Source organism: Salvelinus fontinalis, chromosome 34, assembly GCF_029448725.1.
Source record: "Salvelinus fontinalis isolate EN_2023a chromosome 34, ASM2944872v1, whole genome shotgun sequence".
Classification (NCBI taxonomy): Eukaryota; Metazoa; Chordata; class Actinopteri; order Salmoniformes; family Salmonidae; genus Salvelinus; species Salvelinus fontinalis.
The window spans coordinates 16,678,322-16,818,751 of NC_074698.1; the positions used below are offsets into that span (position 1 = coordinate 16,678,322).

General features: G+C 42.6%; 13 protein-coding genes across 19 annotated transcripts; 11 read left to right on the plus strand and 2 right to left on the minus strand.

Annotated features, from left to right (window-relative positions):
• The first annotated feature begins 3,624 nt into the window (after positions 1-3,624).
• LOC129833303 (phosphoinositide 3-kinase regulatory subunit 6-like) lies at positions 3,625-20,533 on the plus strand. Of its 2 annotated transcripts, XM_055897804.1 has the most exons (20): positions 3,625-3,841; positions 5,414-5,496; positions 5,708-5,794; positions 5,952-6,043; positions 6,175-6,243; positions 6,524-6,659; positions 6,819-6,888; positions 7,168-7,345; positions 7,475-7,619; positions 13,855-13,941; positions 14,056-14,413; positions 14,691-14,781; positions 14,910-15,029; positions 15,210-15,320; positions 15,903-16,008; positions 16,121-16,194; positions 16,438-16,528; positions 16,626-16,678; positions 16,981-17,081; positions 17,223-20,533. In XM_055897804.1, the coding sequence occupies exons 2-20, from the start codon at positions 5,436-5,438 to the stop codon at positions 17,371-17,373; spliced, it is 2,181 nt and encodes a 726-aa protein (XP_055753779.1). In that variant the 5' UTR covers positions 3,625-3,841; positions 5,414-5,435; the 3' UTR covers positions 17,374-20,533. The 2 variants fall into 2 exon arrangements, 1 of the variants encoding a protein (XP_055753779.1); XR_008756059.1 differs by lacking the exon at positions 17,223-20,533 and having other exon boundaries at positions 16,121-16,189; positions 16,981-17,015.
• Positions 20,534-20,539: 6 nt separating this feature from the next.
• On the plus strand, positions 20,540-23,907 carry LOC129833304 (major facilitator superfamily domain-containing protein 6-like). The gene is given in 3 exon segments (XM_055897805.1): positions 20,540-20,844; positions 21,190-23,014; positions 23,016-23,907. Coding segments are annotated over 2 exon segments (1,803 nt in total). The 5' UTR covers positions 20,540-20,844; positions 21,190-21,245; the 3' UTR covers positions 23,050-23,907.
• A 960-nt stretch (positions 23,908-24,867) lies between these two features.
• On the plus strand, positions 24,868-36,177 carry LOC129833306 (bMERB domain-containing protein 1-like). 3 transcript variants are annotated; one of them, XM_055897808.1, is made up of 7 exons: positions 25,258-25,345; positions 26,214-26,303; positions 30,203-30,326; positions 32,766-32,839; positions 33,591-33,705; positions 34,673-34,743; positions 34,913-36,177. In XM_055897808.1, the coding sequence occupies exons 3-7, from the start codon at positions 30,223-30,225 to the stop codon at positions 35,032-35,034; spliced, it is 486 nt and encodes a 161-aa protein (XP_055753783.1). In that variant the 5' UTR covers positions 25,258-25,345; positions 26,214-26,303; positions 30,203-30,222; the 3' UTR covers positions 35,035-36,177. The 3 variants fall into 3 exon arrangements, with proteins under 3 accessions (XP_055753782.1, XP_055753781.1, XP_055753783.1); XM_055897807.1 differs by lacking the exon at positions 26,214-26,303 and having other exon boundaries at positions 24,868-25,345; positions 30,206-30,326; XM_055897806.1 differs by lacking the exon at positions 26,214-26,303 and having other exon boundaries at positions 24,874-25,345.
• A 6,068-nt stretch (positions 36,178-42,245) lies between these two features.
• LOC129833307 (target of Myb1 membrane trafficking protein-like) lies at positions 42,246-49,594 on the plus strand. 3 transcript variants are annotated; one of them, XM_055897809.1, is made up of 16 exons: positions 42,246-42,369; positions 43,802-43,886; positions 43,990-44,068; positions 44,180-44,329; positions 44,443-44,577; positions 44,737-44,868; positions 45,131-45,247; positions 45,392-45,525; positions 46,125-46,152; positions 46,262-46,385; positions 46,471-46,534; positions 46,952-47,021; positions 47,379-47,447; positions 48,118-48,177; positions 48,411-48,450; positions 48,626-49,594. In XM_055897809.1, the coding sequence occupies exons 1-16, from the start codon at positions 42,318-42,320 to the stop codon at positions 48,721-48,723; spliced, it is 1,437 nt and encodes a 478-aa protein (XP_055753784.1). In that variant the 5' UTR covers positions 42,246-42,317; the 3' UTR covers positions 48,724-49,594. The 3 variants fall into 3 exon arrangements, with proteins under 3 accessions (XP_055753784.1, XP_055753786.1, XP_055753787.1); XM_055897811.1 differs by lacking the exon at positions 47,379-47,447; XM_055897812.1 differs by lacking the exon at positions 44,737-44,868.
• Positions 49,595-51,516: 1,922 nt separating this feature from the next.
• On the plus strand, positions 51,517-58,597 carry gcat (glycine C-acetyltransferase). The gene is made up of 9 exons (XM_055897813.1): positions 51,517-51,817; positions 52,531-52,661; positions 52,768-52,869; positions 53,002-53,148; positions 53,523-53,677; positions 53,811-53,893; positions 55,357-55,528; positions 56,101-56,222; positions 58,213-58,597. Exons 1-9 carry the CDS (start codon positions 51,598-51,600, stop codon positions 58,362-58,364), a joined length of 1,284 nt encoding a protein of 427 aa, XP_055753788.1. The 5' UTR covers positions 51,517-51,597; the 3' UTR covers positions 58,365-58,597.
• Positions 58,598-58,939: 342 nt separating this feature from the next.
• LOC129833309 (DNA replication licensing factor mcm5-like) lies at positions 58,940-67,456 on the plus strand. Its single transcript, XM_055897814.1, has 14 exons — positions 58,940-59,256; positions 59,562-59,688; positions 59,893-60,021; positions 60,162-60,334; positions 60,467-60,622; positions 60,759-60,928; positions 61,026-61,197; positions 61,300-61,411; positions 65,377-65,520; positions 65,610-65,852; positions 65,972-66,084; positions 66,243-66,371; positions 66,468-66,738; positions 66,929-67,456. Exons 1-14 carry the CDS (start codon positions 59,087-59,089, stop codon positions 67,028-67,030), a joined length of 2,211 nt encoding a protein of 736 aa, XP_055753789.1. The 5' UTR covers positions 58,940-59,086; the 3' UTR covers positions 67,031-67,456.
• On the minus strand, positions 67,454-70,239 carry LOC129833310 (heme oxygenase-like). Its single transcript, XM_055897815.1, has 7 exons — positions 70,124-70,239; positions 69,966-70,017; positions 69,655-69,766; positions 69,265-69,480; positions 68,898-69,170; positions 67,870-67,918; positions 67,454-67,788 (listed from the first exon to the last, which is right to left on the minus strand). The coding sequence occupies exons 2-7, from the start codon at positions 70,013-70,015 to the stop codon at positions 67,673-67,675; spliced, it is 816 nt and encodes a 271-aa protein (XP_055753790.1). The 5' UTR covers positions 70,016-70,017; positions 70,124-70,239; the 3' UTR covers positions 67,454-67,672.
• Positions 70,240-71,669: 1,430 nt separating this feature from the next.
• On the plus strand, positions 71,670-77,364 carry LOC129833311 (FAD-dependent oxidoreductase domain-containing protein 2-like). Its single transcript, XM_055897816.1, has 10 exons — positions 71,670-71,835; positions 72,249-72,466; positions 72,668-72,979; positions 73,100-73,351; positions 73,526-73,861; positions 74,040-74,206; positions 74,399-74,564; positions 74,921-75,147; positions 75,362-75,532; positions 75,809-77,364. Exons 2-10 carry the CDS (start codon positions 72,252-72,254, stop codon positions 76,039-76,041), a joined length of 2,079 nt encoding a protein of 692 aa, XP_055753791.1. The 5' UTR covers positions 71,670-71,835; positions 72,249-72,251; the 3' UTR covers positions 76,042-77,364.
• Positions 77,365-77,694: 330 nt separating this feature from the next.
• On the plus strand, positions 77,695-80,329 carry LOC129833312 (ankyrin repeat domain-containing protein 54-like). The gene is made up of 8 exons (XM_055897817.1): positions 77,695-78,482; positions 78,744-78,791; positions 78,896-78,994; positions 79,123-79,194; positions 79,373-79,420; positions 79,503-79,627; positions 79,722-79,829; positions 79,983-80,329. Exons 1-8 carry the CDS (start codon positions 78,104-78,106, stop codon positions 80,055-80,057), a joined length of 954 nt encoding a protein of 317 aa, XP_055753792.1. The 5' UTR covers positions 77,695-78,103; the 3' UTR covers positions 80,058-80,329.
• A 228-nt stretch (positions 80,330-80,557) lies between these two features.
• On the plus strand, positions 80,558-86,660 carry LOC129833313 (HMG box-containing protein 4-like). Its single transcript, XM_055897818.1, has 13 exons — positions 80,558-80,641; positions 81,357-81,435; positions 81,585-81,721; positions 81,809-81,884; positions 82,000-82,593; positions 82,726-82,929; positions 83,062-83,258; positions 83,584-83,665; positions 83,767-83,831; positions 83,969-84,068; positions 85,255-85,430; positions 85,605-85,727; positions 85,900-86,660. Exons 2-13 carry the CDS (start codon positions 81,399-81,401, stop codon positions 85,942-85,944), a joined length of 1,836 nt encoding a protein of 611 aa, XP_055753793.1. The 5' UTR covers positions 80,558-80,641; positions 81,357-81,398; the 3' UTR covers positions 85,945-86,660.
• Positions 86,661-87,764: 1,104 nt separating this feature from the next.
• LOC129833315 (GTPase IMAP family member 7-like) lies at positions 87,765-91,136 on the plus strand. 2 transcript variants are annotated; one of them, XM_055897819.1, is made up of 3 exons: positions 87,765-88,709; positions 89,329-89,516; positions 89,623-91,136. In XM_055897819.1, the coding sequence occupies exons 1-3, from the start codon at positions 88,685-88,687 to the stop codon at positions 90,499-90,501; spliced, it is 1,092 nt and encodes a 363-aa protein (XP_055753794.1). In that variant the 5' UTR covers positions 87,765-88,684; the 3' UTR covers positions 90,502-91,136. The 2 variants fall into 2 exon arrangements, with proteins under 2 accessions (XP_055753794.1, XP_055753795.1); XM_055897820.1 differs by having other exon boundaries at positions 89,362-89,516.
• An 18,538-nt stretch (positions 91,137-109,674) lies between these two features.
• Positions 109,675-111,269, minus strand: LOC129832751 (forkhead box protein D2-like). Its single transcript, XM_055896750.1, has one exon. It carries the CDS (start codon positions 110,956-110,958, stop codon positions 109,984-109,986), a length of 975 nt encoding a protein of 324 aa, XP_055752725.1. The 5' UTR covers positions 110,959-111,269; the 3' UTR covers positions 109,675-109,983.
• Positions 111,270-118,157: 6,888 nt separating this feature from the next.
• On the plus strand, positions 118,158-125,540 carry LOC129833316 (permeability factor 2-like). Its single transcript, XM_055897821.1, has 4 exons — positions 118,158-124,003; positions 124,325-124,457; positions 124,705-124,791; positions 125,088-125,540. Exons 1-4 carry the CDS (start codon positions 123,940-123,942, stop codon positions 125,095-125,097), a joined length of 294 nt encoding a protein of 97 aa, XP_055753796.1. The 5' UTR covers positions 118,158-123,939; the 3' UTR covers positions 125,098-125,540.
• The last annotated feature ends 14,890 nt before the right edge of the window (positions 125,541-140,430 follow it).

A 140,430-nucleotide genomic window follows, 5' to 3' on the forward strand; every position in this document is an offset into this window, starting at 1 on the left:
ATTGAAATGCTACTAGCGCGTACCCGCTAACTAGCTAGCCATTTCACATCCGTTACATAGGCCTCCTTGCTCGCACATGCTTTTTCAGTTCTTCCCACATTTTCTATGGGATTGAGGTCAGGGCTTTGTGATGGCCACTCCAATACCTTGACATTTTTGTCCCTAAGCCATTTTGCCACAACTTTGGAAGTATGCTTAGTGGTCATTGTCCATTTGGAAGACCCATTTGCGACCAAGCTTTAACTTCCTGACTGATGTCTTGAGATGTTGCTTCAATATATCCACAATTTTCCTTCCTCATGATGCCATGTATTTTGTGAAGTGCACCAGTTCCTCCTGCAGAAAAGCACCCCCACAACATGATGCTGCCAACCCCCGTGCTTCACGGTTGGGATGCTGTTCTTTGGCTTGCAAGACTCCCCCTTTTTCCTCAACATAACGATGGTCATTAAGCCAAACAGTTCTATTTTTGTTTCATCAGACCAGAGGACATTTCTCCAAAAAGTATGATCTTTGACCCCATGTGCAGTTGCAAACCGTAGTCTGTTTTTTTAATGGTGGTTTTGGAACAGTGGCTTCTTCCTTGCTGAGCGGCCTTTCAGGTTATGTAAAATTAGGACTCGTTTTACTGTGGATATAGATACTTTTGTACCTGTTTCCTCCAGCCTCTTCACAAGGTCCTTTGCTGTTCTGGGATTGATTTACACTTTTCACACGTATGTTCATCTCTAGGAGACAGAACGCGTCTCCTTCCTGAGCAGTATAATGGCTGTGTGGTCCCATGGTGTTTATACACTGCTCAAAAAAATAAAGGGAACACTTAAACAACACAATGTAACTCCAAGTCAATCACACTTCTGTGAAATCAAACTGTCCACTTAGGAAGCAACACTGATTGACAATAAATTTCACATGCTGTTGTGCAAATGGAATAGACAAAAGGTGGAAATTATAGGCAATTAGCAAGACACCCCCCAAAACAGGAGTGATTCTGCAGGTGGTGACCACAGACCACTTCTCAGTTCCTATGCTTCCTGGCTGATGTTTTGGTCACTTTTGAGTGCTGGCGGTGCTCTCACTCTAGTGGTAGCATGAGACGGAGTCTACAACCCACACAAGTGGCTCAGGTAGTGCAGTTCATCCAGGATGGCACATCAATGCGAACTGTGGCAAAAAGGTTTGCTGTGTCTGTCAGCGTAGTGTCCAGAGCATGCAGGCGCTACCAGGAGACAGGCCAGTACATCAGGAGACGTGGAGGAGGCCGTAGGAGGGCAACAACCCAGCAGCAGGACCGCTACCTCCGCCTTAGTGCAAGGAGGTGCACTGCCAGAGCCCTGCAAAATGACCTCCAGCAGGCCACAAATGTGCATGTGTCTGCTCAAACGGTCAGAAACAGACTCCATGAGGGTGGTATGAGGGCCCGACGTCCATAGGTGGGGGTTGTGGTTACAGCCCAACACCGTGCAGGACGTTTGGCATTTGCCAGAGAACACCAAGATTGGCAAATTCGCCACTGGCGCCCTGTGCTCTTCACAGATGAAAGCAGGTTCACACTGAGCACATGAGCACATGTGACAGACGTGACAGAGTCTGGAGACGCCATGGAGAACGTTCTGCTGCCTGCAACATCCTCCAGCATGACCGGTTTGGCGATGGGTCAGTCATGGTGTGGGGTGGCATTTCTTTGTGGGGCCGCACAGCACTCCATGTGCTCGCTAGAGGTAGCCTGACTGCCATTAGGTACCGAGATGAGATCCTCAGACCCCTTGTGAGACCATATGCTGACACATGCACATTTGTGGCCTGCTGGAGGTCATTTTGCAGGGCTCTGGCAGTGCACCTCCTTGCACTAAGGCGGAGGTAGCGGTCCTGCTGCTGGGTTGTTGCCCTCCTACGGCCTCCTCCACGTCTCCTGATGTACTGGCCTGTCTCCTGGTAGCGCCTGCATGCTCTGGACACTACGCTGACAGACACAGCAAACCTTTTTGCCACAGTTCGCATTGATGTGCCATCCTGGATGAACTGCACTACCTGAGCCACTTGTGTGGGTTGTAGACTCCGTCTCATGCTACCACTAGAGTGAGAGCACCGCCAGCATTCAAAAGTGACCAAAACATCAGCCAGGAATTATAGGAACTGAGAAGTGGTCTGTGGTCACCACCTGCAGAATCACTCCTGTTTTGGGGGGTGTCTTACTAATTGCCTATAATTTCCACCTTTTGTCTATTCCATTTGCACAACAGCATGTGAAATTTATTGTCAATCAGTGTTGCTTCCTAAGTGGACAGTTTGATTTCACAGAAGTGTGATTGACTTGGAGTTACATTGTGTTATTTAAGTGTTCCCTTTATTTTTTTGAGCAGTGTACTTGCGTACTATTGTTTGTACAGTTGAACGTGGTACCTTCAGGCGTTTGGAAATTGCTCCCAAGGATGAACCAGACTTGTGGAGGGCTACAATTTTTAGGGGTCTTGGCTGATTTCGTTTGATTTTCACATGAAAGAGGCATTGAAATACATCCACAGGTACACTTCCAATTAACTCAAATGATGTCAATTAGACTCAGAAGCTTCTAAAGCCATGACGTAATTTTCCAAGCTGTTTAAAGGCACAGTCAACTTAGTGTATGTAAACTTCTGACCCACTGGACATTGTGACACAGTGAATTATAAGTGAAATAATCTGTAAACAATTGTTGGAAAATTACTTGTGTCGTGCACAAAGTAGATGTCCTAACCGACTTTCCAAAACTATGGTTTGTTAACAAGAAATTTGTTGAGTGTTTGGAAAACAAGTTTTAATGACTCCAACCTAAGTGTATGCAACTTCAACTGCACATTTTATGTATGGTCCCGGGAATAATCCACTACCCTGGCGTTACAAGTGCCATGCTCTACCAACTGAGCTACAGAGGAAGTTGTATTACTTTGCTCATCTGGTGTTCTGTGTACTGTAGTAGTCAACTCAGTCGTTTGGCGATCGACGTCACCGGCTTTCTAGCCATCGCCGCTCCATTTCTCATATCCATTTGTTTAGTCTTGTTCCATTACACACCTGGTTTTCATTCCATAATTACTGCATGTTTTTAGTCCTCTGTTCCCCACCATGTCTTTGTGTGTAATTGTTTATTGTTATGTGGATTTTGTCAGGCACTATACTTTTGCTATGTTCCGTGTTTTTGGCACGTTATTGTTCTTATGTGCTGTCATCTTTGGACCGGAATTAAAGTGAGCCTGTTTATTACTCTGCTCTCCTGCACCTGACTTCACCTCCCGTACACACCCCTGACACTCAGGATATTGTACAGTCACAATGGGCTTCCATGGGCATTGCACTGTCCATTTTTGTCATTCTTATCATGTCTGAAGATTCATTCATTGAAATGTTCTCTATGCTATAATGTCAACATTTAATTTTTCAACTGTGAATGGCCCTGTAGACTCCTCAGTCCTCATTGACAAGTGTATAACTTGAATAAATACACTTTTTTTTCTTCTTTTTTTTAAATAAATCTAACAGGATTCCATACTGTTGAATTTATTTCAGCTAAGCAATAACATAAAGGAAGTGAACATTGGGTCGCGCGTCAACCTGCCTACATATTACAAAGAAGGTGTGGCCGAATATACTGTTTAGTTTCTGTAGCCTACTCGATTAACCAGGAGGGCTGACGTGCGACCCACGTACCTAGAGAGGCTACTTGATAGAATGTGTTTAGTGAATTGTCTTTTTTTACCAAACGTCCATCTACGAAAACAACGGTGTACCATGTAGCTGCTGCTGTTCATCAGTCAATTCGTCCACATCCGGTGTCAGCGTACAGTGGCAAAATGCAAGGCAGGTGAATCTCTGTAGGATGACTACTGTATCATTATATTACAGGCTATACTGTAATAGTAAAGTGTATTTGCACCTGTAAAGCAGACTTTTGCGATCGTGTTGTAATAGTGATTGCTGCAATGTAGAGTTTGCTGTTTTTACATCTAGAACTCTAACACATGTTACTTTTAATAATCTCAGTCATAGATCCCTGCACATTGATATCAATGTCACTGTTGCTTATGACAAGTCTTTTGTAAATAGCCCAGGTCAGCAATAGTTTACATGTAGGCTTATGCTGAGCCTGTCAACTGGGCTCCCTAGGGAGTTTTTCACGCTAGGCTTGCAGTTTTGAAAGTTCACTTCAGTGACAAATTACTTAAGTTATATACAATTAGACTAGGATTGATTGAAACGAACTTGACGTCTACTTTGAAAGTAAGAAGCATTACCAGCGCAATGATAGTGAATGACACTAAACTTGTATCTGGAATTTGGTGGAAGGAGGACTGATTGATTGTAATTTCTCATGCGTTCAGTATTCACATGTGCATTGTGTCAATTGCATAGAGAACTCAATAGTTCTGAAAATATTTGTCATAGCAGAAGAGGAAGTGTCGCATTCATCCAGAAATCATTCTGACCTGTGTAGTTAATACATCTTTTCATTATTGGTCTTTCTGCCTTTCAGTTTGTCAGAGAGTACTTCTCAGTTTATAACTAGTCGTCATGCTCTCTACACCCGCACATTTCTGTGGACAGGAAACAGGTTAATTCTGGCCTCAGTGTGAGCTGGGGAGGCTTACTGTATGCTATGTGTTGATGCGGAACGGCAGCATTAGACCGTTTGTGTGAATGTAATAGGGTTTTCACGTACGAATTTGTTTATATAATTTCTCCCAAAGTTTCCCTGTATGTATCGACTTTGGTGTCTGATAGGTTAGGTGTCTCTTATCAAGTGAATTATCAGAAAGTCTTCATGTTTTTATGAGTTGAGAAGTCCCCCCACCTTCTGTACCTTGGTTGTCTTACAGTGCATTTGGAAAATATTCAGACCCCTTGACTTTTTCCACATTTTGTTACATTACAGCCTTATTCTAAAATGGATTAAATAGATGTTTCCCTCATCAATCTGCACACAATATCCCAGAATGACAAAGCAAAAATAGTTTTAAAAAAATGTTTGAAAATATATTGTAAATGTGAAATATATTTACATAAGACCCTTTACTCAGTCATTTGTTGAAGCACCTTTGGCAGCGATTACAGCATCATGTCTTCTTGGGTGTGACGCTACAAGCTTGGCACACCTGTATTTGGGATCCTCTCAAGCTCTGTCAGGTTGGATGGGGAGTGTCGCTGCACCGCTATTTTCAGGTCTTTCCAGAGATGTTCAATCGAGTTCAAGTCAGGGCTCTGGCTGGGCCACTCAAGGACATTTAGAGACTTGTCTTGGCTGTGTGCAATTTTAGAATAAAGCTGTAACATAACAAAATGTGGAAAAAGTCAAGGGGTCTGAATACTTTTCGAAAGCACTGTAAATCCACTGTATACAGCACATGTGGTGTCAAGCTCTGCTCCTTTATCTAGGCAGGAGCCCATGATGCTGAATTGTGATGTTTGACCTCAATTCTCTTGGGATGAATAAGGAAACAACCCCATGGAACCCTCCAGCAGGTAAACGTTCACTTACTCAGTCTTTGAACTCATACAGTATTTCAATGATTTATGTATACTTTGCTCTTTACTGTTGTTTGTCCCTTTTAATTACTTGGGTAGACTGACGTCTAGTAGTAAGAATCCCCACACATAGGACCACTGTGTTTTTAAACAGAGCTGCTATCTTGTCAAAATATGACATTTGATTTTTAGAACTCTATTATTGTAGCTGCCAGTATGTCGTCAGCAGTGGAGGCCAGTATGTACAACAGTATTCAGGCCATCCTCAGAGAGACTGCCTCCTCATGCAGCAAAGGTACATTATCATTGCATACACCAATAAAAAGTCAACGATTATCACATTCATCATTGTGGCATAATTATCTATTATAGAATATTAATAGTATTACACAATTTAATAGACTTGAGAACATTATGTGGTCAATTCAGCAGCCTTGTTTGACTTCCTGAAGGTATGCTGAGGTGGACTCTTCATAAGAAGGTGGAGACCCATCCATCTAACAGTGTCTCACTGGTCAATGTTCTGGTCAAAGAGCTAGAGAAGGTTGGTCTGACACTACTAGAGTATTCTGTTCTTGCAGAATGACACATGGCATGCCCTTTGTCTTCAGAAGTTTAATTGGCCATTTTAATTGTCAATTTGATGATGAAAGCTTCCTTCATTTGTTGATTCAGGTGGAGAGGCTTGACTATAAGATGCATGTTATTCCATTGCTTCACACTCTCAACTACGTTATTATTCAGGTCAGATTCATTTACCTTATTCATCTGAAATAACCTTGATCAGAGTGTAGCTGTCCTGTATTACTGACGTCTTGTTTACTGTGTTATTTCCATGTATCATATTTCTTGTGTTGATTTCCTGGTTATCTTTATCCTGCTTAGAATAATTATATTGTTCCTTGTTTGTTTTATTTTTGGATGCCCCATTCAAACTATGTGATGTTTGTTTTTACTTTCCAATCAGCTCTGATGTATGTGTCTGATTGTGATGGCTGCTCTTTTTATTCCGGTGTATCGGCAGCAGTCTAGCCACATTCCATGTAACCTGTTTCAGAGAGTGTATGAGTGCTTCAAAAGGCTCCTAACACTTCCAGAGCCCTACTGTACTATCGCACTGAGATACATGAGAAGCATAAAGATGGAGCAGATCACACCAGGTACTCATCACTAGCACTTTACACTTTACACAGTGGCATGTACTGTAGCACAAGCACATTTTAATCATACGAATACAGTATACAGTTCTCCAAACATTCATTTACCTTACTCCCTTTGTTCTGCTAAAGCTCCCTCTCCTACAATAACTTCCTCCACAGGAGCTTTGTATCAGAGAAGGGTAATTGCTGAGCAGAGCCTAAGGAACAAACATTTTCCCCATCAGGAAAAGTGAGTTTAAAACACCCACGAACACATCTGCCATCAGAAGATATTTTACACTTCCCACTGAAGTCAGTTTGTAGTCACTAGCAACAGCTGACTAATTTAGTCATGGTCATTTCTCATAAGGTGAGGGTGGGGGATTGTTTGCTCTGTGTGAGCTGTGGTGTCTCTTTCCCTTTCACAAACTGATGCTTGTAAATGAGGACTTTTCCGTCAGCTACTCTGAAGCTGTTCTGTATCCACAACTGTGCTGACTGGCTGCCCCTCTGACTGTGTCCCCTGTAGAGTATTTGTGTTTGCAGACCCGGCTGTGTTCTCAGGGCCCCTGTGGCAGGCGGTGAGGGCAGACCTGGTGCTGGCCAGCCCCCAAAGTGACACACTGGCAAGACGGGTGCTACTGCACACTCTGCAGGCTGGACTGGTGAAGGCCTGTCATGGTCCCATACTGACTCAAGCTCTGGAGGTGAGGGAGGTCAATGGGCTGTGATGATATGATACCTTTGGATTAATTGATTTCATATCTTGGTATTTGTGTGCATCAGATGGATAATGAAATCACGTGTGTGCGGGCGTGCATGTGTGTGTGCCGCAGGATCTAGGAGAAGATGTGGAGCAGTACTTCCAGGAGGTGGTTTTAGCTGTAGAACAGAGTATAGAGAACGGCGAGGCCGGCCGTGACCAGTACCAAACCAAGCTACAGCACATCTACAGTGACATCCTGACCTCTGCTAACCAAGGTGTGTGTAAAGGAGGATAGGGTTGGGCGGTATCCAGATTTTCCTATCGGCGTACTTTCTTACGGTATTACAGTTTTAGGACACAAGGGGGCACCAGAAAACCCATTGGGCGTCTATTACCATAATGCTAACTAAATTAGCACAAGTCATAGCGAATTTCTATGAAGGCTGCTAGCTAAATATGCTAACAAACACAAACGAAAATAAACGAATTGCAAAGACAGGCAATCCAGCTCATAAAGTTATACATACAGTACCAGTCTGTAAAAAGTTTGGACACCTACTTATTCCAGGGTTTTTCTTTATTTTTACTATTTTCTACATTGTAGAATAGTAGTGAAGACATCAGAACTATGAAATAACACATATGGAATCATGTAATAACCAAAAAAGTGTTAAACAAATCTAAATGTATTTTATATTTGAGATTCTTCAAAGTAGCAATCCTTTGCCTTGATGACAGCTTTGCACACTTTTGGCATTCTCTCAACCAGCTTCATGAGGTAGTCACCTGGAATGCATTTCAATTAACAGGTGTGCCATGTTAAAAGTTCATTTGTGGAATTTCTTTCTATCTTAATGCATTTGAGCCAATCAGTTGTGTTGTGACAAGGTAGGGTTGGTATCATAGGCGGAAGTCCCAGGGGGGACGGGGGGGACACGACCCCCCCCATCTTGGGAAAAATATGATTTGTCCCCCCCAATATATCACTGTAAACATAACTATGTAATTTCAATAATATTAATAATACGCAATGAAAGCACTTGTGCTGATTATAGACACTTAATAGCGCATTTAAATATCAAAAGATTGCGATCCCCCACCGCCCTTTGCCTCACAATGGTTTGATCCACTGCAAGTTCTTTAGCTGGCAAGGTAATAAAGGGTTCGTATCTACTATCCGAAAGGGACATGTACGTAACTGACGTGAGGTTAATCCAGTCAATCCATAGCAGGTCCATAGCAATGTTATTTATTTATTTTTATGTTGGCAGGGTTCACACACTAGTTGAATTTGCAGAGCTAGCGCGCAAACTAAAGCAAACATTAACTATCAAGCTAGCTAGTACCTATTCCATTTATGTGGCGTCGTCAAAGATGGAATCTTTGCTATCGTCAGTTTATTCCAAGATCAGCATGCAGCTGTAGTGCTTCGACGTCCCTGTGATAAGGTTAGCAATAAACTGAAGTCCAAACTGAACAGAACAGAACTACACTCTCTTCTACCATTGTCTTAAATATATATAATGGTCTCGTTGCAAAAGATAAATTGTCGCTAGTGAACTTTTTTTATTTTATTTTATTTCACCTTTATTTAACCAGGTAGCAAAGATTATAGCAAACACACAGAAACGGAATTGGTGCTCGCTAGCTTTACAAATTCAGCTATTGTTGGAAGCCAGCCAATATGAAACAAACTATTTAAATTACAAAAGGTTGCAGCATGTGTTGTGTAAATGTGTGTGTGTGCAGCTAGGCCAGCCAGCCAGCCAGGTAGAAAAATGGCAGAAAAAAGTAAGAAGACGGACATCAGAGTATTTGTCAGTACACCAAATCGCATAGTAAGAACTCTAGTATCCTAATATCTCAAAGACTAGTTGATAAAATGTTCATAAGAAAGAAGTGAAATGCTAATGGAAATGTTTCACAATGATGTCATTAGGCAGAGCAGGCAACAGATGGCACACAGACAGCAGAGCTGGGGACAGATATGCAGGGACAGATTGGCAGAGACAGGGAGTCTCAGGTAAGTTTGTTGAGTCTTTGTTTGGCAACATTATGAAAGGTTCTCAATTTTTTTGACTTGTAAAATAGGGACATAATTGGAAAATGCCATGGATACCCCCACTCTCAACTTAAACTGGTGACTAAACTAAGATTTGTTTACCGCAATGGTATTGCTGTTGTGATTAATTGTGTAGTTTTGGGTACCGGTAGTTAGGAGTACGGCAAACACCTTATTTATTTTCTAGGAGACAGACTGAGTCAGTTAGGGTGGTGAAAGGGAAAGAGCCAGGGATAGAGACTTCAGAGGACAGTGTCACAGCCACGGCAGGACCAAGTGTCACCCTTGTTGCCAGCAGCACCAGTATAGGGGACAGTGGCACAGCATTGTCCAGTTACCACAGTGATGGCACAAAACCATATCAGCCACACCCACAATTTATAGAACCGCAAACTCTTGCCAACAGAGTGTTGACGTTTCAAGAGAGATGGTTTCGCGATTTCCCCTGGCTACATTATAATCCATCAATAAAAGGAGTGTTGTGTTTTCACTGTAGCCAAGGGTTTTCAAGCCAGCCATCTTTTGGCCAAAGAGCTGATGCTGCCGTCATTAGTGCAGGATTTAGGAACTGGAGAAAAGGCATTGAAAAATTCACAGCACATCAAATTGCCAAACCCACCGCCACTTTGTAATTGTAACAGCACACCAGCTAAATCCAATCAGTGTCCAGTTATGTCCAGCGCGTGGGGTAAACAGCAGGATGACGCAAGGCATTGCTTGATGAAAATTGTTAGTTCGGTGCGGCATGTAGTAAGACAGGGACAAGCCTTTAGAGGCCACACGGATGACAGTGGGAATTTATACCAGATTTTGAAACTTAGGGCAGAAGAGGATGATCCCATTTTACTGAAGTGGTTAACAGAGCGTACCACAATGTACACAGGCCCAAAAGCACAGAATGAAATTCTGAACATCATGGCCAATAGTCATTCGAGGCATTGCAGCTGAGATTAGGTCTCTTCCGATTGTACAATTTTCATTAATTGTTGATGGTACTCAAGATGTTTCTGGTGCTGAACAGGAGAATGTCTGTCTGCGTTATGTTGACCATGACCATGTCCCTCACAAGGAGTTTATTGGGCTATACAGGGTGTCGGAGACAACAGGCGAGGGCATTGCGAAAGTGCCAACTGATGTGTTGTTGAGGAAACCCGCAAACATATTCTCGGTTCTTTTGTTCAGTAGTGTGTATAGCAGTGGTTCTCAACCTTTTTGGGGTACTGGAACCCCTGCATATTTTGAGGCAAGGCAGGCAAGGTTTTGAGCGGTCCTCAGGGACCTCCACCCCCTCTATATTATATGTAAACTTACTGGAAACCTTGTGGTACTGACTACATTCATTACACTTTTTTATTTCACGGACCCCTTGCAATTAGTCCATGGACCCCTGTTTGAGAACCCATGGTGTAATTGATAGTTGTTCTTTTGTTTAGTAGTTTTCAGTACACTTACAAATGATTTATTTCATGTTATTTTATTTAAAATGGCATACTTTGTGCGACATACTTGTCCATAGCTGCTGTTTGAAGAGTTGAGACACTGAAGGATATTTTGTTTGATTTATTTGGGTTTTTCATTGAAGTAGTTATTTTGCTTTTAGAACTGTACTTATTTTGAGCTTTTTGTTCTTGTAAAGATATTGTAGACTCAGGCCAGGTGCACATATTTAATGACTATATAAATGTATCAGAAAAAGTCAAATTAAAAGGTCAATTCAATACGGAGACCAACTTTGTGATGGTTCTCAATGGAGATTCTTTTAGATGTGATCACACCATGTTCATTGTATTTATGAAAACTACACCCATACAGTGTACAGTACCCTTGTCACCTACTGACCTTTCTTGATATTGCTGGTTGTAAGTACGAATACCTGCATACATACTGGACTGGTAAGGAGCACTGCTATAACTATTATTAGTAGTAGAATTATAATGATTTAAACATTTGAACAAGTTGGGAAAACCCTTCAGTTAACTACTGTACCTATCAATTATCCAGTTGTAGGAATTATGGTTCCTCAATATACATTTAACAACGTATGCTATGTGTTACAGCACTACTTTTGGTGTCCCCCTCAGGAATTGCTCTTGAGAAAATTTAATGTAATTGTCCCCTCCAAGGTTGATCTCAGATTTTCGCCCCTGGTTGGTATACAAAAGATAGCCCTATTTGTTAAAAGACCAAATAGGGCAAGAACAGCTCAAATAAGCAAAGAGAAAAGACAGTCCATAATTACTTTAAGACATGAAGGTCAGTCAATCAGGAAAATGTCAAGAACTTTGAAAGTTTCTTCAAGTGCAGTTGCAAAAACCATCAATCGCTATGATGAAACTGGCTCTCATGAGGACCGCCACAGGAAAGAAAGACCCAGAGTTACCTCTGTTTCGGAGGATAAGCCCAAATAAATGCTTCACAGAGTTCAAGTAACAGACACATCTCAACATCAACTGTTCAAAGGAGACTGCGTGAATCCGGCCTTCATGGTCAAATGCCTGCAAAGAAACCACTACTAAAGGACACCAATAAGAAGAAGAGACTTGCTTGGGCCAAGAAACCCGAGCATTGGACATTAGACCAGTGGAAATCTGTCCTTTGGTCTAATTAGTCCAAATTTGAGAGCTTTGTTTCCAACCGCCTTGTCTTTGTGAGACGCAGAGTAGGTGAACAGATGATCTCTGCATGTGTGGTTCACACCGTGAAGCATGGAGGAGGTGGTGTGGGTGTGCTTTGCTGGTGACACTGTCAATGATTAATTTACAATTCAAGGCACACTTAACCAGCATGGCTACCACAGCATTCTGCAGCAATACGCCATCCCATCTGGTTTTAACTTAGTGGGACTATCATTTGTTTTTCAACAGGACAATGACCAAACTCACCTCCAAGGCCTAAGGCCTATTTGACCAAGAAGGAGAGTGATGTAATGCTGCATCAGATGACATGGCTTCCACAATCACCCAACCTCAACCCAATTGAGATGGTTTGGGATGAGTTGGACCGCAGAGTGAAGGAAAAGCAGCCAACAAGTGCTTAGCATAGAGAATCTCAAATATAAAATATATATTGATTTGTTTAACACTTCTTTGGTTACTACATGATTCCATATGTGTTATTTCATAGTTTTGATGTCTTCACCTTTATTCTACAATGTAGAAAATAGTAAAAAATAAAGAAAAACCCTTGAATGAGTAGGTGTGTCCAAACTTTTGACTAGTACTGTATATAGGTAGGAGCTACCGAATGTCATTTTTCTTGAGTTTGGACATTTTATAAGTGAATGTGAATGAGAGACACTGTGCAAATGAACAAAGTTTTGATGCATGCTTGTTTGAAGGAAGAACAGTTCTGGCTCTGGAGCAGCATGTGTACACACTGTGTCTGTGTGGAGTCACGATAGCATAGGCAGCTGTACAGGTTTCTTAAACACGGCAGAAAGCTAACACCATATGATGCCCTGTCACCTTATTAATTCAGCCACTTACTTAGATAACGAGCAAGTTAAACTTAGGGGTCGGGTTAACGAAGAATTCTGCGTTTTTCACGAAGAAAACAAAAAACGCATAAGAAATACCTTGATGCGTTTTATAAACGCAGATATAAAATGCTTCTTAATGTCGATTCTGCTCGGCATCAGACTAATTTTATGCTTCAGTTGCACTTCTTTACTCGGATGAGAATTCACAAAAGGGCATTCTATCAGCAGACAACCTAGCCTACATTTCTCAGGTAAAATGCTAGATTAACTTCAAAGGAGTTTCCTAAAACATTAGGAAATGTAGCTGGCTACATTCTTTCTATGATAAACATTAGAAATATGTTTTAAAAGACCTTGATTTTTCATAGTTAGCTCATTTAGTTGTGTGGCTACCAGCCAAATAGTGTGCACTTACATTGTCATTTGATAAATAATTAACCTATTTTCTTACACTAATGTATTTTCTGTGAAGGAAAACTACAGTTGCACGCCCCTGATCACTCTTTTGAAGCAAAAACACTGTTGCCTTTCAAAGTGAAATATAATACCCCTGTCAATACACAGCTGGACTCACCTGCTCCCACTTTTACCCTTTGTGCTATTTACAAACAACCATGTGACTGGCTTAACTGTTCTGGGGAACTACGGTAAGCTTCATAATGTAAAATAGTGTGACAGGTGAAATGAAGAACGCGATCTGCTTTATCTCCTAAGGTATTGCATAAGTTTACTGCAGGTATTTACTTAAAGAGTAGCTACAAATATTAAAATGTATTGAAAACCTTCAAATAAATAGTTTAAACAGTATTGACGGTATTGCAAAACCATCCCGTGGCCATTTCTAAATACCCTGGCATACGGTGTAATGGTATACCACCAAAGGCTAAAGGAGAATAATGAAAGAGATTTGCTGACTGTGACAGATAGGATATTCACTGTTTATTGTGTTATGTTCACTCTCTCTGTTCAGACCCAAAGGCCCGTGGCTCTCTTTCTAACACTCCATTGCCCTCGCCAGAGATTCACTTCCACCTGTGGACAAACGAAGAGGAGCTGTGTGAGTCAACATTAGAGAACCTTAGTTTCTAGGGTATTATAAAGACTTAAAAATTCTGTCAAATCAGACTAATAGATAGTGTGGCAATCTTGAATCTTTCATATTTTTCTATAGGGAATGAGCTGGTGAAATTCACCATAAACGTTTCCACCTCTGAGCGGAACTCTGTGTACCAGGAGGAGGAAGAGGAGGATGTTTCTAAGAGGGTTTCCCTCCTGTCTGTTGATAGTGGAATAGAGAAGGACCTGTCTGACATGGAGGAGCGGGAACAGAGGAATCCATTCACCCGGTCATGGTCACCGTGTTTCAGAGGGAGAATGAAGCCAGAAGACAAAATGGCTCAGGAAAACATCAAGGGGCCCACCAGTAGCACCCCTCTCCCTAAAGAGGAGGGGAACCATACCGCACGCATTGTGATGATGGGAGACGACAGGGTGCTGGGGAGACTGGCCAAGGTGTATCACTCCATCCGGTAGGAAGTACTTCTACTGTCCCTTAATGTCCCTTAATACCTAGTTTCATCCTCATACATGTGAAATTCAGTTTTTATCCAAAGTGACTTACAGTCATGCGCGCATACATTTTTATGTATGGGTAGTGCTGGAAGTTGAGCCCACTATCCTGGCGTTGCAAACACTATGCTCTACCAACTGAGATACAGAGGACTACTGTACACTGTAATTACACTGTAATTCTGACATTTAGAAATGTGAGAACTGTTTTACAATGTGCATTGCTTTTGTGTGCAGAAAAAGGGAGGCAAAACATCTCATGACCAAGAGATTGAACCTACAGATATACTACATCCCTGTCAGTGATGAGCCTATCGTCAATTCACCTGTGAGCAATAATCCAGTCCAAAATCCAATAATACCAATAATGTAAAATAAACATCCATCTCATGCTGCACATGTACAGTAACCGGTATGATTTGCTAGGTTATGGAACCAGTCTTTTCTCTTTTTCAGGAAAGCACATCACAAGTTGGAGACAGGTTGTCTCTAGCCTCGTTCTTAGGAAGGGTCGATCCCTGGTACGAAAGCAACATCAACAGTTTGGGAGCCATGATTCCAAAGCTGGCAGGAACGGTAATGAGTACTAATACATGCATTGTTTTATAAAGTACTCTAATTCTGATCATGATTGTCCAGAAAGATCCATCAAATGGGTTCAAGGATACCTAAATGGAAAGGGGTTTTAAGAGAGAAATAGACATCCAGTCATGTCACAGTGAGACCTAATACTGTGTCTACTATGTGCCATTGCAGCAGTCCAGTCACAGCAGGTCATCAGAACCCAATCACTTCCTTGTGGACGTCCTCTCCTACTACCTTCGCTGTGGCCTACAGCCTGTCCACTTCACACTCTACTCTGTCAAGGTCAGCTCCCTGAGATACATCCACATGTCATAGTCACGTGTGTGCGTGTGTGTTAGCAGCAGGATGATACACAAACATATGGCAGCCCCTGAATAGTTTATACTGAAGAGTTCATAGCCCAGTATAACATAATTATTACGGTTATCATCAGGGGTTAAATTGGGAATTTGGAGGTTGGAAAGCCCTACTTGATGAATGGGGGGAGCATTATGGTTAGGGTTGAGGCTAGTTTTAGGGTTGAACTGGGATGTGGACATGGGGCTAGGATTAGGGTTGTGGTTGAGGCTAGGTTAAGGGTTGAACTGGGATGTGGACATGAAGCTAGGGTTAGGGTTGCTGTCATCCTAGGGTACCCAAGCCTTTATCCTAACCTTGGTTTATCATACTTTTATCATACGTTTTATCCTACTTTCTTCTTTGGACCTGTAAATTGCTGGAGCTTGGCTTTCCCTTTGACCCAAGATGCAAGAGCCCTGCTTCGAGTAGCTCCGGCTCAATTTAACCACTTGTTTTCATTAAGAAAAAAACAACACCATTTATCCCTAATTTGAGCTTGTTCTTGTTGCCCTGTTGTGTTTTTAGATCTCTGTCTCTGGCCAGACTGGCAGCCCTGTGGACGAGGTGTTTGTGTCCCACCTGGATGCTGAGTTCCCGGAGTTTAAAACACTCAGAGAAAATCTAAGACAAGGTACTGTTGTCACAACTGTGAATGCAGCATGAACCGTGTTGTCAGGACAGGGACAGAAACTAGATCGTCCTGTTACTGCTTCTGTTGGTGATTGCATAATGTCTCTCTGCAGAGAGATCTAGTAGGCGACGAACAAGGAAGACACATGGAACCTGTGGAGCGGTGGTTTCTATGAATTACAGTAAGGTACTTTCTGAAGGCTTTCTTCCCTATTTGTGTTATTTGTTATTGTTATTTGATTAGTGGTTAGTGAATGTGTTCATGCTTGGTTAGTGTAGTCACAGTATCATTGGAATAATTTAGGACAAGTAGTACACATTTAAATGAAAAGTAACAACTATGGAAATATCTAGATATCCTTTAAATCCATATGGTATAATGTCTTAACTACAGTACCAAATGTGTCTGTGTCTCAAATGCTTTCTGCAGGTCTCCTTGAGCAAACAAGAGGTTGTCCAGGGAAGGTCAGTCATGACATGTGGAGTGGTCATCAGTGCAATATCACCCAATGAAACAGAAGGTTTGCGTTAAAACATATAGTAACTACATAGCGGTTCTCAATGGCAACTTGGTTTCATTACCTCAAATCAACAATTTGTCATCCCTACTTTCCCTAGGTCTTGATTTCCTCACTGTCAATTTTGACAGTACAAATCCAAGATGCTGCACGGTAAGGATATTTCTGAATGTGTGATAATAAATCATTGAGTCCCCAGTAACACCATATGGAAAAGTACTTAAACTGTCAGTCAGGCAACACACTGCCAGATGTGGTTTCTTGATCTCATCCTCATGTCTCACCTTCAAAGTAGATTATTGATTAAGGCAATTATATATAATGGTAGAGGTTTGATTTGAGCCCATAAATGCAAAAAGGGTAGGCATACAGTACTGCAGTTTGGAGTAACATCCCACAATGATTTTTGCTCCTAACCTATCAGGATATTTAATTTGACCATGCTGTGTTGACAGGAGATCAGAACCCAAAACATTAAAATCAGAATCCTGGAGGATAAGACCTTCACAGTCTGTCTGGACAAAGACTGTCGCAGGAAATACACACATGTGCAAAGGTCAGAGATCATACTCATCAGCAATAGAATGCCATGATGCTCTACCATTGATGAATGCTATACAGTAGTTATTTAGTTGTCTTTTACAGAGAATTTCCCTGGGCTCAAACTAATAACTAAGTAACCAACACTCTTTTACAGCATTGAGATCTCTCCATGTTTGGATCCAGGGTATTGCCTCCAGACAAGTTCCAAGTTCAGTGTGGGAGAGGAGAGGGAGGCGGGGCTGAGCAAATACATGTGCAAGATCCTGCCTCTGCCAATCAACACCTTCACTGGCATCAACCACTGAGGGGATTTGATTATTTAGCTCGGGCTCTGTTCCGGGCGTGAGCCAGGTGCTCCGCTCTGGCCAATGGCGAAGTAAGCTAAAAACAACGTTGGTTATGCACGTGGAGTAATGAGTAGGATTCTGTGTTTTCACATGCGAAAGGGATTTATTTTGATTAAAAAAGTGTTTTATCTGCCTTCCCAATGAAATCTAGTTTGAAAATTCAAGCATATATTTTATGAAAAGAGATGTTGTATGTATTTTTTATTTTATTTTATTATGATCCCCATTAGCTGTTGCAAAAGCAGCAGCTACTTTTCCTGGGTTCCACACAAAACATGAAACATGACATAATACAGAACATTAATAGACAAGAACAGCTCAAGCACAGAAATACACAAAAAAAATCTTTTTGAATACACACGTAGCCTACATATCAGTACATACACGCAAACTATCTAGGTCAAATAGGGGAGAGGCGTTGTGCCGTGAGGGGTTGCTTCATCTGTTTTTTTAAAACCAGGTTTGATGTTTATTTGAGCAGTATAAGATAATGGATCGATATAATACTATACACTTGCTTAAATTTCTTCTGGATTTGGGGACTGTGAAAAGACCCCTGGTGGCATGTCTGGTGGGGTACGTGTGTGTGTCAGTTGTGTGTAAGTTGATGATGCAAACAATTTGGGATTCTCAACACAATGTTTTTTATAAAAATAAGTTATGCAGTCGGTCTCTCCTTTATATCAGCCCTCTGTGTCACGCCTGCTCCCGCTCTTCCCCCCTGGCACTCGAAGGTGCCAGGCTCCCCAGCATTGCGCACTCCTGCCATCATCATTACACACACCTGCCTTTCCCTCGTCACGTGGATCAGAAATTATTGGACTCACCTGGACTCAATCACCTCTGTCATTACCTTCCCTATATTTGTCTGGTTCCCCACTCTGTTCCCTGCTTCTGCATTAATTGTTGTTTGTCTTTGTTTACATGTTTGCTGACACTGTTCCTGATTAAATGTTTGACTCCCCGTACCTCCAGCGTTGGTCATTACACTCTGACTACAATGAAGAGCAAGATGTGCCGCTCTGTTCTGGGCCATATGTTTTGAACATGACAGTTTACAATCTAAGGTAACGCCAAGTAATTTAGTCTCCTCAACTTGTTCAAAAGCCACATCATTCATTACCAGGTTCAGCTGAGGTTTAGAACTTAGGGAATGATTTGTACCAAATACAATGCTCTTTGTTTTAAACATGTTCAGGACCAGTTTATTACTGACCACCCAACAGACTGCAACTTTTTGTTTAGGATTTCAGTGACTTCATTAGCTGTGGTTGCTGATGTGTATATGGTTGAATCATCAGCATGGAAACACATGCTTTGCTTAATGCCAGTGGCAGGTCATTGGTAAAAATAGAAAAGAGTGGAGGGCCTAGAGAGCTGCCCTGCGGTACAACACACTTTTACATATTTGACATTGGAGAAGTTTCCATTAAAGAAACCCCTTTGAGTTCTATTAGATAGATAGCTCTGAATCCACAATATGGCAGAGGCTGAAAAGCCATAACACATGTTTTTTCAACAACAGGTTATGGTCAATTATATCAAAGGCTGTACTGAAATCTAACGGTACAGCTCCCACAATCTTCTTATTCATTTATTTCAACCAATCATCTGTAATTTGTGTCAGTGCAGTACATGTTGAGTGCCCTTCTCTTTAAGCATGCTGCTTGTCTGTTGTTAATTTGTCTACAGAGAAATAGCATTGTATTTGGTCAAACACATTTTTTCCCCCAACAGTTTGCTAAGAGCTGGCAGCAAGTTTATAAGTCTGCTGTTAGAACCAGTAAAGGCCACTTTACCACTCTTGGGTATCTGAATTACCTTGGCTTCCCTCCAAGCCTGAGGACAAAGACTTTCCTCTAGGCTCAGAATAAAGAGATGAAAGTGGCTATAGAGTCAGCTACCATCCTCAGTAGCTTTCCATCTAAGTTGTCATTGCCAGGAGGTTTGTCATTATTGATCGCTAGAAATTATTTTCCCACCTCCCCCACACCAACTTTACAAAATTCAAACTTCCAATGCTTTTCTTTCATTATTTTTTATGCATGAATATGATGGCTCACTGTTCATTGTTGGCATTTCCTGCCTAAGTCTGCCCACTTTGCCAATGAGGTAATCATTCAAACAATTGCCAACATCGAATGGTTTTGTGCTGAATAAGCCATCTGATTCAATGAAAGATGGAGTTGAATTTGTCTTTCTGCCCATAATTTCAGTTAAAGTCCTCAAATGTTTCATATCATTGATCTTGGCTTCATAATACAGTTTCTTCTTCTTTTTGATGCGTTTAGTCACATAATTTCTCAGTTTGCAGTAAGTCAGATGTGCAGCCAGACTTATTAGCCACTCCTTTTTCCTCATCTCTTTCAACCATACAGTTTTTCAATTCTTCATCAATCCATGGATCAATCCATGGAGCCTGAACAGTTCTAACAGTCAGTTTCTTAATTAACAGGTACATGTTTATCAATAATTGGAAGAAGCAATTTCATAAATTCATCAAGTGCAGCATCATTAATCACATAAGACCAAAAACATTTTTTTTACATCATCCACATTTAAAGTCACAGCAAAATATTTTGTATGATCTCTTATATACTATTTTAGGCCCAGCTTTTGGAAATTTGGCTTTCCTGGATATAGCCACTATATTGTGATCACTCCATCCAATGGGTACGGATACAGCTTTAGAACAAAGTTGTACAGTATTAGTAAAAATGTGATCAATACATGTGGATGATCTTGTGTCTGTAAACACCCTGGTTATTTGTTTTTGAGTGATGCAACATGTGCCTAGTAGACAACATGACGGAGCAGATTACTGTTCAATTTGAGAATTGCACTCAGTCCCTCATCACTTTTGCCCATTCACTTCATGGGCCATAGACAGGTGCACTGTGGTTCAGCTTAATCGATGCCAATGCCTAGTAGTGTGGGTGGGGTTCAACAGGGACAGTACATTACTTCTTACATCTTACCCGATTTAAATGTTTAGAATAAATAACATAGTCAAAACTATGTGGGTTTTTTGTATTAATAAACTATGAGTTCATTTAATCATGTAGTTGTTTTTTTTCTTTTTCCTGTCTCGCGTAGTTGTCATCCTCACGCCCTGGTGGAGCTGCAGACAAACAGCTTAATGCGTGCAAGGTGTACGGCTGCTTTATCAACTACGAAGAGGTGATATCAGGTGGTATGCGCTCTTGAAAACTGTCAAGAACCATATAAGAGACGTAAAAAGTCAGAGACAAAATGACCGAGCACAAAGAATAACCATACGTTAAAGTACTTTCAAAAAGCATAAGATGTGTAAAACAGTTTACTGTAAAATATGACGTGGACGGAGTGGACGTGCTTCGGTTGAAACAGGTGCATTGACTAGCCTCTAACACATCAGCTGCGCTGAAAATGTGATTCATCGTTTTGACGGTAAACCATTGTAGCCTACTGATGTTAGTGGTTGTTTTTGGCTCTATTGAATTAGCTTACAGTTTTTTATTGAAGGTTTGATTAGGGGCATATGGCCCATTTATATCTTTATTTTCTGTGATTTCAGTAATTCTTCGAATATAGGCATTCGTTAGTTAAATAAAAACAAATATGATTACATCCTCAATGTTAAATATGATTGCTATGTACCTATTCTTGATTTTAAGCTATATTGCATTATTTACCAGGTATTCAAACATTAACCAAATAGTAAATGTACATGTTAGCTACTGTTTGGAATATGTTTATAGGATTTCTATACATATTATTTTTATTTATCCACAGTGCGTGCTCTGTATGAAGATAGTCTGTGAGACAGCGAGTTCACTTGGCTGGCAGCCATGAAGAGGAACAAGCAGATTGACATTAAGGGTGCTCTAGCCCTCGCCAGCACCTTCCACTTCCTGTATTCTTGTGCCAGAGCCTGCATCCTCCCCTTCCTCACCCTCTACCTCAGATACCTGGGCCTCACTCCCTCCATGACGGGCCTTCTCATGAGCACCAAACGTTTCATCTCCCTGGTCTGGAGCCCTCTGGCCAGCTTTCTGTCCAAACACTACAACAAGAGGAGGGCAGTGATTACAGGGTCTCTGGTCTGTTCAGCAGGGGCAGCCCTCGTCCTCCTGCTTATCCCATCCACAGGCGTCGAGACGCTGACCAGTCACTGCAACATCTCTCACCTCAGTGTGAGCACTGAAGAGCTGAGTGACTATGTGCGTGTTGTTGGCAGTGTAATGCCTACCACCCACACTACCATTTTGTCCCAGTCAGCAACACATGAATCTTCACCTACGGAGACAACCAGTTACACTATGTCTTCCGCTGTTTCAATGAGCAAAGCCACAACCTACACACTTCAGCTGCAACATTCCAACAATGTGACTTCTCAATGGTCACAAGTGAATGTATTTGTGGCCAACCACAGTATAGGAGGGGAGAGAAATGGCTTAGAGTCCCACCACGGTGCCTCCAACACTTCACCCACAGTGAGGAGGGTTAGCAGGTCAGCAGAAAAGGAGAAGCAGAGGGAGAAGGATGAGGCCCGCTTAGAGTTCCTGGGAAACCTCAAAGTTATGGACGTCCAGCACCAGCTCTTCTTCATGCTCTTCATCGTGGTGTCGATATGGGAGCTGATGGCCGCCCCTCTGGAATGGACCGTGGACGATGGGCTGTATGAGTATTTGGATTTTGTGGATGCCTCTGATCGTTATAGTAGCACAGGAGTGTGGGGGCTGCTTGGGGCAGTGTGTGGTGTGAGTGGTGCAGGACTGCTGGTAGGCCACCTGGACTGCCTCATTGGCTCACACACACCCAGGGGAGCTGTCCACTTCTACTCCTATGTATCTGTGACAACCCTGGCTGTGCCTGTGGTGGCCTTCCTGCCCCTCTACCTAAACAAGAAGCGTAGTCGCTCCACTGGGCTCTTCAAAGCTTTACAGCTGGTGCGAGGGGACCTCCGTGCCCTGCTGTGTGCTGCCACTACCTTCCTAATGGGGCTGGCGGGGTCTGCGGTGGATGATTTCCTGCTGTGGCAGATGCAGGACCATGGGAGCAGCGAGCTGCACATGGGCCTCTCTTTAGCCGTAGCGTTGCTCTCCCGGGCCGCCTTCCCTCTGCTGAGTGGCCGGGTGTCGAAGCTCCTGAGCCCAGGCAGGGTGCTGCTGGTGGGGACGGCCTGCTTGGCCCTGCAGTGCCTCTACTACTCCTTCCTGTGGTGCCCATGGGCTGCAATACCTGTCCAGGTGCTGAGCTGCTTCAGCAGTGGCGCCCTCTGGTGGGCAGTGCAGATGCAGTGCGGGGACGTGGCCACGCCGGGCACAGAGAGGAGCGTGAGGAGGGTCTACCAGGCCCTCTCTCTGAACCTGGGGGCAGGGCTGGGCAGCATGGCCGGGGGGTTTGCTGTCCACAGGTTTGGTGTATCTGTGCTATTCAGAGGGGTAGCGGTGATGCTGCTCCTGTGGTGCCTGTTTCTGCCCCTGCTCCAGTGGAAAGTCCCACACCAACGCAGGATCAACTACTCCCGCCTCCTCGCTGCTGACACCAGTGAAGTGAGCGAATCCAAGTCGGAGCAGGAGGCAGACTGGCTGGAGAAAGTCATGGAGGATGACGAGCAATAATAACATGAACAGGAGCATAAATCATTAGACCTAAGGAACAATATGCAACATAATGGAAGATTGACAGTATCAATTCTGCTCCTGGAGGATTCCACCACCACTTACGGACATGTCACTCTTCATTTAGTCTGCCTTCTTGCTGCTCCACAAACTGCTAAGTGAATCTGTCCCTGGCTGGTTTAATTGAAAACCCAGTATTGCTTTTTAATTCTCTTTACTGCAGTTTATTCATTTAGTGCTAATGCTCTAAGCATTCCCCACCTGCCCAGAAGGCGTTTAGCATTCTTCAGTTAAACTAAACACATGGACTGCAAGCCTCACTATTGCACTGGAGGTTGATCCACTGTGAATGCAGAGTGATGATAAACTGTCATTTGCATAAGCTATCAAGAAACTCGGGATAGCAAATAACGGAGAATAATTAGGTGTGGGCAGGTGACTGTGCGAGTCCGTATGAGTGTTACTACAGTCCACGTTAGGCAGCTTAACTGTTTGTAACATAAGGCCTCTTGAGTGCAGGTGTGGTCTTTGGGCGAGACAAATCCCTGGACTAACAGACTCATCCTGTATGTGTGGTTTAGCCTGCTCTCACATGACAAAGATACTTACTCTCTTGAGTCCACTGTGAAAATGTTATGTTTTGTTCAACTATAATAGAACTCACCCCTTGGGTCAGTTTCCTAACTAAACATAAAGTGCCTCTTGTGTGGGGGAAGTATTAGAAGCTATCTGTTGTTGGTTGCTGAACTTGTAGGTTAGATGGTGTTTGCTAAACCTGTATTTCAAAGGATGTTTGCCAAACTTGCCACAGGTGACATGGCCCATTTTGACCTGACTGTTGTTTCAGCATATCAGCCAGAGACACTAATATAGTTTAGCACCTCTCCCTGAAACCTCTGTCTAATTTACAATGCTTGGAGTGGATATAACAATACATTACATAGTGGTTGATATACATGTCCAATGACTAGTAGTATATCAATAAAAATATGAGTATTATTGTGCCTTGAAGACATTCTCAAATATTGATGACTGGCATTACAATACTTTTTGTTTATCTCATGTTTATAGTATGTTTATTGATACATTGTAAGTCAATGCAGTGGACAGTATATGTCAATACCTCACAACAGCATAGTGTCAAACATCAGAAAATGTCTTGTAGTGTTTTTAAAGAACACAAGCAGGAAACCCAATGTCTCTTGTGTCAATATCAATACGCCTCTTAATGTAACAAAGCAAAGGTCAGCAGTATGTGGAACTCCTCTTGAATCTTTGTATTTGGCCTTGTCTGTCATGACTCATGACTGGAGAACAGTCAGTTGAGTGATAAGGAGCTGTCAGCATGAGCAGGCGCCATAAGTATAATATTTGTTTTTCAACAGGACCAGTCGGTCCCAGACGGTGGTCCTTCTGTTCACGTCCACCTCATACTGTTGACTTACTCACGCACTATCCTGACCTTATCAGCCAGAGATAAAAAATAAAACAAATTTGGGGGGGGGGGGGGGGGGGTGAATTGTCACCTCATGAAATTGACTTAACTCTTTTATATTTGTATCTGTCTGTGGACTGTAGACCTATAGGATACTGCTCTCTATTGATGACTTTAGTCTGAAGTCCCTGTGTGTACACAGCTACTGGATCAGTTTATAGGGTAAGTGACGCTGCCCTGGGCTTGGGGTGCTTCCACCTACTGGCCAGAGGCAGCACTTACTGCCAGCCCAGTCTCGACAGACCAGACAGAGCTGGCTGACAGCCCCATTCAGTGAACACAGATGATGCTTCCTATACAGCAGCACCATCTGCTCCCTCCTCACCAGTCAGTCCTCAAGGGCCCTGCAGGATGAAATCATGTCAGCTCCAGCATAAACTCAATCAGGCATGGGAAATGAATGGTAGAAGCTGATATCACATGTGAATGTTATTCTTTCATTTTTTTGAGGTGGGGGGATATTGATCCCCTCCAAACCTTACCTTTGCAAGTCACAAGGTGGCGCTTCACGTTATACTTCAGTCATTTGACTCGAGCTGTGTCCGTGGTGCTGAAATCACACTGTATTCTGCAAATACACAGCCGACGTTCATCATGTATTCTCCACGTGGTGATGGTGTTTCGTTATGGCCACGTAAATAAATAGGCTGCGCCGTATAATTACATTTCCAAATAGGCTAAAGTAGGCTAAGGGTATTTATCTGCTACTGATTTATCATTATCAAGCCTGAAGTCGTTCAAACCGAAGAAATGGAAAAGGAGCGAAAATCCTCCAAACAATATGGGTCTTTGGAACGAAGCAAATTGGATGGAAAAGCCGATAAGAAGGGTGAGCCTTTGCAAAATACTTAATTATATACAGTACATAGCATAAGAAGTTGTATATATGCGGGCTGCCTTTATCTATTCTAGTGTGAGTTTGTTTTGCATGAGGAAAAATTGAGTTTGATAGAACGTGGTGCTGAAATCGTAACGTTTTAGTCTATTTTCTTTACAAATATCCAATATGTTTTGTGATTTGGAGACTTTATGAAGATTATATGATACTCAAACTGAGCTCCATCTATACATTGAATACTTGCAATAATTCAGATTAGATCAAAGTGTTGTCATATTCTTCATGGCAATAAGGCTTAATGTTATTACTCTGGTCCATGTGCTGATCATAAAATGAAACACTTGACTGGGTTAAGGACACTCATTGGTGAGTGGAACAGAGAAGTGATCTGATATTCTTGTGTAATGTCTGTTTTCTTCTTCTGTACTAGTAGAATCATTTCATGAACATAGACCATGGATAATGTTACTGCATTTAGGATTTAGTTACTGCATTTAGGAGTAAAAGTCATAACGGGAAGACTAGATAGATCGATTCGATCTGAGAGTGAGAATTATTTTCTGAAAAGAGAAGTTGGTGCAACAAGGCATAGAACAGAGCGTGCAGAAGGCAGGGGAGTAGACTTTAAAATGACATCTGAAGACTGGGGGCAGCAAGGCGACCTAAAGAGCGACTTTGCTTGGAATTAGTAGGCAAAATTATGGAAATCGAGGGTGTTTGAGCTGAGGTTGAAGAAGTATTTTTTTAAACTTCCTCTTAGTGTTTTTGGTATGCAGAGGGGCTCAGTAGAGTGGACTGGTATCCTAAAAGAAGACGTGAAACTGCTGTCCTTACTCATTGTGTTACTCTGTCTGTACAGGTTCCATTGTGAGGATATGACTCACCTTAGCCTCTAGCTGTGACTCTTCACAGGCGACACAGGGAGAGACAGTGATGAGTCTCTAAAAAGGTGAACAGGAACGGAGTACAGCCAGCCACACACACAGCCCTGGTAAAGCTCTGGTAATCCAAAATGACATTTTGAAATCCAATTGTGAGGAGCAATTTTCACAATAGGGGCAGAATATTGCCTCCGGGGAAAGGCACACACAGCAGGCAACCCACGATCAAAACACAGACGTCAAGCTTGAACTGAGGATTTCTTCAAAATGCGTAATTAGTGAAGATCCATTGATAAAAAACTATCAGGAGCTGCTAAAACGTAAATGATGATGTGTGTGTGTGTGTTTGATGGCATTAGCCATGTTATCCCTGGTGATTTGGCCTCTGTTTTCACCTAATGTTGTATTTTCTGACAAGGTGAAGTAATTAAGAGCCAATTGCAGCACTGTTGGAGGAGTCATAGCTGGTCTGTGAGGAGGCTGCAGGATGAACAGCAGTGATGCATTACTGGGCTTTCAGTGGGCTGCAGGATTACATAGTGGTGAGGAGTCTACCTGGGTGTCTGGAGGTCAGAGGGAGTTGTTGACTCTTCAGGGCAGTTCACTATGGGAGGTGTCTTGAGTTGTCTCATTAAACTAATGTTAACTAAGAACACAATAGCATTGGATCAGAATCAGAAAAACCCCTCTGTAACAATAGACTAAAGAAGAACATCTCAGCCTTTAATCCAAAACTGAGATCTGAGTCATTTGACATCATCAAGCTGCCTCAAATTCCCCTCACTGGTGCATTGAATGTATATTGGGCAACTACAACAATAAATCATTTGGAATTAGGACCAGTTTACAATAACTGATAATCATGTAGATTCCTGTTCATTTGGTCAAGAAATGCTCCATCCTACAGACGATGGGTTGGATAATTGGAATAAACTTGCATTACACTGGCTGGGGATGAGTGAAAGAACTGAGCATGCTCATCCCCAGCCAGTGTAACGCAAGTCTGTAGAGCGTTATACTGAGCAATGGATAGTTTATTCCAATTATCCAACCCATCGTCTGTTGTAAGATGGAGCATTTCTTGACCAAATGAAGAGGAATCTACATGATTATCAGTTATTGTAAACTGGTCCTAATTCCAAATGATTTATTGTTGTAGTTGCCCAATATATGTTCATGCGCCAGTTAGTTATGTGTTGTTTACGTATGTATAGTGTTTGACAGTTCTAAGCCATTGCAGGTTGAGATGACTATAATGGGGATGATTATATTCAGTGTGTCATATCATCTTGGGAAACTAAGATCTCCTCACGGATAGCAATCACAGCGCTTCACAGACTATGACCAATGAAACAGACCGGCCCCCTCCTGGCACCACTGCCAAATTAGGAAATGTTAATGAGACTACACGAGTCTACTCAACTGATGACCTTAACCAGTTCATTATAGATTCTAGAAATGTACTAGTCCATGGGTGCCCAGCATCTCTTTCCTACTTTAATTGTCACTGATTCTCAGTCTTCTTTCTCATTGTCTGAGATTATTTCTCATTGTTCATGAAACTCAGACATGAATCAATATCCTGAATTCAACTGTTTAGCGAGAGCTGCCGTCATGCCATCCCAATCTCAGCACCCCTGAGTCTCTGCCCAGCCTGGCAGTGTGCCACTCAGAAAGGCACGTTCCCTCCATGCTGTCCCGCTGGGGGAGGAAACCCAGGAAGCGTGCTGCACACATGCTGTAATTAAAGCAGGCTGAAGACACACCCACCACTTATGTTGCTGCCATACTTTTTACTATTGGTGTTGTTATTATTATTATTTATCCTGGTACCAGTCACTTTCTCATAATCTCTGCCTACATGTACATATCTACCTCAATACTCCAGTACCAGCCCTAAAAAAAAAAAAAAAAAAGAAAGAAAAATACTCCAGTATCCCTGTACATTGTACATTTGGTACTGGCACTGACCCTGTATATAGCTTATTTATTTTTTCTTATGTTTTGTTTGTTTTTTCTTAGTTATACTATTTTGATATGAATACTTCACTGTTGGGTAGGGCTTGCAAGTTAAGCATTTCACTGTACTTGTGCATGTGTCAAGTAAAACTTAACTTGAAAAGACAGGGCCTCCCGGGTGGCGCAGTGGTCTAGGGCACTGCATCGCAGTGCTAACTGCGCCACCAGAGTCTCTGGGTTCGCGCCCAGGCTCTGTCGCAGCCGGCCGCGACCGAGGGTTTGGCCGGTAGGGATATCCTTGTCTCATCGCGCTCCAGCGACTCCTGTGGCGGGCCGGGCGCAGTGCGCGCCAACCAAGGGGGCCGGGTACACGGTGTTTCCTCCGACACATTGGTGCGGCTGGCTTCCGGGTTGGGGGCGCGCTGTGTTAAGAAGCAGTACGGCTGGTTGGGTTGTGCTTCGGAGGACGCATGGCTTTCGACCTTCGTCTCTCCCGAGCCCGTACGGGAGTTGTAGCGATGAGACAAGGTAGTAATTACTAGCGATTGGATACCACGAAAATTGGGGAGAAAATGGGATAAAAATTTATTTAAAAAAAAAAAAAAAAAAAAAAAAAAGACAGGAGTTCTGTTCTGGCGAAAATTGGGGAGAAAATGGGATAAAAATTTAGTTAAAAAAAAATAAAACAATAAAAAAAAAGACAGGAGTTCTGTTCTGGCCTTCTATGACACAATCATGTTGTGCTGCGAACAGAATAAGCAGTCATTTGTTCCCATTTTCGTGCTGATGCACAGTACTATGTCATTGTAGCAGTAGAATAACTTGCTAATACATTAAATGACCAAAGTATGTGGACACCTGCTGGTCGAATATCTCATTCCATTCCATCTCATTAATATGGAGTTGGTCCCCACTGCTGCAATAACAGCCTCCACTCTTCTGGGAAGGCTTTCCACTAGATGTTGGAACACTGTTGCAGGGACTTGCTTCCATTCAGCCACAAGAGCATTAGTGAGGTCGGGCACTGATTTTTGGTGATTAGGCCTGTTTGATGGGGTTGAGGTCAGGGCTCTGTGTAGGCCAGTCAAGTTCTTCCACACCTCAACAAACCATTTCTGTATGGACATCGCTTTGTGCTGAAACAGGAAAGGGCCTTCCCAAAACTGTAGCCATAAAGTTGAAAGCCCATAATCATCTAGATGCTGTATAATTAAGATTTCCCTTCACTGGAACTAAGGGGCTTAGCCATGAAAAACTGCCACAGACAATTATTCCTCCACCAAACTTAACAGTTGGAACTATGCATTGGGGCAGGTAGCGTTCTCCTGGCATCCGCCAAACCCAGTTTTGTCTGTCTGACTGCCAGATGGTGAAGCGTGATTCATCACTTCAGAGAACTCGTTTCCACTGCTCCACAGTACAATGGCAGCGAGCTTTACACCACTCCAGCCGATGCTTGCCATTGCACATGGTGATCTTAGGCTTGTGTGCGGCTGCTCAGCCATGAAACCCCATATCATGAAGCTCCCAACGAACAGTTCTTGTGCTGACGTTGCTTCCAGAAGCAGTTTGGAACTCGGTAGTGAGTGTTGCAACCGAGGACAGACTATTTTTACGCGCTATGAGCTTCAGCACCTGGCGGTCCCGTTCTGTGAGCCTGTGTGGCCTACCACTTCGTGGCTGAGCAGTTGTTGCTCCTAGACGTTTCCACTTCACAATAACAGCACTTGCAGTTGACCGTAGCAGCTCTAGCAGGGCGGAAATTTGACGAACTGACTTGTTGGAAAAGTGGCATCCTATGACGGTGCTACGTTGTAAGTCACTGAGCTCTTCAGTATGGGCCATTCTACTGCCAATGTTTGTCTATGGAGATTGTATGGCTGTGTGCTCGATTTTATACACCTGTCAGCAGTGGGTGTGGCTGAAATATCCGAATCCACTAATTTGAAGGGGTGTCCACATAATTTTTTATATACAGTGTATCTTTGTTTTCTTGTATCCCTTCCAGCAGAGGAAGACATTGTCTCAATGGCGGACTCCACCATCACAATAGATCACATTGAAGGGGAGCTTTTCAGAATCGAGCGGATACGTGATGTTCTAGTACGGAGGGAATCAGAACTAAGATACATGTGAGCATTTTTTAAATAACTATCCAATCACACCAACACTCAGTTTCTGACATCTTTTGGTGATTTATCAAATCCCTCTAGTATGAGCTAGAAGAACAGGATACACATTTTGGGCCTTTTCAGTCTCACACATAACATTCATGCCCTGGCTCCTTGTGGAATTGGTTGTGGTTGAACTGTAGTAGGTTTTCACAGGGCTCCATAGAGTTCCACAGTGATACCCTCGGACTTGGTGACGCTCCACATATGACAGCATCTAGCGATTGTGCATGAAGGCGAATTCTGTGTAGAGGACAGCAGCGCTTTGCCTGCTGTCCTATTAGTCTACCAGCTCAGCTCGTACACTTGTCTCAACACTGCACATGGACTTTGTTCTAAGAACAAACGGTTTTATACTCTTCTCTGTCTGATCCCCTTGGCTGTAATGTTTCTTCTTCATTATTGTGACATGGGAAAAAGGGTGGAGAGACTAAGAGAAAAGATAATGATGCTGGGTATGGCGAGGTCCAGTTGCTGGGGAGATATGCATACAGTAGGCTACATTCTCACTGTTCCTCCTCAAGACCTTAACTTTCTGGGTTGGAGCTTACATATAAGAAACCCTTTAATCGAAGTAAAACATCTTATGGGATTTCTGTGAGAATCAGTATGATTACTGAACACTAACCCTGCTCTACACGAACAATAATCACTATTGGCCTGGTAAACAACCGCACTTCCGCTCACCATTAAGTAGATGAGCACAGCGGCACAGAGAGAGCTTTTCTCACTTCTTACTGTTTCTGTGATTCCTTGTCTTTCATCTCCAGGGACAGGAGCATATTGACGCCAGTCGCTGCAGAGCTCAAGGTCTTTTCAAGGCTGACCACAGCTCTAACAGAGAGAAACTGAACAGTGATGGCATAATACCTTTGTTCATGTGGAAAAGTAATTACTGTTAGGTTTCTGATGTGTCAAGTAGCTTGTTTCCTTATCTACTTAGGTGGAAGTAAAATTAAAAGCGAACAACATGACATGGTTTACTTATGGAATTAAATGAGAACTCTCATTTGCATGCAGTGCATTAGGTGTATGCAGTTCAGCATGTATTCTTTAATGCTGTAGGCACCACAAGGTGCTTTATTGTGAACGTGTAATGTCAGGATGCAGCTTCAGAACCAATGACAGGTCAATACAAAGTGAATCCATATGAAAGCACGTACACAGTTTCCATGCAAATAAGCTGTGATGCAGCTACTGTATTGGTCACTCCTATGAAGTGGCTTTAAAATAATAACACATTTCCTGTGCTTAAAGGGCTTGGGGAATGTTTATCTAGGAGTTAATTGTCCTCTTATTGTCCGACGGAAAAGCCCAGTTATCCAGAGCCTCAGTGTCTGACCAGTATTGTTTACTTAAACCTCCCTACCTGAGTCAATTAGTGAAATGAGATATGATGCAGCTGCAGCTCAGATAGATGGGGAGTGACTCATTCTCTGTGGCATCTGAGTTAATTCAGCTAATAAACCCTCAGCCAACAATCATTTCAGTCCACCTGAGAAGAGGAGAAAGCTCATTTAGTTCGCCATTTCCACTGAAGTGGTTTCTGTCTGTAGGATAGGCTAATATGGTTATTGCTATCATGACTATGTTTACCAAGCTGAAATGGGAAATCGCTTAAATTCTATAGCGTTACATTCTGCTATGTATTTGGCCATTTAAATGTACTGTGTTCGAATCGCTTGTGGAGTCACAAAATGCTATTTTTAAATAAAAGTAATTATCTCTACACTCATCTAGAGTATCTCTCCCAGTCTCCTAGCTCTGCCTGTCAGACAGTTCTTTCACTCGGCAGCAATTATTTTTTAATCGCTATAATTCGCTGTCGTTATATTGACCACGTTCTAATAGAGGAGTTATTGCAGAAGCTGAGAGCTTGAGGAAAGTTATGCCTCAGTAGACAGGACATCTCCAGGGTTGTCTGGCACATTGTGGTCCCAGGGAAAGGGTGATCACATCAGAAGGTCCTCTATGTCACAACCCTTATTACTGCCCAGCAGGATCTGTCTGTCTGTCCTTAAGTGTTAACCCTAGTGTGGGGTTATACATGCAAGCCACAGTGTCTTTAGCGAGACCACTCAACACTGGAGCCAGCATGATTGTATCTTTAAGACTACAATCTCTCCATCCTCTGTATTGAAGTATTCTGTATGGGTTTCAATTGTTCTGTCAATAAGAGCAATTAGGATTGATTCCTGAGTGTCAGACTAAGTGTGGTACAGGGAGAAGAACAGCCACTGTACTGACAGTCGATACGTGACAGGATCCGATTTTCACCTAGTCCTGGGTTCTCTTCCCCTGGGTCATACTAAACGGCTGTGAAGATAGATTGCCTTTGAAGTATATCAATGTGGTTTATGATTGAGAATTAAATAGATTCCTCCATTTTTTTTCCCTCAGGATGGACGACATTCAGCTTTGCAAGGAAATCACACGGCTGAAAAAAGAACTTCAGAAGCTGGTGTCTGTTTCAGGTAGGCTACCATACACTCTTAGAAAAAAGTGTTCCAAAAAGGTTATTCGGCTGTCCCCATAAGAGAACCCTTTTTGGTTCCAGGTATAACCGTTTTGATTTCCAAGTAGAACCCTCTGTGGAAAATGTTCTACATGGAACACAAAAGGGTTATACCTGTGACCAACAAGGTTCTATCTGGAACCAAAAAGGGTTCTTCAAAGGGTTCTGCTATGGGGACAGCCAAAGAACCCTTTTGGTTTCTAGATGGCATCTTTTTTGTGTGAGTTGACTCTCTCTGTGTGAGGTGAGGTGTTCAATTCACATTATAGAGAGCACACACACTCGCTGTGCCAGAAAATGAGGGAATATCTGCATCAAAAGGGCTTATGGTCCAGGTAGTGCTCTAGGAAAACCAATAATAAAAGATTTGCAGGACAAACAAGCAGAAGATTTGGAGCACAACATCCTCATTATCTCAGCTTATCATTTCAATGTTTCAGCCCCAGCCTCTCTCTGAATTATCTCACATTTGGTAGGTTAGATCCAGTGGTAATGCTATCCACGCCACTTTCTCAGTATTATAACAGGAACACCATGCACAGTCATCTGGTGGCTACAGATCCATCAGCCTAAACTTAATTTGCCAGGTGCTTAATCTTGAACTGGAGCTGTATGAATGCTTAATGATTCCTAACATCTATGATTGCTATATGAACTGTCTGTGACTGCTGTATGACCACTCCATGACTATACTGTCTGTATGACTCCAGACACAGACAAATCCAATGAGGACCGGCAGAGGGAGGAGGAACTGCTGCAGCAGATCCACAAGCTGGTGGAGACCAGGGACTTCCTGGTGGATGACGTGGAGTTTGAGAGGCTCAGGTGAGTGCTGCCATGATCTTAAAGGCAAGGAGGGTTAGGCCATGTTCTTAAAGGCAAGGAGGGTTGGGCCATCATGTTCTTAAAGGCAAGGAGGTTTGGGCCATGTTCTTAAAGGCAAGGAGGGTTGGGCCATTATGTTCTTAAAGGCAAGGAGGGTAGGGCCATCATGTTCTTAAAGGCAAGGTGGGTTGGGCCATCATGTTCTTAAAGGCAAGGAGGGTTGGGCCATCATGTTCTTAAAGGCAAGGGTTACCGTAACTATCCATGTTGCCGAAGTAGCATCTAGTGACTATTAATATTGGTGACTCAGTCATTGTCACCTCTGAGCCATACTGTATCTGAGCCAGTTGGGGAACATTCTTCCATGTCGCTGTCAATGTGAATTAAACCCACACGATCGATCTGTTGAGGTGGATTTAAAAGGGTATTTTTCACTTCTGTGGTTTATAGAGTATTGTATTCTCTCTAGAGGCTGGGCTGAGCGTTGTGTGTTGCTCAGTGTATATTTAGTGTAAATGACAGTGAGTCACACGGTGGAAGCAAGCCCCTTCCATATTGCATTTGTTTACAGCGCTAAATTAGCTGTCTTGCATGTCAGGCATCCCTGCTTCTCTGACTACAAGTCTGAGTGACACTTTTGACAGCTCTCAGAAAGGTGGGTTATACGTGGGGAGCAGATACTTAATAATTTACAGTAAAGTGATGTTGACAGTAGAAAATCATGAAGAGAAAATGATACATTGTTTAAGTGAATTCACACCATCCACACATATGAACAAATGACGGAGCTGTTCGTTTATGCCTCTTTGTCTCTATCCAGTTGTTTGGTTGGTTATTTGTTTATTTTGTGTGTGTGTGTGTGCATGCTTATGTATGACTGTGTTTTATGGCAACAGTGGCTGTGGAATATATAGGAAGATTTTACCCTTTGTTAACTGTACTCATACCACTAAATCTCCTTCAACAGGGAGAGAGAGGAGGACAAAGAAATGGCTGATTTCTTGCAGTCTAAATTCCCAAAGACCTCGAAGAAAAAAGGTATGTGCAAATGTGTTACCATAGTGCTGTGTAGTCAAGGTTCAAATATGAAGCTTCCTTTCGTGCAGTTAGTCCAAGACGCATCGAATGAACCGAGTTAAAATATGATAACATTAACAATGCTGATGGTGCTGATGAGGATGATAATGATGTCTCTTTTTTTCCCCAGACGTCACAGAGGACCGAAGGATGACCTCCAAAGCCCAGCAGACTTCGTCCACTCCCTTCGTCACCAAAACCGGTCTCACCCTTCTGAAGGAGTGCTGCGGCTTCACATGCTCTGTCATGTAGACTCCTGCCCTGTGGAGAGACGGAGACACTTTGTTGGTTTCTGGATGGGGTTATTTGTGTTTAGGGTGCACACAGAGCTCTCATACTTTGACTATAACCCTAAACATATGTACAGTGACGGTTGGGACTGTGTTTCCATCAATGAATCTATTGCTGGGTCATTGCACCAATTTAGTGCATTTTGAGAAGTGTAACTTGGTAAAAAAAATGTTTAGATTTAGCAAATTTTTACATTCTGTAATATATACATGACTGAGTCAAATAGGCTATATATATGTCATATATATGACATATGCCATATATATAGCCTACTTGGCTCAGCCAAGTCCATAAATCAACACATATGTTCTTCATCACCATGGTCAAAATAAGTCTTCTGGTCCGTGACCATGTTTCAATTAACAAACAGAGGTACTATCCTTTGGACAGAGTGAAAATGACAACGGAACGTTTCCATTCTGATATATTATTTTAATCTGTAGCAAATGTGGGTCAGCTCCTGGAAATGACTATCTGGCCACCCTTGGGGATGGTTGGTGTATATTTGTGGACGTACAAATAAGGAACGCTGTCTGTAAAACCTGTAGTGTGATTTGACACAGTGAGTGACTACGTTTAAAAGCTCTGCAGCAGGAGAGTCATTGAGCACCAGGTTAATGGCAATTATCTTATTCAAATAGACCCTGTCCAATTAAAGTAATTAGACAGTATTATGTGTTGTTATGACTGCAATTATCCCTCTTTAATGCATTAGAGCTTGACACTTCATTCCCATGGGCATTGTCTACACAGCTATGCCTAGCAAACCTCACTCTGTCTCTTGGTGACATTTTACATGGTCACGGCTAACTATGACACTGCTTAACCTTGCTAAAGGCCACTGCTTGCTTGGCTTCCATGCCTGGTGAAAAATGAGCTAAAATAGATCCTCCTCTCTGTCATTTGGCCCCTTGGTATCTCCCCTCTGGACTACTGCTTTACTGTGGTAGCTACCCTGTCATTAGCTGTGTCTGATTCCTGGAAAGTCACCAGAATTACATTCAGCTCTCTGCTTTTACAATTCTAATATTGTTTCAATTTCAGTTTCAAATGCCATGTTTTGCATTTTTTGTTCCCCATTAAATGAGATAATATGCCTTGAAATCAACCGTCTGCTGCTTATTCTATTACAAAACACTCTTTAACCTGGCGTCTATCAATAAACACAGTCTGCTCCATGTAACAGCTCATTCACAATGCTCTGTGTGTTTATGTTTCATTCTCTACAATGGTTTAATCCAAACTGACTGGTAGTAGCACATTATCTGGGTGCAAAACTGAGCATGTATTTTCACATTTATGATCCTGGGAGTTGATTGATCCTGGGAGTTGATTGTGATTAGGCTACTTGTTATTATGTTTTGTGGCTTAGAATGTCAGAACTTCTGGTTGTAAATATTGTATTGGTTTAGCGTGCTTGTCTAATTAAAGAGTTGTAATGTAGGTTTATTCTCCATTATTAAACCATTATTATTAAATAACTGTTTAAATCTGGACTGTATTACCACCAAGCCAGGTAAACGCTTGTGCAAGGATATTGTAAGCTGGTTATAAGGAGCTAAATTGATTTATTTCAAGATCATGTACATCGTTACCCTAATTGAATCTTGTGCTTTCTGTACTCTCATCTCTATGAATCACTACGCTAACAAATGCTTTGTGTTATCAAGTGAGTATGATAATTAGGCCGTTTTTTCCCCTTCTCTTCCCCGCTCACATCTCAGACACATCGGTGGGTGTCGAGCGCATGGGAAACAAAGACACAGGAGCCAGTGGAGGCTGCTGAAGGGAGAACAGCTCATAATAATGGCCGGAACGGAGCAAATGGAATGGCATCAAACCATGTATTTGATACCATTCCACTGATTGAGCTCCAGTTATTACCACGAGCCCGTTCTTCCCAGTTAAGGTGCCACCAACCTCCTGTGACAGGAGCGTTACTGAACTGTCACCACAAAGCAAATGTAATGCGTGGGGTTTGGGCTTTAACATCTAACATATTACTGTCATGACAACTGTCATGACAACGGCCCATGATGGGAGCGATGGTGTTGCTCTACACTAGTGAGAACCAACTGTTTGTATCTTCGCCCCAGAACACGTTCCTCCTCACCTCAGCCCCCCTGCACTGCGCACACAGATGACTCATCCAAGGGACTCAGGGGGAGATGGATTGTGATCCACCGGCTTTTTCTTTCTCTGAAATCCTTCACTCCATAGCAAGCCCATCACTGGGGGACCATCTGCAAAGGAAAGCTGATCCTAACAAATAATAATGCACATGGCTTCAGAATGGAAAACTGTCAATTGACAATACAGTAGCCTATACCCTGTTCAAGAGTTTGGTTTACTGGACCTAATGATATGGGTGTTTTAGATGTAATTATTGTTTTGCAAGATATTGTTGTGGATTGAAGATACTTGAAGACAAAATAATTTCTGTGGCATTTACCTGACAGCTGAGAGAAAGGCACAGCCGGTTGCAAATTACCAGACTCTGTGTCATTGAAGACACCTCACTGCATTTCATTTGCAGGCCAAAAAAGCATACAATCAAGCAGCTGCACAGAGAGAATTCAGACACATTACTTCCAACCCACCCTAATTGGAAGGTGCTGATTCTCAGCTAGCTCGTTCTCATATGCGGCGTGGGCCGAGACATTAAACAATCCCTGCACAGAAGATAACACGCCTCACCAATTAGAGACCATTTCTGGCAAACACATTTTTCTCTTTTTCTTTCTTCCTCCTGCCCTCCTCTCCCCACCTGGACTTCTCCTCTGGTTGTGAGTTGTTATGACCAAAAAGCTCAAAGCAGGTTCAGACAAATCAATTCCTTGTAAATACAACCCCATAGTCAGGGCTGTATGCTCCCCTGCTGTATGTATGTTGTTCCCTTGACAAATGATTTTGACATTTACACAAGTGAAACTAAATAAGAGATCTCAGTGTACATGTCAGATATGGAGAGAGGTGGCACATTGGGAGGGATCAGGAGGCTGCCCACTGGAAGCTGTTGGTGGAGTGGAGGAATATCTCAGGCCTCTCACAAAGGGCCAGAAGAATAACCCAGCATGCCTTAATAACATGCGTCCTGCTCCAACTGGATGCAGCCACTCTTCACAGTTTTGTTCCCTAGCAACATGTCACCTTGCCTTTCAATGTAATGTTGTTGTTAATGATGAATGTAGAAATGAAGGCTGTGAGATGATTCTTTTTATAATTGAAAGCATGGTGTTAGAGATAGCATGCTGAGGTGAGGGGGTTTAAGTTAACAATAATCTAAGTCAACATCATATAAAATTCATATGCTTTACAACATTAATCCAGTAATAACTTAAACACTGTGCGTTTAGTGACATTAAAGAAATTAAGTATAGGTTCATAATGGCATCTCAATTATATATAAAGGGCATTTGAATCATGTGGTTTCGCAAATTTGCCTTGGAAGCATAGGTGAACACAAGTTGCAAGAGATGGCCTTTCCAACCTTGCATGTTGCTGCCTGTCTTTCTACTGTATCTCCATTGACCTGTGCCCTGTGACTGTGACTGGTATAATTGAATTCATTAGTGGAGGATTAGAAAACTGTTGAAGTGTGACAATGAGAGATTGAATCAATACTGGTTGATAGAGCTGTAAAATAATACTTCTATGGAATTGTGTTATCTGACTCAGGGTTGAGGAAGAGTTGATGAGAGTTGAGACCCTTTTCTCCATCACATTCTATGCATTTCTGCAACCTTTCCTAGATCAACTTGAACAGTATTTGCATTTATAACAACATGTATTCTGAAAAGAATCTAACAATTGGATGATCTAGTATACAACAGCTAAATAATGATCTTCAATGTATCAAGTTACTGTCGATTATGTCTCAGTTCCCAGTTCAATATGTGATGTGCAAGATCTTTTAAACCATTGGCTCAATAACCGGAGATAGGAGAAATTACAATGGCCAGACATTGACTTGCTTCCAAATTGCATGGAATCTGTTTATATTTTCTATTCATCTTTATCACATTGACAGTGAGGATGTGACATAATTTTATGTGACATTTCTGTCTATTGGCTCAGAGCTGGACTCAGTATTGGTGACCACTCGCATTTTGCAGTCCCTGTATTGAACTCATGAGCTTCTTCTGAGAGAACAAATCACGCTGTGCCAGCGACTGTCTTTCAGCTGTGGATTGGACAGGTCCATGTAGGCTGGCTATTGGTTCACTCCAGTGGTCACCAAGACTTTGCATTGGAACACACTGGTACCCTTCCTTACAAGAAAGACCATTTCTCACACCCATTGTTCAACATAAAATAGCATGGGCCACCATGATTCAAGGGCTTATCACTCCCTAAACATTTTTATACCAACATGTCCTAATAAGAATTCCCCATTGCATTATGATTATGGTATACAAAGGCCATAATGGTTAATTCTCTCTGTAATCATCCAGATAGTTTTTGTTAGTGTTAATTTCATGGGTACAGTTCAGTTGAGGCTGCTGAGGGGAGGATTGCTCATAATAATGGCTGGACAGCAAATGGAATGGCATCAAACACATGGAAACCATGTATTTAATGTATTTGATACCATTCCACTCATTCTGCTCGAGTCCTTACCACGAGCATGTCCGCCCCAATTAAGGTGATACCAACCTCCTTTGGTACAGTTGAAAAACACTTGGAATCAGATGGACAATTGAATGCCATTGAAATACACATACTGTATGTGGAGCAAAATGTCACAGTAAATGGTCAGTGCCTTTTCAGTCTCTGTGCTGTCGAACCCAGTGATGTCAGAAAGCCAATAACGGTGTGACAGGCCAGCAGCAGAGAAGACCACAGGGATGGTTACCCTGATTCTCTCTTTACTCCCAGACTCATGAGACCATTAATGAACAAAACAACTATTCCAGGTGCAACACAGCAACTCACATCTGATGACCACAGACAGTGACCATCTCTCAAACACTATCTTCTGCATGTTCAATATTCACACTCACACATGCAGTGACCGGCTCTGAAACACTCTCGCAACCTCAAAGCACCTGCAACCAAATCAGTCACACACAGGAAGATATGACACTTTTATTAGTGATATTATGGCAGCATATCTGTGAGGTACAGAACAGTAAAGGCAGAGACGGTGAGAGTAACACCTCTAAAGTGTTTTCATTTTCATCTCACATGAGTCATTCTGAGTCACTCCTAGCAACTTTGCGGCATAACAAGTCAATTATTCGGCTTTTCTCCTGTATATCTCAGCCTCTTTGAGGAAGAAAACAACATTTAAGGAATGTAATTTGCAGGTTATTTAGTTTAAATGCACAAACTATTCAATATTTTAGCTATGCTATGACATTACAATGTCATAGCATCCACAGTACATATTATTTGTTCTTTTGTTGCACATATTACATTTTGTCATTACTATCTAAAAACACTGGAATAAAATAATATAGACATGTCTATAACTCCTTATAGTGCACAGTAAATGAAGTGAATTAGCCTATATGAAATAGAAACCATATCATAACATAACTAGCGACTGACTGACTGTAGTAAATCTAACATCACTGTCATTACCCTAACATGTCCTAACATGTACATGATCTATAATGAAACAGTGCGACCCAGTGGCAGAAAAATGAATAAGTTGAAATTGCTGTAAAGCGCAGAGCCGACAATATTGTTACTTTAAAATTTACTTGACTCAAGAAAACAATAACACAATTAGTGGATTCGGAAATTTCAGCCACAACCGTTGCTGACAGGTGTATAAAATTGAGCACACAGCCATGCATTCTCCATACACAAACATTGGCAGTAGAAAGGCCTTAAAGAAGAGCTCAGTGACTTTCAACATGGCACCGTCAAAGGATGCCACCTTTCCAACAAGTCAGTTTGTTAAATTTCTGCCCTGGTAGAGCTGCCCCAGTCAACTGTAAGTGCTGTTATTGTGAAGTGGAAATGTCTAGGAGCAACAGCGGCTCAGTCGCAAAGTGGTAGGCCACACAAGCTCACAGAACAGGACCGCAGAGTGTTGAAGCACGTAACGTGTAAAAATGGTCTGTTCTCGGTTGCAACACTCACTACATAGTTCCAAACTGCCTCTGGAAGCAATGTCAGCACAAGAACTGTTCGTCGGGAGCTTCGTGAAATAGGTTTACATGGCCGAGCAGCAGCACATAAGCCTAAGACCATTATGCGCAATGCCAAGTGTTGCCGCCAATGGACTCAGGAGAAGTCGAAACACGTTCTCTGGAGTGATGAATCACGTTTCACCATCTGGCAGTCCGACGGACGAATCTGGGTTTGGTGGGTGCCAGTAGAATGTAACCTGCCCCAATGCATACTGTCAATTGTAAAATTTGGTGGAGAAGGAATAATGGTCTGGGGCTGTTTTTCATGGTACGGGTTAGGCCCCTTAGTTCCAGTGAAGGGAAATCTTAACGCTACAGGATACAATGGCATCCTGGACAAATCTGTGCTTCCAACTTTGTGGCAACAATTTGAGGAAGGTTCTTTCCTGTTTCTGCATGACAATGCCCCCATGCACAAAGCGAGGTCCATACAGAAATGGTTTCTCAAGGTCGGTGTGGAAGAACTTGACTGGCCTGCACAGAGCCCTGACCTCAACTCATCGAACACATTTGGAATGAATTGGAACGCCGACTGTGAGCCAGGCCTAATTGCCCAACATCAGTGCCTGACCTCACTAATGCTCTTGTGCCAGCAAGTTCCAGCAGCAATGTTCCAACATCTAGTGGAAAGCCTTCCCAGAAGAGTGGAGGCTGTTATAGCAGCAAAGGGGGGACCAACTCCATATTAATGCCCATGATTTTGGAACGAGAGGTTTGACGAGCAGGTGTCCACATACTTTTTCTCGTGTAGTGTAGCTTCATAGTCCACGTATTTTGATGGCTGGGGTAGAATGTTTAGATGGTTTATAGTTTAGTCCATAGCTAAATAGTTGTTGTTTTTGTCCCTCTGTGCAAATGTTCTGGTGGCCCTATTGTAGGCTACCCTATCATTCTGAATGTATTAATATGGTCTCATTTTATGCAATGTATAAATTCCCAATTAGTAGACAATAATGTTCAGTGAATGTAACTTTCACTTTAACAGATGACGTAACCTAAATTAATTCAATTTGTGCTGCTTCAGTTTTTTGCGAGAACTCCTCTGCTGTGGAAACGAACGAAGCGCAGTTCTGGATTTTGGTTTGACTGGTAGAAAGAAGGATGGAGTTTCTGACAGGGAACCCGTTTACTACACCGGTGGGCCAGCGAATAGGTAATTGTTACATTTTAACTAATAAAGTAGGTTTATAGTGGTTTGGCAGGTGAGTTTGTAGATAGTTTACATTGTTGCATCGGACATGACTCGCTACAAGACATTGGTAGGCTACTGTTGGAAAACAGACGCTATCACTCCATAAAACACCACTAGATAATCCGTAGGCTATCGAAAGGGAAATTGGCGTTATTGGTTATGTATTTAATAAGAAACGAAACTGTGACAATTGCTTGTTTATAGTTAGTTAATTGATCAAGATTGACAGTACAAGAAGAGATTAGATTACGCTATTGACACTTGCACCGCACAATAATACCCTAGAGGCGGGTTTACAGTGTTTTAATCCTCAATTTAATTGGCCAGTTTGGGTATTGTTGGTGGTCTATAGACCAATCGTTTGGCAAGCTCTGGGTGGGGCGGTGAAAATTGTTCCCTTCCTTCGTGACCTAATTTTAATAAAGGGGCATTTATTAAAGGGCCAATGCAGCCATTTTTATCTCGATATCAAATCATTTCCGTGTAACCATGCAGTACCTTACTGTGAATGTTTTAAATTAAAATTGTCAAAAATAAACAATTTACTTCGTAGCAAAGAGCAATTTCTCAAGCAATAATTTTGCTAGGACTGGGAGAGGAAAACTAGCTGTTTTTTGCAGAGGTTTGGAACTCTTTCTTATTAATATATTAACTAATTTACCAGGTAGACCAAAACGCCATCCCACCAAAACAGGCAACAATTTCAGGTAGACTTTTCAAACATCTATTACACTAAAAGGTCATTATCATTTTCACAATAGTACACTGTATTATTTCCACCTAATAGTGTGAAAATATATATCAAACACAGGTAAATCACATTTTTGACTGCACTGGGCCTTTAAGAAATAATAGAATAACATGCATACTGTAGATGTTTCATAGTGAGTAACATTGCTGATTTAATCATTAATCTGCTTGCCAACTTGTTTTTATGTAGACTACAATGGCCTACTATTTTATCTTATAAGCTTGAAAATTCCCCCGTGATGTAATTATAGATGGAAAAACAATCTGCCTATTTTAATGTATATGACCACAATGAGACGGTACAAGTAGGAGAGGTTGTTCTACTTTCTCAACTGAGCTAAATCCTCTTTCTATCCCCTCCTATTCTGAGGAATGAAGACAGAACATTTTAAATTGTTTAATAAGCGTCTGCTAAGGAACCTAATGCTGGTCACATGAACCAGTCAGTTGAATGGAGAAAGAATGAGTTTGACAAACAAAAAGGGATTTAACTCGCATGGATGAGTAGAGGCATCAGCAAAGTAGGCTAATAAACAACTATTGAGAGTTGTGTTATGAGGCAGAGACCGTTTCACAGTGACTATGTCTTCCAGATAATTTTATGCAAAATGAAGTGCAATGTCTCAATTGTTTTTGTTCTCAGAATATGCAACCAGTTCCAGTCTCCAGTCGGAGGACTGGGCCCTCAACATGGACATCTGTGACATCATCAATGAGACAGAGGAGGGGTGTGTATCCTCTGTTGACATAATGGGCAGTTTTTTCCTTTGACAGCTTACTGTATTGTGCTCTTGTTGTTTGAAGTTGATTGTTTACCTACAATGATTACAGGCCTAGAGATGCATACAAAGCAATAAAGAAGAGGATTGTTGGAAACAAGAACTTCAGAGAGGTCATGCTGGCATTGACTGTGAGTGTCACATTTACCTCTCTCATTCACCATACTTTTTCCTTTTCTTCATGAACTTGTAACCTAACTTTCTTTCTCGCTCCATCTCTCTTATGTCATGTTGGTTCTCAGGTACTGGAAGCGTGTGTGAAGAACTGTGGCCACAGGTTCCATGTGCTAGTCTCAACCAGGGAGTTTGTTGAGGGGGTTCTGGTCAGGTCCATCTTACCCAAGAACAATCCCCCTCTGGTCCTGCATGACAGGGTGCTCAGCCTTATACAGGTGAGAGATGGCATTGGTACTCATACCTTCAGTAAGTCACAGAGCTGTGTTGGAATTGACTGCTAGCTATTGTCGGGTGTGTGCTGTTTATGATGTGTTTGTCTATTGTTCAGGCATGGGCAGACGCATTCCGCAGCTCGCCAGCTCTGACGGGCGTAGTCTCTGTATACGAGGACCTGAGACGGAAAGGACTGGAGTTCCCCATGACTGAACTAGACGGATACTCCCCCATTCACACTCCAAATAGGGTATGCCTTCAAACAATGACTGGTGAAAATGCATGCATGCATTTCCTCACTGACAAATACAGAGTACAACTTTCTGCTAAACCTCTCTAAAGCTGTTTTAACTCCCTACTCCCTAACACTAGTCTCTAACTCAATTGGTCCCTGTGCTCTGTCCACCAGACTGTGCCTGATAACGGGCCTACTGTCACTGTATCTGCTGCACCCTCATCCCCCAGGCCTGTCCCCATATCACCACAGCTTCCTGCATCCCAACAGAGTGGGCAGGGACCCCTCACCTTCACACCTTATCAGGTGATTGGAACGCTCCCGTCATACAGGGGCCTCTAAAATGGCATGGCTTTTATTTTAGTAACACAACAATCTTTTGCATGCAGGCTGAATTCACTCCAGGGCATTACTTTAAAATCCAATTACCTTGTGCACTGTGGATGTTTCACAGTTACTTGTTTCACATTCAGAATTTATAATAAAAGTTGATGCTTTACCGTATTATGCCAACCCCACCCCACACAATTTAGCATATGAGTGCTGATGCCATTGACTCCTATTCCAGGTTAAAAAGTTGAAGACCGACCTAGGAGTGGTTCGAGGTAACCTGACAGTGATGTCAGATATGATGTCTCAACTGGATCCAGCAACAGCCAAGAATTCAGACACAGAGCTGCTTCAGGTTAGTTGGTTCACTCGCTGGGCTCTCTCTATGGCTGTCCATCCGTGGCTGTGACACATGTCATCTGTTTGTATCCATCTCTCTTTTGTCCATTGCTGTCTTTTCACTGACTCTGTATATCCTGCTCTCTCTGTCTGTCAGTAGGAGTTGTATGCAGCATGTAAAGACATGCAGGATAAGATAATGGAGCTGGTCCCAAGACTCAGTGAGGAGAAACTGACCGAGGAGCTGCTGGTTGTCAATGATGAAATCAATGCCACATTCACTCGCTACCAGAGGTATTGTCCTAAATTATCAACATCAGATACAGTCAATAATTCTTGCTATGGGCCTCCCGGGTGGCGCAGTGGTCTAGGGCACTGCATTGCAGTGCTAACTGCGCCACCAGAGTCTCTGGGTTCGCGCCCAGGCTCTGTCGCAGCCGGCCGCGACCGGGAGGTCCGTGGGGCGACGCACAATTGGCATAGCGTCGTCCGGGTTAGGGAGGGTTTGGCCGGTAGGGATATCCTTGTCTCATCGCGCTCCAGCGACTCCTGTGGCGGGCCGGGCGCAGTGCGCGCCAACCAAGGGGGCCAGGTACACGGTGTTTCCTCCGACACATTGGTGCGGCTGGCTTCCGGGTTGGAGGCGCGCTGTGTTAAGAAGCAGTACGGCTGGTTGGGTTGTGCTTCGGAGGACGCATGGCTTTCGACCTTCGTCTCTCCCGAGCCCGTACGGGAGTTGTAGCGATGAGACAAGGTAGTAATTACTAGCGATTGGATACCACGAAAATTGGGGAGAAAATGGGATAAAATTTAAATAAAATTAAAAATTAAAAAAAATAATAATAATAATTCTTGCTATGATAGCAGTATGATTTTCATTATTTCCTTTCCAGGTTTCAGAGACAAAGAGCTACACAGCAGGTAAGTGCTTTTTCTTAAGGATCTGTGGTCCTTTACCCTCATCACAAATGCATGTTTGGAAGAGAAATATGTACTGTTCAAGTTCTTCACATTTTTCCCAATCGCCTAGAGCCCGACCTACGTCAACCTTATTGACCTCAGCGCAGCAATCAAGCCTGTTGTTACAGCTCCCACCCACAGCCATCTCAGCCGATCAACAGTGGACACAGTGTCTAGTCAGATGACAGGACTCAGTAAGTAACTACAGTGTTCCTCTGATAGAGGTTCTCAATGTGTCTCTATAGTACAATTCATTCTCTTACCCTGTTTTCCACATAGGTATGAGGGAATTCGATGACTTTGCACAGAACAGGAGCATCTCACAGACACAACTTAGACCGAGGTAATAGACAGCTCCCGAGGTATAACAAATGGACTAGTGCTGTTGTCTTGTCACTCCCTGGCCTGTTTAGGTAATAACAGTCCTGCTCCAGCTAAGCTGGTGCACTAGTCTAGACCGGAAGTGAACCTGACTGGCTCAGGATGGCTGCTTATCTCTCTCAAGATATTTGTGCCCTTCATTCGGTCAATAAGGATTATGAATGGAGTCTGACATGAACTGCAAGCTTACATAGCTAGTGAGAAAACTGCAAACATTTGCAATACAAATGTTGAAGGAATGTTCCTCCACTGTATTTGGTTTTCCAATAAAGTTGTTCATACTTTGGCCAATGGTTACTTGTGGAGATGGCTATTATTCTACTACTATATGTACACTGTAAACAGCATAATTTTCTAAGCAGTGAGATGTGTGTTTCAGTGAGCGAAATGAAGGTGTTGCCGACAGTCTGACTCAAGCACAGAACACCAGATTACACAACAATGAAACGGTCAGTAACCCCAGAATGATTTAACCCAGGACAGATTTGAAAAGATGTTTGTTTAGGAAGGGCATTGCTTGTGTCCATGGAGTCCTTATGCCCTGTGGAGTGTTACTAAGTGTCACTAATATGTACAATAACCCTGTGTCTTAGGTAATGTGTTGGTCTGCCCTGCCTCTATATGTGTAAACAATGTTCTGTGTCCTGCCACAATTTCACATGCAAAATTGGCAATTTTGTTAGTGCTATAAGATTGTCTGTCTCTGTTTTGTCTCCTTGTTCATACATAACCCAATGATTTTGTGTTATGGCATACATGTCTACCGGTATCTTTGTTCATAAATAAAAATGTCTATCTGTATAAAGGGTGACAGCCCAGACTCCACCACCCTCAGCTCCTCGACACAGTTTGATTGGATGATGGAAAAGGGAATGGTCGGTCTGATTGGCTGGCACAGTGCCAAATCATTTGCATTCTACCCCTGGGGCTTATGCTGGGATGTTTTGCATTCAAGCATGTTTAGTGTGTATTTAATGAATGATTGTTTCCTTTCCGTCTTTGTACTGAGATGGTTGTATGATCCTTTTTCCTGTGTGCCTGATCTGGTTATTTTTTAGCTTACTTTGATTTTTGCATTCATGTGTTGAGTGTTATAAGTGTTCATTTCTGAAACTGATAGATGGTGTGTATTGGCACATCTTAAAGGGATACTTCTGGATTTTGGCAATGAGGCCCTTTATCTACTTCCCCAGAGCCATATGAACTCGTGAATACCATTTTTGTCTGTGTCCAAAATGGCCTTATTGCCAAAATCTCCAAGTATCCCTTTTAAATCAAACTCTTCTGAATCATTACTATACTTGCTAATTTACTCCCGTTATGTTTTTCCTGCCGTACCTTTGGTGTGGTGGATGGATCCTTAGTTTCCCCTGTCTAAAATAAACTGGTTTCAATCAGAATACTAGGGGTCAGCATGTTTGAATGGTGGTTGTGTAGATTGCCCAAGAAAAATCTAATGGTAATGGTACTCCAGAGTCTGGTCATCACAAGAAAACAGTGGCTTACAGTAAATCCTGACAGTAACCTCTTGCCTAACTCCCCCAGATCCCTGTGAGTCAGACGTCTGTGATGGATGACATTGAGAAGTGGCTGGATGTGGACGAGGTGGGTCACTGTTAGCATTCACTCATTATCATGGTGTACAAGCAGAGTCCAACTTGGTTCCATGTTGTGCCAGTCCTTGCACCCCCTCTCTAATTTGGTTTTATGGACTTTATGCTTTACCCCAGCAAATGTAACATTCCTGAATTCTTGAAAATATTCAATTTTGTTTGGACATGTAACTTTTGGCGTGAACACAACAGTCATGGCTTTCATGTGTGTTATGTGTATCACAGGAGGACGACATGGCTGATTCAGAGGGTGTGACTAGTGAGGGTGAGCTTCTATTTCTTAGTTCCTCATCCAGCTCTCATCCACTCCCTGGGTATCGCTATGTAGATCCAACAACAGTTTAGTTTGCTTCCTTGTACTATTACAAAGTCCTGAGTAATCACTTTTTGAGACCAACAAAGCCCGCCTAAGGTAACTTCTCCTTCTCCCTCCTTTTTAGAGTTTGACAGGTTTCTGGCAGAAAGAGTGAGAGCAGCGGAGCGACTCCCGTCCCTGAAAGCTTCTTCTCGTGACGACAACAACCACTCAGAATCATAGGCCAAGCCACAACCTGTCACACAACCAATGCCATTTTCCCAAATAGTGTGAGAGGACTGAACTGTGTGAATGTATGATTAGCACATACAGTGAGCAAATGACTGGTGGGAACAACACCTCCTGACAATTGGGTTGTGCTACTGACACTCAGGTACATTACAGAACTACTTTATGTTCAACTCTCCTGGGTTAAGGTCTTCATCTAGTATGTTTAATGTATATTTTTATGTTAAGGCTAAGTGAACTTGGACCAAGTGTTTTTAACTTACACTAAAAGAGTGCTTTATGATAAGAACTTAAGTCATCCAGTGCCACTATGTATATGGATATCCAGTTGAGGAGGCTGGTGGGAGGAGCTATAGGAGGATCGGCTTATTATAATGGCTGGCATGGAGTCAAACGTGGTTTCCTTATGTTTGGTACTGTTCCATTTATTCCATTCTAGACATTATAATGAGCCTGTCCTCGTATAGCTCCTCCCACCAGCCTCTGGTATGGCTGCGGATACAAACATTTGCACAATGATTAAGTTTAATTCCTGTTATGTTTCTTAGAAGAGAATGGAATATGCCCAATATTTTCAGATGAACATTGAATGGTGTGCATTCCAGAAAATGCAGGCATGATAAACACAATGTTTGTAGATTGCAATAAGATATAATTAGGGGAAATGAATTATGTGATGCTCATGATGAATCCCATTTGTAATACAGAACACTTTTAGGAAGAGCAATACAAACCTAATTGTTTCTGGAGTACTTGAAGTTTATCAAATGTTACACAATGTCAATCAAGAACTTGTTCTCAACTGGCCTACAAGGTTAAATAAAAAATGAAATACGTTAATATTAAACACAGATGAAGTCTTAAAGATAGTTTGCTTTTATTCACTCTGGGAGATGAGGAGTTCAGCGTGTGGTCTGATTTCATGGTTCTGCAAATATGACTGATTTCTGTGTTTGTAAAATTGGTATACCATAATTCCACTAGTCTGTGAATAGCACAAAAGGTTTTGCAGTTTCCAATGTCATTTAAAAAAGCATGTTGAATCTGTCAAGTACTTACAGGAGTGATAATGCTTTTGTCATATCAACTTTAAAGGTGTCTGAAGAAACTGGGATGCCATAGCTTTTACATGGAACAGCAAAGGGCTGAGAGGAGCTCCAAACAGCTGGGGCAAGGGGAAGTTGAACTATGTCTTTTTTCCTGATATAAGGAATTGATATCCCAAGTTCAACGTTCTAAAAACGATCGTGCCTAAAACCAAGGTATGGAAGAGGCAATTTAGAAATGCGTTGTGAAGTACTGCATTTTGATCTGTAAATCTCTATTCTGCATGGTATCTAAACTATAATGAACTAAAATATAAATTATGATTTTACTGAGTTACAATTCATATGGAAATCAGTAAATGTAATTAGGCCCTAATCTATGGATATCACATGAATGGGCAAGGGTGCAACCATGGGAGGGCATAGGTCCACCCACTTGGGAGCCAGGCCCAGCCAATCCCACAGGTGAAGACACCGGTTGTTTCGGTCCTGGGCTGGCGCAGGTTACACGTTGTCTGCAGTTGTGAGGCCCGTTCGACGTACTGCCAAATTCTCTTCAATTATGTCGGAAGTGTCTTATGGTAGAGAAATTAACATTCAATTATCTGGCAACAGCTCTGGTGGACATTCCTGCAGTCAGCATGCTGATTGCATGTTCCCTTAACTGACCTCTGTGGCCTTGTGTTGTGACAAAACTGCACATTTTTGTGTCCTTTTGTCCCCAGCAAAGGAGAAATGCTCAATAATAGGGAGGTGAACCAATTTGTGCTCAAAATATGAGAGAATTTCTGGGATCTTTTATTTCAGTTCAACACGTTACGTGTTGTTTATATTTTTGTTCAGTATAAATCAAGATTGGTGTCTTGGCCTTTTTCAGAATAAGCTGTTTACCTCCATCTCTGTATCCTGTGTACAAGTAGAAGGACTTATATTTATTTAACCTTTATTTAACTAGGCAAGTCAGTTTAAGAACAAATTCTTATTTACAAAGACTGCCTACCCCGGCCAAACCTGGACGACACTGGGCCAATTGTGCGCTGCCCTATGGGACTCCCAATCACGGACTTAGAGACTGCTTTGTTTATTTGGTTGCTAATCTTTTTTATCAGTGGTTTGGTTTTCTATAGGTAATTGAAAATTAAAATGTTTTATTTGAAGTAGGCTACTTTCTGTTACTTGCAAATTAAATGTGCGAACCCCGCTTACCGGACAACTGGCCATATGAAACGAACTCGCCCAGAGTGTGGTTATACCACGGCGTTTCTAAACCCAGAAGTGCAACATCGCGAGACTTCCAGCCCGGGATTTGAGATGTAAAACATTATTCCTTAGTTGTACATTTTCTCGAAATCTAAAGGCACAACCTAGATTCGAGCCAATGTCTTAAGTAGTTTAACATGTTATTACTCCAACCTCGTGAAAGTGACAAACTGAAACGTTTTTATTTTCGTCAAAAACTATTTTACATCGAAGGAGTGCCTTTGAGTTGACTGCCTGCACATGCGTAGTTAGGCGCCAGACGACCACTAAGACCCGATGACGTGATTCTACGCATGAGTTTAGCCAGCCAACGTCACCTACAAGTGTGATCGGATAAACTGTCTTCATACTGTACTGTCTTTGGCTATATGTTTCGAGACTTGGTTAGATTCAGAAAGCACCTCTATACTCCCATCGCTTCTGATTGGTGCTCCATGATACGCCCACGTGCGTTACATATCACTCTGACGTCACTTACAGTATTTTTGGCCACGCCTTACGTTGTTATCCTGTCTAGTCACAACCTATTAACTGCTTGGAAAGATTTTGACAGAAATTCACCATGCCTCTTCGAACAGCTGTCCGTTATCTTAGTGCCCCAATAAGATATATTTTTAGACCCTCAACTACCACCTCAAACCGCTGCTATGCAGCTATCGCCGAGGCTAGATCGGTGCTGGAGCATGAACTTGAAACGATCCGAACTGGTGGAACGTGGAAAGGAGAAAGAATAATCACGTCCAAGCAGGGTCCTCATATCAACGTGGACGGCAGTCGTGGCGGTGAGTAGCCTGACGTTATAGTTAGGGGTCAGCTCACCAACTTTCAATTATATTGATTTGCCTACCTATGTATTGCTGTCCTCAAGTGACATGAAAAACATGGCAAAAGTTGGCACCGTGGAATTTAAGTCTATCCTACCCACGTTGTCTAACGAGGTCGAACTTGTTGCATACAGACAGCTAAGAGTTGTAGCAAGCTAAGTTCGCTAGCAAGTTTACCTACTAGTTTAGTCTTGTTCGCCCCATCCGAACTTCGCGGAAATTCATCTCAGCCTGGTGGTGTTGGGGTAGCTAGCTACATGACCGAGACTTGCCCTACTTGGCAACTGGAAGTTATACGTGTGCTTAGTGTTATCGTGATTTGTGGTGGCTGCTGGTGTTGTTAAACCCATATTTCTGCCACCAACGTAACTACTAAATTGTTACTGTTCACTTTTGTGTACCAGAGAAAGACTGACCCCTAGTGCTGATTTATGAATGGCTTATGTCCTCTCGTGTACAGCTGGCACTCTTCTGTATTTGCCAGTAAGTACACAATGGTAGAAATCCATCACTCATACTCCCTCCAGCAGTCATGCAAGGTCACTGTGGTAATTGTTACTGGTAAATCAAGATTTCTCTGGCGGTTGGGTCAGTATTGTTATGATGTGCATGTCCTCTGAAGAACCTGACTTATATATGCTTACCTATTGTTTCTCTCTCCCCCTATATAGACATATTGAATTTCTGCGCAAACAACTATCTGGGCCTCTCCAGCCATCCCCAGGTAGTGGAGGCAGGGATTGAGGCCTTGAAGAAGTATGGTGCTGGGCTGAGCTCAGTGAGATTCATCTGTGGCACACAGGTAACCTAAAGACTGCTTGCTCAAGTGTTTCTGGTGGTTCTGTGTGAGTTCACATTACTCTGTGATGGTGTCTCCTCTCATTCTCGTATTACCATATGATCGCCAGGACATTCACAAAGATCTGGAGCAGAAGCTGGCTCAGTTCCATGAGCGTGAGGACTGCATCCTATATGCCAGCTGTTTTGACGCCAACGCAGGGCTATTTGAGGTTTGTGATTCTTGAATACATTAACATGTGATTAACTGTTTAATACATTCTGTTGCATGGTCTGTCTTTACAGTTTCTGTGCCACTGTATTAAACAGTCCTAAAGTAGTAATGCACTCTTTTTCTACGTCAGGTTCTGTTGGGCCCTGACGATGCAGTTCTTTCTGATGAGCTGAATCATGCCTCTATTATTGATGGGATCAGATTGTGTCGGGCCAAGAGGTTCAGATACAAACACATGGACCTGAATGACTTGGAGACCCAGCTGAAAGAGTCCCAGGTAAAGAGGGTGCTATACACACATTGAAATAAGAATCTCCTTGAGGTGATTATGTGGGATAATGACAGCGGGGTAAGGAGTAAGACAGGCATCATCTGCTGTCCATCTTCCAGCTGGAGGATTTCTAAACCCTGTCTTCCCCATCCTAATACCTGCACTACTTTCAGCCATTACACATATTTCTTAGAATATGATTGCACAGTATATTTTTTTTTAATTAAGGGCTCCACCTTTCATGAAGCTTATTATGATGAATCCTCTTGAAATCCATGAAGCTTGAAACCATAGTGATGGGTAAATTAAGGTTGCTGAATTGATTTTAGTGTTAGTGGGCTGTGTTTGCTTCACTGGTCATCATGGCTCCCTGTCCTCAGTCATCTCGTCTACGCCTCGTTGTCACGGATGGTGTGTTCTCCATGGATGGTGACATGGCTCCATTGAAGGGGATCTGTGACCTGGCAGAGCAGTATGGAGCCATGGTCTTCATTGACGAATGCCATGCTACAGGCTTCATGGGCCCACGAGGCAGGTGAGTGACGGTACGGGTGGAGAGAAAAAAGGACAGATGGAGAAATTATGCTAGAACTTTAATGATGTAGTTATGCCTAGGAAAACTAAAAAGGATTATGCCGACCAATAGTGTTATTACATTTTGTTTGCAGAGGCACAGATGAGCTCCTGGGAGTGATGGACAGGGTTCACATTGTCAACTCTACTTTGGGAAAAGCACTGGGAGGTGCAGCTGGTAGGTTTCCCTCTGGTTTGACTCATATATGGAGTTGCATAACGGTACTGTATGTTCTCAATTGTTATGAAATGTCACTATTGACAATGTAGGCTGTGTAATTGAACTCCATAAATGGATGACAAAACTAACTTGAAAATGTACATTGATACAGGGCATTTGGAAAGTATTCAGACCCCTTGACCTTTTCCACATTTTGTTGTGTTACAGCCTTATTCTAAAATGTTTTTAAAAAAACTGTAGTAAATTAATTTGATTGGACATGATTTGGATTTTGGTCTATATAAGGTCCCACAGTTGACATTGAATGTCAGAGCAAAAACGAAGCCATGCGGTCGAAGGAATTGTCCGTAGAGCTCGAGACAGGATTGTGTCGAGGCACAGATCTGGGGAAGACTACCAAAAAAATGTCTGCAGCAATTAAGGTCACCATGGGCCCATGAGGCAGGTGGCCTCCTCAGTGGCCTCAATCATTCTTAAATAGAAAATGTTTAGAACCACCAAGACTCTTCCTAGAGCTGGTCTCCTGGCCAAACGGAACGATCAGGGGAGAAGAGCCTTGAGTCAGGGAGGTGACCAAGAACCTGATGGTCACTCTGACAGAGCTCCAGAGTTCCTTTCCTCTGTGGAGATGGGAAAACTTTCCAGAAGGACAACCATCTCTGCAGCACTCCACCAATCAGGTCTTTTCCAGACGGAAGCCACTCCTCAATAAAAGGGGCATGACAGCCCGCTTGGAGTTTGCCAAAAGGCACCTAAAGACTCTCAGACCATGAGAAACAAGATTCTCTGGTCTGATGACACCAAGATTGAACTCTTTGGCCTGAATGCCAAGTGTCACATCTGGAGGAAACCTGGCACCATCCCTACGGTGAAGCATGGTGGTGGCAGCATCATGCTGTGGGGATGTTTTTCAGCGGCAGAGACTTGTCAGGATTGAGGGAAAGGTGAACGGAGCAAAGTACCGTGAGATCCTTGATGAAAACCTGCTCCAGAGCGCTCAGGACCTCCGACTGGACAACGACCCTAAGCACACAGCCAAGACAACGCAAGAGTGGCTTTGGGACAAGTCTCTAAATGTCCTTGAGTGGCCCAGCCAGAGCCCGGACTTGAACCCGATCGAACATCTCGGGAGAGACCTGAAAATAGCTGTGCAGCGACCCTCCCCTTCCAACCTGACAGAGCTTGAGAGCATCTGTAGAGAAGAATGGGAGAAGCTCCCCAAATACAGGTGTGCCAAGCTTGTAGCGTCATACCCAAGAAGATTCAATGCTGTAATCACTGCCAAATATGCTTCAACATAGTACTGAGTGAAGGGTCTGAATACTTATGTAAATGTGATATTTCAGATTTTTTTGGGCGGGGCTGTAACATAACATAATGTGGAAAAAGTCAAGGGGTCTGAATACTTTCCAAATGCACTGTATAAGGTGGATATGGGTTTTCTATCTGTTTTCTCTCAGGTGGGTACACAGTGGGTCCTAAACCTCTGATTGACCTGCTGAGGCAGCGCTCTCGTCCGTACCTCTTCTCCAACTCCCTACCCCCTCCTGTCGTGGGCTGTGCTACCCGGGCTGTCGAGCTGCTCCTCGCTTCCAATGAGATTGCCCAGAGTGTCGGGGACAAAACCACGAGGTGGGAACCGGGGAAGGGACTGGGGCCTCTGTTTTGGTGAATGTGGTAGACACCATCTAAGCTTATGGAACGGTTAACATAGGAGCACGGACAAAAACAGATAAGCCTTTTTGTGTTGGCCTTTGTGAAAAATACGTATGAGCTAAATCATGAATGGGACATGTTTGAAAAGAGCAATTGAATGACCTTGAGATTGACTAGTCTCTTGTGCTGAAAAAGTCACAAGATCTGTATTTATTCTGCATTCAACACTTTTGCTTATTTCATCTCTTATCTGTACTGTGTCCTTCACAGGAGGTTGGTGGCACATTTTAATTGGGGAGGATGGGCTCGTGGTAATGGCTGGAGTGGAATAGTATCAACCATTCCATTTGCTCCGTTCCAGACATTATTATGAGCTGTCCTCTGCTCAGCAGCCTCCACTGGTGTCCTTCCACACATGTTTACAGTTTCAAGAGCACTACATGTTTCCCAGAGAACCCAGTTAGCAACAATGACAGTTGAAGGCATTGATACTGTATAAGGAACGAGTGCCATTTCTGTAATGTCATTATTCTCTCACTCTCTCGTAGGTTCAGAAACAAAATGACCGGTGCTGGGTTCACCATCTCAGGCTCTGACCACCCTATCTGTCCTGTGATGCTGGGAGATGCTAGACTAGCCTCTCTGATGGCTGATGACATGCTGAAACTAGGTGAGGCAACAGTTTAGGCTGAATATGAATTGAGCACAAGCACATTTCAAGCATTATCAAACATTACAACAGTCTGTATATTGGTTTGAAATACTCTATGGATTTTTTTTGTCCACTAATTTTATAGAACTGAACTACACTGCTCAAAAAAATAAAGGGAACACTTAAACAACACAATGTAACTCCAAGTCAATCACTAGTCTGTGAAATCAAACTGTCCACTTAGGAAGCAACACTGATTGACAATACATTTCACATGCTGTTGTGCAAATGGAATAGACAACAGGTGGAAATTATAGGCAATTAGCAAGACACCCCCAATAAAGGAGTGGTTCTGCAGGTGGTGACCACAGACCACTTCTCAGTTCCTATGCTTCCTGGCTGATGTTTTGGTCACTTTTGAATGCTGGCGGTGCTTTCACTCTAGTGGTAGCATGAGACGGAGTCTACAACCCACACAAGTGACTCAGGTAGTGCAGCTCATCCAGGATGGCACATCAATGCGAGCTGTGGCAAGAAGGTTTGCTGTGTCTGTCAGCGTAGTGTCCAGAGCATGGAGGCGCTACCAGGAGACAGGCCAGTACATCAGGAGACGTGGAGGAGGCCGTAGGAGGGCAACAACCCAGCAGCAGGACCGCTACCTCCGCCTTTGTGCAAGGAGGAGCAGGTGGAGCACTGCAAGAGCCTTGCAAAATGACATCCAGCAGGCCACAAATGTGCATGTGTCTGCTCAAACGGTGTGTCTGCTCCACAGGTGGGGGGTTGTGCTTACAGCCCAACACCGTGCAGGACGTTTGGTATTTGCCAGAGAACACCAAGATTGGCAAATTCGCCACTGGCGCCCTGTGCTCTTCACAGATGAAAGCAGGTTCACACTGAGCACATGTGACAGACGTGACAGAGTCTGGAGACGCCGTGGAGAACGTTCTGCTGCCTGCAACATCCTCCAGCATGACCGGTTTGGCGGTGGGTCAGTCATGGTGTGGGGTGGCATTTCTTTGGGGGGCCGCACAGCCCTCCATGTGCTCGCCAGAGGTAGCCTGACTGCCATTAGGTACCGAGATGAGATCCTCAGACCCCTTGTGAGACCATATGCTGGTGCGTTTGGCCCTGGGTTCCTCCTAATGCAAGACAATGCTAGACCTCATGTGGCTGGAGTGTGTCAGCAGTTCCTGCAAGAGGAAGGCATTGATGCTATGGACTGGCCCGCCCGTTCCCCAGACCTGAATCCAATTGAGCACATCTGGGACATCATGTCTCGCTCCATCCACCAACGCCACGTTGCACCACAGACTGTCCAGGAGTTGGCGGATGCTTTAGTCCAGGTCTGGGAGGAGATCCCTCAGGAGACCATCCGCCACCTCATCAGGAGCATGCCCAGGCGTTGTAGGGAGGTCATACAGGCACGTGGAGGCCACACACACTACTGAGCCTCATTTTGACTTGTTTTAAGGACATTACATCAAAGTTGGATCAGTCTGTAGTGTGGTTTTCCACTTTAATTTTGAGTGTGACTCCAAATCCAGACCTCCATGGGTTGATAAATTTGATTTACATTGATCATTTGTGTGTAATTTTGTTGTCAGCACATTCAACTATGTAAAGAAAAAAGTATTTAATAATAATATTTCATTCATTCAGATCTAGGATGTGTTATTTTAGTGTTCCCTTTATTTTTTTGAGCAGTGTATTTTTGAAAAGCTTGATCAAAAAGATTTCTGTGGAATTACAAATGAATGGACACACATCAACCTGTAGAGGGAGACAGAGATATACTCATTGATTTTTTTGTATTCAACAATTTTGTCTCACAAAATGGGAGCTGACAACAATCAATGACCTAATATTTTATTAGCTGCAAACTGCACTGCTTGAATACCCTGGGCTGGAAAAAAATATTCATTTGAATCAGTCTGGCCTTTCTTGAAGAACCGTAGTCTTCAGTGTTATGTCTATCTACTACAAGTACCCATTATTCTGTCTCCCACAGGAGTGTATGTGATTGGGTTCTCCTACCCAGTGGTACCAAAGGGCAAAGCCAGAATCCGGGTCCAGATCTCAGCGGCCCACACTGACCAGGACATTGACCGCGCTGTAGATGCTTTCATACAGACAGGCAGGAAGCATGGAGTTGTGTCTTAAATAGAAGGACTTGTGGATCATTTTGCTGCCAATAAGCAAGTTAAAAAGACAAGCAGCTTGCAGAGTTTGGACTGTGGTTACAGGTTACACAGGAGGCCTATGAATGACAGTGTGACAAAGATAATTTATTACATACAGGGTCATGTATTACAGATGAAGCTCAATTGTGGTCAATGCTATTTGTGTTGCTTTTGTGTTGCAGTTGAATTAATAAAATACTTTTGTTAACAAAACGTTGGTATTTTCCTATGGAGCTAGCTAGATATGGTTGTAATACTGGGTAAGCTAGAAGATATATTAAAGTTTTTATTTAGAGCAATAGACGTGTGCTTGCATCAACAGTAACTTTGTAAACACAACGAACAGGGTTGTTGTTCCAGTTTGTTGTAACGCCACCACAATGTAATGTACCTGGCTTAGTCATATTTCTTTTTGATATTTAAAAAGAAATCCTTGTTCTTTTCCCGCCACAAACTCTTGCAAGTCCCACCTTTCTACAATCAGGACACGCCTCCTGCAATGTATTCAGCCAATCATTATCACTCGTCGATCATATCTACCAATGGCAAAGCGTCACTGTTCGACTTCGCGGGAAAGTGACGATATTTATTTGCCGCGAAAGAGTCAGCGTGGAATTCATTGTCCACAGAAGATCACCAAAACTGTTGCTTTTAGGATAATAAATATAGTTTTCAGCCCTTTGTAGATATAATCGGTGAATTATGTCTGGTTTCGACGACCCTGGAGTTTATTACAGTGACAGCTTCGGCGGTGGAGAGGGACCCGGGGATGAAGGTGGAGTGAAACGGAGCCAGATCAAGAAACGATTCCGTGAATTTCTTCGGCAGTTCAGAGTTGGCACCGATCGCACCGGTTTCACCTATAAATACAGGTAAGATCGAGATCGTATTAAGTGCCACGAAGTCATTGTCGATGGCCACCGCCTGTTGGTGTGATGTTCCACAGATGCCCAACGTTAAGTTAGCTAGCCAGTTAGCCAGTTACTGTAACGTTAGCTAACTAACTAACACTGATCACCACAATGGTCTTGAAGGAATAAAGTTTGACTCTTCAACGTCCTGTGATTGAGTTTGTATTTCGTTTTTGTTTGCCCTATGATTATATTCGCATTCTGTTTTATTAAGCTATTTATATCTTATTGTTCATGTTGTATTGTTGACATTTTCTGCTGTGTAGAGATGCCCTTAAGAGACACTACACCCTGGGGGAGTACTGGGTGGAGGTGGAGATGGAAGACCTGGCCAGCTTTGACGAGGACCTGTCAGACTGCCTGTACAAGGTGCCCTCTGAGAATCTGCCGCTGGTGAGACGATTGAATAGACTAATAACAGACAAATAATTTGAGGAGTTTTAATTGGAGTAATTGCAGGCTGAATAATTAATGTATTTGATGGATTCCTATATTTTCTGTTGCTGATCTTATCATGCTGATCTTATATTCTATTTGGCAAATAATTATATCTGAACATTATCCCTTTAAACTGAGCCCTGGCATTATGATTGACAGCTGGAGGAGGCTGCCCAGGAGGTGGCTGACGAGGTGACCCGCCCCAGGCCCCTGGGAGAGGAGACAGTGCAGGAAATCCAGGTCATGCTGAAGAGTGATGCCCATCCTGCCTCCATTCGCAACCTCAAGGTAAGAGACTCTGAGGATGCAATGCTGGGCCTTTCACCTTTCAGTTGGTTCATGTAGAAGGTGGCATGAAAGATTCCCTCAATTTTCCATCCATGTAAAATGCCATGACTCTGAACTCTCCATCTCTTTCTCTCTGGTAGTCGGAGCAGGTGTCCAGGCTGGTGAAGATCCCTGGGATCGTCATCTCTGCCACGGCTGTGAGGGCCAAGGCCACCAGGGTGTGTTTGCAGTGTCGTGGCTGTCGTTCCGTCATCAGTAACATCTCAATGCCCCCAGGCCTGCAGGGCTACGCTCTTCCCCGGAAGTGCAACACGTGAGTGCAACCCTCCGAGTTGAGTGTTTGTGTACACTCCAGTGCATGAAAAAATGCAATAAGTCATTGTGTGTGTGAAATCATCTGCTTTATCATTGTGTGTGATTTCATTCTTAAACATATCTCTCTCAGTGAGCAGGCAGGCAGGGTGAGGTGTCCTATAGATCCCTACTTCATCATTCCAGACCGCTGTGTCTGTGTGGACTTCCAGACCCTCCGTCTGCAGGAGTCTCCAGATGCTGTGCCACACGGAGAGATGCCCCGCCACCTGCAGCTCTACTGTGACAGGTAACACACACAGCATCGTCTGTGTGCCTCAATATTCTCAATTAAATACAATTAACACATGCCCGATATACACAGAGTGCAAAGTGAGACCGACAAGTACATACCACATTACAGCTCATGTTCTGCCTCCCGTCAGGTACCTGTGTGACCGTGTGGTCCCTGGGAACAGAGTGACCATCATGGGGATCTACTCCATCAAGAAGGTGGCCCAAGCTAAGGGCAAGGGCAGAGATAAAAGTGCAGGTGTGGGCATCCGCTCCTCCTACCTTCGTGTGGTGGGCATTCAGCAGGACACAGAGGGAGCAGGTAGGCACGATAAGGCTACTAGAGGTTAGATTACTTATCCAACATTATGTCCTATGTGGGATAGTACTATAGATATAATGCTATCTTTGTCTCTCAGGTCGTGGTGCCACAGGGTCAGTCTCCCCTCAGGAAGAGGAGGAGCTGAGAGCGTTGGCCTCCTCCCCCGACGTCTACGGCTCCCTCGCCCGTTCCCTCGCTCCTTCCATCTACGGCAGTGATGACCTGAAAAAGGCCATTGCCTGCCTGCTGTTCGGCGGCTCCAGGAAGAGGTGAGTCATAACCATTGGAAATGGCATGTAGAATTCGACTAGATTTTTGATGTGTGTACATTTCTCTCCAGTGTGTATGTATAATGACATTTCCTGTCTCAGGCTGCCTGACGGGCTGACCCGTAGAGGAGACATCAACTTGCTAATGCTGGGAGACCCCGGTACTGCTAAGTCCCAGCTGCTCAAGTTTGTGGAGAGGTGCTCTCCCATTGGGGTAAGGATGGGCTAGATGAATGAATATAGGTATTTGTGTGTGTATATTCCAAGATTAATTGGAGAGAGAAAAAAAAAATATATATATATATATACACACACACACACACACACACACACACACACACACACAGTGGGGCAAAAAAGTATTTAGTCAGCCACCAATTGTGCAAGTTCTCCCACTTAAAAAGATGAGAGAGGCCTGTAATTTTCACTTCAACTATGACAGACAAAATGAGAAGAAAAAAAATCCAGAAAATCACATTGTAGGATTTTTAATGAATTTATTTGCAAATTATGGTGGAAAATAAGTATTTGGTCACCTACAAACAAGCAAGATTTCTGGCTCTCACAGACCTGTAACTTCTTCTTTAAGAGTCTCCTTTGTCCTCCACTCGTTACCTGTATTAATGGCACCTGTTTGAACTTGTTATCAGTATAAAAGACACCTGTCCACAACCTCAAACAGTCACACTCCAAACTCCACTATGGCCAAGACCAAAGAGCTGTCAAAGGACACCAGAAACAAAATTGTAGACCTGCACCAGGCTGGGAAGACTGAATCTGCAATAGGTAAGCAGCTTGGTTTGAAGAAATCAACTGTGGGAGCAATTATTAGGAAATGGAAGACATACAAGACCACTGATAATCTCCCTTGATCTGGGGCTCCACGCAAGATCTCACCCCGTGGGGTCAAAATGATCACAAGAACGGTGAGCAAAAATCCCAGAACCACACGGGGGGACCTAGTGAATGACCTGCAGAGAGCTGGGACCAAAGTAACAAAGCCTACCATCAGTAACACACTACGCCGCCAGGGACTCAAATGCTGCAGTGCCAGACGTGTCCCCCTGCTTAAGCCAGTACATGTGCAGGCCCATCTGAAGTTTGCTGGAGAGCATTTGGATGATCCAGAAGAAGATTGGGAGAATGTCAGATGAAACCAAAATATAACTTTTTGGTAAAAACTCAACTCGTCGTGTTTGGAGGACAAAGAATGCTGAGTTGCATCCAAAGAACACCATACCTACTGTGAAGCATGGGGTGGAAACATCATGCTTTGGGGCCCGTTTTTATGCAAAGGGACCAGGACGACTGATCCGTGTAAACCACAGGTGTCAAACTCATTCCACGGGGGGCCGAGTGTCTGCGGGTTTTCGCTCCTCCCTTGTACTTGATTGATGAATTAACATCACTAATTAGTTAGGAACTCCCCACACCTGGTTGTCTAGGGCTTTATTGAAAGGAAAAACCAAAAACCTGCAGACACTGGGCCCTCCGTGGAATGAGTTTGACACCCCTGGTGTAAAGGAAAGAATGAATGGGGCCATATATCGTAAGATTTTGAGTGAAAACCTCCTTCCATCAGCAAGGGCATTTTTTATTTATTTATTTATTTAACCTTTATTTAACCAGGTAGGCAAATTGAGAACACGTTCTCATTTAAAATTGCGACCTGGCCAAGATAAAGCAAAGCAGTTCGACACATACAACAACACATAGTTACACATGGAGTAGAACAAACATACAGTCAATAATACAGTGAAAAATAAGTCTATATACAATGTGAGCAAGTGAGGTGAGAAGGGAGGTGAAGGCAAATAAAATATATTATCCATGGTGGCGAAGTAAATACAATATAGCAAGTAAAAAAAACACTGGAATGGTTGGTTTGCAGTGGAAGAAGGTGCAAAGTAGAGATAGAAATAATGGGGTGCAAAGGAGCAAAATAAATGAATACAGTAGGTAAAGAGGTAGTTGTTTGGGCTAAATTATAGATGGGCTATGTACAGGTGCAGTAATCTATGAGCTGCTCTGACAGCTGGTGCTTAAAGCTAGTGAGGGAGATAAGTGTTTCCAGTTTCAGAGATTTTTGTAGTTCGTTCCAGTCATTGGCAGCAGAGAACTGGAAGGAGAGGCGGCCAAAGGAAGAATTGGTTTTGGGGGTGACCAGTGAGATATACCTGCTGGAGCGCGTGCTACGGTGGGCGTTGCTATGGTGACCAGCGAGCTGAGATAAGGGGGGACTTTACCTAGCAGGGTCTTGTAGATGACCTGGAGCCAGTGGGTTTGGCGACGAGTGTGAAGCGAGGGCCAGCCAACGAGAGCGTACAGGTCGCAGTGGTGGGTAGTATATGGGGCTTTGGTGACAAAACGGATGGCACTGTGATAGACTGCATCCAATTTATTGAGTAGGGTTTTGGAGGCTATTTTGTAAATGACATCACCGAAGTCGAGGATTGGTAGGATGGTCAGTTTTACAAGGGTATGTTTGGCAGCATGTGTGAAGGATGCTTTGTTGCGGAATAGGAAGCCGATTCTAGATTTAACTTTGGATTGGAGATGCTTGATGTGAGTCTGGAAGGAGAGTTTACAGTCTAACCAGACACCTAGGTATTTGTAGTTGTCCACATATTCTAAGTCAGAGCCGTCCAGAGTAGTGATGTTGGACAGGCGGGCAGGTGCAGGCAGCAATCGGTTGAAGAGCATGCATTTAGTTTTACTTGTATTTAAGAGCAATTGGAGGCCACGGAAGGAGAGTTGTATGGCATTGAAGCTCGCCTGGAGGGTTGTTAACAGTGTCAAAAGAAGGGCCAGAAGTATACAGAATAGTGTCGTCTGCGTAGAGGTGGATCAGAGACTCACCAGCAGCAAGAGCGACATCATTGATGTATACAGAGAAGAGAGTCGGTCCAAGAATTGAACCCTGTGGCACCCCCATAGAGACTGCCAGAGGTCCGGACAACAGACCCTCCGATTTGACACACTGAACTCGATCAGAGAAGTAGTTGGTGAACCAGGCGAGGCAATCATTAGAGAAACCAAGGCTATCGAGTCTGCCCGATGAGGATGTGGTGATTGACAGAGTCAAAAGCCTTGGCCAGGTCAATGAATATGGCTGCACAGTACTGTTTCCTATCGATAGCGGTTAAGATATCGTTTATGACCTTGAGCGTGGCTGAGGTGCACCCATGACCAGCTCTGAAACCAGATTGCATAGCGGAGAAGGTATGGTGGGATTCGAGATGGTCGGTAATCTGTTTGTTGACTTGGCTTTCGAAGACCTTAGAAAGGCAGGGTAGGATAGATATAGGTCTGTAGCTGTTTGGGTCAAGAGTGTCCCCCCCTTTGAAGAGGGGGATAACCGCAGCTGCTTTCCAATCTTTGGGAATCTCAGACGACACGAAAGAGAGGTTGAAAAGGCTGGTAATAGGGGTGGCAACAATTTCAGCAGATAGTTTTAGAAAGAAAGGGTCCTTGAAGATGAAACGTGGCTGGGTCTTTCAGCATGACAATGATCCCAAACACACCGCCCGGGCAACGAAGGAGTGGCTTCGTAAGAAGCATTTCAAGGTCCTGGAGTGGCCTAGCCAGTCTGCAGATCTCAACCCCATAGAAAATCTTTGGAGGGAGTTGAAAGTCCGTGTTTCCCAGCAACAGCCCCAAAACATCACTGCTCTAGAGGAGATCTGCATGGAGGAATGGGCCAAAATACCAGCAACAGTGTGTGTGAACCTTGTGAAGACTTACAGAAAACGTTTGACCTCTGTCATTGCCAACAAAGGGTATATAACAAAGTATTGAGAAACTTTTGTTATTGACCAAATACTTATTTTCCACCATAATTTGCAAATAAATTCATTAAATCCTACAATGTGATTTTCTGGATTTTTTTTTCCTTCTCATTTTGTCTGTCATAGTTGAAGTGTAACTATGATGAAAATTACAGGCCTCTCATATTTTTAAGTGGGAGAACTTGCACAATTGGTGGCTGACTAAATACTTTTTTGCCCCACTGTATGTATATATTTCAGAGCAATCATGACACTCCCTCAACATAGATTTAAACCAGAATTACAAAGATGGATTCCAGAAATGTCATTTGCTGACAATTAATCAGCATGCTAGTGACCCCTATCGAAAGCGCTAACCCGTATCTTCCCTCTCTCTCTCTTCCTCTGTCAGGTGTATACCTCAGGTAAAGGCAGCAGTGCTGCTGGTCTGACGGCCTCTGTACTGAGGGACCCCGTCACCCGTGGCTTCATCATGGAGGGAGGAGCCATGGTGCTGGCTGATGGTGGGGTGGTGTGCATAGATGAGTTTGACAAGGTATGGAAACATGGACAGAAGTACATCAATTGCTGAATACTTGACTAGTTTGTTTGCAGACTCTGAACTGTATCTCTCCTTCCTCTCAGATGAGAGAGGATGACCGAGTAGCCATCCATGAAGCCATGGAGCAACAGACCATCTCCATTGCCAAGGCTGGCATCACCACCACCCTGAACTCCCGCTGCTCGGTGCTGGCCGCTGCTAACTCTGTGTTTGGCCGTTGGGACGACACCAAGGGAGAGGACAACATTGACTTTATGCCTACCATCTTGTCCCGTTTTGACATGATCTTTATCATCAAGGACATCCATGACCATCAGAGAGACATGGTGAGGAAACACACTTTAGTCTTCTGTGTGTGGGGGGGGGTGGGGTTTATGCACAGGGATACTGAACACGGCCCAGGCTAGCACAGTGTTAACACTATTGACCTTCTTTTCTCTCTCAGACTCTGGCCCGCCACGTGATGAACGTCCATCTCAGTGCTCATACTCAGACTGAGGGTGTGGAGGGAGAGATCACACTGGCCACACTGAAGAAGTACATTGCCTATGCCAGAACGTGAGTCTTAAACTCCTTTTTTTCAGCAGATTTATTCTGTGTAGGTTAGATTCTGTTTAGATTGAGTTCATGCACTCTACTTGCAGAGAAACAATACTAGACACTAGTATGTACACATGGAGGGATTTGGTTTGTAACGGTCAAATGTGCCCTGACAGGAAATGCGGCCCACGTCTCTCTGCGGCTGCAGCTGAAAAGCTGAAGAACAGATATGTGGTGATGAGGAGTGGAGCGAGGGAACATGAGAGGGAGAGCGACAGGAGAGCCTCCATCCCCATCACTGTCAGGTACCTATATGATACTTCACCTGCCAACATCATTACCAGTCAGGATACTGTCCATCTTCAGTGTCATAATGCTTTGTACTCCGTGGTCCCCTGCAGGCAGCTGGAGGCGGTGGTGCGCATCTCTGAGTCCCTGGCCAAGATGAAGCTGCAGGCCGTGGCTGGAGAGGAGGAGGTGGACGAGGCCTTGCGGCTCTTCCAGGTGTCCACACTGGATGCTGCGCTGTCCGGCAGCCTCTCTGGTGTGGAGGGCTTCACCACTCAGGAGGACCAGGAGATGATTTCCCGTGTTGAGAAGCAGCTGAAGAGACGCTTTGCCATTGGCTCCCAGGTGTCCGAGCACAGCATCGTCCAGGACTTCACCAAGCAGGTCAGTTACACTAGTCTACTTTGAACAGAAGACGGTACCACTTGGTCAATTACATTAAAGTACTTTGGGCATTGGAATATTTGGCATTTGTCTATATGATTCAGTGCTGTCCTCAGTTGGCCTACGTGTTGCCCTGTAGCCTGTTTATCTGTCCACTGACCAGAAGCTCTCTACCCTCTCCCATATACAGAAGTATCCAGAGCAGGCCATCTACAAGGTCCTTCACCTGATGATGAGGAGGGGAGAGCTGCAGCACCGCATGCAGAGGAAGGTGCTCTACAGAGTCAAGTAGTCTCTCAAAAAGATGCATACGCACAAAGATTAAGTCACGATGGGCTTTGTAAATAGTAGAAGGAACAGGTGTCTCCTCAATTCACTCTTCCTCACAAGCCAGTGGACATCTTCATGAAGTCACGTCGATACGTCTTCTCCATCCTAGGCCATGGTCCGCCTACAGAGCCACTGATGTCTACCTTTTCATGTGTTGCTTTGCCAAGTTAAGCCAACAGTTATTTGCTGTTCTATTGCTCTCATAAATATTTTGGTGTCTATTCTTTTTAGTCAAACAAATTATGTTATGGAGGCTATTTGGATTAACTGTGTTGAATTGTTTGGGGCAAGAAAATTGACAAGAGAATGCCTTTAAGATTGTTAATGTTAAATCATTAATTGTGTAAGGTATTTTGTATTGAAAATAAATAGCAAACTTCTTTATTTAGACATTTCTTATGTTGAAATGGTGTGCATAATCTTTAATGAAACATACTATTTACACAGAATTGCAATTAATACAGCATGTCAATTTTCATTTTAAGATTGCCTTATGCATTTAAAAAAGTACAGTCATGACAAAGTGCTGTAAGTGCACACACCCTTAGGTGGTTGTGATTCGGTCAACTACATGTATACATATTTAAGGACTTATTTCAAGGCTTTAGAACACATAGATACCCATCCCGACTGTTGCTAAAGCAACACAAATACCCAATGACAACTGCACGATGGACAAAGAAGGGATGAGAGCTGGCGTCTTGGCCTTTACTTGGTCCCCTGCAAAAGCAAAATAATACCTTTTTACAACACACAAGCTGAAAGATCCCATTTCCAATCAGCATATGAGCTTGTACTTACCATAAGCGTCCTCTGTGACACTCAACATTTTCTGTAGATCAATGAAGACCTGTACGAGAAATAACACAGGATGTCTTCATTGAACAAGACGTACACAATCAGCAATATGCTATGGCAATGGCACCCAGTAACCCGTTTACACTGCATCGTTGACTTGACCTTCCCAGTTTCACTTCCTCTGCACAGTTATGTTTAGCTACTTTTAATGTCACATGCACAAGTACAGTGAAATGCCTTTCTTGTAAGCTCTAAACCCAACAATGCAGTAATAAATAAGAATGTAATACTAAAAATAAAGTAGAACAAATCACGAGAAAAAAAAATAACACGAGAAAGCATACTATATCCAGGATCAGTCAGTTCCAGAACCATATTTAAAATGTGCATGGATACTGGAGTGATATCGGTAGATATGTGTAGGTATATATGATAAACAGAGTAGCAGCAGTGTGTGTAGTCAGTATAAATGTATGTGCATATTATTTGTGTGTGAGCAAATTATGGAGTGAGTGTTTGTGTATGTTAGAGTGTCAGTGAGTGTGCATACAGACTGCAAAAATAAAATATAAGGGTCAACTCAGTCTGTGTAGCCATTTTGTTAGCTATGTAGTTAGCTATTTAGCAGCCTTATGGCTTGGGGTTAGAAGCTGTTCAGGAGCCTGTTGGTGTCAGACTTGATGCACCGGTACCGCTTGCAGTGCAGAAGCAGAGAGAACGGTATATGACTTGGGTGGCTGGAGTCTAACGATTTTCCAGGCCCTCCTTTCACACTGCCTGATATAGAGGTCCTGAATGGCAGGGAACTCGGCCTCAGTGACGTACTTTGTTGTCCACACCAACTTCTGTAGCGCCATGTGATCGAGGGCGGTGCTATTGCCATACCAAGCAGTGATGCAGCCAGTCAAGATGCTCTCAATGGTACAGCTGTATAACTTTTCATAGTGACTTTTCATTACTGTATTAGTTCCCATAACCTATATTCTTACCCAGTTTGCTTTCTCCCTTCCTCCCTCTTCTCTTTCACTCACCTGGATGTTGAGTTCGAAGGCCATGATAGCCTCCTCAAGCACCACCTCCCTCTCATCCTTGGTCAGCTCGATGCTGTTCATTCTGCTCCTGTACAGCTGCTTGAAGCGGTTAGGGCTTGACACTCCGGGGAAAGAGAAAAACGACAGTCCCTCTCCGCTGCTTAACCCAATTGACTTCTGGGTAATCTTCCCCAAAATTTGTCCCCCTGACAGGTCACCTAGGTAACGGGTGTAGGCGTGGGCCACCAGCAATTTAGGATTGCCTTCACCAATCTGGAGAGGGAGACAAATAAATTGTTATTACTAAGCAGGTACACAATTAAGATAGTCTACCTGCCCTGCATGTTGGTATATCTATAGCCTGTACCTTGTGAAGTCTCTGTGTATATCTGTGTGTTGCAGCAGGAATGATGACTCTCTTTCGCCACTCCTGTCCAAAGAAGTGTTCCAGATCTCTCTCTAGTGTCTCCAGTCGGGCCAGTTCCTGGGGGAAGTATATCGGTGCAACACCTGGGTGGGAAGCATTTCTGTCCATCTCCTCTTCCAGTGCTTTGTAGATCTCGTAGAGGGAACACAGAAGAAGCTGCCATGGAAAAGACGGGTTAAAGATTAATACTTAGTACACAGTAAGTGCTCATTTTCCATGACTATGTAGGAAGTGTAAGAAAAGGCATTCTAGGTAGTTCATATTATGAAAACCACTATAAATTATTTTGGCAAGTGGTTTTTAATTCACTCTCAGATTGGCTTTTCTCACCTTGTACTGCGGAAGAGTTATCTGTCCCTTCTGATAGCTCAGCATCAGTTGGGTGTTTTCTGCCCTGACATGGATCTCTTTAGTCGCTGCTTTTATCTGTTCTGACAAATCACTGAGGAGAGATGGAGAACATTAGGAGGACATCCTGATTTACCAGAGTACAGTAAATGTGAGCACAGAGTTTGCAGTTAGTAATTGTGTTCTGTATGTTCAATACCTTTACTTTACCATATATCAGCCCTGACCTGGTCTGAAATACAATAATCTACCGGTAGTTAACAAATCAACCATTCGTTACAAAATTACTGTACCTGCCAGGGTTCTGCATATCATCTTTCCATGCCGAGTTGACTGTCTCCATGTCTGTAATCCAGAATTTTTTATATGGTGGTTATAACATTATTACACAAATGTGACCAACTGTTACAGTTTATTAAAAAACAAGTCAGTGAAAGAGTTGATAATTTACCTGTGGGGTATTTCCTTGATGATGTCTTGTTATACAACTGGTAAACAAAAGCTGCCTCCTTCTCAAACGAGTTTAGAGTTGCTGTGTCCTCTTTGACCTGTGCCCCTGTCTTTATATTTGACTCCCTCGCCTTCTCTCCCAATGTTTGTCAGCTAAATCAAATGGGAAGTGAGAGTGTTGACTCATTTCCCTTATGCTGAAGCTTAACATGACAGGGCAGATTTACCAGTGAGGGGAGAGCATGAGTGAACAGATGGAATGGTAGAAATCATTAAACACAGAGTCACATGAACCACAGGTAGTGAATGTGTTCCTTCTGCTATTGAGGGAGAGTATGTTGACTACAGGTGAGAACAAAGTAATAAACACTGAGAGTTCAAAATATTAGGAACACCTTCCTAATATTGAGTTGCACTCCCTTTTGCCCTCAGAACAGACTCAATTCTACAAGGTGTTGAAAGCGTTCCACAGGGATGCTGGCCCATGTTGATTCCAATGCTTTCCATAGTTGTGTCAAGTTGGCTGGATGTCCTTTGGGTGGAGGACCATTCTTGAAACACACAGGAAACTGTTGAGTGTGAAAAACCCAGCAGTGTTGCAGTTCTTGACACACTCAAACCAGTGCGCATGGCACCTACTACCATACCCCGTTCAAAGGCACTTTGATGGCGTACATAAAAAATCTATGTCTCAATTGTCTCAAGGCTTGAAAATCCTTCTTTAACCTGTCTCCTCCCCTTCATCTACACCGATTGAAGTGGATTTAACAGGTAATATCAATAAGCGATCATAGCTTTCACCTGGAATGTCATGTTTCTAATGTTTTGTGCTCTCAGTGTATGTACCTTTTAATTTTCTGAAGATAAATCAGAATAACAAGAGTGATTCAATATGCTGACTAAACTACAGGCAGGACTCACTGGTTAAATTAATCCAATTTAATCCTATTCTCTCTCCCATTGTGTTCATTGAACTTTGTGTTGGTACAAAGTTTCAGCCACAAATGACTAACTGCAGGTCAAAATTAATTTCAGGGGATTACATTGTAAACTCTTGTCCTCAACATTCAATTAGTATGATTTACCTTACATTTGTCTATTATACATCTATTGATCTATTACCAATCTATAGATAACCTGATTCAACAGGTTTCAATAAAATAGAGAAGGGGGATACCATGACTCAACAGAAGTGCATGTTGCAGTTGTAGAAGGCAAAAATAAGAGGAATTTCTAAGGCATGAGAATTTTATGAATAGTTCATTGTGTTTATGATATTATAATAATATCCATGCTATGTTTCACTTAATTAACATTTTATAATGATTAGTATGTATTTCACCAAAACATTATCAAACTACTACAATTATCTCAAAAATTGCAACATTACAAAGTTTATAACACTGTAATAAAGAAAGTAATAAAGAAGGTCAAATGTGTTACTTTGGCTACATGACACTTTTGTATTAAAAGTGTGGAACATTTCTTGTCCATTACTTTAAGTTTTATCACGCCCTCTATTTTACACACAAGCTCTTATTGTCCAGAATAGAGCAGCGTTTATTGGTCAGAATACTGAGGTATGCTGTAGTGTCGTATCAAGGGATGGGGCTCCGTTATGAAATTCAGACTATAGGTTGTTGGAGAGTTTTATTTACAGACCAAATGCAAAATGATATGGGATTAGATGAGAGGGAACCACTGCAGTGAAAGGTAAAACATCCTACTTTAATAGATATGTTGTGTGTTTTGTTCTCGTGGAGCGCTTCTCAACCAGCGGTCTAGTGCAGCTGCATCCCCTCATGTCGAGTTATGATGTCGGGACAGAGTTTCAAGGCAAGCACGGGGATACACCCCATGAAGGCCCGCTATTGTCGTAGTTTCTCTGTTCTTCCACTCACCTGAACAATGCTATCTGATATGTAATTTCAATTGACCTTCTTATGTTGGTAAAGATGCGTAACTTTGGCAATAATATGGTTGCTGCTTGTCAGTGGATATTTTCAGATTGCAGCTTTCAAAACTTAAATTTGCCGTTGATTATTGTCACCAGGGTATTGCAATGACCTTCACTAAACCCACTCTCTCACCATTAAATGCCTTCATTGCCTTTTACTCGTTCATAGGTCATGGATTCCCCTATCCTTCTTCTCCTAGCCCCCTTTGTCGCCCTGGTCCAATGTTTTCCTGATGACTACCACAGTCACAACAGCACCCGTCACCATGACTACTGTGTGCTTGGAGCCGGGCCCGCGGGCCTTCAGATGGGTCACTTTCTCTCCAAGAGTCAGAGAGATTACATCATTTTGGAGAGGAACTCGGGGCCAGGGAGCTTCTTCAATATGTGAGTGCCTCTGTAGTAATGGGGGTCGACTATATCGGTATTGCACCTGCTGAATCAATTTTCCAACTCAGCAAAGTATTTGTGACAGTGCAACAATGATGCAACTTTCTCTATTGCCCTGCTCATAGAAATATGTTCTGACCTACACCATGTACATGAACATGTGTTGTATCTCATGGATGTTTTTTTCTCCCTTTAAAGATACCCTCGACACAGGAAACTCATCAGTATCAACAAGATCTACACAGGGAGGCGGAACCGCGAGTTCAACCTTCGTCACGATTGGAACTCCCTCCTGAGTGACAGGCCCGACCTGCTGCTTCAGCGAGTCAGCAGGGAGCTCTACCCAGACGCAGACTCATTCCCCCGCTACCTCTCCATGTATGTGAAGGAGCTGGGGCTGAAGGTCCAGTATGGGGTGGACATCGGGAAGATCAGGGCCTCAGAGTCTGAATCACCTAGAGGCAGGGGATACATACTGACTGACCAGCGTGGACTGGACTATACATGCAGGTACTGTGTTATATCTATACACATATCTAATGTAAAAGGTTGGAAATATGGAACAATTCTCCACTATGCATACCATTAAAGAGATGATTCTCTCTCTCTCTCTTTCTCTCTTACCCACAGAGTCCTCCTGGTGTCCACAGGACTGTGGGATCCTCAGAAGGTCCAGTTTGAGGGCTCAGACCTGGTGGAGGGCTATGAGTCCATCCCTGTGGACCCAGAGGAGTATAAGGACCAGGCTGTGCTGATCCTGGGTAAGGGGAACTCAGCATTTGAAACAGCTCAGAGCATCCTGGGTCGGGCCAGCCGGATCCATCTCTACAGCCCAAGCCCGGTCCGTCTAGCCTGGCAGACACACTACGTCGGAGACCTCAGGTACTGAGAGGCATCATCAGGTTTTGACTCCCATATTGTCCTCTCCTACCAATTGTTCTTTCTTTTGTTTCATTGATTTAGTACTCCTGCAGCAGTGTTTTAGATCGGAGTATGTTGCTATCCCCTTAGCATAATCTGTTCATATCAAAGTGACCTATTTTCTCTCTTCCACAGAGCTGTGAACAATGAGCTGCTAGACACGTACCAGCTAAAGTCCCTTGATGGGCTGGTGGAGGGAGGCCTTGAGGACATTGCTATCGTCAGAAATGGAGATGATGAAAAGAAGCGCTCAGGCAGAAAGAAGAAGTGCAGATCCAGTGGGAAGGAAAAGAGTGGCAAGTTGTTCCTTACTCTATCTGAGTTACTGGACAGTTCGGATGGGAAGAACAGTTCAAAGGTCACAGCGACAAACCTGCCTGTGTACCACAATGACAACTTCTCTCTCCGCCAGCCATATGATCGTGTGATCCGCTGCCTGGGGTTCCGGTTCAACTTCAGCATCTTTGATGGGTATGTAAATGATAATTTTACAGTGGCATGTCTTTACATAATGCGAAAAGAGTTCTGTTAAAGTTATTGTTTTCTGTGGAAGTGGTGGATCTTCTGTTTTATCATTTTCATTGGCAAAGCCATGCTGTTTCAGTCAGATAATGTCAGTCTGTTCTAATGATACCGTTAATCTCTCCAGCTCGGCCCGCCCACCAAGCAGTGAGGGTGCCAGGGGGCGGTTGCCAGGGGTGACAGCCTGGTACGAGGGGCGGGGAACCCCAGACCTTTTTGTTCTGGGGACGGCTGCCCACTCAAGAGACTATCGCTCTTCTGCAGGGGGGTTCATCCATGGCTTCCGATACACAGGTAACCATTCAAACTGCTGGTATTACAACGTAGACAAGAGTAAATCTGACTTCTGTACAGTTAGTAACTGCCTGTAAAGGGGGGGGGGACTTTGAAGTTACAAATTTGTCTATAAAATAATGTTTTTATAGACAAAATGTGTTTGTTTTTTGACTATTTATTGTTTTAACTTTGTTATGTGTTCCACCCTAGTGCGTGCTGTACATAGAGTCCTTGAGGTGCGTTACCATAGCAACTCCTGGCCAGCAATCAAACTGTCAATCAGTCAGCTGCAGTCCTGGCTATTGAGGAGGGTCAATGAGGCCTCCGGACCATACCAAATGTTTGGGGTACTTGGAGACATCATTTTACTAAGAGGGTAAGTAGTGCTGAAACACTGCACATTTTTCTTCATGATAATTGTCCCTCATGGTAATTTACCTTTCTCTACCAATGAATCTCACATTGATTGATTGCCTATAGATATCCCGATGTATGTTCACTAAGGCTGTGTTTACACAGGCAGCCAAATTCAGATATTTTTTTTCACCAATATGTATTTTGACCAATCTGAGCAGCTCTGAAAACGATCTGACGTGAAAAGATCTGATGTGATTGGTAAAAATACCAATTAGTGTAAAAAAGGTCAGAATTGGGATGCCTGTGTAAACGCAGCCTAAATTAATCAATTTCTGAACCAGTTTAACTTTGAATAATCTTCTCCTTTCCTTTCAGCTCTCACTGTGAGTACCTGGAGGAGCTTCCCCTCCAGGCCCTGCCCCAGTTCTCTTCTCTGTCTGGCCACCAGCTCTCCAAGCATGGGCTGCTGGTTCTGGTTCTACAGTACGGGCTGAACCGCACAGACTCACTGGGCCCTGGCAGGGCAGAGTCAGAGTGGACCCGTGCCTGGAGGTCCAACTTCCTCCACCCTGTTCTATACTACTACGACAAACTTCCCACTGGTGAGTGTGAGAATGTTAGAAACCTTATGAAGAGTACAAAACAGTTTGGCCTTATGATTGTGTTGAAGACTAAGTGAAGTAATGACATTCAAATGAAGAGTATGTCTGTGTATAGTACAAGGCATCTTTGTGGTATGACGTCAGCACTCAAACCTACGTATGTATGTAAAAACAAATACATGTTATTCTTTCATTTGTCTGCCATCCTAAACAGAGAGGGACATGAGACACCGTCCTGTTGGCTGGTCACTTCCACGGCCCAAGGCATTGCATCACATGATCGAGGACTTCTTGACTGAGTGGGATGGGCCCATCTCCCACAGCCAGCCACTGCGGCGCTTCCTGGAACACTGTCTCCACACTGACCTCAGGGCCTTCTATGCAGGTAGAGCAGAACCTCAACTGATCCCTCATTACAACACCTTATTATACTAGGGTAAATATGCCCTTAGGATATGTCCTTTATATTTCCATATACAGTACCTCCTACTCATCTTCTCATATCACACACGATTTGTTTGTTCACTTGTGACATACTTTCATACAGGATCTGTGTTATTTCTGTTTTATTACGGTTCTGCCCACTCAGTTAATGAGCCATTTTATTACTTGATTACTGTTTTACAATGTGTAAAACTGAACTTGTTTCTTTTCCCCACAGATTCATGTTTTCGCTTTTCCCTTACCAATCAAAAGCCACCCCTGTTTTGTCGTCAGGGATACCTGAGGAAGCATGGGGTTGTGAGGAATAGTCAGCTGTGGCAGCATGCCCATGATGCTGGGCTAATGCCTGGAGGACAGGACTCTGCATCCCCAGACACAGACCCATCGTTCCCTGATTACCTTACACGAGCTGGAACTTCAGTGTCCTCTGCAATAAACCTTGACTTCTGATTGTTTACCCAAGGTTCCCAAAACTAAGCCTATGACAGTTTTGATGTCCCAAGACATTCTCTACCTCCCATTATAATGTCCATGAATATATACAGTATATACAGAGTCTACAAAACATTAAGAACACCTTCCTAATATTGAGTTGCACTCCCACTCCCCCTCCCACTCCCTTTTTTGCCCTCAGAACAGCCTCAATTTGTCGGGGCATGGACTCTATAAGGTGTCGAAAGTGTTCCACAGGGATGTTGGCCCAGGTTGACTCCAATGCTTCCCACAGTTGATTCCAAATTGGAGAGTTTTAGTTCCAACTGCCGTGTCTTTGTCAGACGCAGAGTAGGTGAACGGATGATCTCCGCATGTGTGGTTCCCACCATGAAGCATGGAGGAGGAGGTATGATGGTGTGGGGGTGCTTTGCTGGTGACACTGTCAGTGATTTATTTTGAATTCAAGGCACACTTAACCAGCATGGCTACTACAGCATTCTGCAGCGATACGCCATCCCATATGGTTTGCACTTAGTGGGACTATCATTTGTTTTTCAATAGGACAATGACCAAAAACACACCTCCATGCTGTGTAAGGGCTATTTGACCAAGAAGGAGAGTGATGGAGTGCTGCAAAAGATGACCTGACCTCCACAATCAGCCGACCTCAACCCAATTGAGATGGTTTGGGATGAGTTAGACCGCAGAGTGAAGGAAAAGCAGCCAACAAGTGCTCAGAATATGTGGGAACTCCTTCTAAACTGTTGGAAAAGCATTCCAGGTTACTACCTCATGAAGCTGGTTGAGAGAATGCCCAGCGTGTGCAAAGCTGTCATCAAGGCGAAGGGTGGCTACTTTGAAGAATCAAAAATATATTTTTATATTTGTAACACTTTTGGTTACTACATGACTCCATATGTGTTATTTCATTCGTCTTGATGTCTTCACTATTATTGTACAATGTAGAAAATAGTAAAAATAAAGAAAAACCGTTGAATGAGTAGGTGTGTCCAAACTTTGACTGTATATTCCAAATATTTTGGTTGAACAACCATTCTGATTCCTCTTGAGAGTTGATTGCTTATCCCATTTTATTCCTTAAATCATATTTATATATTACACTAAATTGTGGCATGTTTTATATGATGGAACTTTAGATTTGAATGTGTGTACAAACAGTATGGGTGATGTTGGGTTTTAATTACATTGTGATCTATGAATTATGCATTATTTATTTTTTTATACTATTTGTGTAGGCCTACTGCTGTTATTTATCTGCTTACTTTATTTTCTGTTGCAACAGATGTAAGACATTAAAGAGAGAGAACATAATGCTCAGATGTTTCCATGTTTTTGTAGTATTATACAGCGTACACGGTTATGGGCAAATAATATTTCTATGAATTTCTTCACTCTAAATTGTATCTGTTTTCAAGATTTCTTGAGTGTAACAGCATCCATGATTTTATTCACAATATCAAATTTGATGAAAGTTATTCAATGTTCCTTGCTATACCTGGGATCCTTGGGACGACACCCCCATTGAAGTTGAAACGCATAATGGTTAGGGTAAGGGTTAAGGTTATTATCCCAAGGAGCTCACATAGAACTAACCGGATATTGAATACTGCAGCACACATCCTGCATGTCCTGCTTGCTCATTTGCTTCTTTTGAACGGGGGTGGGTGCTTTGTTTATGAGAGAACGAACAACGTAGGCCCTGATTGGTAATAGTCATTGTCAACGTTTCTCTTTACAATAGGACCGCCTTTTACTGTTTGTTCTCGTGATAATTGAAATTATGAAACAGGAGACATTTTGGTTCTTGTAACAGGGACGTATCTTGAATTCAAAGCATGAACATATGAGCCACAATGGTAAATATGCGTAGAATCGTTTCTGTATTGACGTTCTAGAGCCAGCGATGGCAACGGAGAAAATAAACGACGTATTCAAAGTTGCAAGTCAGTTCATCAACATAAATGACTCTTTTCGTACCTCCTAGTACTGGCTTGCGAACGAGGATAATTTTGAAGAGAGAAACACCAAAATAAATCTTCCACATGAGTCGGTGAACATGGACGGGTGGAGTCCAATTGTTGCAACAGCTTCTGACGATGAACGTTCAAGCTCCGAGGGTGAATACACAGTGGACACTGGACCAAAAGAAGCGGAAGAGAAAGAGGGTGAACTAAAGATAAATGATGAGAGCATGGATGGAGGTGCTGCTGAGGGATTTGGGATAACTGGCTTTGGAGAGGGCACCGTGAGATTGAGTTGTACAGGACAGACCGCTGAACAAGAACTTCGGTACCTCCACTTGCTATGGGAACCCAGTCGAGTTGGATCAGGGTCGGGTGTGGCGAGCAGCAAACCCGGGAAGGTGACAGGGTGTAGAGCGAGGCGACAAGGGAGAGCCCGGCGAAATGTGGGGCCCATTGGAAAAGATATTTATGGTACAGAAATTCCACACTCAAAATTGGAGAAAAAAATCATGAGGTGTGAATAGTGTTAAAGCTGTGTGAATGTTGCGGAGGGACGGGATGTCATGCAAGGCATCTGCCTATGGCTGCTGAACTTTGACAAAAGTATCATCAGTATGCATTATACTAGCCAGTACATCAGACGGTGATAGGCATGTCAACACTCAAAGCACAGAGTTTAGCATTCTACCTGATGTTTACCTAACCTTTGGCTTGTTTGTTCATTCTCTCTAGCGGTGAAGAGGTTCCGAGAGGCTGCCAATGGCAACGACATTGATACAGGTAGGCACTGAAGATAACTATTGGAACATCAACTATTGTGAGACTTAACAAGACTATGGTATCCTTTTCGGGTGTTTAACGTTTCTGTCTCTTTTTTTATCCAGTGCGCAGGCTTCTTCTAGAAGACATAGACCCTTGTGCAGCAGATGACAAAGGAAGAACAGCCCTCCACTTCTCCTCCTGTAATGGCAACGAGAGCATCGGTAAGTCAAACTGAGAAGTGCAAGGGGCTCATGATTCATTACTCAACAGTAATGACATTGTTATGAACTAATAATAGTTACAGCAGCATTACTGTGAACAAATGATTAAATCGTCCCCTTCCTTCCAGTGCAACTTCTTCTGAGCTACGGCGCTGATCCTAACCAGCGGGATGGCCTTGGGAACACCCCTCTCCATCTGGGTAAGAACAACACATGGCACTGAAAGTATAGCATTTAGTTCAGGGATGTACAACATTGCTACTTTAGATCCCGATGGTAGAAAAGTAAAAGATGAACATTTTATTTTGATTTAACTTTTCCATGTCTGAAAAATTTATATTTTCCACAATCTTTCCACTTCTGCACCTTTCTCTGCAGCGGCCTGTACCAACCACGTGCCTGTAATCACCACATTGCTGAGAGGAGGTGAGATGCCATACGGTATGAACACACATAGACATACATACTTGTACACCTGCTAACTTGTTAATTTTGTTTTTCTGTTCAGGAGCACGTGTGGATGCCCTAGACCGAGCAGGAAGGACCCCCCTGCACCTGGCACGCTCCAAACTCAACATCCTGCAGGATGGAGACTCGAGGAGTATAGAAACTCTTAGAGGGGAGGTCACACAGGTAATAAGGGGTTATTACAACAGCACTATGTAAACATTAGTATACCAACAATTATTTGTGCAGTCTGAAATTCTCTCTCTCCATGGCTCTGTAGATCATTCAGATGCTGAGGGAGTACCTGAATGTGATGGGACAGAGTGAGGCCAGAGAGAGACTGGATCATATCTCAACACAGCTGCAGCACACACGCACCAAAGAACAGGTGAGACATTTGTGTTTAACTCACTCTCTCTCACACACACACCTGTTTTTTTTGGCATTGAACCAAATGGTAACACAACCAATTGGTATCATTCTTATTGCAAGAATTAATGAGTCTTCATTGGTGACAATTATGGCTTCTCTTCTGTTTCAGGTTGATGAGGTAACCGACTTGCTGGCCAGCTTCACGTCACTCAGTCTACAGAAGCAGAATTTGGGGGATAGGTAGAGGGGGCTCTCTTTGTGGATACATTCTTCTGTTTACGGCGGGGTAATGGGAATACTACTGTGATAAAGTAAATAAAAAAGATCTTTATGAACTCATTACCCTTGACTGTTGTGTTGGTCTTCCTCTCAGCATCTTTGTGTCACTGCCTTTTTTCTGTTGCCTTGCATGTGTTGTACATGAATGTTTACTGTAAAAAAAAAAAAAAATCATGGTCATTGTTGTAAATGGTTGTAACAATCTGAGTTAATCGATTAATAAAATGTTTGGAAATATTTGTTGCCTCTGCTTTATAAGAAAAGACGGTGTAACATCAATATGCATTGTCAGTTAATGTAGTTATCATTATCCATTCATATAATTAATACATGAAAAGTAATTGTTACATATTGGTTACAATATCTTCAAATTAATAGACGCAATGTATATTTCCAGCCAATTGACATTGTGCACTACAATAACGTACACGATTTCATTGTTCTGATTCGCTACATCACAGTCAAGTCCCTCCCCCTGCCGACACGCATCGTTGTAGACTGATATCAAAGATGGCGACTGGAACCGCGTAAATTGGTGAATCCGGAGAGGTAGTAAAATTACATATAATTGTACATTTCTTCTCTTTGCGACAGTAAAATTCACATATTCTCACCTCAGCATGCTAAACAGAATTTATGAACCAAATGCATGAAAATTACTTTCTTTGTCCGTTTAGACTGACATAGGCCTAGTTGCACCAGAAGCCACGGACTGCTATTGCAGTACCTTCCGGATAACCCAGCACATAATCAGCAATAGGAGTTAGAAGAGGTTCCAAATGTTGGGAGTTAGGGACTCTCAGCTAATGAAAGGGGGTGTGTTTGTGTATTTTTTCGAAAGTAGGCGGGAATTTATCCTTCAATTGCCTAAACACACTTCAGTTTTGTAATGTATCTATTATTACTATAGGCTCAAGCATGCCATTTATCAGTGTATACTGTTATCCAAACTTTAAGGAGAGACATCAATTACAGAAATTGAATGTCCTCTCTCATCAACCATATGTGGTGGCGAGTTGTAACAAGGCACTAATTGCTTTTTGAAGGGGCTTACTCAGTTTGATCAATTTGGTGTTCAAATACTTCTTTATTGTCTGTCTCTTATTTTTGCCATTCTTCCATTCACAGTGAAATGTAAATATCCTGTATTTTGCAGTAAAAGTGCTTCAAGTCACAAGTTGCTTGTCTGTTATATTGGCTGAGTCAGTGGCTGATGTTTCCTCCATATCCTTATGACTGTGTTCTAATATCTTGCTATTGTTAGTGACACAGAGAGACGAGCAAGCCTTTTGAGAAAAGAGAGATCATGGCTTTTGAGGAGATCAAGAAGAAAGGAGTAATTGGTAATTTGTGCCAGTTCTTTCCTTTAGTAGCTCTTATGTTTTTTGAAGAAATCTGTCAATCATTTAGTTATTAAAAGTCATCATCGTTATTCCAATTTTCATGCAATGCCTGAAGTTCCCAGTGTGCATTACAACTCCCTCTTTCTCAGAGGTAGGGATGGAAGGGGAAGTGGGCCTTGTGGCTGGTCGTAGTCAGAGAGAGAAGAGGAGATCGTACAAGGACCTGCTCAGAGAGGAGGAGGAGATTGCTGCACAGGTCCGCAAGTCCTCCAAGAAACGGCCCAAGGTAACAGCAGAACACTGGTTTCAAAATGTAGTGTCATGTAGTTTCTGTTGGTTGTAAATTTAGTCAAATCCTGACTTTTTCATTTAGGACTCAGAACTTTTCTTATTGGGAGGGGACTCCCACAAGAAGAAGAAAAAGCACAGTGAAGACTACTATTACAGAGGTAAAGGAGGAAGGAATTCTGCTCTTTCAATAAAAAATATAGAATTATTTGCGTGAATTTTATGCTAAACCGATTCATTATGTTCTCACTCTCCCTTCACTATGTTCTTTACCAGACCAGCAAGGCTCAGGCCCACCTCCCCACAAGAAGAAGCGAAAGTCGTCGGACCACTCCCCTTCCCTGTCCTCCTCGTCTTCCTCCCATCCCACAGACACAGCCATGGGGCTCCTACAGGCCATCACCTCCCCTATGGCCACCGGCTCAGACCCGAGCCCACACCTGCACAAGAAGCCCTCCTACCCCTCCTTCTCTTCCTCCCACTCCTCCAAAGACCGCAAACGTGATGGGAGCACCGGAGGAAGCAAAGGCAGCCACTCCTCTCATTCCCGTCCTATGTCCTCATCCTCCTCTTCTAAAAAGCACTCCTCCTCCAAGTCGTCGTCTCTGTTCCATGGTGGTACCGGTACCCCTAAAGGAGATCTCCTGAACATACGTGAGCCGGATGGGCTGAGGATGAAGCTCATGGTCTCGCCTAAGGAGAAGGCAGAAGGAGAGGGCTTTCCCTTCCCTCCCCACTCCTCCTCATCCTCAAAAGGGGGGATAAAAAAGGAGAAGGACAGAGACCGGAAGCAGCTCTCTAAAGTCCCCAAGAAGATTCAGCAGAGCCGAGATCCACTGCCTGTTGTGGGGAAAGAAGTGGAGGTGGAGGGTAAGATTGCCTTTGGCTAGATTTATCGCTATGAGATACATTATTAGAAACACATTTGTATGTGCACTTAACCACTTTTCCTGTATTTGTGTTGATTCCTGCATGAACCAAATGTCCTCTCTTGTGTGTCAGGGCACTACGGTGGGGGTATGGGGGGAGACAGCTCCTCCTCAGGGGGTGAACTGGAGGCAGGAGAGCTGGTGATAGACGACTCGTACAAGCATCTGTCAAAGAAAAAGAAGAAGAGCAAGAAAAGCAAGAAGAAAAAGGAGAAAGAGAAGGACAGAGAGAAAGACAAAGGCGGGAGAGAGAAGAAGCACAGCAAAGGATCAGGAGGTGATTAGAAACTTTTGGAACGCTGCCTCTAGTCTGCCTTAGTCCTATTGCAGAAAGATGTTTAACATTGGTTACTTCAACAGTTACTTTTATTATGCATTCTAATATGTGCTCCTTGTATGCTTTCTCCAGGGGACCCATCGAGAGGCCACACCCATACCCATGGCTCATCCAATCACTCTGCAGCTGGTGGAATGTATGCCATGGGGGCCCCCATCCCTACTCCCATCCTTACTCACCATCATCAAAGTAATGAAGTTGCAATGATGGAGAAGAAGAAAAAAAAGGAGGAGAGGGAAAGGGAAAAGCACGAGAAGGAGAAAGATAAGGTAAGAACCAAAACAGATTGGTAGTTTAGGCTTTTAGACAGTGTTTCCTGCATTTTGTACAGTGTGTATATATATATATATAATATCAAATCAAATTTGATTGGTCACATACAAAGATTTAGCAGATGTTATTGTGGGTGTAGTGAAATGCTTTATATATATATATATATATATATATATATATATATATATATATATATATATATATATATATATATATATATATATATATATATATATATATATATACATACATACACACACACACACACACACACACACACACACACACACATACACTCTTCTCATCTCCTTTCTGTCTCAGCCCAAGAAGAAGAACACAACAGCGTACCAGGTGTTCTGTAAAGAGTACAGGGTCAACATCAATGCAGAGCAGCCGGGACTAGGTGGGCAGAGTTATCCCTTTTTTATAATTACATTGTAACTATTAATGATTGTGGTACATATGTTATACAAGATTTAGAGAAAGACTTTACTGTGTTTGCAGTGTTCGGGGAGCTGAGCAAAAAGTTGGCAGAGGTGTGGAAACAGCTCCCAGAAAAAGATAAACTGGTAAGTTTCACTTGAAATTACCAATTTAAGAAGAGAATTGATTTCTGATAAACATTTGAAATCAATTTAAGAATGGCTTGCCAGCACTATGCTATGAGTCATGGACCATGGCCTAAATTGCTTCTATATACATGTAGGTGTGGAAGCAGAAAGCTCAGTACCTGCAGCACAAGCAGAACAAAGCTGAGGCCACCACAGTCAAACGCAAGAGCTCCACAGATGGAGTCAAAAGCAAAGGTAAGAGCTAGGGATGCACGATAAATCGGTGGAGCTAGGCATATCGGAATCAAACGATATTATCTAAAAATGCCAACATCGGCCCAATGTCTAGTTTAACACCGATGTGCAAAACCGGTGTCAAAGCTGACGTGCATACGTATATAACGTAAGTAGATGACGTAATAGCGCTACACAGAACGAAAGCAGAAACATACTAAGCGCACACTTCCAACAACTAAACAAGTTCAAGTTGAGCAGTCATTTGAAAGAGTAAGAACATTTCAGCGAGACAACGCAAAGGCGAAATCCACTAACGCCAAGATAATGGAATTCGTTATGCTACTTGCTATGGGCATCACGACTGACATTTGGACCAGCGATGTCAGCCCCATAAGAATGTTGAGTCTGACAGCACAGTGTGTCAACGCAGTATTGCATGCTAAAGAATGTGCTGGTTCTCATACCGCTGCTTCCATTTCAATGGCACTTGAGAACATGTTTGAAACTTGGAAACATGAACACACTTCTAGTGCCATTCAAACAACTGACTGGAGAAAAAGGTAATCAACTGCGTCTGCAGCAGATACCCTCTGTCATGGCATTGAAACATCTGCTCAACAAAACTGCCCACCGACCGTGGGGTTATAACTTAGGCCGTGAACAAGCGATTCTCTCTGAGCCTCTTTACTGTGTCACCACCATGCTCGATGCTAGCTACAAGGGCCGCTACTTCGATGCAGACAAACAGGGTTTACGTGAAATGTAACAATGCTGGGCCAATTGTGCGCTGCCCTATGGGACTCCCAATCACGGCCGGATGTGATACAGCCTGGATTCGAACCAGGGACTGTAGTGACGCCTCTTGCACTGAGATGCAGTGCCTTAGACCGCGGCATCTATGTGTGTGCGTTAACTATTTAACTGTTCTAGAATGCTTAAAAGGCTGCTAAAATGTTAAATATCGGTATTGTTGTTTTTTTTGCCAAGGAAAATATCGGTATCGGTCAGAAATGTGATATCGGCGCATCCCTAGTAAGAGCCCATCTGCAGCCACATTGGCCTTGCAGCTCTATCAGCTTTGACAGTGATTGCAAGTCAATCAGTAGTCCTGTCCCTTCTCTATGCTGCTTTATCTCTCTCTCAGTAGCCCACATGACACTCATGGTCAGTTGGTCACTGCGTGTTTTGTATTTGTGTGTCTCAGGCTCTATGAAGGGCATGGGGCTGGGAGCAGGGCTGGTGTCCCCCAACCGGGCGTCTGTGGGTGTGTCCCTGTCACCAGCACGGGTCCCTGATGTCGACCCCATCGATGCGGCCGCCCACCTGCAGCTACTGGGAGAGTCCCTGTCCCTCATCGGCCACCGATTACAGGAGACAGAGGTACACACACACCAACCAACTATTCCTTGTATCTTTTAACTTATCTGTTGTGTCCAAACTTACTCTCTTCACCTACAACAGAAATGTCTCATTATCACGTTCATATGAGTAAAGACTGAACAAAGATTTGTGTGTGACTACTAGACTAACTGCCTCTGCTCTCACCTCACTCAGGGGATGGTGGCGGTGTCAGGCAGTCTCTCTGTACTGCTGGACTCCATCTTGTGTGCCCTTGGACCCCTGACCTGTCTCACAGCACAGATCCCCCAGCTCAACGGATGTCCCCGCCAAGTCTTGGTAAATTACTCACACCTTGCCATCTATTTGAAATGTTGTTCTGAAAGGTTTCATCTCCCACTTGGGCTGTAAAGTAAAAAATATGTGGCTGTAGTGACAGCACATTGTGTGACAGCAAGTGTGTTGCATGAGGCCAGCCTGAAACATTTCTCTCCTTTTATGTCTCTTTCAGTCCAACACCTTGGACAACATTGCCTACATCATGCCAGGGCTGTGAAGCCAACAGAAACATTCCTTTCCTGTCTACTGAGTGTCCTTGCCATGAAGTAAAACGTTTGGAGTGAGAGTACCCATTATAGAAGCGTGGCTTGTGGCTTGGGATGCAGACTATTATTTATGCAGCAAGACATTGGAAAACGTGGATATTAATACTTTCAATATGTTTTTAAAATGTATTTTAAAATGTGTAAAAAAAAAAAAAAAAATTTTTTTACTGAAACCTATTTTAATGAAGACTCTTTTCTTTCCCTCTGGCATGTCTGTTAGTGTCTTCAGATTTAACTGTATGTTCTTGTGTGAATGTGTGCGGGCGTGTGTGTTTTCTATGTGTATACAGTATCTCCAGAGGCTAGTTTTTACTCAAAAGGACAAGCCAGGGCCCAAGTCCACCATTGTACCTCTTCCATCAACATACCATGAAAATAATATATTTGACAACTATTCATGTTTGTTTTACCAGTTAATTACATAATGACTTGCTCTTTTGTATATATGCTAATTTACTGAGTATTAAGGTTTAGATTTTGATTGTAGAATCAAATTTGTATACGGTAGAAATATTTTGAGGGAACTGCAATCAAACTACTGTTGTGGGTTTTGCAGCTTTTGAAGCACAAAGCTGTAATCCACATTTTCATTAATACATTTCTTCCTCTGAGTATACAGTATGGAAATGTTGACAATAAAAATGACAGTGGCAACATGCAGACTGAGCATAGCAGACTTATGACTGGTATGTACCACGCCACCTTATTTCAACTACAGCTGTTGTTCTGACACCTACACAAACCAATGAATGAGTAAGGCTTATATTTATTGTAACAAACCATTGCAGTGTATCAAGATAGTTTACATTTTAAGGCCAGTTATACCTACAACTGAAATTGCTATTTTTAAGTGAGTAAAGTGAATTGTACATGAACTGCAGCAGCTGCCTGTGAATCTTCAGAATCCTTGTCAGACTGAGGATGATATGCTTTTCTCTACACATACAATAGAACTAGAACACTATGTCTGTGCTTCCACATGCCTCTATGCCCCAGCCAGGGAGGAATGCAAAACCTTCCCTAATGACGTGCTTTGGATTTTTGTTCATCTCTGTTAACCGAGAAGTAAAATCTAGTGTAATTTGGTCAGCTGCGTGATTAACTTCGTGTTCATACGTGTTAGAAATTGAGAGAACGTTTGGTGATACTGATGATTTGTCGCCACAAATGGTTTATTTACATGGCAAGTTAAGCGAACTAATAAACGTGTCAGGTTAGGAGAACGAGGTCAAGGTTACTCCTCGATCACACTGGCATTGTTTTGCATTTTGGTTCACCAGAAGTACATTTCCGATGGAACGCTGCGTTTGACTTGCAACATTGCGTTGCAGTGCATTATATGTGGAGCATACGTTGGATTTATTGAACGTAGACGGCTTGACAGAAATGGTAGCAGAAGGTGAATGTTTAACTTTTGTGGCACACATATCCAGATGATGCTGCGTCCATTTTGCGCTTGTCTGTTGGTGTGATTGAGGCGTTATGAAAGCTCAGTTACAACGTAACGTTGTCAACAACTGTTGTCCCCGACGCGACCACTAGATAGAGCTGTAGGCCTACTCCATTTAGCCAAACCGGTAGAAACGTAAACAAACCATTTTTGGCGACCAATCACTATGTGTATATGAAGATGGCGACAAATAATCAGTATCGATATAACAATGATCTTCAACCTGTTCTTGCCCAGGGACCGCCTTCCAGGCAAATCGGTGTTCCAGGGACCCCCATCCTATATTAGCACCCGAAAAATATCACGTCGTATCAGGTGAATGAAGTAATCAACATTTTAAAATGAATATATTTGGTAAATCGTTTTTCATTATTTTGACCCCACATAATTTGGAAGAGGAAGTGTAAACTCTAGCATATCATATTAGGTAGAACGGTAACACATTTTCGCTAAGAGCATCTGTTTAACTGGTTAAACAAAGGTTAGCCATGTGTTGTCAAACATTTATGTCCAAATCAAAAAAGCTTACCAGAAAGCCAGTGGCATTTCTGCACTGGTGGTCTATTTGCAAGTGCTTTTTCAATGCCTATGTCAGACATTCCAGTGAGTGTAAATCCAAAGACAGTGTCATTTTGTATAATTTTGACCTGCACTGTTGGAGCGTGAAGTTTAAGAATTTCACTGTACCCTGCAATTACATCTGCGACCATGTCATTGTGATGAATAAACTGAGAAATAAAACTGACGTCATTGTATGCATGTCATTCAAAATTCGTTTATTCTGTTGTTGCTAGCAGTAATCATAAAAACATTGAAATACAAATATTTATATTCGCGGACCTCCGGTTGAATACCCCTGACATAATATAATGCACATCCCTTTCAATTCTGGCAGATTATCAGTCTACAGAGAATGTGCTCACGGGAGAATAGATTTTTTGGAAGTTTGAGCAAGTATGCCATGAACATATTGATTCGAATGTTGATACATAATTGGCATTTGAAGAAGTCAGCCTACTTTACTTTTTTGTCACTGCATCAAAAGACACTACAAAAACGTAGCAGGCTAAAACCGGCTTTACTTGAAAAGCATTGACTGTACGGCTACGCCCTGAAGACTGCAGAAGCACACGGCACAGACTGATCCTTCTTCTAATGAGTCAGGACGTAGGCACGAGGAAGTTGACTAGCGTTCATGCTAAATACGGCATTAATATCTGGCAATATCGCACAATCAAGAGATGGCATCAGGTCCCCCACAAACAGGTACGTGTAGCCTACCAATTATTCACCCAGGTTCCAGGAAGTGTAGGCTTTGACTTCGCGTTTGTTTACGACTATTTCATACTCGCTTGTGCGCTGTTAACTCGCCACAAACGCACTTTACGGCCTGTCAGTTTTTAGAACGTGAGGGAGGCTGTCTCCGCATTTCGTTTGAGCTGTCTCTTTGGAATTTGATAAAACGTGTTTACATCGTATGCTACATTTTATAGCCCAGGGTTTCCCAAACTCGGTCATGTGGCACGTTTTGTTTTTTTGCCCTAACACTATACAGATGATTCAAATAATCAAAGCTTGATAATGAGTTTGTTATTTGAATAATCTGTGTACTTAGTGCCAGGGAAAAAAACTAAACGGACCGAGTGTGGGAAATCCTGGTATAGCCTATGAGATGTTTCGTGATTCGAGTTCGTTCTATTCATATTTTTTTTGTCTCACAGGAAAAATATGTACAATGTTTCCATTGTTACAATACATATTTTGCCAGAACTTTCAGAGATACAAAAGTCTTTGCTTATTGAACAGTACTAATGTAAACGGAAACTGAAAGCAGAAATCAGATGACAGAACTTGTGATGTGTGCGGGCTATCCTCCCTTTCTAAGAACACTCCATCTCCTCGCCTTGTCCCAATGCAGAGCTGAGGCTGGTTCTGCTCGGTCGGACAAGAGCAGGACAGAGTGCAGCTGGAAACGCCATACTGGGCCGTCAGGCTTTCCTTACTCAGACTGCCAGTGAGCCAGCTATCACTCAGGAATGTGAGAAGCACAGAGGAACCATTGCAGGGAGATGGGTAAGATACTTTGTTGATACTTTAAAAGGACAGTAGCCTACACACTGATCAAATGACTTAAATGTCAACCAGAGGATCTAACATTACACACTGTGTTTGCCTGCAGGTATCAGTGGTAGTCGCCCAAGACTGGTTCTGCTCAGAGCGCCCCCCGGAGGAGGTGAGGCACCATGTCTCCTCTTGCGTGGCCCTGTCTGCCCCGGGGCCTCATGCCTTCCTGCTGTGTGTCCCTGTGGACCGGCCGGCTGACATGGAGCTGCGGGCCCTGGAGGCCCTGGAGAAGGTTTTTGGCCCCACTGCAGTCAGTGGACACACCCTGATCCTCTTCACCCACACAGACCAGATGGTTCTGGGACAACAGCTGGACGAGTACATCGCCACCAGACGCAAAGACCTACTGGAGCTGGTGGTGATGTGTGGAGACCGCTATCACTCTCTGGAGAGGAGGAGTAGAGGAGAGAAGGATGAGAGGACGAGTGTGGAAGAGCTGCTGGAGAAGGTTGAACAGACTGTAAAAGAGAGCGGGGTGGAGTTCTACAGCTGCCCCCTCTACCAGGAGGCTGAGGCCAGGGTAAGAGAGAAGCAGGCAGAGATAGTGCGGCAGAGAAGAGAGGGAGGTGGAGAGGAGCTAGATGAAGAGGTGCCCTCCTCAGCCTCACCTCCAGAGGAAGAGCTAGACGATGAAGAGATGGCAAGAGTTAGGGAGGAGGCAGAGAGGAGTGTGCACAACCTGAACATAGACACCGAGGGTATTACCTCTCTTTCTCCTGCCTCCTCCTCCCCCTCATTTCTCTCGTCCTTGTGGCAAGGATTGACAGGGTGGCTGAGGAGGCTGCCCAAGATGCTGAGGATGGAGTCTCTGCTGGGGGCTTTCGTTGGCCTGTTTGTAGGTGGGCCCGTTGGGCGGATGCTGGGGGCCACTGTGGGCTCAGTAGCCACTGAAGTGGGGAGAAGGAAGACCCTAAAGACAGAGAAAAACAAATAATGGCAATGGGATACATAGCTCCAGTTATTAACCTCAAAAGGGACATTTCGCAATTTTCAACTTCATATTCATCATCTCCAGCACCACCCCAATATCAACATGTGTAAATTGTGTATTTCTGTTTTATAGTAAAAAAATGGAGAAAGATGTGTTTCCAATGACATCAACAATTTTGTATTTAATACCTGCTCACAATTAGTCATAATCATCTTTCTCTTTCTTTTTTACTACAAAGCATAGGAACATACCATTTTCTCATATGTTGATGTTGGGGTGGTGCTGGAAATGGTGAATATGAAGTAGAACAATTTGTTTCCCTTTGTTATTTCACTGCACTTATATTTTATTGTGCAATAGGCTTGTATTTGACCAATGTACATTCCTCACAATACTTGTTATAATATTTGTTGTTTCAATGCTGGCATGCCTATTTTGACTGGTCATATTTTCTAAACCAATTATTATAGAAGGTATGGTAGGGTCTACTAAAAACTTCAAATAAAGTGGAAGTTACATACATGATCCACTTGGTGGAGACGTTTACCAAAACATTGAAGTTGAACATTAAATATTTGCGCTCAACTGAAAACAAATACCTTACTGCTAACTGAAGGAAATAAAATACAATTTCCAAGGCAGTTTGTTGTGTCCTGTATACGTCACACAGTTTATACTTGTAAAGCATACAATTACACATTTCCCTCAGACTGAATTTAGTCATTTATTGGCCAACATTTTCAAGCACTTAATTTAGGAGTTGAGTATAGGCTACTTTTCGAAAACAAGATTTTCACATGATGCATGATAGATAACGAAGACCTCCGCTATAGACTGACCATCTGCAGCAGTGTGTGTTAGCTGAGGACAATTGCGAGAGCGTGTAGAGGGTGTTAATAATAGTGGTGATGAGTGTGGAGTCCTAAGTGAAAGTGCCTCTGACTTTGGAAAACACTGAAGCGTTGCTCCCAAAGCTTCCTCTTTTTTCTTTATGCAAAACGGTAGGTTACGGGTTTGACATTGATGTAATTGATACTCTGTTAAAACCATCAGTCAAACCCATCTTTACATCTCTCTCTTTAAGTTTCGCTCTAAGCTGACAAACCCTGCCTGTGGAACAGCTAGGCGTTTCCGAATGTGGGTGGTCCGCCGGGGGTGGGAGGGAGAGTGAATTAGTCCAGCTCTCATGTTTCCTGAGAATAGAGGGAGGAAAGGAACGAGAAAGAGAGTGGGGAGAGAGCGAGAAAGAGGAGAGAGTGAATATGTGTGCGCAAGCGAGAGAAAGAGAGAGAACATGCTCAGGGATTACATCTGTCTTCCAGATGTGGCCTCCACAGTTGTCTGAAACAGGAAAAGAAAGTTTAAAAGTAAAGGAAAATTGGTGCTAAACAGTTTTTTATTGTTAAGGATTACGCATACAGTACAGTGCGGACTACAGTATAGCGGTCTACAGTGAATCAGGGTATGATGCCAGTTTATTCCTTATGAAACTGCAATGAAATGACGTGGTGCACCCGTCCAGTAGACCCCTTAAAGATAATGCATATAAAAAGGAACACCTGTCCAAATATTGCTCTGTCTTATTGGATATGCATCAGCGAGAGGACAGTGCGTAATGATAGAGGGAGATAAGAAGAAAGAATAAGAAGGGATGAGAGAGGGGTGGAAAGTAGGGAGATGGATTTCCATACGCAGACAATGTGAGTAGAGGCAACCATGTCGTTAGGCCTAAATCAGAGGCAGGCTGTATCTCGTCTGTGTAGACAGTTGTGGCCCAGGGTTGGTCCTCAGAGGCTGAAGCCTCATCAGGACGGCAAACGATGCAGAGTTGATTTGTGCCTGTATGCATAACCAAAGCCAAAATTTTGAACAAACATCTCATGGAATCACTAGTGACCCATCATTAACACAACGGCTGTAATTTATGAAGCTCTCCCTCAGAGCAAAAATGTTGTTCTAAGGACCTTGTGGTCCTCCATTGAAGTGGGGGCAGCTCGCTGTGAGTCGTGGACACCGCAATATTTTTTTGTTATCATCGCACAAACCAAAGGAAAATAAACAGGATAACACACTTTCTCCTCCACCGCACGCACACAAGACCTCTCCCTTTGCTAGTTTACACAGCACTCACCGTAAACTGCTCAAAATATCACCAGGACAGGACTGATTACAACCACGGTATACCCTCTAATACACATCAAATACTGTATGGTCTCTTTGTGGTTTGTTGAGAAGAACATCTGAATAAAAATACAGCAGGCTACAAAGGCATTGGCTAAATTAATCTGGACCATATAAAAAGAGACTGTTTAATGCCTGGAGGTAATCACAGAGGAAATAACAAATACTATGCGTGCCAACCAGAATTTACAAGAATAGGTTTTGAGAAAGGTAGACAGAAACTTTTATTAAAAATGTGGGCTAATAATGTGGTGATATGGTGTGTCTAGATATTAGAAAGGCCTTTGATGGTGGCTAGCCTACTGGGTGGGTAGCAAGTGGTATGCCAACTTGGAAATTCAAGGTTGATTGTTACTTTGCATCATATCATTTTTTGCTTTGCATATAGCGAGGCATACTGTAATAATTATATCACAGCCCATGCTGTTCCCCTTCCAACAGAGCAAGGCCTAAAAAGTTAGGTCCAGCAGCCTGCCTGCCTGCTCTCCTCTCACCAAGTGTTCTCCATGGCACAGGCTCTAAGTCCACTCATCTTTTTCCTATTAGTGCTGTTTTCATGTTCTTCCCTGTAGCGTGAGCGTGTGTGTGTCTGCAATTGTTTACGGAGCACTGTGAGGAGCTAACATTTGCCCTGTCCGTGTGTGGGTTGGTGCGACAACTCATAAAGCCAAGATGAAAGCTTCGGCCAAGTTAGCAAATAATAATGCAAGGAAGATGTGTCCATTGTAATGGCGCAGTGAAGGGTTTGAAGATGTTTATAGCTGGCTGGCAATATTAAAGTAGTTGACGTTGAATGGTAGTGGCAGTTTATTGCTTCATGAGGTAATATGTCATGCCAAACACATGATTTACTATTATGGCTTTTGACATTTTTTTACCTTAGAAGGGGTAAGCCTACCTCTGTCAATAATCACATGGAACAGTCAACATAGAACTTCCAAATGAATCTGTTTATTTCAGTAATCCAGACCATTTGACATTGCTATGATTGGTAGAGCATGCAATACATATTCTGTAGCTATTAACAAAATGTATTATAATGCATGATGAAAGCAAGGACAGCACTAATTTTCGTAGAGTACAATTAGTGCATGCTTTCACGCAAATCAATGTAAGTGTCAGGACAAAGAAGAGTCCACAGCCAACATGACTGTAGGCCTACAATCACGTACATCTGCCGAGGTTAGGGGAGCTAGCACGATTCAGTGGATGGACGCACGCACACAGCCTCACATGCACCAACAGCTGGACTGATGCTTAGGATGGGAGAAGCACGACTGGAAGTGGACTGGTGCAGTCAGCCAATATGAGAGTCACTATTCATCCCCTCACACATTGCTGGACTGCCTTGGACCTGAGCCAGATGTGGAGAGGAAGCTAGCGGAGAGGGACGGAGATGGAGACAGAAGAGGGGGAGTGTAGCGAATGAGAAATTAAGAGAGAATTAGGACTTTCTTTTGGAACTTTTGTGAGTGTAATGTTTATTATCTATTTCACTTGCTTTGGCAATGTAAACATGTTTCCCATGCCGATAAAGCCCCTTGAATTGAATATATATATATATATATGTGTGTGAGTGAGAGTTAGAGTGAGAGTGAGAGTGAGAGGAGACTACATCTCTGCCAGGAGGACTGTACAGTATATGGTCCTACTGTGAAATGTTTTATGTGTGTGAGAGTGGTACCACAGGAGGGAAGAGGGGTGTGGATGGACAAGAGGCAATTACGTAAGGAGGAGGCAAAACTTTTAGAACGGGGAAAGTTTTAGAACTTGGGATAAAGGGCTGGGTTGTTGTTTGTGTGACAGTTCTTAAAGGTTTGTGGTTTTACACCACATCTCCTACAAAAGCCAGTGCTTGAGAATATACAGGGGGGGGAGGGGCCTGACTCCGGACTAATGACGACTCACTATGGGCTGTGGGTGCTGGATGGCCCCAGAGCTGGCCATAACTGATGAATAGTGTGGTCCACACTAACTGACATGCGCCGTTGGCTATAAGTGGGTGCGGTGAGCAGAGCCTTTTGAAGCTGGGGCCGTGGGCTGTGTTTGAACCATCAGCAGAGACCCTGCTCTCTGTAATGGACACCGACCTGTGGTTTGATCAGGGGCTCCGGCAGGCCAACACAAGCACACACTTTCCTCCAATTGTATTACTGGGCTTGGGGGAGGTGATGGTATTATTGCTGCTACAACACTGGTTTAATTCAAGGCAGATCTGACCCCAGCCTCACTTCTCCAGTTCAACTCATTGGATCAAGTCATAATCCTGCCTCAACCACATGAATAAGACACAGAGGGGCGATGCACTCGTTCTTAACGCATACGTCAAATGTCACTCTGGTCCACATGCAAGTCATGTGGCTCATGATGATACCATTTCATCTGAAAGTTGAGGGAGCTTAACAGAGATCTACAGAGATGAGAGGAGAAGACAGACAAGTAGGACGAATGGTGCCACGCCACATTGACACAGAATCAACTTGGAGCTCTGTGACTCTGCTGTTTGCACAGATCCAGAACCCAGCCCAAGATTCAGTGGATTACACTCTATCCATGCCTTTTACAATGCTGAAGTTACTTGGTGGCAAGTTGATGATTACTTGGTGGCAAGTTGATGATTAACATGGCAAGTACTTGTCCACCAGAGGCAATGTGAGAGCCTGTTAACATCTAGTAAACCATGAGCTACGGTTTGACATGTCGTACTTGGTTCGACAGGGTTATTCATATTTGACTGTTTAGAAACGGGGAACCATTATTCTGGAGAAATTCTGAAGGTTGCGTTGCCACAACCACACATAGGCCTACTGTAGGCCTACACTGCACCAGATAAACTAGTGGTTGACCCATCACACCTCTTCCCAGGAATAATGCGCCAAACCGTCCCTAAACAGCAGAGCCTTATGAGGCGTTTACTGTGAGCTAGGACTAAACTAAGGCATCTCCGAGCACTCTGCGAAACATCCAAATTCCATCCCAGAAATACAGGCCTTTCTCCAAAACACATAATAACTCCTGTTCAAAGGCCCTATCTTGTATTATCATTTCAAAGGGGCCAAACACAAAACATACTCACACTCAACCTTGAGCTAGCTAATGAGAACGGGGCCCGGGCGAGGCAGGCTTTTTCAGTGACCGCGCAGCAGGCAGCGGATAGCGGCGGTTGTGGTTGCGGTCGGTTGCCGTTTGGTGTGTGACTCGGTCCGGCTCCCACGCAGTTGAAACCAGGGGTCCAGGAGCGGCGGATGCTACTGAGGCCCCTGATCCTCGCGGGGGGGGGGGGGGGGGGCTTTAATCTGAGTTTGAAATGAGAGACAGGCCGTCGGCACTCAGGGACGGCCCTCTGATTTGTTCTGTGGTTCCTTTGATAGCGTGCATCCTACAGAAGAGAGGGAAACAATAAAAGATGACAGAGACAGGTCTTGGGGAAAACAGGTTTTAATCCATGGAGCTTCAATTGCTGCACTTCGGTCACAGCCTCCCCAGAGAGGGCAAGGGAGTCAAGCTGAGAGTGATAAGCTAATATAACGTACAGTTAAAACACAATAGCGTACCGTTTCTGATAGCAATTAGAATAGTATTCTCTTTAAAGAGATTGAAGGGGATCTTAAGCACTTACAATTTGTAACATATTTTATGAATTGAAATTCATAACACATCATATAAATTGCATTTGTTTATTCATTTGCAGGACACAACCCAGTAAGCAAAATGACGTTAGATGTCTTTTCCAGACGAAGTAAGCATTATATCACAATAATCATTTTTTATATGGGAAGAGGAGCCAGCTGAAAAACACAACAGAATAATTAGTATTGCTCCAACTTGCCACACATACCCTTACAGTGTGTTAGCTTTATCAGAATCTTTCAAACTGATAGTCCAACCTTCAAAAGAAACCACTTATTGTTTACTTCAATGCACTGACTGTTCGTCGCTCAGGATAATAGCGTCTGCTATTATTGAAATGCAACAACAAACAGCTGCAACGAATGCTAGGTATTATTCTAATGAGCTCCACCCCCAAACAAGTACACATTTGGTTGGTGCTGATCAGATCCAAATCTGAACAACTCATAGACGTCTAGGCTATGTTTCACAAGTTTGAACATCACAGTACAGTATGGCGCAGTTTAGTACAGCAGAGTAGAGAGTAGAGTACAGTACAGTACCAAACAGTACAGTTTAATTCAGTAGAGTACATTTACATTTACATTTAAGTCATTTAGCAGACGCTCTTATCCAGAGCGACTTACAAATTGGAAAGTTCATACATATTCATCCTGGTCCCCCCCATGGGAATTGAACCCTGGTCCCCCCGTGGGAATTGAACCCACAACCCTGGCGTTGCAAGCGCCATGCTCTACCAACTGAGCCACACGGGACCGAGTACAGCACAGTACGGTACCAAACAGTACAGTTTAATTCAGTAGAGTACAGTACAGTACGGTACCAAACAGTACAGTTTAATTCAGTAGAGTACAGTACAGTACGGTACCAAACAGTACAGTTTAATTCAGTACAGTACAGTATAGTACAGTACAGTACAGTACGGTACCAAACAGTACAGTTTAATTCAGTAGAGTACAGTACAGTAAAGTATAGTTTAATTCGGTAGAGTACAGTACAGTTTAGTTCAGTAGAGTAGAGTAGCCTACATTAGAGTAAAGTACATTAGGGTACAACACAGTACACCATAATTTACTGTACTCTAGTATGCTCTACTGTATTGTACTCTACTCTACTGTACTATACTCTACTTTTATTTACTGTACTGCGTACTGTAATGTACTGTAGGTACTCTGCTATGCTCTAATGTATTGTATTGTGCTATGCCGTCCAAACCTGTGAAACATAGATGTCTATGATTGGGCCAAATCAAGGCTGGTCCGGACCGGACCAAATCTGAACAAATTATAGACGTCTATGTTTGGGCCAAATAAAGGTAGGTCCGGACCGCATCAAAAATCAACTTCCTTGGACTGCACCAAAAAAAAAGTGCTTAGTGGGAACATATCATACGAAATGGATGAAGTTGTACCCCAAATGTATATTTTTTATTGGTAGTACTGGGCTCCAAACTTCTTAAAAAAACACAAAATTAAGGAATACCAGAAAATATTTTGACATCAATTGAGATATAGCCTATATTGAGCCTAGTGCTTTTTACACAATGTAGAAACCGAATATTCCACAAATGACTTTCAATGACAGGTATTTGTATCAACATTATAGCTGTTTATAATAACCATATTATCCCATCACTGTCTATAGTGAATGATAATTCTTCACATTTCACAGATGAAACGTCCAAGCTGCAACTGCATGCCAACCATGTTATCTCAATCAGTTTCATGGGAATATGCATTTAGATTTTCTCGAATGATGAGCGAATTTTAGAGCAGATGGTGTTATCAAGCTACAGCCTACCTGTATTTTGTTTCAATCAAAACACATATTTAGCCTTGTGGCGCATGCTGTTGAGTTATGAGATCCTTTATTTAGATGCTTTACAGATGGACTATCCGGTCTATCCAAATAAAGTGTCACCCTATTCATCCTAAAATAAATTAATTGGTGTTTTTGGTCTAACAGTAACTTTATACTATACTATTATTTTCGGTATGTTAGGCATATGTAGAATACTTCTTAATCGTTAAGTGATCTTGCGAGACACTGAATCAGCTTTGATCTAAACTTTATTAATCAATCACCATTCTGAGAAGTGCCAGAGCTGAAACAACGGTAGAACTCAAATTCCAGGTTGCACAGCAAAATATTTAGGAGCATCTGCGACCAAAATGGCTAACTTTAGAGTCCTGGTGGTACACCAATTCTGCACAATTTTCAGGGAACCACTTTGGCTCGTGACCGCTACTTTCAAATCTACTGGCTGAAATTATACAAAACCTCTGTAGCATCACTTTAAGGCAACATTCTAAAGACATTATTGGTGATAGTCAATAATCAATATGGTAGTAATCTGTCATTCCTGATTTTGTCAAATAGAATGTCCATGCTTTGGCACGTTAATTTTGGTCACATTTAAATCAATGTGTCAGTCTGAGAAAGCGTTTGCAAGACTGCCATGAAAATATGAAAATATAATCTAAACATGATCTAAAGAAAATGTTTAATCCCTCACATAGCATATTCCTACACATGTGTTTCAGTTTGTATATGGTTTGTTTAAAGGCGTGGGCTTGAGAGAGAAATCAGTGTGAGAGACAAACCGTGTGAGAAACAGACAGATCGGGGCTACTTTGATGTGCTTCGGTGCTGCTCGGAATAGATGCTCGATAGAAAAAAAGCACACATCGCAGATTCAATGGACAAATGTCTGTCTACACGACCACCACAGTAGAACTGTGTGTGTGTGTCGCACAATAACTCACAAGAGACTCACACTCATCCATGTGTGCAGACTCAAGTTGTCAATCACGTGAACTGAAAAAAAAAGAAAAGAAAAAAACTTTTTCTCCCAAATATCCTCAAGCGAGACAGACAACCGACACGCCTTTAAAGGGCATCAAAACAGCCTCCACCACATTTCAATCTTTGTTGTATTATGTTCCCTCCAGAAGGAGAAGGAAAAGTAGTATTTGTGTGATCAGAAATCTGCGACCAATATGCTTCCCATATGTCTGACTTTAGCGTTGTGTCTTTCAACTCTGGTCTTGTTTTTGTTTTAGAGGAATTTGGCTTTTCTGCACATATCTAGTTATCTATTCTTTGCTCTTATATACCCAGCGTATTAAGTGAAGCCTGTCTTTGTGTGGATGCTGACAGCCCATCACTTAGCAGTGACTGTATGGTTTGCTTTATCAATAGCACATACAGCACTATTAGGAAAATGGGCCTAAGTGAGGCCATAGGCCTACATTAGACACAGACAGAGCCCTGTAAACAGATCATGTAGAACTGCAGTTCAGATATGAAGCACATCAAGAAACGTCAATGTTTTTTCAATCTACATTCCAAGATTACTTCATTTCCATCACACCGCCAGACTAGAGTTGCAGCCAACATCTGAACACTTCATCATTCATTGAAATATTACAGACACTAAGCTCAGTAACTCACAGCCATAGTTTGAAAAATTCATCTGTGTATTCACGTCTATTGCCATTACTCAACGTGGTTCAACATGGTCTCTGTACAACAGTAATTATCTATGGAGGCTGTCATATTTATTTGCCTAGTAATTTTAGACTGCTGAAGTCAGTTGGTCAGTGCGCTCACTGCATCGTGTATATTGTTAGATCGTGTCCGATTGAAGAAGTAACAGATTGTGATGATTTTTCCTTATTTGAGGCAGGGTGGTCTCTCTACAGCCTAGTGTCTGGGACTGTCACAACAACTTGACCCCCTGAACATTTCCAACACACACTCACCCCTGTCCCATCTGTAGGGCGAGGGTGCAATCCTCCCCAATAACAAAGCCGCCATTGACACTGACCCTAACCTCCTTCCTCCACCCCTCCATCCCCCGGTCCTCATCACCCTCCCACATTGCCCGCCCGCCCGGGCCCAGTGCTGGGCTGGTCATAGGGCCCCGGAATGCGGTTCAGGTGGAGAGCTGTGCTGTTTCTAATTAGCAGGGTATAAATTAGCATTGCTCTCTCCTGTCTCCTCTCCAAACATTGCTGTCTCCCCATTCTTTTTGACTCCTCCACACTTCACTCTTGCTCTGACCTCCCCTCTGCCACTCCGCTACATAAATTTCCTCTCTTTATGGCTCTTGTCTGCAGCCCCTGCACTACCCACTCTCATGCTCTGTGTGGTTAACATGCAGTACATTTGGTATAAAGTTTGTCGTTGGTCAATGAGTGTATAAATCCAGTGTTTTATATTTGAGTCTGAAAGGATATATACCTCCCAGGTTTACTGTAACTCTGCTCAAATCCTGTACAGAGGACAAGGACAAAGAAGGACTCATATATTGTTTCTGTCTGCAATCCAGTATACTGTATGTTGGTTCATATTAATATTCAATTACAAAGTAGAATGTGCAAAATGTGAAACTAAGCGAGTATAGTCTTTTATTTCTGGACTTGTTACAACGTATTTGCGAGCTCTTTTTCCACAGGTCAGTCTGTTAAATGGAGTGTTATTTTTCCAGGGCAAATATATCAGGTGTAGCCAAGTAGGACCTGAGGTCAACCTGGCACTGAGGGTTCACATCTGTTTAAATAAATCCTCCACGGTGCCATCAGCAGTATAAACACACACACACACACACACACACACACACACACACACACACACACACACACACACACACACACACACACACACACACACACACACACACACACACACACACACACACACACACACACACACACGTAGAGAAACACACACAGTGATAGTTTTTCATCATTAACTTTTTTCACATTCCCACTTTTGGCACCTGTCATCCCTATATTTTTTGTTTCGTTTTTTACGAGCGCGGGCTGCCGTTACTGAGAACACTGCACATGGGAGGGAAATTTACAGAGTGTGTCCTCCCCGTTCTCCCAAGGTGTCCTACATATAGCTCTATATTTTCCCTCTGCCAGACCCCCCCCCCCCCCCACTACCACTGCACTCTTTTACAGAGCCCGAGACCTCCGCTTGCCCTCTGAGCTCTCACTTTATGAGCCCCAGCTCATCCCTTGACTTGTAGAGAAAACAAGACCAGGGCAGCCTTTTATAGGGCTGCTGGGGAAAAGACAGGGGAAAGGCCCAAAAAAATAGAAAAGTATGGTTTAGTCTCCTGCTCCCTGAGCATCAGAGAGAGACATGAGGAGGGTGATAGAGGGAGGGAAAGTGGGAACGAAGAGGGAAGAACTGTGGAGAAAAGAGGAGCAGTTTGCTGAGGAAGTGGTCATGCTGTGTTTTGCAGCAGCCTGCCACCAGTGTCTGCACCAGAGACCAGACCAGCATCCCCTCTTCGACTGGCATTCCCTCCATTCAGCTGACCAGGAGGGTGTGGGGGATGAGGATGCAGAGAAAAAGAGAGAGAACAGGGACGAGGGCGTGAACTCTCCTCCCTGACACAGGCTCACTTGTGGGCTCCCTCCTCCGCAGGAGTCCCGTGCCTCTTTAGATAAACACAGCGGATCAGTTAACAGCTTTCACCTCTCTCACTCCCTCCTTCCCTCTCCAGATGTTTGGCCCATGCAGCCGAGTGCACCCAGGGCTGAGGAGTGGAGATCTCCAGCATCGATTGGAATGCTGCTCCTTCATCCATCTCCATCAGTGGAGACGCCATTTGTTTGACTTGAGATGTGATTGTGTTTTCCCTTCCACACACCTGCAGCTTCCTCTGGACCTACCCTGAGACCTATGATCAATCGCATTGACTTGGGAAAATAGTAGCAGAGCAGCTGCAGCCCCATGCTTTATGAGTTCTGCCTGTGGTTCCAGGCAACCTGTGGATGAACAACAGTCTGAGCACAGTTTAATTATCAAAGTGTTATTCCCATCAAACTAAACCCAGGAACACATTTTATGTTCCTCTTATATTCTTGCAATGGAGTAATCAGGCTCTACCTACCCCATCTGTTTTAAGATGTTGCTCTCTCTTCACTTTCTGCACTGCTGTGACTTTGTGTCATTCAACAGACTGTGTTTTATATGGATTAAATGCTCCTCTAACACTGTCTTATCATGCACCAGGCCCAACCTCATTAGTCAATAGCGCTCAGCAACTGGAGGTGGGGAGTTCTGAAGAGACGGCCCAAACTTAGCAGTGCTCATTTCAACACGGTGGACTACCCTGTTGTTCAAATCCTCTCAAGCTGTTCCAGACATCTGACAACCGCTACTTTTATTTATTGACTTCATTTTGCTCAGAGGGCAGGTTTTTACTTCTCCCCGAGTGATGTAGAGTCAATGTAGAGCTGTGCACTGCAAGTGCTTTTTCTCTCCCCTTCAAACCGTACTTAAGCGTTTAAACACTCTGGGTAATGACGTGCTGTTGTGGAAGTGAAAAACCATGCCGGATAAAAAAGACAAACATCCCTGCAGGCTTTCCCTGAGGAGAGAGGAAGCCATCAAGGAGAGGATGAGAGAGAGGAGGACCCTGTTAATCAAAATGAATGAGCACCTCTTAGGGCCCTTGTGTCGACTGAGCTAGCAGCGCTCAGAAACCCCTGGGCTGAGTCACTGCTTGCTCAGAGTGTGAAGAGAGATCCAGATTATCTCCCACACACAGACAAGATATCACCCCAACCAATTGTAGGTTTCTGTTGTATTAATTGTTTTCTCTTCTTTGCTTACTTTTCCAACATGTTGAATATTTATATTGACGTCATATTTTGTCAGTGTATCCCTCTAGAAATGATTAAATAGTCTATTTATAAGAACTGTTTTCTCACATTCGTCAGCACAACTAGGGAGGACTTCAGTTGGCATCTGATAGATCCTCCCGGAAATTGGAACGATCACATATCAAATGTATCTTAACCAGCATTTTTACGTTTCGCCAGTTGGTTTTAAATTCTACAAACTCTACTGCTGCTCTACTGTCAAAAGTAAGAGTCTGCTATGAAAATGAAAGTAACAGACATACAATGGTGAGTCCATACTGCATTTCAAACAATGTTTGTGTATGCAATTTAAAAACAAGAGTTACTTGGAGTGAGCACATGTTACAATGATTAATGAATTAAAAGAGCTCTGATTGTTGGCAGAAGCTCAGAAGGAAAGGTTTCAGTCTCCCCAAGTTATTATTACATAAATGCCTTTTGAGTATGGAGATCATCATGTTCTGCTGTGTCTGTTTTCCGTTTGATGCATTGAAGTGATTCTCCCTACTGTAGCTCTACTGCCTTATAGAATGTCTTCCCCAGAGCAGCTTTTTCAAATTTGGGGCTTGCGACACTCAGCCAAAAGCCGCAAATTACCCCCCTCTAGCAGCAGCGAATTAGGAACAATTTTGTGTTTGCTATAAAAAAAAACAGGGGAGAGAGAAGCAAGGGGAAAATGTAGCTTACACCAGGGACCACCAACGGAGGCAACATGGGTTGAACAGCTCGCTGGCCGACAGATTGGGTGGCAGGGCGGTGCTTTTACGCTTACTCTCTAATCTCTGATCATCACAGCAATCAGCTTTATCACATCACTGCTACATAGTATAACACAACATTCATTACATACAGTAAGAATTACTGGACTTATGTTACTGTTCCATTGTTTACAAGCCTTTGAATTAGCTTTGTAATTTCCCCAACCCAGACCTGCAGCACTGATAAAATAAGGCTTTTGCTCCAACACCAGCACCCTCAGGGATGCAGTGACTTGGTTGACATTGTGTAGCAATGGGTGAGAGATATGAGGTGCCAATTCAATGGATGTACTCTCTTTATGTCATTGATGCCATTCTTTTCAGTAAAGGGAGAGGGCTAGGTTTGGCTTCCCTGCTATGCGGTTGGTCTGAACACCATCGTAAAAAGGCTTTTTTTCTTATTTTTTACAAAGCGTGAGGTTTGGCTCGCCTGCCTAATCTGCTTCGATTGAGCCAGTTCATGTTTTTCCCATTCTGGCAACATTTTCAATGCCCTTTTAAAATCCACTTCCAAGTTGTAATATGCCACTCAGACGTTATTTAGAGAAGGAAGAAAACCAGAACTGGAGAGAGAGGGGGTTGTAGGAGGGACCTATCCCCTACTGTTACCCTTTAACTTCAGTTTCCAAACTTCATCACGTCTCCATGGTGATGTCTGGTGGAGCAGGCAGGCCACTCTGTCTTGCTCAGAGATCAGTTGGCCAGAGCAGACCATGGCCAGGTTGGGGTTACTGAGTTATTCTCGTTAAGCCATAGGCCTACTACAACTGTAATCAGAGCCCGGCTAGCCTGACCCCACTCTGACACGTCTTGGACCAGATGTTAATTGTGCTTCCTGCTTCTTTTTGATTAAATGACAGCAGGTTTCAGTCTTTGTTTGTATGGCTAATTGCGCTCATTTGGTGCAATAAGCGGTTTAGGGGCTGCTGTGGGTGACATCACCCCTCAGAGTGCCTTTGATCTGAGCTCTCTGAGGATACGCTAGCTAGCGTTTCTTGTTGGCCACGGTTGTGCTAGGGTTAGAACTGTTGGTTCATACCTGGGGTCTGGACTTGATGATGACAAGAAGGTAGAGTACATGATATTGCCCGATTCTTGTTGCCCAATCATTGGGGACATTGGGTAGAGCTCTCTTCACCCACCAGCCCTAAGAGGTGCCAGGCTGCAAGAGAATGGTGAGGGCATGAGGTCGCCAGCTGGGATGCAGCAGGGTACCAGGAAGATTGTAGGGGGGCATTGAGAAGAGTAGGGGGGTCATGACCAAATGCCACCCATTGAACTGCATAATGGCTGCATTAGAGGGCCTGTGTTTTTGTCTCACAGATGTTATAATGAGGCTGATTCGATTAACAATAAAACCCAGAGCGCAACTGCGGATATTTTGATGTTGTTTGCGAGAATATTTTGATCTTGGTGTTTCGTGAGAGAAGTTGGGTATTTCTTCTGGAACATAGTCAGTGGGTGGAGGGTGTGGTTAGTCAATTCATGGGTATAGAGGCAAAGTCCATTAGGGTTCTATGATTAACACCAGGAAATCAAAGGCTCAACACCAACTCAGAGAAGTTCACCCTTGTCTTATCAGGCACCCATCAGACCCCATGCCTACTAGTCTTTTCCTGTCTTGCAATCTCTTTATCTCCATCTCTGTAAAACCTTCTCGCTACCTCTCTCTGCCCCGCTCTCTCTTTTTCTCCCTCCCTCTCTCTCTACCACTCTCTCCCTCTTTTTCTTCCTCCCTCTCTCTCTCTCAGCGCGTGGCTGAGGTGTGAGATCATTCTCCTTCTGGGTGGCTTTCCTGCTATATGTCACTGTCATCTGCTGGCACCGAGGGTTGGGGGGGGTCCCTTTTCCGAAAACACACTGCCCTCCACCGCGCCACACACATAAATTCTTGGGCACGAGACTGGAGAATGGTGCACCAACGCAGCACTCTTTTTTACTGGGCCTGGCAGGGTGAAGCACAGACCGGTGAAGCAGGGGAGAGAGGGAGACGCGGAGGGTGGAAGATATATAATTGAATAACTCTGAAAAGCGGGGCAGCAGGGATCAGCCCTGCCAGGAAAAGCAAACGCCAACAAGCCGGGCCTGTGGAAGTCAGGCATTAAAGTGAGAGGAGAAAACCTCCGCTCTGATCAGCCGTAGCAAAAGGCTAGCTTTTCAAAGGCTAACTCAAAATGCCACCTACTTACTGTAGCTTCCCCCTCTATACATTGATACTACCACCCCCTCAATTCTGATCACTGTAGCCAACAGATAATCCCTTTGAAATTGTGCTGCACTTAAATGCTTGCATTGTCTTTGGTCTCTTTCAATCAATTTCAATTCAATCAGTTTAAATAACTTACAAACCACTCTCAACAGTTCAGGAAAATAAAAACATTCAAGGAAACTCATTCCAAATGATACATTTCAAATGTAGGAATAACATTGAAACATTGTTTTTCCTCTAATGACTGAATTAGCTAAGGCTATCCCACAATGCACCACTCTCTGCACCGTGATCTGGCTGTGGAAAGGAAGAAAGGGGAGGGTGGGTGTTGGAGGAATGAGTTTACCTTGCCTGTTTGGCTTGGCCTTAATAATGCTAGAATGAAAGCATGGCATAGCAACCGTGTCAGGCATGAATGGACTTCTGACTAAATCGACAGACTTTGCCCAGGAAATGGCCTCTACATCAGAGGGAAGATGTGAGTTATGATAAGTCATAACTGATAATCCACGTGGAACTGAGTAGAAACCTGGAGCGGTAACAGGGCACGCATCACTGATGGGAGTCACATAACCTACATTCATCAAGTTCATAGTGTTATGAATAACCATAATGTGACATTGATTGGAGTCTTCTGTAGTGACGTATTCAATTTAAGGCCCAGTGTCATTGTTGTTACAATTGCTGAGCCCTTTTACATATTTAATATCTAAATGAATTGGCAGTCTCAAGGTACATTCTTTCACATGCCATTTAACAAGAACAAAAGTGAGACTATAAGAGAGAGAATGTAGGAGAGAGGTGGTGCTGACCAGGGATTAATGCAACAGGTCTCCACTGACAGACAGAGAGGAGGTAGTAACAGTTTCTCTCACATCCTGTTAGACACCCATCTTGAAAGAAATAAAATAAAGTCAAACACAACTGATTATTGGCAAGTTTCTTCTTCCCTTACGACAGGGGTGGAGAAGTCATGTATGTGGAAGGACAGCTGAACACACATACAAGAGGACATACATGCACAGTTTCTGTCTTGCTTATTTTGTCAGGTGCAGTGACTTTCCCCGCAGATAAATTTCACTCCTTTCTCTCTCTGTCAATAAACAGCACTCCTCTGCTTTTCTGATAGTTTGTTTGTCTCTTTCTCTATTTGTTCTTGATGAAAGAGGATTGACTTCTGCATCATCTACAAAGCTTTCACACAGACCCATTGACTGACGCATGAGGAGCGCTTGACTTTGAGGTCTCATACCTGACCAGGGAAAGTGACTCTCAACCATAACGCCTGGTTAAAATGGAGACGTTTCAATGGCGCGCATCTGCAGCTTCTATATGTGCCGAGGCCTGATGATGCTAGTGTAATCACTGGCTGTCCAAGAGTTTACACTTGATCTATTTTCTAATTTATCAGAGTTCTGAGATGAATCATGACTGACCACATAATAAAAGATGGCATTACGGCTCTGACACTGTTATCATACAGTCTCTATTCGATACATGGGCTAAAATGACCCATTAGTGGGTAATTTTACCCATTTTCAGTTTTCTTTCAAGCAAATAAGTATCATTCGAACACTAAATATTTACTGTCAGATGATATGAATCTCATGCTGGATCTATTAAGGCTACTTCACCACAATTCCCACCACACTGTTTAAGATTATCAATAGCAATAATAAACGTTTAGTGTTTTATGTGCAGAAAAATATATGACCACAAAAAGGATCAAATAAACAGTATGAACCAGTATGAGCGAGTCTGTACATTTAAGGAATCAAACTTATTCCAACGGGGACGAACAAAGAAAATCTACGTGTATTTCTCTCTCATTCAAGCCTTTTAACAATTCGCCATCAGGCAACAATCTTTTTAAAAATTTTACTCCTTCAATGGTTGCCAAACGGCATTAGACTGAATTGGATATTGTACTTCTATCCATCAGCCCTTTCCAAAAGATTTAGAGTAGTCATCAATCTAAACTAGACTTAGAATAGAATGAAATAAATACTTTCCTCCCATGAAACCTAACATTATTTTCTTCCTGTCATTTTCAGTGTAACACAGCACAGTCTGGCATAGAAGTAAAAGAAAAACACACAATAAATCTAAACAAGGATGTTAAAAGAAAACAACAAATATGGTTAATTATATAATTCACCATTTACATGAATAATCTGTCTCAAATACTCAATCTTCATTATAATCCATGAGAAATGTCTGTTACTTTGGGTTGAAACGGTACTAGAATCATCTCCAATGTGGCTCCAGATATTTCAAACGATATTAAGAGGGTAAGGAAACCTTATATTCCTTTTATGTTTTGTTCCTTTTATGTTTACAAATATATAGCACACAGTATCACAATTTAACTTGATTGTGATGTATCTTCATAACTTGATAGATTTGTTATTAATTACTTTAAAATATTGTTTTAAAACATCCATAATTCTCAGGTCTTTAATATGGCTTTCTTAGAATGTAATATTGCTTTTATTTTCTGACTAATAGATCTATATTCCACGAATCTGGTTCTAGCAAAACCGAGTTAAATCAGGTCTTGTCGATGTCTATTTAACCACATATTTGAATAAATCCTCAACTGGCAACGGTTCGTTTGTGGTATACCTCTTTGAATAGTAAGCTATGGGCTCAAGCTACATCTCCCATACAAACATATTAAAATATTTATATAAAAAAATTCTTATAAGGAATGATTTGGAGAGACAACCAAATACGGGTTTAGAAATTACCTCACAATCTGACATGAAAATATGAAGTCTTTGAATGTGTTGCACAGATTTGTTCAATTTTTGGTTTGAGAACGAGCAGGCTGTGTGGCCCCATGACGCAAAATCAGGCAATTATAATACGATGTTGAACTAATGGATGGATGTGGTGTAACTCAACTGACAATCTGAAAGCTGCGCAGCTGCACAGACCGTTACTTCTAGACTTCAAATTTAGAAAGAGCATTAATTTACAATGTGTTTAACCGTCAGTTTTTGGCGATGAATGGCAAACGACAGCGAGATGCTGCAGAACAACCACATTGAGAGATTTTCATAATATATAAATAATTGCAGTAGGGCCTATATTGTAGCCATAAAAAAACGGACAAAAATAAAATGTTTCAATTGTAGTATCAGAAAATCCTCAACATGTAGTCCTAACATTCCAGGATATTTGATTTAGCCTAGATTAGAGTCAACCCAATATTGCATCTCGTTCATGTGATCTTTATATCGTTTGATTCCGCACATCGCTTGATCCTCAGTCGCTGTTTCGACAGACACTTTTAAAGCTATAACCGTCAAAATTTAACAATTATTTTAAGAATTTTATTTGACTTAATATAGGCTTACATGTTTTACATGTAGGCCTAAACATCATATAATTGAATAAAATAATATTTTATTATTAGAGAAATGCTAACCAGCAAAACTAAAATTACCCTAATTTGGTAAAAAGTTCTGAACATAATATAACCCACGCATCATCTACACACTCAACAAAATGTTGAATTGAATGGTTTTCCTGCTGAAAGATGCAATCAAGTTCACTGCGCATTTAGTCCTACTATAGGTAAATATGTGCAGCTATATTTCCATTGATTAAAGATATATGCTATGCAATAATCAGTTGTTAAAGGCATCAATTACAGATCTTCAATTGTGCCAACATTGACAGTTCAGTGACGCAAAGGCCTATAAGAAAAATGACTGAGTTAAATATATTGTTTTAAATAATTCACTTTATTTCTTTCCGAATGTAAAAGGAAACTCGTCAGTTAAATATTTGCATTTCAATGGACAAATGTAATTTCATACTTTAGAAAGAAAAACGCAAGATGCTATGAAAAATGTAATAAATGCAAGGCATAAATCTACAGCATTCTTAAGAACTCTTCAAATAGGCCTAGATCAACAAGAAAGTCCATCCAATTACCATTTGCCAAATACCTGTGTTTCCACAAGAGCTTCAAAAATCTCTATTACCTGAGATACAAATAAACAATTTAAAGTCTGAAACACAACTCAAATATTCACAAGCACTGCTCATTAGCCAGGTCAGAGGTGCTGCGCTGAGTTTGTAATTTCTGATATTCTTCATGTAAACTGACGAGATGTGGAGACGCCGCGGAGTGAAACAGCGCAGGGGACGCATATGGAGCGCTGGAGGTCAAAGCGGAAGAAAAGGTGGCATAGCGGCTCGGATTGAAGGACCCGATAGTGACAGGCTGCTGTGATTGAAGAAAAGCCTTGGCAGCGAAAGAGTTCCGGGTAAACAGGCTCGACAAAGCCGGTAGGAGGCTGCTAACAGGTGGGATGGCGGGCGCGCATGACGAGTGCGCATGGTGATGGAAGCCGAATGGATATATCTCCAAACTGGGTAGCTGAAGACCCGCTGTGCCAAGTCCATAAGTACCATAAAAGTTGTGAAAGCCACTGGGCTCAAGGGGTTGCTCTTTGAGCACCCCGAAACGAAAATGCTGGCGTTTGAACCTCTTCCGTCGGCGCAGAAAGCTCCCATTCTCAAACATGTCCGAAGAATTGGGGTCTAGCGTCCAGTAGTTTCCCTTCCCTGGATTACCAGGCTCCCGGGGCATTTTGACAAAGCAGTCATTGAGCGAAAGGTTGTGTCTGATGGAATTCTGCCAGGCAGGGAACTTCTCACGATAATAAACGAAGCGGTGGCTGATAAAGTCACATATCTCGCTGAGGGTAAGTCGCTTTTTGGGGCTTTGTAATATGGCCATTGTTATCAAAGCGATGTAGGAGTACGGAGGCTTTACCGACGCCGGGCTTTTACTTGCTGCTGGAGGACACTTCGACGTGGGTGAGTAGTCGTCCCTATCCTCGTCCTGCCCACTAGAAGACAAAAAAGTGTCGGGTTCATGCTCTGCGCTTCTCGCCTCTTCCAAAGGTAAGGACACGAGATGCTCCTCTCCGTTATCCCTGAGTCCCTCTCCTACTACGTCAATAACTAAATCTTCCATGGGCTCCAAGTCCAATGTCATAGTCCACGGGCAGAGCCAATATCACCTGCCCCAACAGGTGGGAAGGGTCAGTTCTTTGAAAGGGATAGATGCTCACGCGCAAGGCTTTTCCCTCTCTATTCACAGAAAAAACAAGCTTAAAATATGTGCGCTCCACCCCCCTCTCACGTTAGTCATTCAAGAGGAAAAAATAACCCTTCTTAAAATACAAAGTCTTTTTATCTCCAAACACGAAATGGAACAACCTTTTAGCCTTAAACGGAGAAAAGGGAGGCTGAGAAAGTTCTGAAGCCCCGTGAGTCTTCCAAGATGTCCAGCATCCTCTCCCGTTGGTTTCCTGTTGGAACTGTAACCCTATTGGATCAGGTGACTGTGATGTCATGGTTATGATCGAGGAGAAGCTCTTAACCAATCGAAACAAGGCAATCGGTACCAAAGTACCACCCGTTAACTATCATCATGCCATCACTCCAAATTCATATTTCATCATATTTCAAATTCCATTCAGTAAATTACCATTCGTTTAACAAGTGACAACTATAGGATCAATATGGTGGGGGAAAATGTTCACGTATTGCCTAATTCTGTTATCCAATTAGACCTAGGCCTACTTGTAGATGGCTATTCGAAATATCAAATATATGTAGTAGACATATAGCCGCCCTTGATCATCTGAACTATCACAACATCAATAACACATTTTAAAAACAAAATGGCCAATTTTCGTAATTTCGTGAAGCGCCAAAAACAAAGATAACTCAACATAAGCCTATAACCATGAATCAACTCGTCGTTTTTCTGAATAAATAATAATGTCCTACTAAGGGCGCTTCGAACATTTTTCTTGTACTATTTTAGCAACATGTGCCCATGCGCAAAACATGGAGGAGAGTATGAATTGAAGAATGAGTATGAAGGAAAGGCGACACAATAAAAATTAGCCTAAAACCTCCACCACACCGACAGCTTTGTTGTGTTTTGGTACACCAGAAGTACATTCCTTTCCAATGGAACTCTGCGTTTGCCATGCAGCATTGTGTTACAGAGGCAGTTGCAGTGCGTTCTGTGTGGTGCATATGCTGGATTTATCGAACATATGCATCTTATTGTATGCATAGACGGCTTGACAGAAACAGTAGCAGATGGTGAATGTTTAACTTTTGTTGCACGAATATCCAGAAGACGCTGCGTACATTTTGCGAAAATCACTACAGGGGTGATCGAGAGCTGTATCGAGGCATAAATTCTAACATTATGCACAAATGGCACCGACTAAACAACTGTCATGTAGGGAAGCGTGTTGAGTTAGAAATGTTGATAATACGAAGTTTGACATTAAGTTTAAAAAATCAAAGTGAGGAATCATTTTTATTAGGTTATGCTTCTTTCGGGAAATGATGTGGTTTGGATAAAGGCATAATGCTTGTGAAAATATCACTTCACATACTGCAGCAAGAGGCCCAAATTCAAAATTCGGCAATAATTTAAAGGCTAGATTAAATAAATCCATCTACTGTAGATCGATCAAAAATAAAGGTGGCAGGCCTATTCATTTTAGTCAAGGTAAGTGAGACAAATCAAAGGAGAGTGAAGATTAACAACACCACAAGAATTGTGTTGATATTGGGGACTTGCAGTGACGGAAGAGAAGTATGAGCCAACTCCATAATCTATACCTATAGTGGCAAAAGCAATTGGTGGACCAGTAGGCCTATAGGTCACCTTCAGAAGGTATCTATCCCGATAGACAGAGACAATTTACGGCGCCTTGCAACTTTTACAATTTATAGAGGGAAATATAGCCTATAGAAATGTATAGTAGCCTACTTATGCTCATAACATGCTGCTATTATAATAGCAAAATTAATAATATTCGAGCATATTGAAACTAGGCTAATATGCCAATTAAATGTAGCAGCTAGCCTACTTGTTATTTCGTGATAGGCATATGACTAGATCTGGCTAAGGTAAAGGGCACTAGGCTTGCTGACATCATTTTTCCTCCACGAGAAGCCTAGCGAGAAGTAACAGGACGGTCATAATAAGAAAAATGTAATTTATATACCTTATTTCTCATGAACAAGGAAACCATCAGCCTGCTACTCAATTGAAAACACACCTTTAAATATATAACAGTCCGTAATGACACTGTTAAATTGCCTTTTATATAGGCCTAATAGCCAACTGAGAATAAACTGGTATTATGCTGAAAGTAATAGATTTGCACTTGCCAATATATAAAAGGAATGCCAAAAGCGGAGGGCACTTTTGTATTGTTCGAAGGCCCTGGGATGTTTGTGTTTAATGATTTAGTCCTTTGTTGGGATTTCCACATTTCCTATTGATACCCCAGGGCAGCGGGCGACTGGGCTAGTGTGGGTGGGCTACGTTACCGACAAATCTGCAGCTGATTTGCCAAATTCATCACGCATGTCTTCAGATTGGAAACAGGTCCAACGCCGTGGCGGAAAAACGCGTTGTGTGGTTTCAATAACAAAAACGATAATAATAGAAATTCGTCTGAATTTCCACAGATAGGGTGCTAAAATGACAATAGCTGGCACGATAAACATGATTAATTTCTCGTTGTAAAGTCTCGTTGAGAAACCAAAGATGGAAATGATCAAACCAACAAAGGCCCTATACTGAGATAGCCTATTAGCTAAGTGACAGTTCATTATAAGAAACAATTGAAAGTTAACGCCCCATCCGATATTGTTATTAGATGCGACATAAAAGATGATGCTGTCGCGTAAAAGTTGTAATGCATCGTCATATCACATCGTAAATTATATTTAAAGCAGCTTAGTCCTACAGAGAAATAGAGCTAAACCCAAGTTAAATTCACCTGCTCATTAACTTTTTAGTAATTTGAAGTATAGGCGTTCCATTCATTTGTTCTTCAGACCCCAGACTCTCTCTCACTCACAAACACACACGCGCACACAGTAAATCATTTAAAACTATTATTCTTCAGACATTCGTCTACATATTTCTGTTTCCAATTCTGTCAAAATATCCCTTCAATGTGTAAGCCTGATCTTACTGGAAACAAAAAATGTAGACAAACACATTTTTTTTATTAGGAAATATTGACTAGCACTTCAAAGACTGAGGATGTTTTCTGTCAATTTCACATAAACACCTCCTCAGCTTTATCCACTTAAAACCTTGGCAGTGCAGTGTTGAATGACTCAGGCATAATGAGAGGCATGACTCAGGCATAATGAGAGAGGCATTGTATATCATGAATTACTAGTCCATCCACATTTAAGGAACTGCCGAGTCAAACAATAGTGATGTAAGAAACGAAATAACGGGAAGTGTGTTCATGTGTATTATTCTGTGAATGATGCTTGACTCATTCTCTGCATTTAGAAGGGCTCCAGAAGAGGTTGGAATTTCATAAATCATCAGGTCAGTACGTTTTGCTTTACTAGAGTTTCCACCATCGCCTTGATCTGATGTAATTTGTGTGTGCTATTATATTTACCCCCCCCCCCCCCATGCCTTCAGTTTCAAATAGCTTTTTGGCAAATAAACAAATATTACAGCTCTATGAAGGAGCACATTCCAAGGAGTCTACGTGAGACCACATGTTAACTACAGAGGACCAAAAGCAATTTATATTCTAGAATACCTAGTCATGTTGAGTGTGTACAGGAGAGACTTGGCTCCAAAAGCGAGCATGACGCCATCTTGTGGCATAAATGAAAAATCACACCATCACGTTCAAAAACATAAGACGTCATCAATTAACACTTAGAGCAGGGATGGGCAACTAACTGGCTGCCCCACCTTTTTGTAGGCACGTGTACCAATACAAAATAGTAATAATAATATATATATATATATTATTATTATTACTATTTTGGCCTACGGGATGGGGGCTGGGATACACACACACACTACCGGTCAAACGTTTTAGTTCATTCAAGGGTTTTTATTTGTACTATTTTCTACATTGTAGAATAATAGTGAATACATAAAAAATATTAAATAGAACATATGGAATCATGTAGTGACCAAAAAAGTGTTAAACCAATCAAAATATATTTTATATTTGTCACGTTCCTGACCTGTTTTCTGTTGTTTTGTATGTGTGTGATGGTCAGGGCGTGAGTTTTGGGTGGGCAGTCTATGTTTTCTGTTTCTATGTTGGTTTTGGGTTGCCTGGTATGGCTCTTAATTAGAGGCAGGTGTTTTGCGTTTTCCTCTAATTGAGAGTCATATTAAGGTAGGTTGTTCTCACTGTTTGTTTGTGGGTGATTGTCGCTGTGTCTGTGTTTGTTGCACCACACGGTACTGTCTCGTTCGTTCGTTCGTTCGTTCGTTCGTTCGTTCGTTCGTTCATGTGTTCTTCGTTTCATGTAAGTTCGTAGTTTAGGTCTGTCTAGTTCGTTTTGTTATTTTGTAATATTAGTCAAGTGTATTTCGTGTCTGTTCTTCGTCTTGAAATAAAGTCATTATGTATTCATCACCCGCTGCGCCTTGGTCTACTAACTCACCGAGAGACAGCTGTTACAATATTTGAGATTCTTCAAAGTAGCCACCCTTTGCCTTGATGACAGTTTTGCACACTCTTGGCATTCTCTCAACCAGATTCACCTGGAATGCTTTTCCAACAGTCTTGAAGGAGTTCCCACATATTCTGAGCACTTGTTGGCTGCTTTTCCTTTATTCTGCAGTCCAACTCATCCCAGACCATCTCAATTGGGTTGAGGACGGGTGGTTGTGGAGGCCAGGTCATATGATGCAGCTCTCATCACTCTCCTTCTTGGTCAAATAGCCCTTACACAGCCTGGAGGTGTGTTGGGTCATTGTCCTGTTGAAAAACTAAGCACAAACCAGATGGGATGGTGTATTGCTGAAGAATGCTGTGGTAGCCATGCTGGGTAAGTGTGCCTTGAATTCAAAATAAATCACTGACAGTGTCACCAGCAAAGCACCCCCAGACCATCACATCTCCTCCGTGCTTCACGGTGGGAACCACACATGCGGGGATCATCTGTTCACCTACTCTGCGTCTCACAAAGACACGGCAGTTGGAACCAAAAATCTCCAATTTGGACTCATCAGACCAAAGGACAGATTTCCACCGGTCTAATGTCCATTGCTCGTGTTTCATGGCCCAAGCAAGTCTCTTCTTATTATTGGTGTCCTTTAGCAGTGGTTCCTTTGCAGCAATTTGACCATGAAGGCCTGATTCACGCAGTCTCCTCTGAACAGTTAATGTTAAGATGTGTCTGTTACTTGAACTCTGTGAAGCATTTATTTGGGCAGCAATTTTTGAGGCTGGTAGCTGTAATGAACTATTCCTCTGCAGCAGAGGTAAATCTAGATCTTCCTTTCCTGTGGCGGTCCTCGTGAGAGCTAGTTTCATCTGGTTGAAACAACGTTTAGGGTTAGATTTCACAGATTCCTTTATTTTCAAATTGAACGAGTGGAAATACAAAATCGATCATGCATGCAATATGGACCTTTTTAGGATATGAAAAAGGATTTTATCTCACAAAACGACACTTCATGCTATGTCTGGGACCCTTTGGATGATAAATCAGAGCAAGATTTCAGAATGTAAGTACACATTTCACCTTCAGTGGTGAATTTATCAAACCTATCGCAATGAAAAAGTGTTTTGTTGTTAGGAGCTCTCCTCAAATAATAGCATGGCATTTTTATCGCAGTTATAGTTGAAACACATAGGAGAAATTCCAAATCCCCCCTCCCCTCCCTTCCCTCGCCCATCCATTTGCGCGTTAATGCACAAGCGTCCCAAAGCTGATGGAGTGAAAATTATCGAGGGTGCTGTAGCTTCTAATTAGACCCTCTGGTAGGCACTTTGATTGAGCCTGCAGGCTTTCTTGGCGATTTAGAATACCATAAAGCACTGCGTTATTTCACACAAAATAATGGAGAGGCGTGCCTAATTATATGACACGTGCATTTGTTTACAGTGTGTCTGCTGTCGAGACTTGACAAATGCAAAATATTAAATACCTACCAAATTAAATGTTTAACTGTTACTGAGTTGCTGCCATGCTATGTTGTCTTATGTCTCTCTTTAAATAGTGTTGTGGTGTCTCTCTTGTCGTGATGTGCGTTTTGTCCTATATTTTTAATCCCAGCCCCCATCCCGTAGGCCTTTTTCCTTTTGGTAGGCCATCATTGTAAATAAGAATTTGCTCTTAACTGACTTGCATAGTTAAATAAAGGTAAAATAAATAAAAATATTATTTGGAAAACAACAGGGGGATTTGTACATTTGAATTGCATGCTCATTTTATTATTTAAAAGTGAAACATGAATTGCATCACGAGTGTGTCCTGAGGTTGATGGGTTTACTTATCCCCTCACCACTCTCAGAAAGTACCCACAGAGATTCGTCAGCAACAAGTGACAACAGAACACCCACGAGGCTGTGGTTTGGGATTCACTGAAAAGTTGTTTGTGATTTACCATTTTTCTGATCACATGACTTGGCCAGCAAAAACCTCCGGGCGCGTTCGGTTCACTTTTGTCAAGTCCTTTCAAAGTGTGTTGCATTATGAGGATATAAATTGTCCTACATGTCGACTGCATAAATGTTACAAAAATCATGTGATCAAAAGTAATAACGCTCTATTGTCAGCCAATCATGAGGGCATTTTTGTTTGACCCACGCCAGGGTGACAAAAAACGTGACTAAAACAGGAACCAACTTTGCGCAATTCATGTATACAGTAGATATGTGATATTTGAGACTCTCACACCAATTGATTGTACAATGTACACATATATGTTTTCAGTGTGAGTGTGTAATATGGGGGTTGGAGACATGTTTATTTGGACATAATAAAGAAAAACTTGTTTAAAACTTTTTATGGATAGGGGGCAGCATTTTCACTTTGGATGAATAGCATGCCTAGAGTGATCTGCCTCCCACTCTGTCCCAGATGCTAATATATGCATATTATTATTACTATTGGATGGAAAACACTCTGAAGTTTCTAAAACTTTTTGAATGATGTCTGTGAGTATAACAGAACTCATAATGCAGGCGAAAACCTGAGAAAAATCCAACCAGGAAGTGGGATATCTGAGGTTGGTCGATTTTCAACTCATCGCCTATTGAATTCCCAGTGGGATATGGATCTGTTTGCACTTCCTACGGCTTCCACTAGATATCAACAGTCTGTAGAACCTTGAATGAAGCTTCTACTGTGATGTGGAGCCGGATGAGAGGGGAATGAGTCAGTGGTCTGGCAGAGAGCCAGGTCCTGGTCACGTGCATTCCACATGATATCGACTTGCGTTCCATTACCTCTATAGACACAAAGGAATTCTCCGGTTGGAACGTTATTGAATATTTATGATAACATCCTAAAGATTGATTCTATACTTAGGTTGAAATGTTTCTACGACCTGTAATATAACTTTTTTAAGTTTTCGTCCGACGTTCGCCTGGACCTGCACGAGCGTTTGGATATGTATGCTAAAGGTGCTAACAAAAGTAGCTACTTGGACATAAATAATGGACATTATCGAACAAAACAACGATTTATTGTGGAACTAGGATTCCTGGGAATGCATTCTGATGAAGATCATCAAAGGTAAGGGAATATTTATAATGTAATTTCGTATTTCTGTTGACTCCAACATGGCGGAGAAATTTTGTTTCTATCTGTGCGCCGTCTCAGATTATTGCATGGTTTGCTTTTTCCATAAAGTTTTTTTGAAATTTGACACAACGGTTGCATTAAGAACAAGTGTATCTTTAATTCTATGTAAAACATGTATCTTTCATCAAAGTTTATGATGAGTATTTCTGTTATTTGATGTGGCTCTCTGCAATTTCTCCAGATATTTTGGAGGCATTTCTGAACATGGTGCCAATGTAAACTGAGATTTTTGGATATAAATATGCACATTATCGAACAAAACATACATGTATTGTGTAACAGGATGTCCTATGAGTGTCATCTGATGAATATCAGCAAAGGTTAGTGATTAATTTTATCTCTTTCTGCTTTTTGTGACTCCTATCTTTGGCTGGGAAAATGGCTGTGTGTTTTTTGGACTTGGCGGTGATCTATCATAATCATATGTTGGGTTTTTGCTGTAAAGCATTTTTTTTTTTAAATCGGACACGATGGGTAGATTTAAAATATTTTTATCTTTCATTTGCTGTATTGGACTTGTTAATGTGTGAAAGTTACATATTTCTAAAAAATATTTTTGAATTTCCCGCGCTGCCTTTTCAGCGGAATGTTGTCGAGGGGTTCCGCTAGCGAAACGTGTGTCCTAGAAAGGTTAAACAATGTGTACACTGCCATTTTGCACTGAGCCTTGCTGTTGGAAAACCACATCAGTAGCTAGGTTTCAATCCAATTGGCTACAGATTTTCATGCAAATATTATAACATCCGCATAAAGAAAATATGCCAATTTTCCCATCAGTGGTGTGTTGCCACCAAACTGACTTGTGGATTAAAATCAGTGTGAGGTAGTGCACAAAAAATGTACTTTTTTGCTTACGTTTTCATGTACTTAATAAAAATCGAAAGTTCAATGTGTTTCTATTTGCATTTTCATTTTCTAGTTGCATTTTCAACTACTAATATTTTTGTAACAAAAACTGTTGTATTAAATAGAAAATGTTCCTACTCTGGTCTTGACACATGCACTCTAGCCAACAGCTCACAGTTACAGTGAGGGTAGTTTACATACACTAAGTTGACTGTGCCTTTAAACAGCTTGGAAAATTCCAGAAAATGATGTCATGGCTTTAGTTGCTTCTGATAAATAATGTCAATTAGCCTGAGTCAATTGGAGGTGTACATGTGGATGTATTTCAAGGCCTACCTTCAAACTCAGTGCCTCTTTGCTTGACATCATGGGAAAATCAAAATAAATCAGCCAATACCTCAGAAAAAATGTTATAGACCTCCACAAGTCTGTTTCATACTTGGGAGCAATTTCCAAATGCCTGAAGGTACCACGTTCATTTGTACAAACAATAGTACGCAAGTATAAACACCATTGGACCACACAGCCGTCATACCGCTCAGGAAGGAGACGCGTTCTGTCTTCTGGAAATGAACGTACTTTGGTGCGAAAAGTGGAAATCAATCCCAGAACAACAGCAAAGGATCTTGTGAAGATGCTGGAGGAAACAGGTACAAAATTATCTTTATCCACAGTAAAACGAGTCCTAATTTTACATAACCTGAAAGGCCGCTCAGCAAGGAAGAAGCCACTGCTCCAAAACCTCCATAAAAAGCCAGACTACGGTTTGCAACTGCACATGGGGACAAAGATCGTACTTTTTAGAGAAATGTCCTCTGGTCTGATGAAACAAAAATAGAACTGTTTGGCCATAATGACCATCGTTATGTTTGGAGGAAAAAGGGGGAGGCTTGCAAGCCGAAGACACCATCCCAACCGTGAAGCACGGGGATGGCAGCATCATGTTGTTGGGGTGCTTTGCTGCAGGAGGGACTGGTGCACTTCACAAAATAGATGGCATCATGATGCAGGAAAATGATGTGGATATATTGAAGCAACATCTCAAGACATCAGTTAGGATGTTAAAGCTTGGTCGCAAATGGGTCTTCCAAATGGACAATGACCCCAAGCATACTTCCAAAATTGTGGCAAAATGGCTTAAGGACGACAAAGTCAAGGTATTGGAGTGGCCATCACAAAGCCCTGACCTCAATCCCATAGAAAATGTGTGGGCAGAACTGAAAAAGTGTGTGCGAGCAAGGAGGCCTACAAACCTGACTCAGTTTCACCAGCTCTGTCAGGAGGAATGGGCCAAAATTCACCCAACTTATTGTGGGAAGCTTGTGGAAGGCTTCCCGAAACGTTTGACCCAAGTTAAACATTTTAAAGACAATGCTACCAAATCAAAGAATATTTGTCACGTGCGCCGAATACAACAGGTGTAGACCTTACAGTGAAATGCTTACTTACAGGCTATAACAAATAGTGCAAAAAAGGTATTAGGTGAACAATATGTTAACAATATAATACAAAAGGAGGCTAATTCGTAAATTTTCGATCCAAATATTTTTATAAAGATAAGCATTATATTGTTAGATTATAGGAGTAACTCTGGTAGGCCTGAAACAGACTTTCTCACCTCAAGTTCAACTGTCTGAGTCAGTTGGAGAGCCGGGTCGGGAGAGCTGCCTTCATATCATAGTCCTGCAGTAGCTAAAGTTTAATAATAACCACACCAAACCTTCACAAACATCCCTAAACTTTATTAGGATAATATAAAAAGTCAAGCCATTGTTTATAGGGAAAATATGAACAGAAGATTGAATGTAAACCAGGGAGAAAAAAAACACACAACCCTCCCCCCAGTAGATTTCGACCTGTCCCTATAGTGTCCGACTTTCGATTGTTGCAGATGCACCTTGCTGACTTCACTCCTTACCTTTTGTATACAGTTGGTTGCTTTTGCCTCACCACTTAAACGAGCCCTCTGTTATTAGTTACTGAGTTTTCCCAGTGAGGTCACTTTAAGGTCAGAAAAAACTCCCTTCCCTACTTATAGCACATGCATTGCAGCAAAATCGGTGAACTAATTTATATAAAATCACCCATCAATCTTAGTACAATTTTCAAATAAGACACACTTCCTCTCATAGATGGGGGCTGAATGGTCATTCATGGTGTGATGTCGTAGTTGTACAGGCCAGATGTTCATGCTCATTTCCCCCCCCCATGTGTTTAGTTCTCACGGCAAGCTGAGTCTCTGGCACCCTGCCTGTCTGGAGGAATGTAATTTCAGTTACTCAATGTTTACTTAAATTGTATTGTTTGTCACTTCCTGTTTTAGTGAATGTAATGTTTATTACAGAACATTGTATTTAAAGTGTGGACAGAGATTGTGATATAGACTGAGTATACCAAAGATTAGGAACCCCCCTTTGCCATCAGAACAGCCTCAATTCGTCGGGGGCATAGACTCTACAAGGTGTCAAAAGTGTTCCCCAGGGATACTGGCCCATGTTGACTCCAATGTTTTCCACAGTTGTTTCAAGTTGGCTGGATGTCCTTTGGGTGGTGGACCATTCTTGAAAACACACAGGAAACTTGAGTGTGAAAAACCCAGCAGTGTTGCAGTTCTTGACACAAACCGGTGTGCCTTGAATCTATAACCATACCCCGTTCAAAGGCATTTAAATATTTTGTCCTGCCCATTCACTCTCTGAATGGCACATCCATATCTCAATTATCTCAATGCTTAAAAAATCCTTCTCTAACCTGTCTCCTCCCCTTCATCTACACTGATTGAAGTGGATTTAACAAGTGACATCAATAAGGGATCATAGCTTTCACCTGGATTCACCTGGTCAATCTATGTCATGGAAAGAGCAGGTGTTCTTAATGTTTTCTATACTCGGTGTAAAGCATGCACAGAGATGATGATTTAAAGTGTTTAGGTAGACCTATTTCTGTAAATAAAACAGTCAGCTTTAGAGGCCCGGGTGGTGTAAAGTAGCCCTACTTGCAATAAAATGTAGTACTTTTAATAAAAGATTATTGAATTGAATTAAATTGGATTCAATTCAAGCCTGCTTTCCCCTACTATGTCTTTCATTGAAACTCCCCATCATACAGTAGGTGAACGAACATACAGTATATCATGCCCCTTTCAATGGTAGAATAAAATAAATAGGGTCTGTGGCCAGGCTGTCAGGGAAAACTACTGGCCCTCATATCATAGTTAGGTTCAGAAGTTTGATGATCTGTTGAGCCTAATCACTGGCGATGATGATTCTTTGTTGAAACGTTCCATCCTGTGTGACGAATGTCTTGTGACACAATACGCATATTTCAGCTGTTTTTCCACAGCTAGGTCGCCTTAGAAATGTTCCATTAGTCGATGTCAGTTAGGATTCTAATGTACTCATCTTAAATGTGTTAATACATAGTTGTCAATGAGCAATATAGCGCTGTGCACTTTACTCTGGTTAGTAAAGAAAACATCTGGTTAGTAAAGAAAACATCTAGTTAGTAAAGAAAACATCTAGTTAGTAAAGAAAACATCTAGTTAGTAAAGAAAACATCTGGTTAGTAAAGAAAACATCTGGTTAGTAAAGAAAACATCTGGTTAGTAAAGAAAACATCTGGTTAGTAAAGAAAACATCTGGTTAGTAAAGAAAACATCTGGTTAGTAAAGAAAACATCTGGTTAGTAAAGAAAACATCTAGTTAGTAAAGAAATCATCTGGTTAGTAAAGAAAACATCTGGTTAGTAAAGAAAACATCTGGTTAGTAAAGAAAACATCTGGTTAGTAAAGAATCATAAATGCATTCAAAACTCAAGCATTTCATAAAATTTCATGACACTTTCATTTGGCATTTTTCCATCTGTATGATGTGCCAGAGGTTTTTCCATGAGAAAGCTGTTGATAAATCAAAATCAAATCAAATTTAATTTGTCACATGCGCCGAATACAACAGGTGTAGTAATGCTTACTTACAAGCGCTTAACCAACAGTGCAGTTTTAAGAAAATAGTTAAGAAAATATTTACTAAATATTTACTAAATAAACTAAAGTTAAAAATAAAATCTATAAAAAGTAACACAATAAAAGAACAATAATGAGGTTATATGCAGGAGGTACCGGTATCAAGTCAATGTGTCTTGCTGTCACTCATGAGTTAAAGGGAGAAATTCCCTACCTCAATCAGCGCTCAGTCAGCCAAATCCCAGATTTCACAATCTTACAGAGAATTTCCCTACCACAATCAAACATGCCACAATGACTCACTTCCAGAACTCGGCTTTAAAACAGCTCTCTCCCCACAGTGGCAGACAAAGCAGCTCTCTTCTCATAGCGGCAGATTCAAACTCGCCACAGACAGAGAAGGAAGAAGAGAAAGAAAGAGAACTCGCAACCGGACTGACAATAAGAGAAAGATATAACAATACCTGTTACCAGCTAGATAACACCATTAGACTTTGTTAGAGGATTTCTAGTAGGATCATCTGTAACTCCAAGATGAGCATCAGAATGTCAGCCAGCCTTGTTGTTGTGCTCCTGGCCCTCCTGACCATTACTGATGGTGAGTTTATATTATTACCTACATCACTCTGACTCAATGCATTGACACCAATGGACATGGTTATGAGCAGTAGGATTACTATTTACCTTTATATACTGTATCTTATTGTACTTACAAATAAATCTCCATCTCTCTCTATATATATATGAAATATATACTGTATATATGCCATTCAACACACACTTTTATCCAGAGCAACTTAGTCATGCTTGGATGATTCTCTCTCTCTCCCTCTCTCTAACTAATCAAGTGTGTTTGTCATCACGGTGGATACCTGTGTATTCTTTCTACCCCTGACCCTTGACCTCTTACCTCTAACAGGGATGAGTCTGAGAGGCGTTGGGGCTGACCTGCGATGTCGCTGCATTGAGACGGAAAGCAGACGAATTGGTAGACTCATTAAGAAGGTGGAGATGTTCCCTCCCAGCTCGCACTGCAGAGACACTGAGATCATGTGAGTCCTGCTGCTTCCTGATTATAGTCCTATTACACTGGCAAATGCTTACTGTAAAATATGGTTATTATATGATGTTGACATTAAATGTGGTTACTATATAACGTTAATTTCAAAAATATATAACTTCAATTAATCAGTTCTACTCCCTGACTACCATTCAATTTCACTAGCTAATGCTGACACTAAAATGTAGTTATTACCAGGTTTCATGATTGTCTGACTGTGCTGTGTGTCTGTCCTGCAGTGCCACTTTGAGCAAGAGTGGTCAGGAGATTTGTCTGGATGTCAGCGCTCCTTGGGTCAAGAGGGTCATTGAGAAGATGCTGGCCAAGTAAGTACTAGATAAACTTGTACAACCTAAGGATGTAAACCGACCGGGTAAAACAACACAGATAGAATGACTGTCTTTTAACAAAGAGTTTGATTGGACAAAATTACATCATAAATACAGCAGAGTATGACTTGCTTCACCTGACAGAAATATGTCTAGGTTCAAGTGGCATTTTCTTTCATCTTTTATTATCCTGAGCTTTGGGAATTTTCTTGTCTAGCTTCACAAAAAGTTGTGAATCAACTTCACATGGGCAATTATATTGTAATAACGTAATCTTTCATTTTCCTCAACAGCAACAAATGAAGAGGGGGAATCATTCCATGAATACTCTGGGATTCGGAACTGTTACAAGATACAAACCAAATAAGTATTTATAAGATTGATAGGCTGAATTCTATCATGTTCTATCCAGGTTGAAATACAAAACTAGATTTAGAGTGGCATGAGACTTTTAAATGAAGAGACAGTCGGTTTCTTATATACAACCAAGTACTATGTACTAAGCTTATATTTTATTTGTATTCATAAAGTGTTTTTCTTTCATTGTTATAATCAAATGAGGAGATTTACATGCATTCCGGTTGTATTGGAATGATTTCGTATGAATAACGTCACATCCTACTTGACCCCCAAACTAATGTATTCATGCAAACCTCAGTATATTTATTTATTTGTTTATTTATTTGCCTATTTATTCATATTAAACTGTTGGATCATGTTGAAACCTCCAATCTAATTCAATTACAATAAATGCGTGAAAAAAAAACTGTGAAATCGGTCTCTCGCTGTCTCTATTTCCTGTATATAACTATTACTCCACTTCTAGAATTCAATCACAGCTTTTTAAAACAGCTGGACTTAGACCAGCCTTATGACACTTTTGCCTGACGCAAGGGATGGTAGAGCATTGTAACAACACGACTAACAAGCAATCATTCAGTAAAAATAAGGACATCTCACAGTAAACCAAAAGTTGGATTTCCATTTGACAGGAAAAGGGTCATTCATTGTTGCCCGTTTGAGTCATGGATGAAGATTGTTTCTACACAGTGGCCAATGAGCTCGGCTTCGATACAAGTCACTTTAGAGCAGTGGTTCTCAGCTAATTTTGCCTGGGGACCCAAATTTGACAATGACAATTGAGTTGCGACCCAATATTATGGACTGTTGATTACATTTTGTAATGTTGTATTGCAGCTGCTTTCTTGGGCAGGTTTCACTTGCAAAATAGACTCAATTATGGTATTAAAGAAAGGCATTAAACAGCCATATTAACTGAGAAAACATGTAGTATAAATTCATGAGAATAAGCCATTTAATTAAGCGACCAGTTCAGGAGTGGGGTGTAATAAATTATCAGACTGTCACGACTTCGACCGAGGCAGGCTCTCCTTCCCGTTCGGGTGGCGCTCGGCGGTCGGCGTCACCGGCCTATTAGCTGCCACTGATCATTTTCTCCCCCTCCCTATGTGTTTATTGGGTGCACCTGTTTTGTATGAGGGTGTAATTAGTTGGGCTTATTAGTCAGCCGGCCCGCACGTTTCTTTGTGCGGGATTGTTGGTTAGTAAGAGTGGTGTTTGTTTCGTTCTTCGTGTTATCTGGACTGTGTTCGTTTCCCCCGCGTCTGGGGTTGTTTGAGGAGTACACCCAGTGTGTTAGTAGGGTGGCCTGGTTTCTCCGTGTTCATTAAAGAACAGTTGTTATTGCATCTGCTGTTTCCCTGCGCTTGACTACGCACTCCGACACCCAGGCCTTACACAGACCCACAACACATCAAATCCAGCCCAATAATGTTAATGAACTGTAACACATACCAATGTTTAAAATAGTTTTTTTTCTATCATTAGGAATTCTCAATCATCAATTACCATGTGAATAGTTACACAACTTAGAAAATATTTTTTTTAAAGTGTACGTTTTCAACCAGTTCAATGAAATGTTATATGAATGTCAGAATTAATTAACAATAATAATTAACATAGTGAACAATAACTCATTAACCTGTTTATGTATTGTGTGTGTGCGTGCGTGCACATGTGTGCGTGGCCTGTCAGTGTGAAGCTGGGGGTGTTCCTTTAGTTTGATAAGTTCATTGAATTCTGGGGTGATGGTTGACAGGGCAACTCGGAGGTCATGCTGGCAGTCCAATTTGTTTCTACTTTTAGTTTTCAGCACGGCCATAGCAGAGAAGTCACTTTCACACAGATAGGTAGTGCTGAACGGTAGCATGATTCATGACAGGCGAGAGCAGGATACTATGCCATTACGATGCACCAGAACTGTGGCAGTGTCATTTCCGGGAACTTCATGCTCAGTCCGCGATCAAATGACAGCTCAAACAGCAGATCCTTTTCGTTGCTTGGCAACATGAGGCTTCCCATCTCCACTCGAGATGTTCGGGTGTTCGGTGTTCGGTGTCCAGTCGTCTAGTCTCCTGTTCTCCTCCGGGAAGTAGTCGCTCTCCTCCGGGAAGTAGTCACAAAACTTTCCCTGCAGGTTGACAAGATGCTGTTTAACAGGGGTTTTCAGTGTGTCGTGGAGCACTATGCTGATCAGATTCTGAATCTCGAAATCAGCATTGGGAAACATGTCAAACCTCCTGTTCGAAACATGATATGACCAAACAGTAAGCTTAATCTTGAAGGAATCCACTTTGTCCCTCTGTTCAAATTGATTGTGCCCCCTCCCTTGCATTGACACATTGAGAAAATTCAGATGATCAAAAATATCTGCCAGGTAGGCAACCTGTGCAAGCCATTCTTCACAATCAAAATGTTCGAAGCTCATAAAAGCAACCCAAAAGTTTACCCTGGAAAGCCAGTGGACCTCTGCATGATATAGCACCTGCTGGTGCTCCCTCCCCATATCCCTGCAGAAGGCCTGGAAACACCTGTTTTTCATGGAACTCTTTTGATATAGTTGATACACTTGATCACATTCTGGAGAGTGGCGTGATGCTCAGGCACGATGTCCTTCACTACCAAAGCCTCCCAGTGTAGGAAGCAGTGGTTCCACGTCGCACTCGGTGCTCTCTCCAGGATCAGCTTTACTAATCCGTTGTGCTTTCCCGTCATGGCAGCTGCCACATCAGTGGTCACACCCATCCCAGGCCAGTCCCACTGAGCCCAGGTGCATATCCATTGTGCTAAAGACAGCCTCTGCGGTGGTGGTGGGAAAATCAGCACTGAAGAGGAACTGCTCCTCAAAGTTATTATCCCAGACGTGTCTGACAGACTATTAGAATTGCATTGTTAGCCACATCTGTGGATTCATCAAGCTGCAGTGCATAATGGCCATTTGCAGTGTTGCACTATGATGTCTGACACGATATGTCCTCAGACATGTCCTGGATTCTCCTCCTCATGGTGTCATTGGATAGGGGTATGGTTTTAAGTTTGTTGGCGGCAGACTATCCCATGATTTCAGTGCACATAACAATCGCAGCAGGGAGCATGAGATCCTCTGTGCTGGTTGGGCTTTTTTGCACTTACCAATATGCTGGGCCACAAGGTGCCTTTTCTTGTACTGTGCATACCTTGTTCAATTCATCTTGTGAGGCCTCCAGATATTGACATTTCTTTAAGAAAAGTCAACTGTCTATCTTCATGGCTTGGATGCTTGGTGCCCAGATGCCTTTTCATTTAGGAAGGTTTCATGGTCTCATTAGCTAACAGCTCATTGCATAGGACCCACTTCGGTCTACACCACTGGAGGCTCCTCAGAGGAGGAAGGGGAGGACCACCCTCCTCAGTGAAATTTCATAAAAATACTATTAGTGAAACATTAAAAAAGTAATCCTTTTTGAATAAAACTAAACCAAATAATTTATTAAAATACACTGTTTTGCAATGGTTTGTGTGCGGTTGCTCGGCCATGGAAACCCATTTTATGAAGCTCCCAACGAACAGTTATTGTGCTGAAGTTGCTTCTAGAGGAAATTTGGAACTCAGTAGTGAGCGTTGCAACAGAGGACAGACAATTTTTACGAAATTTGATGAACTGACTTCTTGGAAAGGTGGAATCCTATGACGGTGCCACGTTGAAAGTCACTGAGCTATTCAGTAAGGCCATTTTAATGCAAATGTTTGTTTATGGAGATTGCATGGCTGTGTGCTCGATTTGATACACCTGTCAGCAACGGGCGAAGGGCTGTTCACATACTTTTGTATATATAGTGTATGATCAGGGCCGGCCCTAGCCTTTAATGTTTTAAAGTTAATTTCCTGCAATTCTATACATTATGCCATTGAGTAGAGAGGAAATATTGCCATTTTAAAGCAAGTTTTCTGCAATTCTACACATTTTTACCATGTGTCAGAGACAACATTTAGCCATTGTATAACTCATTTCATGCAATTCGGGCTAGGACCAGCCCTGCTCCCACAGCTCACTAACAGCATCACAACAAAACACACATATGCTTTTGTTGAACTAAATACTTATTTCCCTCTCACACTATCGGTTCCTCAATGTGGTCTAATCCCGCCCCTCCGTTGTCTACTGCCCACCCTTTTCCCGTCGTAAACCCCGTCTCACAATTCAACGCAGGCCCTGGTGTTGTATCACTTCATGATTTTGCCCCATAGAACATCCGATGAAGGGAGTAGGCTAAAGGAACAGTGTTATTTTTGAGTTTGCGCAATTTCACTCAAGAATGGAGAAGCTTGACTAATTATATGACACGTGCATTTGTTTATGTCTGATTTCGAGACTTGACAAATACAAAATATGAGATACTTATGAAATTAAATGTTTAGCCTGATGTTTTATTATTAAAAAGTGGAACATGAATTGTCCTGAAGTTGATGGGTTTACTGATCCCCTCACCACTCAATTCAAGGGACTTTATTGGGTAGGCCGTCATTGTAAATCATAATTTGTTCTTAACTGACTTGCCTAGTTAAATAAAAGGTAAAAAAAAAATTGCCAAAGCACCACTCTGTAAGTCATCCTCGGATTTTCGTTAGCAACACGTGACAACAGAGGGCACTCCGAGCGAGTTGGTAGCAGTGTTGCCAACTTTAGCGAGTATTCAGACCCCTCTAGCGACACATTTTCAAAAAAGCGACTAGCGACAAATCTAGCGACTTTTTCTGGTTTTATTGGAGACTGACTTGAAAGCACGTATCGTTCTTACTCTTCTCAATGAGCAGCGGGTGCTGCCGTGGGCCCCACCCCGTTCCAAAGCACTCACAGGCGGCGCAGTCGTCGCGCAGCAGTCCCTCCCAGCTTTCCTCAACAGCAACAAATGAAGAGGGGGAATCATTCCATGAATACTCTGTGATTCTGAACTGTTACAAGATACAAACCAAATAAGTATTTATAAGATTGATAGGCTGAATTCTATCATGTTCTATCCAGGTTGAAATACAAAACTAGATTTAGAGTGGCATGAGACTTTTAAATGAAGAGACAGTCGGTTTCTTATATACAACGAAGTACTATGTACTAAGCTTATATTTTCTTTTTATTTATAAATAGTTTTTCTTTCATTGAGATTTACATGCATTCCAGTTGTATTGGAATGATTTCGTAATGAACAACATCACATCCTACTTGACCCTCAAATGTATTTATACAAACCTCAGTATATTTATTGATATACACTGCTCAAAAAAATAAAGGGAACACTTAAACAACACAATGTAACTCCAAGTCAATCACACTTCTGTGAAATCAAACTGTCCACTTAGGAAGCAACACTGATTGACAATAAATTTCACATGCTGTTGTGCAAATGGAAAAGACAAAAGGTGGAAATTATAGGCAATTAGCAAGACACCCCCAATAAAGGAGTGGTTCTGCAGGTAGTGACCACAGACCACTTCTCAGTTCCTATGCTTCCTGGCTGATGTTTTGGTCACTTTTGAATGCTGGCGGTGCTTTCACTCTAGTGGTAGCATGAGATGGAGTCTACAACCCACACAAGTGGCTCAGGTAGTGCAGCTCATCCAGGATGGCACATCAATGCGAGCTGTGGCAAGAAGGTTTGCTGTGTCTGTCAGCGTAGTGTCCAGAGCATGGAGGCGCTACCAGGGGACAGGCCAGTACATCAGGAGACGTGGAGGAGGCCGTAGGAGGGCAACAACCCAGCAGCAGGACCGCTACCTCCGCCTTTGTGCAAGGAGGAGCACTGCCAGAGCCCTGCAAAATGACCTCCAGCAGGCCACAAATGTGCATGTGTCAGCATATGGTCTCACAAGGGGTCTGAGGATCTCATCTCGGTACCTAATGGCAGTCAGGCTACCTCTGGCGAGCACATGGAGGGCTGTGCGGCCCCACAAAGAAATGCCACCCCACACCATGACTGACCCACCGCCAAACCGGTCATGCTGGAGGATGTTGCAGGCAGCAGAACATTCTCCACGGCGTCTCCAGACTCTGTCACGTCTGTCACATGTGATCATGTGCTCAGTGTGAACCTGCTTTCATCTGTGAAGAGCACAGGGCGCCAGTGGCGAATTTGCCAATCTTTGTGTTCTCTGGCAAATGCCAAACGTCCTGCACGGTGTTGGGCTGTAAGCACAACCCCCACCTGTGGACGTCGGGCCCTCATACCACCCTCATGGAGTCTGTTTCTGACCGTTTGAGCAGACACATGCACATTTGTGGCCTGCTGGAGGTCATTTTGCAGGGCGCTGGCAGTGCTCCTCCTTGCACAAAGGCGGAGGTCCGGTCCTGCTGCTGGGTTGTTGCCCTCCTACGGCCTCCTCCACGTCTCCTGATGTACTGGCCTGTCTCCTGGTAGCGCCTCCATGCTCTGGACACTACGCTGACCGACACAGCAAACCTTCTTGCCACAGCTCGCATTGATGTGCCATCCTGGATGAGCTGCACTACCTGAGCCACTTGTGTGGGTTGTAGACTCCATCTCATGCTACTACTAGAGTGAAAGCACCGCCAGCATTCAAAAGTGACCAAAACATCAGCTAGGAAGCATAGGAACTGAGAAGTGGTCTGTGGTCACCACCTGCAGAACCACTCCTTTATTGGGGGTGTCTTGCTAATTGCCTATAATTTCCACCTTTTGTCTATTCCATTTGCACAACAGCATGTGAAATTTATTGTCAATCAGTGTTGCTTCCTAAATGGACAGTTTGATTTCACAGAAGTGTGATTGACTTGGAGTTACATTGTGTTGTTTAAGTGTTCCCTTTATTTTTTTGAGCAGTGTATTTATTTGCCTATTTATTCATATTAAACTGTTGGATCATGCTGAAACTTCCAATCTAATTCAATTACAATAAATGCGTAAAAAAAACCTCTGAAGTCTGTCTCTCGCTGTCTCTATTTTCTTTATATAACCATTACTCCACTTCTAAAACGCAATCACAGCTTTTTACAACAGCTGGACTTAGACAAGCCTTATGACACTTTTGCCTGACGCAAGGGAGGGTAGAGCATTGTAACAACAATACTAACAAGCAATCATTTAGTAAAAATCAGGACATCTCATCACAGTAAACCAAAAGTTGGATTTCCATTTGACAGGAAAAGGGTCATTCATTGTTGCCTGTTCTACACAGTGGCCAATGAGCTTGGTTTGGATACAAGTCATTTTAGACTACCCCCATTCCAGAATGGATGATTGTGCTTTCATTTGATGTAATTTGAGAAGATTCAGAACTCATCAACAAAAATATTTTGCTAGATGAAACTTCGCTAACAGACTAATTGATGCAACATATAAAAGTGCTCACATTTTTAAATATCTGGCAGTGGAGCTTGGTGCTCTTTTGGTCATTACATGATCATAAGGTACATGTGTTTTAAATTCATTATCAACCACTATGTGATCTACATCTCATGGCTTCAAGTTCATTTGCTATACTTCAATGCTGTACTGGCAACAGAAGAGACGCACAACTGACAAGGTGAAGACATTGTAGACTCCAGGTGAAGACGATGTAGACTCCATGGTGAAGACGGTGTAGACTCCAGGTGGAGACGGTGTAGACTCCAGGTGAAGACGGTGTAGACTCCAGGTGAAGACGGTGTAGACTCCAGGTGAAGACGGTGTAGACTCCAGGTGAAGACGGTGTAGACTCCAGGTGAAGACGGTGTAGACTCCAGGTGAAGACGGTGTAGACTCCAGGTGAAGACGGTGTAGACTCCAGGTGAAGACGGTGTAGACTCCAGGTGAAGACGGTGTAGACTCCAGGTGAAGACATTGTAGACTCCAGGTGAAGACGGTGTAGACTCCAGGTGAAGACGGTGTAGATACACAGATTTTCTACTATAAGTGTTTTTGAACCAGCTGCAATATACAACTTCAAGGAACTTAAAGTTCCCAGGACCTTTAGTATCCTAATGTAACTGATTTGAGTTTGCTAAACTCACTCCTCAGAGTTAATTTTTTTATTTTTTTGGTGGCATAGCTGGTTAAAGGTGTTTCAAGAGGGTGGTGATGTGCGTTTGCAAGACAGAGGACAGGAAATCTAGTCTCAGTGCGAGCTGGTGAGCCAAGAAGCTATGCTGTTGAAGCAGCAGCGTGTGGCCGGGTACACTAACAGGACTTACCTTGCGCGATTCGTGTGGACACATTTGTATTAGTCCAACTTGTAATTCTCTTGTCAACTTGCTAAGCACAGTATGAATCTATGGAGAAATTTGGTCTAGCTCAGGGAGGAGGAGTACAGTACACTCCTATTCATAAAATAATTTTGAAAGTTAAGACGAAGAAAATGTACAGTAAACCTGGCTAGGCATTTACCCTAATACCATGCTATCCACTCACCTAAGAAGTTTATGTGCCACAAGGAGCTTCCATGAGCAATCAAGATAACATGGCACTTCCTTTTTCACCCTAACTCAGCTCTCTTTAATCCTCACTTAATTCTCGCTTTGATCCTCACCGATCTCTTTGGGTCTCAGCCTCTCTCTTCCCTAAACTTAGTGGTGTGCAGGCACGTGTCCGTCCACATAGAAGTTGCGTGTGACCTTGGGCAGGGTGACCCCGATGCCATCCAGCTTTGGGGTCAGGATGATCTGGCAGCGCAGACGAGTTCTCCTGGAGCAGAGGGGCCATATCCAACATGTCATCCTCCCCGTGGCAAGCAGACATTTGATACAACTGTATGACAATCATGAACTTGTGTCAAAAATTAAATGTATATCTTTCCAGAATGTAATAATTACATTGCATTTGGAAAGTATTCCGACTGTTTCACTTTTTCCATATTTTGTTATGCTACAGCCTCATTCTAAAATTGATTCAATATTTTTTTTCTTCTCATCAATCTACACACAATACCACAACGACAAAGCCAAAACTGTTTTTTAGATTTTTTTGCTAATTTATTACAAATAAAAACAGAATTGTTAACCTTATTTTCATAAGTATTAAGACCTTTTGCTGTGAGACTCGAAATTGAGCTCAGGTGCAACATCTTTCCATTTATCATCCTTAAGATGTTTATACAACTTGATTGGAGTCCACATGTGGTAAATTCAATTGATTGAACATCATTTGGAAAAGTACACACCTGTCTATATAAGGTCCCACAATTGACAGTGCATGTCAGAGCAAAAGCCAAGCCATGCGGTCGAAGGAATTGTCCGTAGAGCTCCGAGATAGGATTGTGTCGAGGCACAGATCTGGGGAAGGGTACCAAAACATTTCTGCAGCATTGATGGGCCCAAGAACACAGTGGCCTCCATCATTCTAAAATGTAAAGAAGTTTGGAACCATCAAGAATATTCCTAGAGCTAGCTAGCTGGGCAAACTGAGAAATCGAGGGATCAGGGAGGTGACCAAGAACCCAATGGTCACTCTGACAGAGCTCCAGAGTTCCTCTGTGGAAATGGGAGAATCTTCCAGAAGGATAACCATCTCTGCAGCACTCTACCAATCAGGCCTTTATGGTAGAGTGGCCAGACGGAAGCCACTCCTCAGTAAAAGGTATGTGACAACCCGCTTGGAGTTTGCCAAAAGGCACCTAAAGAACTCTCAGACCATGAGAAACAAGATTCTTTGGTCTGCTGAAACCAAGATAGAACTCTTTGGCCTGAATGCCAAGCGGCACGTCTGGAAGAAACCAGGCACCGCTGGGGTTGTTTGTCAGCGGCAGGGACTGGGAGACTAGTCAGGATTGAGGAAAAGATGAACGGAGCAAAGTACAGAGAGATCCTTGATGAAGACCTGCTCGAGAGTGCTCAGGACCTCAGACTGGGCCTAAGGTTCACCTTCCAACAGGACAACAATCGTAAGCACACAGTCAAGACAAAACATGAGTGGCTTCGGGACAAGTCTCTGAATGTCCTTGAGTGGCCCAGCCAGAGCCCAGACTTTAACCTGATCGAACATCTCTGGAGAGACCTGAAAATAGCTGTGCAGCGATGCTCCCCATCCAACCTGACAGAGCTTGAGAGGATCTGCAGAGAAGAATGGGAGAAGCTCCCCAAAAACATGTGTGCCAAGCTTGTAGCATCATACCCAAGAAGACTTGAGGCTAATCGCTGCCAAAGGTTTTTCAACAAAGTACTGAGTAAAGGGTCTGAATATACTTTTATACATTTGCAAACATTTCTAAAAACCTGTTTTTGCTTTGTCATTATTTTGTGTTGTGTGTAGATTGAAAAAACGATTTAATCAATGTTAGAATAAGGCTGTAATGTAACAAAATGTGGAAAAAGTGAAGGGGTCTGAGTACTTTCCGAATGCAGTGTACATGTTATTTAATGCTTTCATGGTATGGTGTCATTATAAACAGGGATTTTTAAGAGTGCATTACATTGCACTTGTACTGCATCAGACATGTGTGTGTCCTGTACTGGATTATTCAGCAAGAGTGTGGGGTGCTAAGATGTATTTTTAAAATGAAGATGTCCATAACAGAGCACTATGTTACGTTTCAGGTGTCCACAAGTTTGCAACTTGCAATAACTGGGAACATGGTCTGGGAACCCTGTGAGGTGAGATGGAAGGGATGTATGGTGAGACTTTGGAATAGTCTGTTGGATATGCCAACTGCTAGAATTGCTAGTAAAGTTGTTCAATGGGATCTATCCATAGCGGGAGCCTGGGCTTCTGAAATGTCTGACCTTTTCCAACAGTCTGACTGTGAACATCTGTACGAAATCCAAATTAAGGGAGACATAGATATGATTAAAATACAATTGTTGATGCAATAGGAAAAAAAAATTAGTAGAGGAGATTAATCATAAACCCAAATTGAGAATATTTTGTTTGAGTAAGGGTGAATTCGTGTGTGAGAGATATATTATGTATAACTTACCTAACAGCAAGAGATCGCTATGTGCACAGCTAAGATCGGGGATTTTGCCTCTGCGAATTGAAACAGGTCGGTATTGTGGTGAAATGGAAGAGGAAAGACGATGTAACTATTGTGACCTCGAAGAAATAGAAAATGAAACTCATTTTATCATATATTGCCCTTTCTACCACGATATACGCTTGCTCTTATTCCAGAAAGCACACCATATAGATCCTGGCATTATGTGGCTGAGCAATGAGGAGAAACTGAAATGTTTTTTTGTCCATTGTGTATTTCTGTTTGTGGAATATTTAGATAAAGCCTGGAATAAAAGAAAAAGGGCTACCTGTAATTAAATTGTAATAATGTTTAGCTTCTATGTGGTAAATGGCACATGTGTGTATATAGATTGTGTATAGGCTTGTCTCTCATATGAATCTTCTCTTTGTGCCAGACTGGGTTCAAATGCCTACTGTTTATGTTTTCTGTAAATGGTATGTATGTATGTATGTATGTATGTATGTATGTATGTATGTATGTATGTATGTATGTATGTATGTATGTATGTATGTATGTATGTATGTATGTATTTATGTAAGTATGTATGTATGTATGTATGTATGTATGTATGTATGTATGTATGTATGTATGTACAGTTGAAGTCAGAAGTTTACATACACTTAGGTTGGAGTCATTAAAACTTGTTTTTCAACCACTCCTCTCCAAAAAAACGTCATTCAATCATTCATGTACCTTACCGCCCTTAGATAAGACAGTAGACCTGTAGTTTTTAATTGTTCCTCACCTCTCCCCAGTTTGGGGCTGCTTGTCGACGTAGCCTTCATTTACATACACATGGCATGTAGAAAAGGCCAACGAAGCCTCATATGCACCTGAGTATAAACACAGTACCAGATGGTAACAGAACAGATCACAAATAGACTATGAAATGCAGGCACTGTTGTCTTTCCAAGCAGTATTCTAAGACAGAAAGACAATACATTTCAACTTCTTGAGGAACCCATGTCTTTGATCATGGACATGAATGTGGGATGGATAGAGGATGTTGTCCTCCACATGAGCCTTCACTGGGATTCTCTGTCCTGAGTGGGCTATGTAAGCAACTTTAACTCTGCAGACACAAGTGACAGAGAGCAAAACAATTGGACTACAAGAAAATTATGATACTTTTGTAGGCAAAACAAATATTTCAATAAATGTAAAAAAGATAAGCAGATGGTGGCACTCCCAAACAGAAGGCCTATTTCAGTTACTTTTAACATACACATATAAAATAGGCTAAACATATGTGGCACAATTCCAAAGACATTCCTTCATTTCAACACCTGGTTATAAAGACTGTAATAGACTATTTGTACAAATGTTTCAAATTATACAAACTGAAGTATTACAGTTTATCCTATGGTAGTTTCAATGAGCAGCAATAGCCCAAAGGCTGGCAGATGTCAATATTGAGTCATGTCATTTTACCATCCAAAGGCTTTGTATGCAGCCGGCTATACAGATGCTCGTATCCCCGTGGACTGGTTCATACATAAAACATTCTCCATTCAACCTGCAAATAAGGTTTTCACTAGTACCACAGTCACAAAGACAAAATGTCTATATCGTAAAAATTTATGAAAAATGTCTGCTTTTTAAAATTTAAGGTTAGGGTTAGGTTAGCAGCGAGTTTTGATTAGGGTTAGGTTGAAATCAGATTTTAAGAAGATAAATTGTAGAATTACATGGGGTTTATGACTTTGTGGCCATGGTAACTAGTGACAACCATGCTAGAAGTGGCTAATGCCTAGGAATGCTAGTCCCGGGTGTTGAGTAATGCGTTCAGCCAATCAGGTTGCAGCAGTCTGTTGTTTACGCCTGGCAAACCTAACAAATCAGGTGTAAAAGAAAACGCCTGAGCGGAGTTCCCACATCCGGTTTTCAGAGGGAAAAAAAGCTACACTACATGACCAAAAGTATGTGGATACCTGCTCGTCGAACATCTCATTCCAAAATCATGGGAATTAATATGGAGTTGGTCCCCCCTTTGCTTCTATAACAGCCTCCACTCTTCTGGGAAGGTTTTCCACTAGATGTTGGAACATTGCTGGGGGGACTTGCTTCGATTCAGCCACAAGAGCATTCGACAAACATTTCTGTATGGACTTTTTTCACTGGGGCATTGTCATGCTGAAACAGGAAAGGGGGTTCCCCAAACTGTTGCCACAAGGTTGGAAGCACAGAATTGTCTAGAATGTCATTGCATGCTGTAGCGTTAAGATTTCCCTTCACTGGAACTAAGGGGCCTAGCTCGAACCATGAAAAACAGCCCCAGACCGTTATTCCTCTTCCACCAAACTTTACAGCTGACACTATGCATTCGGGCTGGTAGCGTTCTCCTGTCATCCGCCAAATTCGTCCGTCGGATTGCCAGATGGTGAAGCATGATTCAACACTCCAGAGAACGTGTTTCCACTGCTCCAGAGTCCAATGGCGGTGAGCTTTACACCACTCCAGCCAACGCTTGGCATTGCGCGTGTTGATCTTAGGCTTGTGTATGGCTGCTCAGCCATGGAAACCCATTTCATGAAGCTCCCAACGATGTGCTGACATTGCATACTTTTGTATATATAGTGTAGGTTGAATTATCTGTATCCCTGAAAACTGGATGCATTCGGTTGTTGGCAATTCCTCTAAGGGTGACCCCTGGCTCTACACGGAGCACAACATCAGGAAGTAGCATTAGCCTAGCATTATGGTGGTGGAAAACGGCGTTTCCTAAAGAAAGAACGCATATTTTCCCAGTTTTTTTCCGCCTTCTTGTCATTAAATCGAGTTACAGAGGAAATCGACACCTTTACAACCTGAACGGAGAATGTATTATGTACAAACCAGTCCACGGGGGATACGAGTTTATAACTAGCTGCACATAACGCCTTTGGACAGTAAGATGAAACAACTCGGCATGCACTCAGAACTTACTTTCAAGGAATTTTGATCCTTCTAACATTAGACTGGAGAGGCTTGGGAATTCCCCAGGACAGCAAGCGTTGGTGGAGGAAGTGCAATGATGCGAAGGTGTAAAAATTGTGTTGTTAAGATCAGAGATTTGTCTCCTGAGTATACATCTTTGTTCGAGGTGTACATGCCTACGTCTCCTGATTACAAACCAATATGTCTTATGGGTATTCATGCTCTCTTGAGAACCTTGATGATCTTGAAATGGAGTCAGATGGCAGTGGTGAAGGCTCTGAGGTTGAGCCAGTCCAGGATGAAGTAGGCCTACCTGCGGTGACAGGTGTAGTGGAGACTTCCAACGTTTGCCCTGAGAATTCTACCAGAGATGAGTTTGGACAGGTAGGAGTGAGCCTTTTGGAAAGAGTGGATTCTTGCTTCTTGGCCAACCTATACATTGTGTCGGGCTGGGTAAAGGACAAACTGGGAATGGATGCATGTGAAAGTTTCCAGAAGTGGAATTGTTTCGATTTGTTGTGTATCCGCCACCCAGAGTAAGCACACGCTTTGAGTCACGTGGCTCGGGGCTCAAACTGTGGTGTGCTTTGCTCTCTGGAGCCGCTAAAAGGGGTGATCAGTGGGGTAGCATTGAGTGTAAAAGGGGTGATCAGTTGGGTAGCGTTGAGTGTAAAAGGGGTGATCAGTGGGGTAGCGTTGAGTGTAAAAGGGGTGATCAGTGGGGTAGCATTGAGTGTAAAAGGGGTGATCAGTGGGGTAGCGTTGAGTGTAAAAGGGGTGATCAGTGGGGTAGCGTTGAGTGTAAAAGGGGTGATCAGTGGGGTAGCATTGAGTGTAAAAGGGGTGATCAGTTGGGTAGCGTTGAGTGTAAAAGGGGTGATCAGTGGGGTAGTGTTGAGTGTAAAAGGGGTGATCAGTGGGGTAGCGTTGAGTGTAAAAGGGGTGATCAGTGGGGTAGCATTGAGTGTAAAAGGGGTGATCAGTTGGGTAGCGTTGAGTGTAAAAGGGGTGATCAGTGGGGTAGCGTTGAGTGTAAAAGGGGTGATCAGTGGGGTAGCGTTGAGTGTAAAAGGGGTGATCAGTGGGGTAGCATTGAGTGTAAAAGGGGTGATCAGTTGGGTAGCGTTGAGTGTAAAAGGGGTGATCAGTGGGGTAGCGTTGAGTGTAAAAGGGGTGATCAGTGGGGTAGCATTGAGTGTAAAAGGGGTGATCAGTGGGGTAGTGTTGAGTGTAAAAGGGGTGATCAGTGGGGTAGCGTTGAGTGTAAAAGGGGTGATCAGTTGGGTAGCGTTGAGTGTAAAAGGGGTGATCAGTGGGGTAGTGTTGAGTGTAAAAGGGGTGATCTGTTGGGTAGCGTTGAGTGTAAAAGGGGTGATCAGTGGGGTAGTGTTGAGTGTAAAAGGGGTGATCAGTGGGGTAGTGTTGAGCGTAAAAGGGGTGATC

Excerpts from the sequence above, each read along its gene's own strand:
- gcat (XM_055897813.1), top strand. The coding sequence starts at position 51,598 with ATGCCTCTTCGAACAGCTGTCCGTTATCTTAGTGCCCCAATAAGATAT. Across the intron at positions 53,149-53,522 it reads CCCAGCTGAAAGAGTCCCAG|TCATCTCGTCTACGCCTCGT; the intron begins GTAAAGAGGGTG and ends CCCTGTCCTCAG. Across the intron at positions 53,894-55,356 it reads AGCACTGGGAGGTGCAGCTG|GTGGGTACACAGTGGGTCCT; the intron begins GTAGGTTTCCCT and ends GTTTTCTCTCAG.
- LOC129833316 (XM_055897821.1), top strand. The coding sequence starts at position 123,940 with ATGAGCATCAGAATGTCAGCCAGCCTTGTTGTTGTGCTCCTGGCCCTC. Across the intron at positions 124,004-124,324 it reads CCTCCTGACCATTACTGATG|GGATGAGTCTGAGAGGCGTT; the intron begins GTGAGTTTATAT and ends TACCTCTAACAG. Across the intron at positions 124,458-124,704 it reads TGCAGAGACACTGAGATCAT|TGCCACTTTGAGCAAGAGTG; the intron begins GTGAGTCCTGCT and ends TCTGTCCTGCAG.
- LOC129833309 (XM_055897814.1), top strand. The coding sequence starts at position 59,087 with ATGTCTGGTTTCGACGACCCTGGAGTTTATTACAGTGACAGCTTCGGC. Across the intron at positions 59,257-59,561 it reads GGTTTCACCTATAAATACAG|AGATGCCCTTAAGAGACACT; the intron begins GTAAGATCGAGA and ends TCTGCTGTGTAG. Across the intron at positions 65,853-65,971 it reads ATGACCATCAGAGAGACATG|ACTCTGGCCCGCCACGTGAT; the intron begins GTGAGGAAACAC and ends TTTCTCTCTCAG.
- LOC129833313 (XM_055897818.1), top strand. The coding sequence starts at position 81,399 with ATGGCTTTTGAGGAGATCAAGAAGAAAGGAGTAATTG. Across the intron at positions 81,436-81,584 it reads CAAGAAGAAAGGAGTAATTG|AGGTAGGGATGGAAGGGGAA; the intron begins GTAATTTGTGCC and ends CCTCTTTCTCAG. Across the intron at positions 83,259-83,583 it reads ACGAGAAGGAGAAAGATAAG|CCCAAGAAGAAGAACACAAC; the intron begins GTAAGAACCAAA and ends TTTCTGTCTCAG.
- LOC129832751 (XM_055896750.1), bottom strand. The coding sequence starts at position 110,958 with ATGACATTGGACTTGGAGCCCATGGAAGATTTAGTTATTGACGTAGTA.
- LOC129833307 (XM_055897809.1), top strand. The coding sequence starts at position 42,318 with ATGGAGTTTCTGACAGGGAACCCGTTTACTACACCGGTGGGCCAGCGA. Across the intron at positions 45,526-46,124 it reads ACATTCACTCGCTACCAGAG|GTTTCAGAGACAAAGAGCTA; the intron begins GTATTGTCCTAA and ends TTTCCTTTCCAG. Across the intron at positions 47,022-47,378 it reads GATTACACAACAATGAAACG|GGTGACAGCCCAGACTCCAC; the intron begins GTCAGTAACCCC and ends ATCTGTATAAAG.
- LOC129833303 (XM_055897804.1), top strand. The coding sequence starts at position 5,436 with ATGTTTGACCTCAATTCTCTTGGGATGAATAAGGAAACAACCCCATGG. Across the intron at positions 5,497-5,707 it reads CCCATGGAACCCTCCAGCAG|CTGCCAGTATGTCGTCAGCA; the intron begins GTAAACGTTCAC and ends CTATTATTGTAG. Across the intron at positions 16,009-16,120 it reads CAGAGAAAATCTAAGACAAG|AGAGATCTAGTAGGCGACGA; the intron begins GTACTGTTGTCA and ends GTCTCTCTGCAG.
- LOC129833315 (XM_055897819.1), top strand. The coding sequence starts at position 88,685 with ATGGCATCAGGTCCCCCACAAACAG. Across the intron at positions 88,710-89,328 it reads ATCAGGTCCCCCACAAACAG|AACACTCCATCTCCTCGCCT; the intron begins GTACGTGTAGCC and ends TCCCTTTCTAAG. Across the intron at positions 89,517-89,622 it reads GAACCATTGCAGGGAGATGG|GTATCAGTGGTAGTCGCCCA; the intron begins GTAAGATACTTT and ends GTTTGCCTGCAG.
- LOC129833311 (XM_055897816.1), top strand. The coding sequence starts at position 72,252 with ATGGATTCCCCTATCCTTCTTCTCCTAGCCCCCTTTGTCGCCCTGGTC. Across the intron at positions 73,862-74,039 it reads AACTTCAGCATCTTTGATGG|CTCGGCCCGCCCACCAAGCA; the intron begins GTATGTAAATGA and ends TAATCTCTCCAG. Across the intron at positions 75,533-75,808 it reads CCTCAGGGCCTTCTATGCAG|ATTCATGTTTTCGCTTTTCC; the intron begins GTAGAGCAGAAC and ends TTTTCCCCACAG.
- LOC129833312 (XM_055897817.1), top strand. The coding sequence starts at position 78,104 with ATGGACGGGTGGAGTCCAATTGTTGCAACAGCTTCTGACGATGAACGT. Across the intron at positions 78,792-78,895 it reads TGGCAACGACATTGATACAG|TGCGCAGGCTTCTTCTAGAA; the intron begins GTAGGCACTGAA and ends TTTTTTATCCAG. Across the intron at positions 79,195-79,372 it reads GAACACCCCTCTCCATCTGG|CGGCCTGTACCAACCACGTG; the intron begins GTAAGAACAACA and ends CTTTCTCTGCAG.
- LOC129833306 (XM_055897806.1), top strand. The coding sequence starts at position 25,267 with ATGGAAAAGGAGCGAAAATCCTCCAAACAATATGGGTCTTTGGAACGA. Across the intron at positions 25,346-30,202 it reads TGGAAAAGCCGATAAGAAGG|CAGAGGAAGACATTGTCTCA; the intron begins GTGAGCCTTTGC and ends TATCCCTTCCAG. Across the intron at positions 34,744-34,912 it reads AAAGACCTCGAAGAAAAAAG|ACGTCACAGAGGACCGAAGG; the intron begins GTATGTGCAAAT and ends TTTTTTCCCCAG.
- LOC129833310 (XM_055897815.1), bottom strand. The coding sequence starts at position 70,015 with ATGGAGACAGTCAACTCGGCATGGAAAGATGATATGCAGAACCCTGGC. Across the intron at positions 69,767-69,965 it reads GATATGCAGAACCCTGGCAG|TGATTTGTCAGAACAGATAA; the intron begins GTACAGTAATTT and ends ATCTCTCCTCAG. Across the intron at positions 67,919-68,897 it reads CCTTCGAACTCAACATCCAG|GTCTTCATTGATCTACAGAA; the intron begins GTGAGTGAAAGA and ends TTTCTCGTACAG.